We start from the raw sequence: 144179 nt of genomic DNA, 5'->3' as shown, positions 1-144179 counted from the left end.
CTGGGGCTGAGAAAGCATTCCCCTCCCTTTTTTAGAAATTAGAAGTTGCTTTTAATACCATTGAAGGTTTCCAGGTCCATCTCTGTTATAGCTATACACCCAACACATCAGGAGATACCTGCTATTTACAGAGAACTGCCTTAAGTGTCTCACAAATTAGAAAGTTTAAAAGTGCACAGAAGGCCCAGCTATACTGTACCCTCATCAGCTTACAGAAAACATGTCTGTACATCACTCTAACTTGTCCTGAGCCTAAGCCTTTCCTCCTAGGAATGGCCATTATTTGTATCTTAGAGTTTCTCACAAAGCAAGATTTGAGCATATTCACCTCACACCCAGATTTGATCAGCTGAACCAGAATTTCAGGTAACAGTCATCCTACTGGTTCATACACTTCTCCCTAATCACAGGTAACAAGCGCAGCAGGAAGATGCTTTCACCTAAAACAGGTTTTTGAACCTTGCAGACATCTCAGAGCAGTTCCTGCTCTTGTCAGGGGGTTTACACTCCAGACACGCTGCTGAGTCTTGTTAAAAAAAAAATTTTAAAGCATTTGCATGACTATACAGCCTTCTTGTCTCCCACTGCAGTGGAAACTATACAGCCCTTTTTTCCACTGTGCTGATAATTCCCTGGTCAGGTCATTTTTAAAAGGAAGCCTTTTTTTGCTAGGAAAAATTGTTTGCATCTTCCATAAGTGCATAACAGCCTAGTATGAAAGAGTTAGCAATAAAAGTAACATCAAAAAATCCCAGGATATTATTTATAAAACAGTTGTGCAATTCCAACTACAGCAATTTCAGTTGTTACAGTGCTCAGGCATGCCTGTACAATCATCAATTCAATATTTAGCCAACCCAAATCCAGACACATTGCTCCTCAAACACAGAAATAACTCACAGAAATAACTGTTTTCTTAACATGCCTTCACAGAGTTTTCTTAATTTATGTTTTTCAAGCACAGGCTGTCTTAAAAATATGGTGTATTAGATATTCTGGATCCCAGTATAACACATGCCTGTGATAAGGAGAGTAGAACAGAACAGCATTTCACTCTGAATCCCAGTGTAACACATGGTTCTGATAAGGAGAGTAGAACAGAGCAGCATTTTACCCTGATAAGGACAGCAGAACAGAACAGCACAGCCTTGCAGAAATAGATAAAGGATGTAGCTCAGGCAAACAGAAGTCATGCAAAACGCCAGCAGGATGCCAGCTCAGCTCTGCAAGGCTGACAAAGCAGAGGTATTGAGCAAAACAACAATACTGAGCTTACTCCAAAGCAGGAGTTGAGGAAAAGCCACCTGAAAAGGACATCAGACAGACCCCTGAGGGGTGACAAGGGGTGCAATCATGTAAAACAAAGCAATACATGTACACCAAGGGAGTGGGGATAGCCAATGAACAGGCAATCAGTGTGGGTGATAAAATCCCTATTTCCCTGGTACTCAATTAGAGGAGGGATCCCCTGAGTGACCAGCATGCTGTGATAAGGAATGACTTCTTTCTAATACTCAAAACTGTGACAAAGTTTCTATCTGGCCAATTTCAGTATCAATTTCTAGTACTTCACCAAGTAGTTTTTGCAGCTATAATTTCTCACTGAATTAAATCATAATATTACAATTAAATGCCATAGATCTTGATTTAAAAGTTAAGAGAACCGGAGAGCTGATGATTCTAGCAGTCTCCACAGAAGTTGTTGTTTCTATTTAAATCAGTCAGCATTCCTTGGATGATCTTCCAATATGAAAATGACTTGTGGTGTCAGTTTAGAGATCAGGAAATTTAGGGGCCCAAACAATAACACAGACATTAGCATCCATTTCAGTATTTTCATTTGATAAAAATTTCTGGGAAAGATTATTAAGAACTGAATTAATAGATATTATTTATGTGTACAGTTTATTTCACCATCTCATCCTGTCAGTTGTCTGCTATTCCTGTTCTATAGGAAAAGCCCTGTAATTGCAATTGAATGCACCAAAACTCCCAGCCAGCCAATAGAAGCTAATCCAAATAAAACAGGAACAGTGTCACATATCTGCAGGTGAGATTTGGTTAGGCACATGGACTCTTTCAGGTGTGATCCATATAAAGAAAAAGGAGAAGATGTTGGAAAACTGTGTGTTCTTTCTGAGCCAAGCCAGAGAGACAAATGTTCTGCAGTCTGTTTCAAAGTCTTTTATGACTCTCATATCTCTGGGTCAGGATCTGTTTTTGTAGAGCAAAGCAGATTTTGACAGAACTGTATCTCTTTGTGGCTGTAATCATGTATCAAGCTGGTGAACAAGACAAAATGGGATGCCATTTTTCCGAGCTCACTGGAAACCACAGGAGTGAGTTATTACACAAATGAAAAAAACTCAGAACTAAAGAACTCAAAGAGAGCAAAAAAACCCTCCCATGTAACCTTGAAGTGTCCTCCTCTGTAATCCACACTGTTTTGCAACAGACAAACACACAAAGGGAAGCTTTAAACCCCAGGAGTGGCTTGACTCGCTCTTAGGTGTAACTGAATTTCTCATTCCTTAGATAATAAACAATTTGGTGATTTCCGTTTCATTTACATGTAGAGGCCATTTGCAAACTCCAGAAGGTCAAAAAGATATTTCCAAGAAACACTGCAGCAAAATAAGATTTTTTTGTATTCTGTAAAAACACAGCACAAACACAAGGAAGCCTGGGGAGCCAGCAAGGGTATACTTTCACAGAATACTTTCAGGAATACTTTCACAGAAAACAGAAGTGTCTTGCTGGGATGTGCTGTCAATAGAGTCTAGCCTATGTTATTACTTGCTTTCAAAATCTCTTGACTTCCAAGGAAGTGCTGTGGCATTTAATTATACATGAATTTGCATGACTAAGTAGCCCTTAATTTTACTTTTTTAAAACACCTAAACAGCAAAATTTCGATTTCAAATCAGTTTCAAGAAAATACTGGTCAGTTCCTGTTACTCCAAAGAATAATTACAAATCCTTGATCACCTCTAAGTACAGAGAAACATGTGCTTAATGAAAATTTTGCATTGTTGATAATATGCATATTTTATAATACTTTTCAAAACACATCTGAAATGTTTTTCAGAGACTGCTTGCTCAGCTATCCTGGTTAGGTAAATTCACAAGACCCAAGTAGCATTCTCCTGTAGGAAAGGAAATGTGAATCACATCAACACAACTTCACTGGAATAGCTGAATATTTATATAACACACGTTTTTATACAAACATACATATAAGTGTTTCTTATAAAAATATGACTCCTAAGGCTTTAAAGCATTACTTTACATGATACTAATGGGATATCCCACCAAAGACAGCCCAGGAGCTGGTGACAAAAGGCAACATTCAAAATATAAGGATGTCGCTAAGTTAAAAGAACTTCTAGTGATATTTTTGCCACTGTTTCACAGTTATGCTCCAGAGCTCCAACATAATTTATTTTCTTGCCTTGGTTAAGGAAATTACAGCACTGCAAACACCAGGAATGAATGTCTCTGGTCTGATTCTCTGCTGAATAAAAGCTCTCTGCAAACCAGTTGGAAGAAGTGTGTTTAGCTGGTGACACAGATAAACACTCAGCTTTGTCAGGAGATACAAGCTGCCACATTTTACAAATTTTACTTGAATTTAAGCTATACAGACTGGTTGTGGCAGTATTGGGGACAAGGCTTCTCCTCTACTGTCCAGAATCCAATCTACAGTTATGTATTGCATGTTCTCTGCTGTCTGTCTTGTCCAGCTGCATCATTAAATATCACATTGCCCCAGGAAGAAAACTCTTAAAACCAGATAGTTAAGTATTAGGCAAAAGAATATTAAAAAACTAAAATAAAACAAAAGTCTAAATGAATTCACTTGTGTGTGATCTCTCATTTAAAGGGCAAGGAGAGTAAAACTACTCAAAACCTCTCCACTTGGCTTCTGTTGTCATACAGTGGCCTTGGAAAGGGTAGGGGGAGTGGAGTACATCATATTTTCTGTAGGGAAGGTTACAAACATGAACTGTTGTGGGATAAGGCAGGGAAAAATTTAGATAGCTGGCACTCTGAATTTCCAAACAGCCCTCTGTTATGGAGCCAGGTTAATTTCCCTTCTCTACACGTACCACATGTAATGTATTAATTCATACTAATTTCATAAGATACAAATAACTCATCATACCACAGCCAGTTTGATACTAAACCTAACTAGAAATGAAAAAGAGTTTCAGGGAATGAATTCCATTATTTAAAAAATATTTCCAAGCCTTTTCTTGTATACAAACAGCATCTGCCTATCTGCTTCACAGCTGTTATTGTAAAACAGATAGTCCAGCTCAGCACTCCTATCCCAAAAGGAAACATAAGAGCATTTAATGAAATTATCACAACAAGATCAGTCTTTAGTATGAATATTTGCCAACATTTCCTCTGCTTGATATTGCAAATGAGTATAAGTAGATGTGTTACATCCTCTAAATTTCCAGCTACAGAAGCAGAATTGGCTCTTTCCTCACAGGAGGAAACTAAACCTATTACTTCTCTGAGCTTTGATAGTGATGCTGTCACAAAACAAATACTGAATGATAGCATCCTGTGCTTTATTCACACCTAGAGGAATGAGTTTTGCCAAGGTAATGCATACTACACAATAGTGTGAGACACTAACACTGAGGAAGTGAAAGGAAATCTGAGAGGAATTCCTGCTGAGCAAAATTCCAATTTATCCTTTCTGGATCCTCCTGTTTGACCTGCCCTTCTGACTTTGTGAAGGTTTTGCTCAAGTTGTAAATGAAAAACAAGGATATTTCTTTATTGTTTTTGCCCACTGGACTCATCTGCGTGTTGCAATCAACCAGCCTTTCTGAAGCTACAGAGTCACAGATCCCTAAGGCTGTAAAACACCTCCAAGATCACCATAAATACCACCAGACCCACTCAACCATATCAGAGTGCCACATCCGCTTGTTTTTTGAACAATTCCAGGCCTGGTGACTCCACCACCTCCCTAGGGAGCCTGTTCCAGTGCTTAGCCATGCTTTAAGTGGAGACATTTTCCCCAAGTCCTTACTTATGCACAGCAGCTGCTCTCAGTCTCCCCTCCAAACTGACTCTATCCCATACAAACTTGGTACATCCTTCCCTGCTCAATTAACAACTAAGTTCAGGCTGACTTCTACCCTGAGTCTGAAGCTTCAATAAAATCTCTCCTCCCACAGCTAAGAAATGTACAAATAGATTAAAACCACACTGAACTATACTACTAAAGAATAGTTATTTTAGTACACACCACTCCCCCCAAACTACAGTCCAGTTTGTTATGCATCAGAGAAGCAAAGCCAGTTGCTTTGCAGACACTGCTGTTTCATTTTCCTCTTCCACCTAGAGCAGGAGGAGCTAAGAGCTCTGTTAGCAGAGAAATGAGGTTCAATCACCACAAACTGAATCCAAACAGATGTTGCCCCTCAGCTGCTACTCAACTGCAGAGTGAGTTAAAAATCCACAGGACCTAAACTGTCCATGTTAACACCTTCATGCAGGTAAAGCTCTGTGTTTCCAAGAGCTACACAGCTCCTGACAGTGTCCAGCAGCAAGTCTGGGTTTCCAAATCCAGCTCTGACCAAACTGGGCTCTCTGACACACACTTCCCTTTCAGGACCCATATTTGCAATATGCAAACTGGAGAAAAACCTGAGTGTATCTGGTGGAAGAGTGCCAGAGAAAGAGAAGATGGTGCTGTTCTGTCTTCTCTTCTTGTCCCTCCTGCTGCCAGCATTAAATCAGTGACAGAATATATGGCAGAGGAGCTCAGCCCCAGCCTTCCTCCTATTAAAGGTGCCACCTGCCACAGGAAATGTTTAAACCTCCAGACACAGGACAGTCTGCTACCACTGCCTTTCTGCCCTCAGTCTTTTCTACCAAAGCTAAACTGCTTTCATGGGGATGAATTAAATACTTACTGAGCCAAGAAAAGGAGGAAAAGGGTTCACAGACCACTGGTTTGGTATCTGATTCTCTGCCAGAGAAACACAGCTTTCTGTGCTGCTCTGCTGAGTCCTTAATGCACAGAAAGTGTTGAAGAGCACAGAGGAGGGGAGGGATGCTTCCTTATCTCCCAGCTAACCACAGAGCCACTGGGCTTAGAGTCTGCCCAGGTTTATTTGCTACACCAATCCATATTTAACCCCTCTGCACAAAGGGAAGCAGGTTAAGGACACTGAAGCTCTTTCTATCCATGAAGGTTTATTGATGCTTCAGTGGATATTATCCTTATCTTCAAATAAGCCAAACAATTTCAAAGGCAAAGGGAAGCAAGCAAAACACCCCCCAGACAAACTGAATTAAAACTTGACATATCTAGCCACAGTGCAAATTAGTAGAGAAGTCTTTAGTTATTTTTATTACCCCAAATTAAAAAAAAAAAATAGTTATCTGCTAGTCTGAAAAGCAACTGGTTATTAGCACTATATAATATTTATAAGCAATGGATGACACAGACTCTGACAATTTTTTGTGAAGCAGCATAGAGAAATAACAGCTTCCTACAAATAGCAAGTTAGCTGTGACACACACATGTGATTTATTAGAAAAACCCTCCTGCAGTAATGAACCACGAGCCATATAGTTACAGCAGGAACAGCCACATTTAAATTCACTAGGCTAATGAGGGGGAAAAAAAAAAAAAAAAGACAAATCTTTGTTTATGCTATAGCCAGAAGCCACTGTCATTATTTTCCTATCTGAATGCAAAAAACTCTGCTATAATCAACATATGCTGGCTTTGTCAGGTGATCACAGTTACTGCTGTTTAGGTGGTGGAATTTGGTAGGTTTGATCCCCAAGGACTTGTTCAGAAAATGGTGTTTTGGGGATGATCTCTAACGATGCATAAAATGAAAATTAAGTTCCATAAGATATGTTTTGCCACTGGGCAGATTGCTGAAGAAAAAGTGGAGTTCCATTAGCTCCTGCTATTTGTATTTGCAAGCTGTTTACAAATACTGAGCCAAATGATAGGAGATTTTAAATAAATAGTCACTTCTTGTTTACTAAAAACCCAGTAGTTTGCTATCCAAATTTATAGTAACTAAATTCTCTAGAAATATATATTTTGATAGCAAACACAAGCATAAGAAAAGCTTTTTTGGACAGAGAATCCCAGAACTCCTGCCAAACTATCAGCTTTGTATGCAGACCAGAAAACACTCCAGTGTGCTAGAACTCCAATTTCATCAAGTCAGTCCACAAATTTCCAATAAATGTCATTTTCATGCCCCCTTTTGCATACTTAAGCAAACTTCAAACAAACAACATAATACAAGGGATATAGATTCAAACCCCAAAAATTATATTTTTTTTTTCCTTGCACTATATCTGCAGGGTATCAGAAATTCAACCACAGTGACTAAAGACTCAAACCCATCAGAATGTTTTTGGCTCTTCTGTCACATGGCACAGATTGCAATGATGGTTCAGAGAGGAAAGCAGTTTGGAGGGATGCAGGGAAAGGAAAACTCCTCCCATATGTGCTCAGGAACAACTCTGATGGTCAACCAGACTATCTGGCCACTCGATTTTGGCATGTGGCACTTGGGAGGTTATTCACAACAGCACTTCAGAATACAATAAGCACGTCGATACAACTCAGTCCTTTTGGGATAAGAGAAAAGAGATATCAATTTTTTCAAGCTCTGGGGGATGTCAAGCTGTGGATGAGAAATTCTTTACTCAGAGGGGAGTGAGGCTCTGGCACAGGGTGCCCAGAGAAGCTGTGGGTGTTCCATCCCTGGCAGGGCTCAAGGCCAGGCTGGAGGGGCTTGGAGCAGCCTGGTCTGGTGAAAGGTGTCCCTGCCACAGAAGACAGCTTGATTTTTAAAATCCCTTCCAAAATTCTATGATTTAGAAAGAGGTTGGACCCTCAGCTCCTACAGAGCATTGTGGTTGAATTGATCTCAGTGATGAGGAAGGGTGAAAGTCTAGCCAAGTCTAGCCAGGTCATGGCCACTGAACAGCTCAACAAAGCTTTGAGTGAACACGAAAAGCATTGCCCAGTAATAAAAAAAAATTCACTGCTGTCCTTGAAACTTGTTGGTTCAATCTGATTTTTGCTTTGACATTAATACATAAACCCAAAATTGGGATGACAACAGTGAAAGGGATCACTGGTGCATAAAAACAACTGAAGTAGTGACTTTAATACTATTTCCCACATGGTTCACTCAAAGCTTGGTTTTAAGGATTAAATGGCCAGCATTTGGTGCTCAGAGGAACATGAGGCTTCCTGGAGCAGAGCACAGAACAGCAGGAATTCCAAAACTGTATCACTGAGAAAAGTTGCAGCCATAGCAATGATTTAAATCTGTATAAAGTAATGTTAGTTTGTAGTCAGGTTAAAAGTGAGGTTAGAGATTTAATATTTGCCCTTCCCCCTACAAAATATTTCTTTTGTTTGGGGTTTTTTGAAGCATTTTCCTTTTTCCAGGTATGTATTTTCCCATACATATTTTTAACACGTATACACACATGTGTCTGTGTGCACACAAACTGTGCAAAGACACAAGTAGGAACTACTACATGAAGTTATTATGTTCCACAGTGAGCGGGGTAGAACTGTTTAATCATGAGGATAATATGTTAGCCACTCAAATAGAGAAATAGGAAAAAAATACAGTCAGTTTTAAGTTTTATCATTCCAGTCACTACAAGCAAAGAGATAGCAAAAAAAAAGATAAATTAGATAGAGTTGATAGATTCCTTTAATCAGCTTCTACTCTCAAACCCACCTGAAGCACAAGTTGTATGGGGCTGGGTAAAAAACTGACTGTTCAGCAAAGGTCATACAGGCCCTGAACACCAGATAAATTGAGATATTAGTTCATTACCCTCAGATCCTGTAAGACCAAAGGCTTTAGTCTTTCACAGTTTATTCTGCACTGAATTCACTATTGTGCATTTGCAAAACTTCACCTTCCAGGAAGGCAGAGAGTTTTGATTTAAAGCAACAGTGAGATTATGGAGAGAATTACACCTTCCCAGGTAATTAGATCAGTGTTTGACCACCACATTACAGTGGAGATGGGCTGGGGGGAAAACAACACAAAGATCCAATTCCAAGACAAACTTGTCAGAGTTCAGCTTCTAGCTCTTGGGCACCACTAGTCTGGTGAAGGGCTGTTCCATTTTTATTCTTTTTCCTCCTGTTTGATTTCTATGTATTTTGTCACATTTCACTTCTCCTTTCCTTTCTTCATTGATTTTAAAGTATTAAACAGCCTGATCCTTCTCCTACTACAATGAATTTTCATCTGCCTTCAAAAGCATCAGACCCTTTTTCCCCCTTTTTTAGAGCATGAGTTGCATCACAACATTAAGAGAAGTTACTGAAAATTCAGCACCATGTACCAATATCATCATTCCCACGTGTGCTGTGACAAATCACTTCCTTGCTCATACTCAGTACTCCCTGACTCACCCTCCTGCAGAGCATCTCACCTTGTTCTGTCACAGCACATCATCTGTTCCTCACATCTCGTTACCCCCAGGTCCTTTTAGCTCCTGCCTTCCACTAATTTCTCATTTGAAGCAGGCTCACACTCCTTATTTCCATAAGGATCACTTGCCATTCGGTGCATTTAAAGTTTATTTCTGTTGCAGTGAACGTCTATTTGTCATTCTTTCAACTGCTGATTTATCTAAGTGTTTTCTCCATCCTGGTTTTACAGTTACTGTTGCAAAAGTGTTATAGCTGAGCTGTGATAAACTTAATAGGATGATTCCATATAATCAATCCTGCAGTCCTGGGACTGCTAACACCCATTACAGCACTGCTGGAAAAGGCCATTCCATCATGACCACAAATTGACTTGGGTGGAAGTTTGGAAGGGGAAAGCAAACTTTCACTTGATCTTTGCTGTGAGATAAAGTAATGGCAAGAGAGCTCTGTACTGTACAGTCAACAAAGGTGCATGAAAAATAAAGAGAGCTCATGAACTCTGAGAGGTTAGGCTACCAAAAGGGCAAAAAGCCCATGGAACCCTCAGCTGCCACACTGACACTGGCCTTACATAATTAATAACAAGAATAATTCGAATTAGCATTTTTCCCAAGCAACTGCCCAAGATCTCAGGCTGGATGGACACACCTTGTTACCAGATGAAGCCATGAAATGAGCCAAGGGGAAGGTGAGGAAGATCAATTCCATGCTAACCCACAGTGCACCTTGCAGGAGAGGGAATGAGTGACATCCCAGATCAAAATACAGTAAGGCACCAGCTGAGCCAAGCACCCCGTGGGGACAATCAGGCACATTGTGTCGCTGATGTGCACATTTTCTACCTGTTCTGACCACCGTGGTGTTGTGTAAATAGAAGCAAACTAAGTCTCAAAGAAAACTGTGCAGATGATTTTATCAATTTTGCAGCTGGGAAAAGCAGAAGCTGAGTGCCTGCATTTCATACAGTTAGAACTGCAAAAGGTCAGCTCAGTGCTTTGGTCTTACACACTGTTCCTGTCTTCCTTTCTTGCGGTAATTTTGAAAAAAAAGAAAGAAATAAAGGATTTAAGTGCTTTGCAGTGACAAGAGATAATACTCATGTTTGTTAATTAAGGAAACTAAATAGTGCAGGAAATTACCTGTACAGGGTATACTTTATTTGAATTGAAAATCTATTTTGCTTTATTAAACAGCTATCTATATAAGAATAATCAAAGGAACTAATGCAGTGCTTTAATACTCTGGGAATCTTGACCCACTCTGCCACCTTTGGGTTTGGTTTTTTGGATTTTTTTGTTTTTTTTACTGTGGACCTTCAAAGTAACTTCTAGAAATTCAAAAAATGTTCTCTAGCAGAATCAGTCTGCCTCTGCTTCAAGTTCTGCACTTCCATTTGGGACTTGCTTCCCATTATTGCTGCAAATAAAATGTCTCCTATGGTAAGAAATCCAGCATGAAAATATGCTTCATTACTCCATATGGTGATGAATACTGATTTTCCCTTGGGCTGTCAGGAAGTTTTTATCTGTGTATCAAAACACCAATTGGATTTCATGAAACCCACTTACAGAGGATTTTTCCCTACCTCCTTTGAGTTCTTTACAATGACTGATGCTTCGGGACAGAGAGCAGAAGCAACACTGTTTAAGATAGTTCCATTTGAAAGGTATCATGGTCACTGTAAGCAATTTCTGCTGCCCAAGACAACTCACAAAGGTTATTTTCAAATACTGTTGATCTTCAGTGAGACTTCAAAGTGGTTTTCTGTTGTAGTTAAATAATTATTTGCCTTAAAACACTTCATGATGACTTTTCAATAATGAATCAGCCTATTTATCGCTATTCACATTGCTCAGTCATATGCTGGCTGATATATGAAAATATTTTGTTTCTTAACACCCTCCCTTTAGCCCCCCTTAGATTCTACTGTGTGGGGGAGGTTGGATATGTTGACTGCATTCCACCCAGGGAGTAGCAACTGTATTTTTTCCCTGAAGCTTCCATACATTATCTTTTTACCCTCAGTCATCTTCCCACACAATCAAAATAAATTACACTTACACTTCCCTTCCTTCACACTTATATCTCACACAATGATGAGGGAAAAACAAAAGTAATTTTTTTGACCTTTGTATTTGTCAGGTTCTCCACACTTATATTTGTGTGGAGACACTGACAGATGTGCTTACTCCACACCTGATTATTTTCAAACAGGACCTGGAAGTTTTATCACCATAATGATCCCACATTGGAGCTAGAAGCTCACAAAGTGCATGATAAAAATAGAAAAAACAAGATAAATACAGAATTATGAGGAGCAGGAAAGCTTCCCCTAAAGCAAGCAAGATGCCAGCAGATAGTTTGTATGATATCTATTTGCCATGTCACTTTGATAGAGATGAAGTGTTGTTTCACAAGAATTATATTTCAGTTCACAATTTGTAGTCCCATAGACGCCTTAGATTTGCACTGGGCTACAGAAATCACTACATCAATATGCCATTTCCTCTGCTTAGCAGGGATTTTGGTCCAAAAATAAGGATCTACACTGTGCTTGAACAAAAGTTTGCTGAACTGGCTTTGCTCTTGTGTATTGAGCTCTTAGTGCAAATAGTAGATCCAGGAGGATCCTTTAACATGGTCATAAAAAGCCCTGAATTTCTCTGGGTGAACTGCATGTCCTGTATTGCTGCCACACATTATCTATCCTACCCCCTACTAGACAGCTAAGGCTTTCAAATGCACTAAGAATGCATTAAAAAAATAAAATTAATGTAGAAAGATATGGGCAGTGATCCTTTATAAACAGGCATTGAATAAAACAATTGTTACTTCCAAGGTGAGAACATTTTCCTCATTGCAAGAAGGGAAAGTGAAATGCCATTATGAATTCAGAGATTAGGCGTTTCTGTACACTGACCAGAAAAGCTTATTACCTTGACACATGTTGAAGATCAGTTTTTTCTTACATCTTACACTCAGAAGCTCAAATAAGCAAATTACCAAAACTGTAGTAAAACTGTGGGTTATTTAGAAAAGTTTAGTTTAGTTTAGGAAGGCTTTTAGCTTCCTGATGCAACACAAACTGTTCTCTGTGATTTAAGTAACTTGACACGTAAAGATAGAGTATTGGAGAATAATTTTATTTCAATAGCAAAGCTCATCTCCTGTATCAGAATAATGGAAGGAACAAGATCATCTCATCATCTGCTGAATATGAATCTGGAATGATTCTTGTCTCAGTGCACAAAACCCTATCAGGCTTTCTCCTGAAGGGAAAGATGAAAGCTGTAACACATGCCTACTCACCAGTGAGGTTCAGCTATTCTGAAAATGGGATCATGCACCACAGTGCCAAGTCTATCCTCTCTCAAAATTCATTAGAAAACCCTTTTGATTTTTTTTTCCTGATGGTAACAAAGAAATGTTTCCTTCACAACACACTCCCATTCCCTACTAAAATACATAACACCTCTAATGAAAATGCTGTTCTCTCACAATCTTTGTAAACATGTTTTACATAATGCATTTTCCTTAAAAAGCAGTTTTGATACTTTGCAATCACAGTAGTTAACACTGGCAAGACTTGCTAATGACACCCCTGCTGTTGTCCTCGATCTTGCTGCAGGCTTGTGCCACATTTACATTAGTCAAATATTTAGCAGGATTCTTTAGCTATCCACAAAGTTCCCTTTCTATGAAGCAAAGAACACACCATGACAGATGAGATGCAGCATCATTCTAGCCACAGATATACATGACTCATTTGATTTGCCCTCAGTGTGAGCAGATTTCTTTAGGGGACTATCAAATGATCTCAGCTGTATTACCTCCAGGACCCCAAATTCTTATATTACTTATTATCTATTTCCACATACTACATCATTATAAATGTATTTTTCCCGTAAAACACTCCCAAAGTACTACATGGTCCCTTCACAATTCCAATAGCCATGAATCCAAACACAGATGGTTCTCCAAAACCAGGTTCTGCCTTCAAAAACAAACCCAAAACACCAAAAAGAACACACCCTCAATCAGAGCAGTTTTTATTGAAAGCGAGCTCTGAAAATCTGTAGCATTTGGCTATTAGTCTCAGCAAAACAATCTGTTGAAAGATTTCCCCTTCCTGCTTCCAAGTAGTCCAGGAATACACACAATCTGCTTTGTGGTATTTTAGTGTTTCTACACTCTGCTGCATGAGAGTACATTAATATACTAAGGCATGGTACAACTCGTCCTCAAAAAGTATACTTGAATAAATTTACACATTTGTTTAACAGCAGCAAGAATGTAAAAAAAGAAAAGTCATCACCAAAGGATGAGTTAAAAACTAAACCCTCATCTTGCAAAGTTGCAAGCTGCACTCCTTTCAAATAATAGGAAATATGCCTTAGAGCTGGAGACCATTTGCAACCTCAACTATTATGATTGCCCCAGGCTCTTGAATACTTTGAAACAATTTCAAAGTTTAATGAACTGATCATTCACCAGCAGAGTTAAAATATATTTTCTGGCAGAAATCCCCCAGCTAATGGAAACACTGGACCTAGTCTTTTAAAGGCAGCAAGGACAGGGTGAGTGAACTAAGTAATATTGTGGCTGAGGTAGGGAATCTCCAAAATGATGCTGGTTTGACAGCTTTGAAAAAGCAATGGATGAGCCAGGGGCTGCATGGTTAATTTCTGTTGCTCCAGAACCAAGGCAGAGTTGGGTACAAGAGGGTCCTTCCCATCACAGTAATTCAGAGAATCACAGAATATCCTGAGTTGGAGGGGACTCACAAAGGAAATCAAAGTCCAACTCCTGGCCCTACACAGGACAACCTCAAGGATCACATCATGGATGACTACCAGGGATTCATAGCATTAAAAAAAAAAAAAAAAGACATGCAGCCTTCCAGGTCTGACACTTTCCCTCCTTTTCTGGCAGCCCAGATCAAGCCCAAGGTGCAGGCTCTGCAGTCTGCAGCATTAACACATCCATAGGCAGCCCTTGGGGACTCCTTGCAGCCCTTATTCCAGAAAGGCAGTTTTCCTGGAGCAGAGCTGGCTGGTCTCAGAGACTGCTACAGGAATACATCTGCCCTTTGACTGACTTTGTGAGACAGGCTAACACATTTCGTTTTGAAACCTGCCAATATTTCACAGCCTCTGGAACAGACAAGCTGTCAGATTCCCTTTGGGAGGAAGAAAGGAGGGGAAGTACATCCATTGAATGAAAATAACACAGAGCTGGATTCAGACTCAAATAAGTAAATCTTTCACTGAATGAAGGCTACAGGTTTCACTTTCCTGATTTCAGCTGAAAAACAATTCTAGGATTTGGCCTTTGCATTTAAGCATAAAACTGTTTAATAGGATTTGCTTGCCTAAAACCAGAAAAAGACTGAAAACCTGCATGAGCACAAGATGCATACAGAAAAGCTTTAACATCTACAAATTAACTCTGCAGGCACACAACTGTTACACAGACCAGCAGTGATTGCAAGCTTGTATTGCTCAACACAACAGCAGCATCATTCAAAAAACCAGCTTACAATGGAGCAAAACATCACAGAGCTTTGTGGTTTATACTTGCTTTGACTTTTGATTGCAAAACCTATTCCTGCTACCTTTAATTTTGTCTAGACGAAGTTTGTCAGCATGAGACAGCACGCTGACATAGCTATTTCAGTTGGGTTTTTTGAGGTTTTTTTGACAGAACCACCTGAACTATTATATTGGATTCACAGGAAGAGGTGAGATATACCTACACCATACATAGGCACAGAAAAGTAATTTCGGCAGGTGTTTTAGTGTAATGTTTTGAAAAGCAAGGCTCCACATTAGTTGTAATGGTCACCCTTCTTGTCCAGGCATTGGCTTGTGGGGATATCCTTGACGTATGAAAAGTAATTCTACAAATATAACCAAAAATGAGCTGCTGAGAGAAATAATCACATCAAGGCTTACCAGACTCTCTCAAAAACATATGTTAACTCACCACTCATCCACTCTTAAAAAAACCACATCACCACCAACTTTTGAAACTGGCTAACTATGCCTCAGCAAAGGAGGAAAGGAGCCCAGCATCTGTCAGGCACAGATTTACATCAGAAAGAGACTATTCCAAAGGTTTCTGCTAGACAGAGAAAGAGAAACCATTTTTTTTCTGCTCACATAAAAATAAAGGTTATGACAGTGGAGAGCCGAATAATAGCAAGAACAGTTACAGAAGAAACTGATGAATCAGGAGAGACAGGCTGCTGGGGCTGTGCATTTAGCAAATCTGCATGGGGCAAAAATTCTCTGCAGTGGAATATCACTTGCATATCTATATAGCTAATGCAATCAGCCATCCATGTGTGAGAAGCAAGGGCTAACACCCACCATCCAGAGAACTCCTACAGACACCCAGAATAAAGGAGTCTTTTTATCTATTCTTGCCTTTTGCTGGGGCAGAGCAATAGAAGAACACAGCAGAAGGCCAAATTATTCAATCTGAAATGCTAAATGCTAAGCAAAAGTCTCGCCTGTGGAGCCACAGGTGATCTCCATTACAATTAAGTGCAGTAATTTGGTTACCAAGCAGTGGAGCCCACTTGGTTGACTGCCCCCAATGCAGATTCGAGTATGAAATGGTAGATACTCCCAAAAGAATGAATCCCTGGCTCAAAGAAGCCTGGAGTACTTGGATTGTTCAAATTACTGTTTCAATGACACACATCTGTAGGGATTTTCATCCAGTGCTCCAGCTGTAACCTTTAGCACAGGGCTCTTGAACCTTCTTTCCAAACACTGGGGAGTGGCAGAAAGGACTGAGTCCTCCCTTCCTTACAGTGGTAAAATACTAAAATAATTACAGGACAAGGAAGAAAGGAGAAGTCCAGATTCAAGAGATCACCAGAGTTTGAAAGCTTGCAGGCACTAAAGACACTTCATGGAGGTGTTAAGCATTTCTATTGCAGGATACAGTGCTGAGAAAGAGAAAGGAGATAAATATCATTCAATTTGTTCCAAATCAGTGCATAATATCAAGAGGATTCCCATTTGTATCTGAGTACAATATTTAAATTATCAGTAAGCATATTTTTTCAACAGACATCTCATTGTCTGATTGATTCAACCTGCAGTCACTGGGGCTATTCATATGCTAAAATACTATGATGCATTGGAAAGAGTAGCTGAAATAGAAATAAAATGAGAAATTGCCATCACTTGCCATCATTAGCTCAGCCAGCAACAAACATGTGCACTGCAAGTCCTTTGCAATGAAAAACCAGTATAGCATCCAACCTGATCAATATTTCCAATTGCAAACAAGAGATTTATGAGAAATAAATCAGTATCGTTTACATTATAATTAGATTTAGATTATAAGATTAGCTGCAAGGCTAGTGCAAATCCCTGAAAAACATAAAAGAACCCCACTGAGCAGGTTACAGAAGCCAAGTGTACAAGGATTTCACATTAAGGGCATATTGTTCAAAATAAGAAATTGAAAATAGCTTTTTATTAAAGGTTAATATACATCTGGTTTGGAAAATGAACTCAAATATAGTTCACATATGGGTACAAAATATTTTGCTTTCATAATACTCAAGACAACCAACAGAAATTAGGCTGAGAGAAAAAATAGTAGTGAAATTAATCTGAACATTCCTAACTATTTTTTTACATTTGTAATCATTTGATGGGATTGTTATGTCTTTTCAATTTAAAATCAAAATGAAATAGCATACTGACCACTCCTCAGGTCTCCTGGACAAGAGTACTGCAATGTCCATGGACAAGAGGATGCCCTTTTTCCCTACCTTGATCTTCAAAAGCATTTGCTCAGTATTTTGTCTGCCATGTCAGGGGACCTCAGGTACAAAAGATGCTTACAAACATCCTAAAACAAGACCCAATTCAGCCAGAAACAAAAACCAAACCAACAACCAAACCAAGACTTTAAATTGAAAGAGTTTTCTCAGTCCCAGAGGTCACTCACAGTTGTGGCAAAGCAACTGGAGGAAGTTGCATTTATGAAATATTCTCATTCCCTCACCATATATCACACTATCTAGAGATAAGGCACAGGTCTGTCTGGCTGTAATATATTGATTTAAATACAAATGTAATATATGTATATTTTCTCTGCCAAACAGACACAGGTCAACTCTGCAACAAATTATTCTACAACAGCATTGATTGCTTGTGTCCGTGGACTAAACTGATATTGCACTCAGATCATTCTTCCAACAGAAAAATCCCCTGTATCAAAGAGATAATCCAAATTCAGCCTAAGACCTCATGCTCAGCTTGGCTCCTAGTCTTCCCATTTGCATGACTATTCAGTTCACCTTCTTAATAAGGCCCAGTGTGCTGCTGGAGTCCTGTAGCTTCATTATGCAACGAATAAATGGAATAAATGAAATAAATATCTAATATTATCATATTAGATATTGATCCAGGGCTGTGGGTGTCAGCAGGGCTCTGGCACAAGCTCCAGCTGGAGCTCTGCTCTCCCAAGGCTGCATGGCCAATGACAATCTCAGTGACAAAACCTTCCCTCCTCAGTCCAAACTGACACTTCCTAGGGCTCAAAATGATTTCCTTTACTCTGGAAGTTTTCCAGAGATATTCCAGAGAACAGTGAGCTATTACATGGAGACTATTCTTATCTGTTGGATCTCAGCTCTTTTAGAAGGAAAGAGCAGCTTGGCAGAATCCAGGACAGCTCTGCACATCCTGCTATTCTGACACAATTATGTTGCAGATGCTGCTGTTCCACAGAAGCTGAATATTCAACCCTTACTGCTTCTGACTTTTTAATAGGCAACTTTCAGAAAATCATTGTTATCTCCAGTTTAACAGCTCCAACTTCGTGACAAGAAAGAACTGAGAGGAATTTTTTTTTAGAGACTCGCTAGAAAAAAATTATCCCATGGAGGCTTGTGGCTGCAGGCTGTCATGCATGCTGAAGTCATTATATACTCATCATGATATATGACCACTGTACTCTACTGCAATCAGTCTCCATACAGTATAGAGACAATCATAAAATGATTTGGATACCAGAAATAGTGTTGGAGTACCTCACTCTAAAATAGCCACCCTGCAAATAGGATGCTAAGCCTTGTGTTTAGTAAGTTAGGCATCAAAGCAGACTTTAGCAAGGAGAAAGCCAGTCACTTCTCTGGCAAGAGGCTTAGCTAAAAAAATGAGGATTAAATGTATGCTGAATTCTGCTCTGGACAGCTTTCCTAGAAGTTTTAAACTATGCCTTTTGTCCTAAAGGGGAAAAAAGGGTAAAGGCAGAATGGATTGTTAAATAGCAAAGATCATGTACCCCAGGACTGAGGTGTAATTCAGCTGCTTCTTTCTAACATTTACAACACTTTCAACCTCTCCAGACTATTTTCTGCCCCCTAGTCTCTGATGGGAATGTAAGAGAGGCAGCTCTGCCATCCAGCATCTGCTCTCAGAAGCAATGTTCCTCCTGGGACCCAGAGCTGTCACATCAAATCTTTCCTTTCTGTCCCCAAATCAGCTGAGTTACTGCAAAAGCAGAACCAATGCTCTCCCCTTTCCTGTTATGCACTGCAGGCATCATTTATTTTTATTAGTCCCCACAAGTTACATATTTTCTCCTGAAAAGGCCAAAGGGGCAGCAAATCCTAAACCTGTAAGTGCATCTGTAACAATCAAAAATATTTTGAGGCTGCTCATCCAAGCACAAACAGCTGTGATACCAACAGGAAATCTATTTTCACAAATTGACTAGGCTTGATAAAGCAAAATATGGACAGAAACGGAGTAATAGTACCACTCCTAGGACTAAAAATATTAATTTCTTTTGATTTAAATATATGTATGCAGCTCATGCAATCTAACAAAAACTTCAAAAGACATTTGAGTTGTGTTTGGACACCTGTTGGAGTGGGGGAGAGTGCCAAGTTACATTTCACTCATCTTTTCTATTTAAGGGCTTAAATGACTCTGCCTGCAGCCACTAGTTTTTCACATAGATAAGTGTGGCACAAAGTGAAAATGTGGTTCCAGGTCATGGTTAGCCAAGGCCATGAATATTTTAAACATCCCAAAGGTAAGATGAATTTCTTCCCTTCCTATCTCTGTTATGGTTCTACTAAAATAAACCAAACATTTCTCACCTCATGTTTAAATTCAAAGCTGCACAACTGACTCACCTGAAAGATGTCACAACTTGTAATAGAGCATCTCATGATGCAAACACTTCTGAGAGGTTATATAAAATATCACCAAGAAACAGTCACCCTGAAGTATCTTCTTGTATTGAATTAAAAACCCTATACCTGCAATACCATTCTGGGGAAGGATTCAAAGACCTTCTCTAAAAAATTGATAATTCCTTTTCAATATGCACATTTCTAATGTAATTTATGTAGAAAACCTTATTGGTCTCTTTCCTGTTAAATGCCTCAGGATTCTTCATAATGGAATTAATTACAGTAGAAAAAAATACCATTTACATTATTTAAACCCATGAATTAATGAAACCATTTTCTGACCTAGATTAAAAAGGACAGGGTTAGCCTAAAATGAAAACACAAGTCCACTGAGACTTTTTCACTCCTTTGTAAATTACACAGCTTGTTTAATTAGACCTCCAACATCAGACATGAAATTCAACTCAGACCCACATCTCCTCATTCACATAAACAATATCTTAAAAGAGTGCTAAAGTGGAATAGTGAGCATAAAATTAAAGTATTCAAAAAACTATGTGCATTTACAAGTAAATGAAAATGCAGCACTGCTTCTGTTCCAGTTCATAAAGTCTCCAAAACAATGGTTTCTACACTGAAAAGAATTTAAATTATGCAATAATCCTAAAAACCACTATGTAATCAAGCACAGGGAAAGAGGTAAAACTTAATACCTTTCAAAACAAGTTCTCCAAATCAGTTAACAACTCCTGTTTAATTCAGAGATTAACAAATCTGATAAATGAGGTTTGTGTTGCATTTACATCTTCAGTGAAAAGAAGCATAAGAGGAGCTCTAAAAACAAAAGTAAAGCCTCAAATATATTAGATGAATTATCCTGTAAGTCTGCAGGTTTTGTCTTCTCATTACAGTTCTCTTCTAGTAGGGGATTAAAATATTAACATTCTCAGACACTGATGTGTTCTGAAAAACATGGTAACCATTTTTGGAAACACCAGTGAATAAAGATCATTTACTGCAACAAAATTTGTTGGCAACACAATACATCAGCAAAATTCTGGAACTTTACCACATCTTCACTTACTTCCTGATTTTCATTATGGTTTATGGGATGAAACCCATATGGCCTGTGTGATGATTTCTGTTCAATTATTCCTAGAGCCTGCACTAAATATAGTCAGTCACAAGGAAAGCAGAAGTTTCATATAAGTTTATTAAGTTTTTCTACAAATCACACCATTTCAAATGGAAAAATAATGACATTACATAGTTCACTTATTGTTAACTGACATACCAAAACTATATTTGTTCTAACACTGTCTCAAATGTTCTTGTTTTTCCACATGACTCTGACAATTTATTAGCATTTCCTAGAATTTCATTACCATGTTATATAATTGACTTTCACCTTAAGTTTTCCAATTTCTATTTATCTGACTATGATGTGGCATTTCATTGTAAATGAAATCCTAAAATCATTACCCATAAATTTACCATTAGACATAGTCCATGTATCTAGGTAAAGTTTAGGTATGTTCTTTTCTTGTCTCAAGGACACAATTAAGGGTTAGAAATATTGGTTTGTTCATGGAATACATACAGGTTACCAAACATTTCTTATATGTGCCAGAATGCACATCCACAGTGGCAGAATAATTTATATCTCACTAAAAGTTTTATCCTTAAGATCTAGTCTGATACCCTACACAAACAAAGGAAAGAGGAAAAAAGGTAGATTTTAGTCAATGTATGTTTTCAGACATTCCAGCACGTGTTGACTGCAAACATCAATTTGGGATGCTTTGTTTTGGTAGAGAAAGTGTACTGCTTTTGCCTTAAGGTAAAGGTTTAACTTTTAAATCACATTTCCAGGATGAAAGAAAATTAAATGCACATGAAAGTGTCTTTCACTTTTTGGGTTTCCCCCATATACCTGCAACACTGATTTAAAACATGGGAGTGAATCCAAGTGTTCCCCACGAAGCAAATGAATGATTTTGTAATAAAGAGTCAAACAACGCAAACCCACAAAAATAGCACTTATATATGAAAATACAAGAGCCTTGCAGAAGCCTCTGTAGGTTCTCTCTGCTCTCACAGCCCACTTTTCATATGCCAGTCTCTTTGGCAAGGACCAAAGCATTTCTCAAGTATAAAAAAACACCTCTGCAGATTGACCCATATTAGTGAGTGGCCAACCAGTAGAAAAAAGAACCAGAGAGGAAAGTGTCAGAGCAGCTGCATCAAGCCCATTTTGAGCAGGACAAAATTTCAGCCAGAATATATATTTTTAATAGGGGGCTTTATAGCTGTACCAGCCTCTTGGAATCCAGAGTTTATGGCAGGGAACAGACTGTGAATTCCTGTATCAGACAGTGAAGGTTATTTGACATGCAGAATCAAGATGTGCAATAGCTTAATTCCTTTCCATAGCCAGGATATAAAACTGGTGCCCCAGGCAGGGCTAGAGAATATCAAGTGCCTGCAGAAACCAAGCAGAATGTACGAAGGCCAAGAAACATTTTCTCCCATTCTCATCCAGTAGTGGGAAATTTTTTTACTTGTTTTAGAAGTCATTTTATACCAAAAAACCTCCAAATCTACCTCTGCTATCATGCTTAAGGGAGGAAGCATATGCTTGGCTGTATGGCTTGGAAAGGATCTGGTGATTTTTCAGACTGTGTGGTGATTTTTCAGCAGCACAAAGGCAAGCAGAGTGCAAACTGACCTTACAAAGCAGCGAAATCATCCTTCTTGGTTTTAACTGCCCTTGTACTCAAACAGAAGGTATTTCACAAAGCACATTTAAGCTTAGAAGTGATGACTGTGAGCAGATGTTCTTTTCACAGTCCCTAAGGACTGACTGAGGTGTTCTGGACTGATAAATGCATCATAGCAACACGCTCAGCACAGTACAGACATGCATTCTTTGGTTTAGTTAGAAATTGGGAGGAGCTTCACTGGGATTCAGAGTTCATCATTATAGACATTTACAGATTTTATTCAAGGATATGATGCTACTGAGTTTTACACTGAATTTTTTTCCAGAAATTCCAGTGCTTCATATGTGCTTCATATTTTTTGCACATAAGGAAAATGTATTAACAGAATTATGTATGTTTTTAGTTACCAACATCCTTGTTCTATAAAGCTGGCTTGTGTCTGTGGAGCAGATGTGACAATCTATGAAGAAAGAGATGAAAGTAATAAAAAGGGATTCATTGCTAATTAAGGAAAACCATGAATATTAGCTGAAAGGTTATGAAGGAAGTTCAGGTATAGCTTAAAAAAAAAAAGCTCAGTTTTAATGGATCTCAACAAAAACTGTACTCTCAGAGGCCTTGTAGAGTTTGGGTTGCAGGCTGACATTCACAGTAATACCTAAGCTAAAATATAAAAAGAAATTTGAGGAAAATCATGAAGTGAAAAATAAATACCTCTTCTGTGATCTAGAATTAAGCAATACATCATATTTGCTCATCTCTGGTTAGAAAGTTTGAATAATAAATTTAAAAAAAAAAAGCCTTGCTGTCCTCTTTTTAAAAATTCTCAAAAACTTTCAGTGATGTTGAGGATTAGTACATTTAATCTGCCCTGTATATATTCATCTAACTGCTCCTTACAGATTCCATGTCCTTCCGTACATTTTGCATTGAATCCCATCTAAGTAGAAGGAAAAATAAAAGTTCATTATTATTTCACTGCTAATATTCTACTGTGGACATATATAGTATCTTCTGGCTAAAGTTAGAGTTTTAAGAGCTAATTTTCCAAGTTGTCCAAAACCAGCCACTGCCTAGAAATCTTTGTCAAATGTTTCCAGATAGGTTCAAATCTAAGGTTCTTGTCAGAAGGAACTCTTGAGATTTCCTCTAGGACAATTCAAAATACTAAGTCACTAAACTGTGTTCATCTATGCAACCAACTGTTTTCTCTTGGCCCACAATCCATAATAAAGACCTTCACATGGAAGCAGCAAGATCCTTATCTTTTTTCTATCATGAATGCTGGTGGAAGCACTATAAACCATCACTACTGAGGTGACATAGAACTTATGTTTTAAGATTTCAGGATCTTTGTGGTGGGAATCAAGCTCCTCATATACAAATGAAACATTAGGAATAAAAATCATCAGTTGCATTGTTTGTTGATTCCTTACAGTCATACCCAGAGCCTGAGACTCCAGTAACTGTGCTTTGGACGGAAGACTTTATACAAATGGCTGCTCTTGAACCCCTCAAGGACAGAGGAGCCAAAACAAAGCAGCTGAGGCTCCATCTATTCAGCATGCCTGAAGTGTAGAACTTCTTGCAGCTAAGGACTTCTTGGCTGAATTTTCCATATTTTATGGAGTACCTAAATGGCCCTGAAGAGGCCAGGAGAGAGGTGGAAAGGCTCCCTTCCAGCCTGACCTGTCAGTCTATAACCAACAGCACTCCACAACTATACTCACCTGCACTGCAGGTGGCATTTACAGAGCTACAAGAACTCTCACAGACAGAAATTGATCTTCCCCTTTAATTTACTGCTCTTCAAGGAGGATGGGGAGCAACCATACAGGCAGAAAAGGAACAGCCTAAGTGGGACTGACTGAGTGGAACTGCTGTGGAGAGGCAGAGTGTCAGCCCTAGAGCCTTGCTAAACCAACCTGACAGGCACCAGCCACACATCACCATCCATCAGGGCTGTGCCTGCTCCAGGAAACCACTGACAGCACCCATTAGCTTCAGCTGCTTCCTATTGGCACTTAAACGAGTCACATCAGGGCCACAACAAAGTATATAAGCATCCACAGATGCTACAGTTTAATCACCAATGAGCTTTACTTTTTAAATAATTAAATAAGCACAGTAACTTTATAAACTATCAGCCACAAATGGTTTCTCTTTCCAGGCTTACATGCAATTGAAATAATACAACTGCCCAGAATATCAAACCAAAACAGTAAATTGAAGGTGTGGATGTGGGAAATTTTTGTGTCAATAGTACCACCTGCTGGATATCAAGAAGATAAGACGTGGAGACTAATCAAAATTTATAAAAGTCAATTTATGGCATAATTCAATACTGGTCTTGCACAAATGTCACCATAACTAAACTGTTACAAATGAAGTGATAGCAAATTGTCAGATCTTCTAATGCACTCCCAAAAGCATCCAGAAAGGTCTCTGACATTTTCAACATGTATTTTTGTTACATCAGATATTTAGAACTCATTACACACAATTCATCACATAAAAAATTCAAACTGATCAGCCTAGCAACCCCATTTAAAAGCAATGTGCTAGTACTATTCATGACAGTGCAAAATATAGATTTTGGTGGTTTTTTTAAAAGTTAATTACATAACTAATACATTATTTCACTACAATATTATTTGGCAGGGTGGGAGGACCAGACAAAAATGCCCCCAAAGCATTAAAACAAACAACCCCCCTCCATTATCTGTTACTACTGAGCTACTAGGCATTAACATTCTGTGAAATCTCAAAAATAAGCAGCTGTTAAAGGACCTCAATCCAAGTGACTTCACTGAAAAGTTAAAGCTTCAGCAACAAAATCAGCAGCATTGAAATCCCACTGTGATAACACATAGGCCTTCCAATACAGAACAGAAAATTGTTGCCATGTTTCCTGCTCCTTCTCAATAAACAACTTTCTGACCATGTTATACAAGCATATTAAAAGAACAACTCATCTTTTCAGTTATGTATCTTACACCAGGTCACACTTCCTTCAGAAAGCTGTGCTCTCTCTCTCCATGAAGAGTTCCATCCAAGCACACCTCAATCTTCCTCTGAATCTTAACAGATTAGCAGCAAAATCTATTTTAGTTACCTTCAGGGATTGTCCTCCAATGGATCCAATGGGGGACTGCAAACGACAGAGAACTCCTGAGTTCTAACCTAAAACTGAACACTTCATCCACAAAACAACAACACCTCGATACTCTAAAAATAAATGAAATTAAATTTAAAAATGCCTTCATTACAAAGCAGAAAATTAACTCCTGAGACATTACACCATGCAGCAGGAAAGCTGCAGTACCTCAACTGCAGCTCCCAGAAACACAGCAGCTGCTCTGCTGAGCTTTTATGCTCACCTGCATGCACTCTCAGCCTCTCTAATTAGGGCAGCAGGTGAGCCTCATTTTCTCCCTTTCCAATGCACCTCATGAGTCTTTCATGATGACAGCAAGGCTTTTGATGGCCAGTTCAGAAAGCCCAGGACCGCGTTGTGACTTGTGTCAAGTACTCAGTAACCTCTCTGAGAGCCTAAAAGGCTTGAGAAGTGGGCCTGGATGAACCCCGTGAAGTTCAAGGCCAGATGCAATGTCCTGCACTCAGGTCAGGGAATCCCAAGCACAAATAGATTCTCTCCTGGGGCAGAGAAGGGTCCCCAGGAGAAGGCCATGGGTGTGAGAAGCTCAGCACAACCCAGCAGTGTGTGCTGGCAGCCCAGAAAGCCACCCACCCCCTGGGCTGCATGAAAATCAGTGTGACCAGCAGGCTGAGGGAGGTGACTCTGTCCCTTTGCCCTAGCAGGACATCACCAGCAGCACTGTGCACAGCTCTGGGGCCCCAACATGAGGACATGGACCTGCTGGAGAGTCCAGAGGGGGCCTTGAAGACCTTCAGAGAGCTGGAGCATCTCTGCTTTGGAGCCAGGGTGAGAGAGTTGGAGCTGTTCAACCTGGAGAAGGGAGACCTGAGAGCTCCTTTCAGTGCATACATACAAGAGAGACGGGGAGATGTACAAGGACGTGCAGTTGTAAGACTGGCTTTGAAGAGGGAATGTCTTTAAACCAAAAGAGGGTACATTTAGATTGGTATTAAGAGGGATTTCTTCACTGTCAGGGTAGGGAGGTCGTGGCAGAGGTTGCCCAGAGAAGCTGTGGCTGCCCCTGGATCCCTGGAAATGTCCAAGGCCAGGCTGGATGGGGCTTGGAGCAACCTGGGATGGTGGAAGGAGTTCCTACCCATGCTGGGGGCTTTAGAACCAGGTGGTGTTTAAGATCCCTTCCAGCCCAACCCACACGGCTCTGTGCCTAATTACAGACGCGGGGAACAAACACAAAACCTTTAATTGGTACTTTACAATAACGTGTGGCATCACAAACTCGTGGAATAAACGGCGGGGCAAGAACACGGGTGCATAAAAGATACACCTCGCTCAAAAACACCAAGGAAGACAAGAAGCTGGGGAGATGTTGCACGATGGTTTATGAAGAACACATTTCATGCTCCTCACACAATCCCTGGGGATTGGTGTATGCACCAACACTCAAATTCAGGAAATGCTGAACAGGATAATGCTGGAGTCTGCTATAAATTATTGGAAGAGGTCTCTTCCTTTAGAGCCAGAAACAGACACATTCAGCCGGGCTGCGCTGGATCCGCCTGGAGCGCCGGGCGGAGCAGGGACCGGAGCGCTGCCTGCGGGCACAGCTCACCGCCGGCACAGCTCACCGCCGGCACAGCTCACCGCCGGCACAGCTCACCGCCGGCGCCCCGAGCGCACAGCTCTGCCGTCACGGCCCGCCCTCCCGGCATTAGTTAACCACCGGGGCACCGGCGCGACCCGCCGCAGCCTCCGCCCCGGCCCCGCCCGCTCCCGCAGGCCGCAGGCCGGGCGGGCCCTGGCGCAGCGCGGGGCCTGCGGGCGGTCGGCCCGCCATGGGGCAGTGCCTGCCCTGCATGGGGGGAGCCGTCAAGGACGTGGTGGAGACGCCCGACCCGGTGAGTGTGCGATCGCGGCCCCGGCCCGGGCGGCACCCGGCTCTCCGCCCCGCGGCGGCGGTGACGCCCAGCGGGGTGAGGCCGAGCGGGGGGCGGCGGCCTGCCCTCCTCGGTGGGGCTGCTGCGGTGCCCCGGGAAACAGCGGCTGTGCCGGGAAAGGCAGCCCGGCTTTCGGCCCCGGGCCCGGCTGGGGAGGGCTGTGCGGCCGAGGCCTGCCGGGCACCCCGCGGCTCCCGGAGCCCTGCTGCTCTGGGCCGCGGATCAGCCCTGCTGTGGCTGTGGGAGAGCGGGGCTTTGCTTGAGAGGTGTTAGTGCATCGCTGCGGCCAGTGTGAGCCCGTGTTTACCACAAACAGGAGCAGCCGGGCTTGTTTGTCCAGTGCGCAGTGACGCTCGCTTCTAGCTACCCTCTGCTGGGTGGTATTTTCCCTAGGTGAGCAGGAGCTCTGTGCTTTGTGTCCCTCAGCTGAGGATTTCACGGGGATAAGAAAGGAGCCCGCTTCGCCTGGAGGAGCGAGCATTGCCCTTTCCAAGCTCCAAAAGGACTCCTCTGTGTACCGTTTCGCCCCAGTGTGGATTGTTTTGAGTGAAGGCGTGCAGCAGCTGATTTCTGGTGGGGTTTGGCAGTGTAGATGTCAGCAGCTGCTCCGCTGGCATGTTAGTCACCAAAAACACTTCGTTCTTGCAAGGCTGGCGCTGGAGGGGAGGATGATGCTTATTGACTTAAAGTTGACGTTTTGTGGGAGTTTGCATTGCGGTTTTGAGTCGTACTTAAAAGTTAAGGCTTAAAAAGAGTGCACAGACTGTATTGAAATAGAATTTCACTGTCTTTAATGTTATATTTAGGAAGTAAAGAGGAGACAACTAGCAGAAGCTGCGGAAAAGAGGCAGATGGAGGTAATGTCTGATAAAATGCCATTTATTAAAATTATTTTATATAAGTGGTTTATGGGGAGGATGGCTGTGGTTTCTGTGGTAACACTGGACATCATGTTTGGATTGTGGGAATTGTCTTTAAGTACTTTCCTGGTATTGTTAATGTTTTACATTTATACCTTTTTATATAAAGAATTACACATCCTTTGTATTTGACCATTGCAAAGTAACTGAGCTTGTTTGGATGGGAGATATTTACAGTAATTTAAAAAACAACCTAAGAACTGGATGAGCAAGTTCACCATTATTTTTTCCCTTTCTTCTGAGACTTGAAAACAAGAGATTGAGAAGTATTTCAAACCAGAGTGGTCAAACAATTGTTGCAATGGCAATTTCAAGTGGTAGTGTACTTGTACTTTTCTTAAAAAATGCAGGTTATATGCACTTGCAAGTTCTCCTTATCAACAAGGCAACAGTTTGAGCGTGTTTATCAGCTCAGATTCCAGCAAAGATACAGTATTAACTTACCTTTCTGTCTCTTTAAGGTTGCTAACCTTCTACTTCAATATCTTTAAAGTTAGAAGAGGTAGAATACAAATGTTCTAGCAGAACACTCAGCCTGTTTGTTTTTTTTTCTCTTACCTACCTCTAAAAAGCTTACAGTCTTTATTTATTGAGGATTTTGAGTGGTGTATCTTAGAGAAAGGAATTTGTTATTTGTATGAATGTTAGTGACATTACATACTGAATTAGGAATTGGCCATTATTCATGGGGACCATATGGACCTGTTTTGAAGGGAGTTTGGTAAATAATTGGAGCAACAGCTGAGTGATGCTTTAGACTCCTTAAAACTCTTGATTTTGTGTCACTCTATGTACTAAAAGCCATCCATATGTTATTTTCAGTCCAAACGGGTTTCAATCACAAAGGGGTTTTTGAGCATAAATGTAGGAAGTATCTAGCTCATAACTGGCTAAAAAGCTTTCCTGAGAGAAAAGAGAAATTAGGCAACTAGGGTTCTGGATGGCCCTGAAGTTTTGGGGTACCTAATGTGCTGCCAAAGAAAAATGGAAGTATCACTCTCTGTTACCTTTTGTTTTCTTTGAAGACAGAGATAAAGCATCTACCAGGATTTTTCAGAAATATCTTTGAGGTCATTATAGCCTCTGAATGTTGGGTGATGGAGATGTCTTGCAAACAGCCATATTGCTGTTTTGCCTTGGTAGATTTTAGCATCTTTTGTATAACTTCTATGGTGTTACAACCCTTAGCAAAGAATAACTTTTTAAAACATTTTCTGTCTTTTTTTCTATTTCTTTTTCATAGTGTTAACTGTCCGTAATTCTGATATTTCTGTCATCTAGTCTAGATTATCATTAGACAGTTCCCATGAGGATGTGAAGCAGGCAGGTTTTTATTTGGTATTCCTGCTGACCACACACCCTGTGACATTTTGAAGGGTAGACTGTCACATAGGTTATTTCTCATAGATCTGTTGAAAAGTTGAACTTCTCTACAAGCTGGGCTAGCACTACTGACACAACCTTTCCCCCCTGTTTGTGAGGGTATGAGTAGGCCTTGGCACTGGAGGAACCACAGACTAAAAATTTGTGCACTTTTGGGAAGGGAGGTTCTGGTTCTGCATCTGAGGATTAAATGTCTTCACCTGGATGTGATAACAATGTGGAACAAAAACACCCTCACTGATGTATGGGACCAAGAGCTCACAGAATGAGGAAATATCCTGAAAGGGCTACCTTGATACAATTGTAGCATTACTAAGTGCTTCAGTCTTTTCATGAAAACCACAGTTCATTAAATGGTGTTGCCAAGACCTGCAGTTTGGTTTCTCTCCAGAAAAGTAGCTAACTTGGTCTTATGCGAATGTATTTCTCCCAGGCTTCCTCTCGAGGTATTAAGAATGTTCAGTCTGTAGAGCAGAAGAAAAAGAAACAGGAAGAAATAGAAAAAAGAATGGCAGCTTCACGTCCTGGAGGAGAAGGAGGACTGAGAGTAAGTTTAAAAAAAACCAAAAAAACATGGTTAAACTGTCCATGTAGTCACTGTGAAAATCCTGTTTTGTCATGTAGAAGATTGAATAACTTGAGGAAAAAACCAAGAGGAAGGGAAATGAAATAGAAATGGAAGCATGTCATGCAGTGTTCTTAAGGAGACTTCATCACTAGGACAGAAAGACAGCAAGGATAGCAGAGAGCTTTTTTTTTCCCCCTCTGTTCTTCTTCCCGTTTCTGCATCTGTTATGCATCAGTTTTACAGATCTCTCAGCACTGGGGATCTCATCACTGTGTTATCCTGTACTCAGTGTTCCTTTTCAGTGCCAGTTGAGATTGTCTCTCTTCCTTCTGGGCTTGTAGAAAACATTTGAACTAAGCAGGACAATGGTTTTGGGGTTTATGTGTGTCTCTCTTTACAAAAGAAACATACAGTGTTGGAATAAATACAGATGAAGTTTACTACTATTGTTATTCTCATATAAACTTTGCCTCAGAAGGCCAGGCAGAGATTTAATGAATGAAGAATTATAATCTCTCCAAAACAATAGATGCATCTGATCATTGAAACTCAGGCTTCATAAGCCTTCATCTTTTGCCCTCATTGCTATATGTCTCAGGAGGCAGGAGTTTGCATAAGTTATGTTATTTATATTATAAGTTATATATAAGGCATGCTGTGTCTTTGTCACTTGCTGGGATAAAAGGTGTTAGAATGGAGAATTTAATGTAGTTAGACAACCTTGTGGTGTTTGGTTGATTGGGGTTTTTTACCTGCTCTTTTCCTTATCTTCATACAAACCTGTGGTGTGTTTTGTCATTTTTTTTTCCTTTAGTGGCAGGTTGGATAACACAGAACTCCTGAAGAGAAGATGATTGATCTTTACTGCCAATAACTTGCCAGTTTCTGCAGCCAAGTGGCACTTACTCATCATGTGGCTTTTGCTGTTTACATCTCAACACTCAGCAGTACTTTGCCATTGTGGGACAACAGAGGTGGAAACATTCATAAGAAACTTAAGAATTAACTCTGAACACTAAGGTTTTGCCAATTTTGTTTGCTTGTTTTCCACACATGTTTTATTGCTTCCCTGCCAAGGCTTCCTGTCAGCTGGCAGTGGTCTCCTTACCTGTAGTCAGTCAGAATGTGTGTACTGTCTGGTCAGTTGATGTCTGTCTGTCTGTCTGTCTGTCTGTCTGTGTATGACTGGCCTAAGCAAGCTCAGGTGCCCACATGTTGGTTTTGATGCTTATTTCAAGCTCTACAATTAAATTTTTCTGTAAGTCCTCATGTAGATAGTTGTTCATATATATATATATATATATTTGAATATGTGGATGACAGCATTTCTCTTCTGTTTCCTAATGACTTTTGAACTGCTTAGGAATTTAGTGCCTTTTTCAAAAGAAGAAAAGTAGATTCATGGTAGGTCCTTATAAATAGAATCATTTTGTGACTAGCTAAAAGAAAAATAGAAACCTTTATAAATCCTGTATACTCAGATCAAGAATGCTGTTTTATTATGTCTAATTTTCTCATTTTCTCATGTGGATTAATTTGGAGTCTGTAAGTATTTATAATGAATCCTGAAAGTTAAATATGAAATTAAAAATCCTGTTATTAGTTGTTCTCCTTTGTTACCACAAGAGGGCAATGCTGCCCGTCTCAGGATTTTGAAAAACAAACAGGTAAACAGTTACTACGTTAAAACTATGCCATCTCTTTGACACTTTCATTTCCAAAAGTTTGTGTATTATCTATTTAGGTGGGCTTCTTACAGTGCAGAAACATTTTCTTTTCTCCAGACAGCATTATGCATGTTATGCATGGGCTCTGCACCACACACAGGCTCAGTTTCTGACCTAGTAAAACTGTAGAGGTTTTTTTTTTTCACCCCTTGAACTATGTATTTTGCCTTTCACCTCTCTCAGTACTGCCTAATGTTGTCTTGGGAGTGCAGTCCTGACAGTTTCCTGGCTTAGCCTTCAGAATTGAGTTGAGAAGGGATAATTCTCCATATTATCATCATGCTGTTTGGGCTAAAAAAAGCTGTGGTCTTGGCTGAAGAATGCCTTGAGTTTCCTTTGATTGCTGGCAGTCACTCTCTTCAGTGTATTAACTGGTCATAATACTTTGTTTTTTAGTCTGGTGAAAATACCTTGAGTTATAAAACAGTATCTCAAACATTGATCTGAAATGAGAATTTCAATCTAACATCACAGGAGGTGTCCTACAAAGACACTTGAGCAGCACTTATGCTTACTTGGGATATTTCAGACTTAAAACATTTTTCTCTTCATTCTCTGTCACACTGCTCCCCCAAAACTGCATGGGGAGCAAATAACCATGAGTCTCTTGTCATCCAAGCCTCAATTTGCATTAGTGCCATGAACACTTTCATTTAAAGCCATTGAAGGAACCTAGTGAAACTAGTGACAGTTCCTGCTTTTCTCTCTCTCCCTCCTTCATGTAAAAGCCAGAGATGTCTGTGCCTCTTAAGGGACATTGTTTTGAATGTCAAATTTATTCCTACAGCTGAGGAGCTGCATCAGAGGATTTGGGAGTGCATAGTTCTGGATTACAGATCACCTATAAAGCTGTTTTAAAAGAAGTTCTGATACCATACACATACAATTGCCCAAATTACCAAGCTCAACTGATTGGGAATTATTTGGGTAAATAAAAACTCTTCCTGTTGTTTTAATTTTCATTTCAGTTGAGAGTGAAAGCAGAACCTACTGCAGTTGAGTCGTGTAGAGCTGATAGCTACCTGATGTATCATTAAACAGTAAGGCTGAGAGATGCTCTCTCCTTATAGATGTCTTTCCTGTCTTTCTTATTGCTTAGTGCAGCCCTGAGTTAGTGTGAAACACCACATGAGTTTTGTCCTTATTTCCCCCAATCCTAGATGTTTACTTCACCTCAGAGGCTGTTAAAATGTACCTTTTAACGTAGATTATCTAGAGAGTTGACATTTTGTTTACATCAGTACAACTCTGTCTTCTTCTGAAAGCACAGTCTTACAGATCACTACAAAAACTGGCAGGCAAAGCCCAGTGCTGTTAAGCTGGACTGAAAAGCTGACTCTCCCTGACTCTGATAGCATCAACTTTGTTGCAGTAACAAAGTGAAACCATTTACTACTCCCTGTTGTTAAAACACACAGATTATGCTAGGGAGAGTGTGTTTGGAGCAGATGTCCAGAAATTTGGGAAGACATAGCTGCTGTGTCTCCATGAGGATAGGCAGCACCACAGTGGGCCCTGAGGATCACTGATGGCTTCAGCAGGTGGATTTGGCACAAGACTAAATTCTTGGGACACAGCTCATCAGGCACAAGCAGTGCCAGCAGATTTTCCAGAGTCTGGGAAAGCCTGTCCAGTCCCATAAACCTTTGTGTGATCCCATCTGTCTGTTCCACCTTACCTTAGAGAGCACACCGTGGGCTGAGAAAGTGGGAGACAGCAAAGAGGCAACACTCCTTCCTTGTGAGGTACTGCAGGGCAGCAACACAAAGCATCAGCCCAAGAAGAACCAAACCCTTGTCAGCATCTCTGGCAGATGCTTCTGTGACTCTGTGGTGTGACAAACAGCTCATCTTCCAGCTCTGAAGTGAATATGTGTGATGAATTCAGTGGTGAGTCTTCAGTCACAAACGTGCTATGCCTTCCCACACATACACTGCTTTCTCATTTCACTCATCCCCACCAACAGCCTTGAGCTAGCTGCCATAGGTTGTCAGTATCTTAATTGCTTTGGAATAAAAGGTACTGCAAAGGAAGGAGCAATTATCACTGTGATAAAGATGTGAAAAAACCCTCTTCTCAGTCACTGATGTAAATAATCCTGCTTGGAAAAAAATCTCCAGGTTAATGTATGAATAGCAAGGTGACAGAATGCACTTCCTATAACAAGCAGTAATGTTACAGTTACATTGCCAAACCACTTCTGCAGGGCTTCCAGCATGGTGAGTCATATTTGACATTATACAGTAATAATGGTTTTTATAAACAATTTTACATCATTTATCCGTTTTGAGATGAGGCACAGTTTATTCACAGCCAGCTCCCCTAGGGTTTGGTCTGTGAGGACATTGAGAAAAGGCTTTGTTGCAGCTCCTATCAGTTAAACCTTTTAGGCCTTCAGCCTCCTCAACATTCCCATTCAGCCAATTTACACAGCAGTAGAATTAGTTAAAATCACTACATCATGGAAAATGACCTAAGTCTGTTCTGCCCCCATCACTGCAACAAGGCCTTTGAGCAAGGTTCTGCTGCTCAGCTTTAACTTTATAAACTGAGCCACAGGTTCCTAACAAATTTTCTAATTGCTACAGTGCTACAGGACCTAATATGCTACAAAAATATTATTTATCAGATCAGCACATTACCTCCAGCCCCTTCTTCCAGCACTAACCAGCTTACTGCATTTTTTTGTTTGTTTCCTTTATTAATGCTTTCATTTCCTCTGTTATCCACACCCACAGCAATGCAGTTAAAAGCAGTAAGTCCCACCTGCAGGTTTTTGGCACAGGTGGTACTGGCAGTACTTCAAAATAAGATCCTTTATAGGTCTCCCATGCTGGAACTGCCAAAGTTGAAGTTTTAAGTCAGGAAGTGTTTTAATGTGATTTTTGGTAAGATATATTACTACCCTGAATCAAAAAAATGCTTATTTTGATAGGTACAGTCCAAGAACATAAAGGGGTTCTTGTTTGATTTAAAATTTTGATTTGGATTTATTGGGACTGTTGATGTTTAATGTTAAAATAAATACTTTTTTATAATTATCTGCTCTTGATTTATTAATATGTAAACACCTTCAAATATTGAAAAGAAACAATATAACATAAACTTAGCCTTGGATGATAGAAATAAAGGTTAAACTTGAAGATCTTGGAAGTCTTTTCAACCTCAATGATTCTATGAAATCCAACTAATTATGTTTTAAAAGCCAGCTATTATTTCAAAATAAACACCTCACATTCTCATGAGTGATTTTTTTTCTCCCTTCTCTGTTCATTCAAAACCAGATCTCTCTGTGCTTATATTAAGATCATGAATTCTTTTTCATAAAATAATGTTGCTTGTGATTTCTTTTCTGCTCCCTTATGGGGAACATACATTGCTTCAATGACAACTGAGCCTTCCCATGGCTTTTCAAAGGATTTATTGCTTAACTATATGTTTAATCTTCCTAGACAGTGTTTCAGAATCAGAACAAAAGGCTGCAATTTTGGAATGATGTCCTGCTAACTTGTCTGACGCACCAAGCAGCTGGGAACTGGTTGTGTTTCAGCAGGTATTTTTAATTTAAGCAGGTATTTTTAGAGGGTGAGGTAGGCCTTTTCCACAGGAGTGAGATACTGCATGCTGATTTTCATAAGGCGTGGAGCATGAAAGATGGCCTTGATCCTTTCTAGCCCACAGACATTTTGCTGTCATTTTAAAGACCACAGGAGCAGATCATAAGATCATTTTTTTTAAATGAAATATCAGAAAATAGAGAAAAATACTAGTCATTACTAAAAAAAAAATATTTTAAGGATGCTTTTCAATTCTTTTTTGCCCTGCAAAGAAAAATTAATTTTCAATAAAATTTGGTTATTTTTCTGCTATCTGCTTGCCCCTTTCTTTGTGCAGCTTATTATTAGGGCAGCAAGCAGTATTGAGTATTGTAGGCATCAAGGTGGAGATGAGAGATTACAAATAATAAGAGTTACAAAATGAGTATTTAAAAAAATTTATTTCATTTGTAAATTTATACAGTCAGCGAAACAATCCTATAAAATGATTTTTCCAGGACGTTACAAGGCACATAAATTACCAGAGAAAAGTAGCCAAAATAATGAACTAAGCCCACATACGCCTTCAGCTATATTAGAGGAGTGTGAATGATTAATGAGAAGGTGAATCACTCTGCTTACAGGGCAATGAATATTTCACAGTTGGCATGAGCAACAAAATTCAAAAGAAGGAAAAGCTCATGTGCAAGAAGAGTGCTGTGTTTGGTGACTCCAGAGGGCCTTGCATCTCCTGAAGCTGTGCCTCTGCTCCTGCTTCTCTTGGGGCTGCAGAACATCACCCACTGCAACAACCACCCTGCTCCACTGGCTGGCAGCAAGGGGAAATCTCTCCAGTTCCCCATGCTTCTGTATTGGGCAATTTTGTGAAAAACACGAAGGATCTACTCACAGATTGAACACTCAGCATTGTCTTCAAGGTAAATGGTGTGAAGGGAACTCTTGGGCTTCTCTTAAGTTGTTTGACATGCAAAAAGCCATTACATTCTAATTAAGAAGAGGTTGCAAAACATAACAAATAGTCAATTTTTATTTCATTTCAAGAGACATTACCAAATAAGTCCCACAAATATTCATTTTCCACCTGCATATATATATTTCAACTAGCCTAACAGTCAGGGATTCAAAGTAATAAGATTTTCATACAAATATATTTTGTTGTGTATTTTCTTCCATTAACAGGATCCGCTTCTTTATGCAGCTCTAAGTATACATTCACGTATTAAAGAGTAATAATTTGGCTAAAAATATATGTCTATTTATTATCTGATTGTAGTAATTAGCCTATCGAGGGTAATTTGCTATAAAAGACACAGTACTAGAAATAAATAGTTCTACAATTCAAAGATCTTCAAAATGGGGTGTCATTTCCAGTCTGTTTGAAATCTTCCAAAGTCCTTTGAAAGCATTAACTAAATCCACTACACTCGGGAAAAGAATTTGGACCTACATACAGAAAGTCCCACTCACGTGAGAAGCTTATTTCACTTAATCTCCTTCTTGGTTTTGTAATGAGCAGAAACAACCAGGTAGTTGTCTGGATTGATGTCCCTGAGGTTTGGAGACTTGCTCTGGATTGGAGAGGTTTTCCCATCTACCCGGGAGATCTGCAGCATTCGGCACGGGTCGTGCTTCAGCAGGTAACCTGCAAAAGTCTCCCAGCCTCCTCCAACACGAACCATCACGTGCTTGTTGTGCAGCATCTGCAGTTACACAGGCAAGGAGAAAAGAAAAACTCTTGAGAGGCAACATTCACTGAGAAATTGTGCTTTTTGTGCTGTAAAAAGCTGCCTGCTTTAAGTGAAAGTCAAAAATGTATGATGGTAGTCCACTTGACAATAAAAGGGAAGGAAAAGAAATAGAAGAGTGTTTCTCTCTAGGAAAAAAGGCAAAGAATAGTAGAGAAAAATGATTTGCATTTTAAAAGTAAATTAAAAAAATAAGAAAATGAGGTGGTACTTTAAACTAAAGATTTTCATATTTTATGTAAATAAATGCAACCTGTTTTTCTAGTCCTATAGCATGGAGTCATGCTGTTCTTCATGTGTTTAGTAGAAATATGTCACAGAACAAGAGCACTTTTAGATTATTTTTTTGAAAATATGTTAGTAAAGACTCCATTTTATATGTCTTGAAACTGGCTTTTCTTTATAGGACAGGGATCTATATAAAAAGAGATGTGAAAGACAAACAACCAAAACAATTTCCTTTGTCTCTGAAAATATGCAAAAAAATAATTTAGGAAAATGAAGTTCCATTTATTTTAACAATTTAGTCTTGCTGACAATGCATTCTAATAAAATAGTTTAATGTTGGAATTAAAATAATCCAATGAGGCACATCAGAAATAATTTATCTGGAACTGTTTGGAGACACCTGAATTTTCTGCCTGAATTCAAATAAAAGTTTTCTCCATGTGCCAGTGTAACTTCTCTCATGTCTACCTTTGAGTTCAGCTGGCAATTTTATCCATTTCTCCATGCAGAACAGTCAAATAAATACTGGTGAGGTATCATAAAGCAACACATTCTATATTTTATAGATGTATTTTATAACCAACATTGTAAATATCACATTGAAAAATGCTTTGACCAGGATATCTCATGAATTGCTAAACAAGTTTTAGCTGTGGTACCAGAAATTAAAAACTGGTGCTGTAAAAAAGCATTCTAGAAGATGTTTAACACAGTCTGGGTTTTTGAATTTGGATGTATGGCAGGGATGTCTATATGGACATGTTCCAAACTCCCTTGAGGGCTGGCAGTGTTTGCAGTTGAGATTTCCATGGCACACAAACCTTTTGTAACTCAGACAACAAAACAGGAAACATTCTCAATCAAACAAAATCACACCAAATAGAAGGCAGAAATTTAACTTTTAAAAAAACCCTCAATCAACACACTCCCCACCTCCGCCTAATAATATGCTGTTTGAATTCTGTGACATAAGGAGACAGAGTCAACTCGAGTGAAGAGAGCATGACCAGCTGTACAACTTACTAAAGACTGAAAATCAGGAAACATTTATAAGGAATGGAACTCTTCATTTGAACAAGCAGCTGCAGATGAAATCTCATTTGATGGTTTTCATTTATTACATTTTTCCACAAGGAAATTCTTGCTTCTGTGCTTTGGTTTTTATGTGAAACACAATGGGAAATCAATTCAGTTTTATGGATACTGAAAAATAAAGTTATTTCTGATCTACCACAAGGAGATGCTCAAGCAACCTCAGTTTAATGAGGATCTCCCAGCTACTGAGTTTGTGTTGCTCTGGGTTGTATAAGTGTTAGCTTCTACCATAGCTATACACAAATGAGGTTTTTCTCTAGATTTATGGGTGTGAAAACAGAATCAGATCTTTTCTCTCAAGGTTTGCATGTTAGTTTCAAGACTTTGATTTGAATCATGCCTTTAGTCTGGACAATATATCATGAAAGAAGCAAATAGTTTTTACATCAAGTTTGAAAACTGAAGTTCAAATGATGACAGAGCCTTGAGAGAACAGTCCAGAAAAATTTATTTAGCAACTTCTGAGTGCCTAAAAAAGCATTTGAGAATTGCTCAAAAAACTTTCTACATTAAAACAATTTAAGCCAAACTGGTGCACTACAACATGGGGAGAGGAGGGGTTGACTGTGCCTGAATTTCAGTTTCCATGTATTCACATTAGCAGTTAGTAGCTGGACTTTTGATTGAGATGGAAAGTTAGCAAAAAGTATATTTGGTTCAATTTCCCTCAGGACAACTTTGCACACAAACTATCCTATTTCCTGATGCTCAGGCTAAATGCACATCTTCTGTCTTTCCCCTATTTACTCTTTCTCTGTTGTATTATTATAAGATTAATTGAGTGCTTGCTTTCTACAGGCTGGGTTTTCCTACAGCCTCAAAATAGTATCTGATCATGCTGTGTTGTGCCACAAATGCACATTTTACTCCTACGGTCATATTTTGATGTCAGTAACATCAGCATGAGTCCTAAATAATTCTGCTAGTTTCAGAATTGCTCCAGCTTCACAGAAGAATGAAGGACTTCTGAGCATGGAAAAAAAAATATAGCTTGTTTTACTTTCTAATGAAAAAGCAGTTTTCTCCCCAAAATAGTTCAGATGAAGATGAAGCTTTTGAGATTTTATGATCCACCCAATTCACCTTTTCAATTGCACAAGATCTCTGAGAATGAAAAGTTTGGATTCTATAATAATAAAGATTAGTCAGTTTGAATGTAAATACATTCATGGCATACACGTATTTTCACACTGCCATCCAGCCAACTAAAACTGAGAAAATCCTTTCTGCAAATAAAATCCAACGTATGTTTATGATTGCCATAAATTCCATTATTTCAGCTGTGTCTGAAGCAGAGCTGTCACTGAAGCTCTTCTCTCTAGAATCTGTCTTTAAGTTGATTCTACACTGAAGCAAACATGTAAGAAAGCAGAGGAGCATCCAGTAGCATTGCAGGGGGAGAAATGTCAGATTGTTTGCTAGTCATCAAGGCTATATCCAGAGAGAACAAGGGAAATAGCTGGTAACAGTGAGGTGACACCAAGCTGTCATTGCATAAGACATTGGCAAAAATAAATATAGTCTAGCCAGTTATGGTTTTCACATACCATAAGTGAGTTTGATGCCTTATTAAAGAGGTATTAGGGCTGTATGTAAAGACAGCAAGCTCATCTAAATAAGCAGAGTTTTACTGACTTGAAAAACAAAAAAAAAAATCTGTTTTATAGGAACTAACACCTGGCCCAATGTTGTTACACTTCAGATTATAACTTTTTTATAGAATATTTCAGGAGGGGAGAGGAAGCAGGAGGAGGAATTACACACTATGGATCTGATCCAAGCACTACAAAAGCCAACACAAAAACCCTACTGACCCGAGAGGAGCTTAATCTGAGCTCTGGAAGCTAAATGCAGCAACCTAAGGCAAATAGAGTTACTTGGTGTGACTTTGGAGTAACTGCAGAAACAGTGTAGGCTACATACTGAGAGAATATTGACTTTAAAAGCCCAAAGTGTTTGGCAAAATAATGCAGAGCATCACACTGCAGCTGTGCAAAACAAATGTCACACTCAGAAAAGTTAAATATTAATGAGATTGCTAATGGGAAGAAATTAAATCTTACTGAATATAAGCCACTTAGACTTATTTTCATCAGTAGATATAACTCTAGTTTAGGAACCACAGAGGCTATGATGGCAGCTGTTCAACATCCCTGACAGTCACCAAAACATGCAAAAGTTTCATGTTAAAAAGTCCATTCTAACAGCCATTCAAACAAGGGATGGCCAAGAAGAGGACACCACCAGAAGCAGGTGGTAGAAGGTATTCACACCAAAGTAAAAGTTTTTTAAGTTCATTTAAAGAGGGATGTGAATTTTCAGAAATTTGTAGATAACTGTTGGTTGCTACATGAAGTTTCTCTCCTTCCCCTGAAAATTCAGTGACCTGAAAACACCAGGGTGTGTAACACTCTCCTGATTATTTGCTTGCAAGCCAGATTTACAGGCATTAAAAATACCTTGTTAGCAAAGATTCATCTCGAGAATTCATCACAAAAATCTGAAAAAGTGCAAATGATGTAGCCAATTCCAGGTATTAATTATTCATCCACACTGAAGTAATCTACTTACAGTCTAATAATGTGTATTTTGGCAGATAACAATTTATTAGTCACTTCCAACCTAAATTATCCTAAAAACAAATAAGTAAAAGTAAGTCTTTCCCCACCTGAAAACCAGGAAAAATGCATTCCTTGTTTTCCCTTGCCATCCCTCATTAAATCACATTTTTCCTAGCTCCCCTCTTGATACAGGATTATACAAAAATGTTTTGGATTACGTCTACTAGTTTTAAAAGTTCCAAACGATGCAACTTTGGCGATTACATATGGATTTGTTTAGGGAACAGCTCTGACCTTCTGTGTTGTCATTCTAAAACCCCAATAATGTAGTCTGCACTTCCTCTCCCTTCAGACACCATGCTAATGACATGAGAACAGACAGCTCTCTGGAATAACATGTCCCTCTCATTTTTGGGGAGTTATATGTGGTAAATGACACTAAATGAATCTCACTTGGTTGGAAAAAGCATTATAAAAAAAGCTCAGCCTGGAAAAGAGATGTCAAGAGCAAATGTTAATTGCTTGTCACAATATTTCTAGCTATGCTGCAGTTTGGTTTTAGAATTAACTTGCTTTCTGAATTATAAAGAATTTTATTTTAATGTTACCTCTTGGGCTGCATCAAGCACATCAGCAGGTATCCACTTAATTTATTGAAACAACCTCTTTGTTTCAGATGAAACAGACTTTGTGTATGCAAATACAAAAGGCATCTAAATGATCATTCAGATATGTAAATACCCTAAGGTTATTTAGTTGTTAAACTACCTTATCAGACAAAAATATTTGACTTAATATGTGGCAACATCCCTGATCTGCCTGCAGGCATCATGACACAACAAATAAGAATTTAGGGTGCAATTAAACATTTTGGTACCATTTTCCATATTCAACTCCCTACTGCTTCAGATGCTTGCAGCAAACTCACATTCGTAGTGAGGGCTTTTTTTTTTTTCTGCAGTAAGAATGGGACAGTATTATTGTCATCTATCACAGACACTGCTGTCCCTTCAGAGAAGAGTTACTCTTTAAAAAAAGACCATATCTATTCAAGTCAGGTAGGACATAATGAGAAACACATAAGATTTAGTGGGCAACAGACACCTTTACAGTCACTATTCTAGGAAAGAAATGTTTAATTATAACTGTGTTTTCATTACATTTTCTTCCCTCCCCACGTTTTTGTCATTTTGCTATTGCATAGTTGAGTGTTCAGGATTTGTAAAGTGATAGCAGTTTATGGTATCATTATAAAATATAATATTAGGTACTTAACTTGTTACTGTAATATAGCATTGTATTATAGTATTAAATAGATATCACCTACTGTTTTGCACTTTAACCTGGTAATACATTTTGAAATTAAGTGGCGATGAAAATGTTTAAATATATAAATAAAGTGAAGATCTACTCCTAGCTGGGAGCCTGCTCAGTAACAGGTACACTTTTGCACTGAATGAGTTACACAACATTTTCAAGATGTGAGTGATGTAGTTCCTACTGAAGTCCAATTCTTCAAAATTTATTTTAGGTCACATTTTTCTGAGATCTGAACCAGACCCTTTTGCTAAAACAGTAATTTTTTTTTTTCTTTTATGAAAAAGCCCCTAGGATAAAGGCTTTAAAACCCTAACCACTATATCCTTTGCTAATTAAATCCACTCCTTTCAAAGCAGCCTTCTTGTTTTCCTTTTCAACTCTCAGATATTTCTGTGGAAAGATGCATAACAACATCAGCTGTTTTACTGCACTAAAACACATAGCAGACAGCTCTTGTCATCTAGGATATGAAGTGAATTGCTTCCACCCAACTCATTTTTACTTCTCTGATTAGTCATTTTTCTAGTGTGTTGATTTCTCCTTTTTCTAAACTGACATTACTGTCTTTTCAGCAACTGCTTCCATTTTCAAAACCATGTCTTTCTGTGAAAAACTTGAGCAAATGAGGGTGAGTAAAGCTGAGTTGAAAAGGGACAGCCCTTGTCTCTTGGGATTCAGTTTATTTTCAAGCCTTTTATATTCCATTTGTAAGTGCCTTTGGACCTCCTTTGGGATTTCCACCTCACAACTTTCCTATTTGTTTTTGCAATAATTGCCCAAGTTGTTAAACTACCTTATCAGTCAAAAACCTTTTTTTCTTTTAATAGTGCTTATGGAAGGCTGTTACAAGATGTCATGGTTTTGGCATAGCACTGGTTATGCAACTGGGAACAGAAAACATCTGTGCTGAAGACAGAGAGGCACAGAAATGTCACTGAAATCAGAGTGCTGTAGCTCAGAAACAAACAACACTTCATGTATTAACACACTTTGTTGGTATGACCTATATTGTGGTAAAACACTGCTTAAGTAACATATAATTCATACAGGATTGCAAATTACTCCTAGCAGGAAGGCAAGTGGAACTTGTAAAACCCTTTAAAAATCTGAGGACAGTACTTGCAATTATCTCCACCCTGTGCCTTTCACCTCACATAGAGCTAAATCCTGCTCTGCTCTTACAGTCTGTGCAGAAAGCAAATCTCCAGCAAGCCTCACTGCAATATGAAATGAAAACAAAAATCGACTTCAATTTAGTCAGCTCAGGAAAGTAGCATGTAATCAAGTTAGAAACCCAATACCAAAGGGAAAAAGTTTGTAAATTGTTCCTAGAGCTTTCCCCTAGAAGAGGTACAGATGTTGAAAAGCTGAGATGGCTTTTTAGTTACATCTTGGTTTATAAAGGTCTGAAAGATGCTAGGAAACACATATTTGAAGACACAAGGTGTCTAGAAAGGAAGAGGATGCTAGATGACTAAAACCCTACAGGATGAACCCTTAGAGAGAGACAACTCATTCCAGAGTGTTCTCCTTTAAATTGCCTCAAACCAAGACACAAGGAAAAGGAAGCTTCTTTCTAGCAGGTAGCTAAAGGTAAGCAAGAATCCAGCAGCACACTGGAATCCTGAAGGGATGCAGCACAGGGAATAATGAAGGATGGAGAGGGAAATCTCAGGGCAACTCACAGTAGTTACAAGTTAAAGACTGAAAGGACAAACTGCAAGTGGGACTGTCAACACTGTCCTGTAAATTATGGGATCCAGCATAGTGATGGCTTTTAGCTGATACAGTCTGCTGAAGAGATAGTAGAGATTGTTCCAGAGTTTCAATGATAAAGAAAATTGCACATGATGATCTGACATCAGCACCTGAGATATGTGCAAAGACACACATGGGAAGTAGTGTTGGGGAAACTGAGAATTTTATAGGAATGGGATAGGAACACAGAGAGATCCACTTGCACAGGGAAGTGAATTGGAAGATCTCATTAAGCCTGAAGCATTTCCTGAGCAATCAGTTGATTAGTGTAGAATTCCCAGCTTGAGGGGAAGCATTTCTGCAGTCAATCTGTGTATCATTGAAGATACTTAGAAGCCATGAAATAACATCTTGCCTTGTGCAAAATAAATAATCAAGCGAGGAAATGGAATTTTTTCCCTTTTCAAATTGCAAAAATGCAACATCGTCTCTCTGTTTGTTCGTGGCAAGAGATGAAGTCAATATGCTTGGTATAATGGCATGAAACCACTAATGCACAGGATTTCAGCCATTTTTTGTATACCTGAAGGAGCCAGGAATTGGCTTAGAGGATGAAACTACAACCAGGTAAATCCTGTATGGCACAGATAGATACTGACCTCTGGAGTTAAGGAAAAAAAACAGTTGTGTTGAACATTTCTACAAAGGGAAGGCATTGGGATTGACTTTAACAGAAATATTGCACTTAGTGAAGCTGTTTATTTCTGTTTTCAGACAATAGCAGGCTCACTGAAACAATTATTCCAAGTATTCCTGCCTAACTAACTGAAATCAAGATGCATTTCTGTGCTGACAGAAATATCATGAGAGTTTGGATATTTTAAATTCTTATCCTTGATTAAATTTTCCCTAAAACCTTACATTAGTCTGATACCATCTAATAGAATTTGGAAATAGTATATGTTTCATGTCTAATTAACACTAGATCTTGGTTCCTGTTTGGAAACAGCATCCTGCACAGGTAAGCACTTTGTGTGCAAGAAATAACCCAGATGCAGAAGTGAACACAACTCTATTCACTAATAACAAGTGAATTTCTGACGAGTGAAGCCATTAGTGTCTTGGACAAAGATTACTAATGTCAAGGAAAATGAATCAGACATGGATTCATGTTCAGAATGGTATTTGTAGGTAAAGGGTCTGTGCATTTCCAAGCCCTTTGGGTGACATCTGCTGCACCTGGTTGAGGCTGAGGGCAAGGAAGGTGACATTTCTTGTTTGTCACCCTCCAGACACAACTGTCTGGGCAGCCACAAGGAACTCCTGGTCCCTATCAACTGAAAAGTGTGATATTGAGCAGAAATCTAATTGCTCTTAGCTGCAGCACTGACTCACAAGAAATATTTCATGCAACACTCAGCAGAAGGGATGATATGGCAAACAGATTAAATGCACAGAAAGAAATCAGACAGTTTATGAGGATAAGTGACAGAGAAAGCATGAAATGGCAAATGGTATCTCTGGCTGGAGTTATGGAGAGCCATATGTACTAAAATCAAATAACGGGGGTAGGGGAAGACAGTCTAAAAAAAATTCAAAAACATAAGCATGAGGCTGCTAAAATATATTTATGAGTGTTTATTTTAAAAAGAAGAAAACGACTTTACTCTCACTTTTGACTAAAAAAAACAAACAAAATTCTCTTAATTGTAATGATTAATCTTTCTATCAGCATTTGAGGCCATGAAAAATTTCTCTTCAAAAACCCCAAATAGCTAAAGAGACAATTCTGTCTCACTTTCTAATGTCAACTAAGTTTTTACCCCTCAAGAAATACCTCTAAAATCATATATTAGAGCAGTGAGGTACTATTCAGACTAAGTTAGAGGCAGAACCTAATAAGAAATAAAGATATTATTTCTATTTACAAACCGTGCACAAATTTAAAACATAAACCCTGGTAAATACAAAAAGGAATTCATTTCACCCAGACTATCAAGATTCTGCTAAGTTACATTCCTTTAAGGATACTGAGTCACTCAGAGAGTGTATTCATGCTATTTTATATATATATATATAAAATAGCATATATAATAATATATTATATTATAAATATATATATGTATATAAATATATATATACATATATACAGAGTGATCAGCTATTTAGATTTTGCCACTGAATTGAGTGACTCTAGGGTTTCATCACGCAAATGTGTGTGGGCTGCATGTGAACATGCTCGTGTCTGAGGACTGCAGAAGTACAGGGAAATGTTCTTGTGAATCCTGAAGTGCCATCTGTTTGCCAGCTATTTGCTCAAGACTCATTCTGTCTCTCCTGATTTCCTGCCTCAAAACAGCCAAATAAAAAAAAAAAAAAAAGTACTTCCTGCAACTAAATAAAAAACTGTACATCTTCATCTAGAGAATTCTTCTTGCTGCCTGCCCCTGGAAGTGATGTGCCTGTGGTCAGTGACAGATGTTTGAAGTCCAGCACAGAGTGATTTCAGTTATCACATACATCCAACTGCAGTCAACTGTGTTTCCCTGTCTGGATTTTTTTTTTTTACCTTCCAAATTGCTTCAAGCAGCTACTTTCAAGTGTATGGAAAATTAATGCAGAGTTCAAATGCTTAATTGTTTCTTTTATTATGCCTCCCCATCCTCTGGGATTTACCATACAGCAGACCCAACAATAACTTTCCTGTAGTTGTGATCTTTGTGATATTTGTCACAAAAATGACTGTTGGCCATTTTCCCCAAATCACCACCTTTTACCTCCTACTGAAATAAAGATGCTGCCAGCTCCCTCAGTGGTAAAAATCATGACCCATAAATTTTAAAATCATGTTTAAGTTATTTTGATTTACCCAACATTCAAAATTAACTTTAGTTGAGAAAGGTATGGTAACATCATCGAGTTGACCCTTAGCATTTCAGTTTAACATGTGAAATCATAAATAAATAAATACATAAATAACTGTCATGTCTATAGTCATAGCAATTCGACTCAATTGCTTAGCATGGCCTATTAAAAAAAAAACCCAAACAAACAACAACAAAAAAAACCCCAACCCCAAAATAAACCAACCAACCAACAAATAATAAAAAACCCAAAACACAAAGCCAAAACCATTAAACACATGAGGATTGCAATTATAAAGAAAATCACAAGGAGGCAGGCAAACACCACAATCAATTAAAGGCACGAGAAATAGGAATAAAAAGTGTAACGTAGAGAAGTGAAGATCTCAAAAAGGATAGGTAGAACTTTCTCATTTCCTCGCACAATAAAAACTAATAAACCCCAAAAATCTCCAGATACCTTAACAAGGAACTGAATGCCATGTATTTTATGTTTGCAGATTATCTTTGAGAAGAACTAAAAAATACATGACACTGTAGAGGTTTTGTGCACTGGTCAGTGTAAGCAGAACCTTGACTTTAGATGCTTTTCTGCCTTCTGTGAACTCATTCAGGATGAGCAGCTGCCTCATTTGCTTTGACACTATCAAGTAAGCAAAAGGAAACCCAATAGTTTTAAAGTAAGGGTCCCATCAAGAGAAGAACAGAAATATCTGCATTTTTCTGGACATTCTCAGAATAGTCTTTACACTTGCAGATGCAGAAACTGCCTAGGCATTTTTGGATGAAAAGTTCAATAATGCCTTTACTGCTCAGGCTTTTTACCTCTTCTTGGCATTACTTTCAGGAATGGCTAATGCTGAGCTGTCTGAACCAACCCGTGAGAGAAAATAATAGGTAATGACTGTAATACTATTTCACTTCCTCAAATTTGTGAGAGATGTAGGAATTATAAGCATGAAGACTTTTTTTTTTTTGCATGTCGTTCAGCAAGTAAATATACTGTAATTGCATACTTCAAGTCTCTTGAATTGGCATAACAAGACTTATTTCTTCCATTTGATCTGTGTGCAGGCTGGCTGGCTATTCAAAGGTAGGAGCTGTGAGTATACACTGATAAAACATCTACATCAAAAGGTAGTTTCCAAAAACTGAGATAAAACCAGTCAGAGGGTAGCTGTGGTTGAAATTAAGAGCAGTTTTTTAAGATTAAGACATGCATAATGTAAGTTTTCACTGAATGCTTGCAGATGAAATTGGTCAGTGCTAATAATTATGGAGCTGTACCTGCAGATGAAGAACCTACAGTGCCCAATTTCAATGGGCACCAGCCCCTGCTTCACTGGGACTGCAGCTTAGCAAAATAAATATAGAAAAATAAAGAAACAAGCACCAAAGAACACCACCAACATGCTGCTTGGCAATGATGGTAGTTAGGAAGTTTAATTAAAGGGAAACATGTAAAACTGGGGAAGTTCCAGCCATATGGCTACACTAACCTGTGGAGATCATGTACTAAACCCCAGAAATTACCCAAGAGAAGCTGGAATATGCCTACGATCAATTTGTCCCTGTGCCAATGTTCTAATGTTCTTTTAAAAAGCTTTTAAAAGCAATACAATATACTAGCCAGACATAAAGCCATTTGTCCTTGGTTGCTTAGCAATCCTAGAATGGAGATGTAAATAAATTCATCCGGCCTTTATTCTGACCAATTCCGAATTACATACAATTGTCTAGTCATTGTAAATATATATTTCACAATATGGTCCTTTAGAAGGAAACTATTTTTTATACTATCCTCTACAAAAAGACTCATTAAAATGTGGCTACATTGAGGATATTGCTGACAAGAATCTCTTTTAATAGCATCAGCAATTAGTCAATAAAATTGAGATGTACTCATTTTTTTTAAGGATGGGTTATACTTCAGTCATTTAATCCATCTACTTTTCCTCCATCTTTCCTCTACAGGATGTTTATTTGCTGTTCTTTCCCCAACCCACAAGTTTTATTGACATCTGCTGCCTGCATTACAGGTGACAGAAAATGAAAACCTGCCTTGTTTCCAATATAATTGTATTTACACAATTCCAGTTCTGCAGCTCAATTCAACTAGATGTCCTTTTCTTTTGAAAAATGCTCTTCTAGACTCACAACCCTGGATGTTCATAAGGCTCTAGGTGGAGCATGGGAAGGTAAAACACATGAGCTGACCAACTTTGAACATTAAAGGTGATAATGTACATATGTCTGTATCTGCTCTGTTATTTGCTATATATCTGGTGAACAGACAGTAATTAACAATTGATACTTAATAGTACAATAATTATACTGAATATCAGTAAATTACAGACCCATTCTAACAGGTATTTTTGGATTAATTCCAGGTTTTCCTTGTCCATGGTGGGAGGGTTGGAACTAGATTATCTCTAAGGTCTCTTCCAACCCAAGGCAATCTATGATTCTGTATGGGCTTTTTCACCTGTACAGCAGTTATCTTTGAAAAATGCATCACTTGAAAATATTTTATTTTACTGTTTTTCACACTATCTCCTCATCATAGTCCTGAGGGCCAACAAGTCTGTGCTATCACTGTCCTTTGGCCTCACTCCAATGATAATTCACAAAAAAAAAAAAAAAATTGACCCTTCTATATTTTAACAACACTGCATTGTCACTGTTGCCAAATTCCAGCTCAGTTTGCCTTTACATACAGGGTACAGTGGAAATAGAAGCAATCTTTATCATTTCATGCAAATTGAAGTAAAGAACACAATAAGGAAACAAAAATTATCTAAGAAACTGAAGGTCCCAAGCAGTGAGTGCACTGCCAGCTCTAACCTGCTGTATCACTGCACACATTGACCTACCACTGGAAGAGGAGCAGCCATAGGTTTCATGGAAAAAATATTTCTGAGAGGAATATTTTGGTTACTAGCACCTCCAACAGAGATAAAGGGCTTTTAATAAAAATATCAGTGAGCTGACAATATTCAGATAATATTCCCCCAATCAATACTGATTTATAATCACAAGAACTGTCAGGACTCTGTAAATCTGTAAGTCACAAGAACTGTCGGGACTTCAGAAAACCTATAAGCACAGACAATCCACAATACTGGTTGGCTGCCTACAGAGTGCCTCAGATTCCTTCTGTTTTATGATTCCTAGTTATGCTGGAAACATTACTCCATGTGCTTTTAGATAAAATCTAATAGACAAAGAACACAAAAGTCTCAAGACACATTCTCTAGTCTTACATACAAACAGTTCAGGGCAACACCAAAATGATGAAAACAGTCACAAAGTGAGAGACAGAAATCTGGAAACCCTCTCCTACCTCCATCCCCTGGTTTTCAAATCAACAGAGCTACATGCATAACCAAGAAAATTACATTTGGAAAATATCTAGAGACAGATTGTTTTATTAGATCTTGCTTGAATTAAGACTAGAGGTTATTCTTTTAAATGAACAGGACTGAAATAAATTTATGTAACTCCATGGGTTTCATTAAAATGCCTTATAATTTACACTGGGGTAATGAGGGGAGAACAAGGGTGGCATAATTTCAATAATGTTTATACTTGGGCTTAATTTCCTTTAAATAGTACAAAGCAACCCCTCAAAGTTTTCAAAATGACGTCAGGGTAAGTCTATGGGGCATGATGTTAGAAAGTTGGAATGAAATTATGTCACTGCAAATCTATGAAACCAGCACTGTCAGTAATGAGCCCAAGCTACACTAATGTGTTAAAAAATTGGGAAAATCACCTGAATGGAATGAAAGACTTTAGATGAAATGAAGGTATTACAGGTCACAAACTATTTATCCAAGACTGCAATCATCAGTCTTGACTACAGACCCAAATACACCTATAGATTTGGCTATGGAGTCAAATCTAGTCAAATGCCATCTGTCGTATTTTACATATTTCAAATCCACCAGAGCTCAAGGGACTTGATTTGCATGGAAGTCTTTGGGCCAAATTTGACCACAGTATAATAATACTGGGAAATACATACCAAGTACATCAACTAGAGAAGAGTGCAAATGGCTGGAAAATTTAAACAAGCATGTTAAGAGGACAAAATTTACTCTTGATGCAACGTGAAAGCAGGAAATCCACAACTGGTCACTCTCCCAGCTTCTAAAAATAGCCATCCAAATGCAACTCAGAGGTGAATTAATTTCATTAATGAGGGTAGCATGAGCATAAGTTAACATTTAACAATGTGGCTGTGTGATATTTCACTGATACCAACTTTTCTTGGTGAAATTTTTCCTTTCTTTCTGGGATCAGATTAGCACTCGCCATCCTCTCGAAGCAAATTTCCAATGTATTTCAACCTAAAATAGGTTTATTCTGTAATTATAGTGCCATAGAGAAACTAAGGATCAGCATTTCAACTTACAAAATCGATGGATTTTACATATTGAAGTTAACTATTTCATTCCATACACATCATTACTTCACCACAGCCATTACACCCATTTTTTTCAATCTCCATACCAGCATTCTGGATATAGCCTTACACTATAACTGCATCAGTACTGAGCATAAAAATTAGAAGTAATTAATTTATCAGCCACATTAATAAATATTTCTTATGTCCCAAACTGTACACATATCAATGACTTCAGAATGTTATTTTTTATTCAGGCTTTCTTTTCTTCTAAAGAGTTTAGCACAACATAAATGTCAGCTGAAATCAGAGTCATCTAGTTTGATGAGTTAAATGTTGAATTTTTAACTGCTTTGACACAAGACAGTATCTTTTACATGGACATGAAACTGCCAAGATTTACCAGTTTGGTAAATTTGGGCAATAAAAGACAAAATGCTGAGCTTCTTGTTCTCCACAGCCCTACTCTGACAGCACATCTGATACTAACTTTGTTCCTAATCCTCACTTTTCCATGGGACAGATCCAGGAAAAATCATGCTAATACTATCACTTTTGTTCTGCAGAATTCCAAGTTTATCTTTGGAATGCTTTCCAGGAGTTTACTGTACTTTCATGACACTTGTGAGTGGCTGACCAGGTGCCAAGGCCTGAAATCCATTTAAAGTGCAGTGAGTGCTACCAAAAAAAACCAAAAAAAACATTTCCTTGGTATGGAATTTTAAAGATAAAGAATGGATGGGGTTAAAAGGAAAAGCAATCAGACTTAAAGAGTGCACAGAGTCTTCATATTGTGCTGATTTTCTGTGGGGTATTTAATAATTTTAGGAGTCTGGTAACTCTCTTGACACAGGAATGAATTATTTAAAGTTAGTATTAGTAATTCAGTTCAGTTTTGATAGCTGCTAGCTGTAACCTGACAGCACTTCAATTCAGTCACATGGAAATTCCCTGCTGTATATATTCTAGCATGCTGGATCTCTTTGCACTCATCAGTTTTATATCTTTCTGCAAATACCAGAAGAAAGATCTTTCTAGGTTCTGGCAGAGACCTTGGAAAGGGAAAATGTACTAGTTGCCAAAAAGACACTGATTACTCTAACAGAGTAGCCCAGAGTTTCTATCCTTTCCCTTTTAATATGTAAACTTGTTTCTGATTTAGAACTGACTCCTGGCAAAGGTGTTTTCCTCAGTGCTCATTTGTGTACAGCCAGGCTCTCTGTTGACTCTCTTGTCTCACAGAACACAAACCACTTTTCACTGACTCAGAAGCATGAATAACTTTTATACCATTTAGTCCTATCTTTCAGGACAGGAAGGCAAAGCGAGCAGACACAATAGGAACAGAAACATACTTCTTTTGCATGTATGCTTTTTAATCGTGATTGCAATTGCAAGAATGATGTAAAACTCCTTGAAAAAAAGTGTAACAAAAGCAAGAGCTATGTTTAGACAAATCCAGTATGTAAGGATCAAGTATCCTTGTGTACTTTAATACTTCATCCTTAGATTTCATTTCCTTCAGAGAAGTATATTTTACTTACTGCCAGATTAATAGGTTTTCCTTTGATTATGTTCCAATGGAGTGATAGAGAAAACAGTGAATAGTTACAACATGAATTCACCCTATGGTGACATTGTATGGTGTGCCCTGGCCATATCTTAATCCATGAGACAGCAACACTTTTTCTTAACCTTACCCCTCCTTCAATTTTCAGGTTATCACAGAAGAGACACCACAACAACTCTAGCTGGTCACTCCATCTGGACATTCAAGAAACCCTGTTTGTCCAAAATTAGGTCTACTTCATGTTCTAAACACAGAGCTGACTAGGATCCACCATTACAGTTTCTAAAATCTTCACTAGACTGTCTGCAGGTCTGTTAAATCTTTAAAGCCTTACTCAATTTTCATTGAGGAATCAGTTTCTCAGCTGGCTCTGAGGAAAGCAATTGCTACAGAATCTTTCTGCACTGATTTTTGTCTTCACAGTGTCTCTCCCTATATGTGGTTTAATAGATACTTTTCATTATAGTGCCTATGTCCTGCAAAACAGTTTGACTGGTTCAAAATTAGCATACAGACATAAATCTTTCCAACTCAGGGCCAAAAGAGAGAAGGTTAAATCCACATTTCCTTCTTAGCTTTGTGATATTTAAAGGGCACGGTTCTCCCTTTTAATTCACCTGGGTGTCTAAAAACCACCCAGATAAGGTATCACCCCTCCTGGATGTGTTTGGAGTTGACATCACCTCAATTTTCAGTCAGAGGACTGTGGTTTCAGGGACAGCAATGTGGCCCATGTGTGTTTGCACACACCCATGTCCAGTGTACACACATGCACACACTCCCACAGAAAACACATGAAGCACACTGTGCCCAGGTAAGATGGAGGACAAAGCAGACAAGAGCTCCTAAATGCAAACATATGGATTAAGTTCGTAGATCATAATACATCTTCATAACATTTTTTCCACATCTGTGCTATGAATAAAGCCAAATGAATGTGTGTTGTAAAACAAAGCTTCTTCAGACTGGAGAATCTATTAAGTTGTCCTTAGCTTTTGTTCCAAAAAGACTGGTTTTTAACAGTTTTTGTTATTATGTTAATTTGGAAAGTGAAAACTAATTGTTAGGACAAGACTATTAGTTTAAATTGCATCATGGATAACCCCAAGCAGTAGCTCTAGACAGAGACAAAGCCACAAAGATCTTTCCCTCAGACAATCCTTGCTAAGGCTAAGCACCAGTGCTGAGGAATTCCTTCCATGTAACTTTCTTCTCAAAGTGTCTCCTAAGCAGACATGATGAATTTTGAACAGTCAAGAAACAGGAATGTGAAGATGATAGTGAAAATTAGAAATATTTCTATTTTCACATCAACATAATCTTTCATCATCAGGATACTCTTATTTTTTGCATTGGATTCTTTGCTTAAGCATTAGCAAAAAGGGGATATTACATAACAATTCCTGAAGTATCAAATGTCAATACATTCATATTCCCTAGAATCTGCAAAAAATTACTTGATGGCTCGAAGCCAAACACAGCCAGACTCTTGGCTTCACGAAATATTCATTGACCAACCTTTTATACATACATACATACACATTGCCAGACCTGAATCAAACCCTTGATCTCCATATTTCCTACAGCAAAGCCTTCGTGCCACAGACACCATGGGGTTGAGCATAAAGCTTTGGGTTTTAACCCTCAGGCCAGTTTTTGGACTAAATGGAAACAACAGTAGAGAACAGAGTTAGAGAAACCCCATCACAAGCCTAGTCAGTGTTTTACAGACATTTTGCAATGCTTTCCAGCAGACTGAAGGAAGGCATGTGGATGCTTCAGGCATTTAACAAGAAGTCTTTCCCTACTATTCCACAGGTACTGTGAGACTCCAAAACCACTGGTGGCTTATTTGGCCTCAGCAGCTTTCTTGTACTGATGGGATTTCCTGAAGCACTGAGAACCAGCTTCACTTCTCAGGCATTTAATATTTTTTTTGTACTGTTTGCAAGGGACTCAGGGCTGGGTGAAGAGTGAATACTAAAAGGATAATAGCTAATAAAAAAATCCTAAACAAACACACATCCCCTTTGCCATTGCTTTTCCTCAGCTGGAAGTGTGTTCTAAAATTAGGGCAGTAAGACTGTAACCCTGAGTAAAGCAGCTACATTATACCTGAATCTGTAATAGAATTACACACAATTATCAATACATACAGACCAGGTTTTCAAGGGCTCCTTCAAAATCTGAGTTTTTGTCTGGAGCTCTGTTATGTAGCATTTCTATAGCATTATTTGTAGTCACTATATTAAATTTAAACAAAAAATAGCCCAAAAAAATCTCACAGCTCTAGGAAAGACCAAAGAGGAGGGAGAGTTGAGAACAATATACACTTTCAGCATGAAACTGCCATGATATCATTATTTGGCTTGCCAATATATATACTTTGAGAAACTGGAGTGGGGAGGAGAGAAGGAAACAGAAACAGGGTTCTTTGTACCCTTAGGAAATGCCAAATTTTCCTTCTCCCTCTTGCCTCTCAGTAAATCATGAGGAAGTTGTTAAGTAAAATGAACCAAGAAATTTGCATGAGCACCACTGAAATTTCTGAAAAGCTGGGCTTTTTGCAGCCTACAGTTTTACTTGATTTATGTGAGTTGGGTTGAAAGATTCTGCACAGAATTCTGAATGCTGCTGTGGTTCTACACCTTAGACACAACAGAAATACATTTAAAAGGGAATTTAAAATAAAAATTGAAAAATATTTAAAATACACTTAAAATACACGCATTTTGACTGAGGAACTTTTTAGGTTAGGAATTTTTAAACCCCATCATATAGTTAAAAGAACTCAATTTATTGCTCAAAACGATATTCAAGTATTATCTTCAACTGCAGCATCTGAAATTAAGTGAGTTTATTAGTTTAACTGGGTATATCAGAGGCTAGATAATGGCTAGGGGTTGCTGATGTATGATAAGACCTTAATGCATATTTAAAAATTACTTGATGTCATTTCAGTATTACTTACAAAAGCAATCACAGCTTAATAAGTAATGTAAATGGCATGTTTTGGCAACAGTTCTGGCTCTCCTCTGATTTTTACAAGCTTCAGACAGAGTTGCACCTAGTTAGTTAGGAGTATTCTTAGGAGTGCAAAACCTAAAATTATGTAATAAATTCCACAGCATATTTTTATCCAAATAGAGTGTTTACAACAACTAAAGCATTTCAGCATCTGCTGCCATGATTGAAATACTATCTTGATAAAATAAGAGTTTTAATGACCTAATATGTGGAATTCTGGGGGAGGGTTTGAGTGTTTTTCTAAACCTGAAGGTAAATCCATTTCTTACTCCATGAGTTGAAAGCAAGGCATGACAGCAAACCACAGAGCTCTCTGAATCAATGCTGATTTATGACTTGACAAACAATCTATAGCTGGCCTTCAGTTTAGCAGTTGCTGTCTTTTGGAAAACACACTGCAGATAACAGAGTTGACTCTGGGATCTCCAGTTTACTAATCTTTGGCAAAGAAAATGTTTCCTGTATTTAAAATTTCCTTATAGCAACACAGTCTTCTTGTTTTGTTCTGAGTTCCCAAAATCAATGGCAACAGAAAAAGGGATGCTTCTAACCTTCCATTAAAACGTGAACAACGTTTAAAATTTAGATCAGTCTTACATCTGTTGGGTCTCAATGAGATTTGTAAAACAAACTGTTAAAAAAAAAAGAAGGATTAAAAGAAGTTTTAGAAATTTGTGCATTCACAATTTTAAAAATCAAACTGTATGGGAAAATTTGTTTTCATACACAGCTATCCCTCAATGAAATAATTCATTACTAGAAGACAATCACAGAAAAGCATTTCTGGAAGCATGTTGAACGATATTGTTTTCAGAAGAGCATAAATAATGCCAACTGCATATGCAGTTTGAGCTCCAAATTCCAGATTAGGATAAAATAGAAGTTTTCTTCTGTTGCTTGTTGGGCTACCACTGACTTCAGTGTTTGTCTAACAGCCTGAATCCATCTCTGAGTTGGTGCTTTGTAGTATTCATGTGATAATTAATAGTTCATCAAGGCAGAAATGCAGCAATTATAGTTTTCTTAATGTTCTCTTGCTAAAGGAGAGAAACTACACAGCAGACTTCAGTGAAACTTCATACTTTGATGCACAAAGCATGTAAGTGGTCTTGGACTTGATGTCAAGAAGAAAATAAACAAAACCAAAAAAAATAAAGTCAGGTCACCAGCAGAAACCCTTCAGGCACCCATGCAGAACTCCTAAAAACTGAGTTACAACCTGCTCATGAAATGAATTTTATATATGTTCAGCATTAATAGCTTGAAGGGCAAGTGATTGTTACATTAAAATAATATATACCATCAAATTTGAGTGCATTTAAACCATAAAACCTTTCCTTAATTCTACCTCACTGTAGGCAAGAATATTTGCCAGGCATTTTTCTTTACTTATTTACATTAACAAATGGAATTTAAAATATTAAGTAAAAATAGCTATTAATAGTGTCCTAAATTATGAAAAGTAAATAATATTTAAAAGGAAAATTTTATTATGTTGTAGTTACATAAAAATCTAAAAACCTGCACTGAAAAAGGATTGTTCAATATATCCTAAGTGTATTATTTCTATGTTATTGCATTATAAGAGATACACTGAATTTATCATGACTGTTTCATAGTCTTTGGCTCCTACACTAGTAAATAGTGTCTTAATAAATTAGACACTAATAAATATGTCTTTTTAAATGTAACTGTTATGGATAAAAGTCTCATTGTTCTGTTCCTTTGCTACCATGGAAGTTTTTTGTTAAATAATTCTTTTTACTTTTCGAAAGATAAATCAATTCCTACTGACTGATGCAGATGCAGCTGAAGTTTTGTTTGTTTTTTTTTTTCTTTTAAAGTTGGAGCATAACATCTCGAAATAGAAACTTAATAAATCAATGCAAAAAAATCCCCACAATTTATAACAAAGAATAGATCAAATTGACAGCTTAATTTTCAAATTTTTGATCTGAAAGATAAATAATACAAAATGCCATGTAATTCTATAGTTTGAGTAACGATCCCATTAATCAGCATAGAAAATAGTGAGGAATTTCTTGCTCTTCTCCAATGGAGGAGAACCCTGTAGGCAAGATGAATATAGCCTTCGGATTCTAAAAAACAAAAAATACTTTTTAAGAGAACAAAACCAAAAATAAAAATTCAACTTCCCCCACCTCTCTAGAAAGAGTGGGCATCTGACAACTTCTGCTAGCAAAAGCAAAATCCTAGTGGAACAGACTGGTTGATAAATTCTCTGCCATGCAAATCAAGACTATTCTCATTAAAGTACAAGGTTCTGTATTTCAACACAAGAAAGAGGATTAGGAAATTTAGCATTTACTCCTTTTCCTCTGGTCAGAACTAGAAGGCATCACAGAGGAGAAAGCCATCCATAAACACATGGGATAAGATTCTGCTGTGTTTATTTATTGCAAAAAGTACTTTATACCTTTGCTCACATCTTTCATGTTGCCACAGGTGGAGCAGTGGAGTTTAAAAAGAAAATCCTTTAAGAGCAACACTACAGATAGCTGCTTCTCCAATTCGGAAGCATCAGGTTTATTAAACTGTTTTCTAAACTGCAAGCACCAACCATAGAATATATTATTGTCTGGTAAATGCCAAATGGATTCTTACAAAATTATTTATCTTCTTAATGGAAACACAAGAAAATTAACTTTAAAAAAAAAAAAACTTTAAAAAAAAAACACCTTAATTGCGAAAAAGATAATACTTTCCCCTGTTAATATTTTCAGTATAAACTTATGGGAACCAGTCCTTGGATCTCAACAATACACTATAAATAAAGGCTTTTTTGCTTTGAAAATTCTTGTCAGTAGATTAATGGTGGAATGGATTAGGGGTCTAGATGTGCTTTTATTTGTGGAGATGCTGGTCCAGTGCTTTTCATATAAAAGGGATAAGAGAAGGAGAAAAAGGAGAGGAGGAGGGTTATATCATTTGGTCTATTTTTGTATTCTTGGTATAGAGAAAAAAACCCTGAAATAATGAGATCCATAATACATATTCATCTAGCTTTGCTACTCATCTTTATTTACCTTTGGAGTATTGACAATTTTTTGTATAATTAACTACCACACAGAAAATACTGCCAATGCTGGTGTGCAGGGTAGCTCTACCCCAGCTTATTCCTGCCAGAGAGGAAACTCAGGCACCTGGAGAATGTCTTGCCTTGCTAAGAAAGTCAGCTGAATTTTTGGGTGATGCTTTGAAAGCTTAAGAATACTCTATCCTAGCCTCCTCCTGAGGGAGAGTTCTCTTTCCACTAAATTTCAGGGAATGTAATATTATTTTAACTTCAGCTCTAGAAGCCTAAATTATAAATACCATGGCAGAAAATTTCCACAGGTGTATTAGTCATTTCAAGAACTAGAATGCTACACTTCCTGAAGATGCATTACACCCTAAAAAAGAACAATATAATTTGCCAAAAATTTTTCAAATCTCAAATTTTTCAAATTTCAAATCAAAGTGGAATTCTCATTGTGCAGTAATTCATAGAGGGAGACCCTGGGAATTTAAAAAGACACAATATTTGATTGTCCACAGAAGGAGGTCACTGAGGCAAACAAGTCTCAGCTAGTGAGAAAAACTGCAGAGTTATTGCACAGCCTGTTGGTTCCACTGAATCTGAAGATTGCATCAGAGATACATGCTGAAAAAAATAATCTTAACCATCAATTCATAGGTGTTAACTCCTACCTGTGGCATACTTGTAGCATCACTGAAATGACAGAAATTTTAAAGCTAATAGAATAATACAGTATTGGAACTATTAAGCCAGCTTAAAAGAATGAAACTGGTGATCTCAATTGGACCAGAATTGGGCTGTAAACACATGGCAGGGATTTGAGTGTGTAAAGAACCCACAGCACAGGAGGAACTACCTCAGTGGCATCAAACAGGATGCCAAATATCACCACAGTTAAAGCCCAGCTACACATCTCAAATGTGCTTTTGCACAGGTGTTCAGAGGATTCCAAAGAAAGGCTAATCAATCTGCTTATATGCACAACAAGAACATGGAGTGAAGAGTAAAAACTTACTGTGATCCAGTTCCAAAATGAGGTTCAAACCAACCAAAAGCAAAAGGCAAGTCACTTCTAAAACCTAGGAACATAACTTGTTCCCACTCAAATTCATGGCAAGTTTTTGACCTAAGTTTTATAGGAATGATCTCTAATACTGCTGTTTAATAGCTAATCTATATTACACTCATTTTTTTGCACAATTCAACTTGGAATGCAGCAGTGTGATATGAAAAGGGTGTTTTGTTTGCAAACTTGGAATGAAATCTGCCTTGGACTAGATGGCATAATAAAGAAGCCAGCAAAAGGGAATTTGACACTCACCATTCTGGCAGAACTCAAGTTGCTCAAAACTAATAGGTTAAAAATACTTTGATACTGTTTTTTGAAATTAAAATCAAAAGGAAGAAAATGTGAATGTTAAACTGGGCCAGGTTACTGAGGTCTTTGGTTAATGATCATTACCTTCTTCAAAATTGTTTGAAACTAGTTATAAAGCTAATACCCAAATATACTGCAGAATTAAAAAAACACCTCACTGGCTGCAAACCAGAAAAGCTATTAATCCTTTATACTAGCATGTTAAATCTCAAACTATCAGTGAGATTTAATAAATCCCTTCTTTCTTCTTCTTTGTGACCTGTTACTGCATTAATTAGGAGTTCTCAGTCCTTATTCAGCACAGTACTCACACATTTTCCTTACTTTGCACTCCTGAGAAAACCCAAGTCCTTATCTTACTTCATTGACTTCATTTTAAGTTATGTTAAGCAGAAGATTATGACTGAATAAGCACTCTGGTATTTTGTTGAACCAGAAACTTGACTTCTGCAGATGAGAAGGAGTCCCTCTGACTTATTTTGTTTACAAGAGCTCAGTTTTATCAGGTCACAGTTATGTTCCTTTAGCAAAACAAGGATAAAAGTTATTTGAGAGCAAGACCTATCATTCTGTCAAGCCATGAGTCAAGAATAGTGCATGTGGAGAGGAAGACAGAAAGAAGCCTAGTGTGAATCAGATTCTTAACATACAACTCCAGAATATCAAGGTTAGCATATTTCTAATTATTATTACCATAGGCGTATATAGAGAAGATTAAGTGGATCAGAAGAATTAAGCTTTGAAAGCATAGATGTGCTAAATTCAGCCATATAATAATGCTAGCAAATATTGATCCTGATTAGCTTTGTGCTGTGGGAAAAATATTTTCCCCTGTTAATCAGTGACATAATTTTTGAAGTGGAAGGCAGCAGATACTAGCAATTCACTACAAAATAAAAATAAAATCTTTACCCTAATAAAAAGGATCTTCTCTCCAACTCTGTATCTTCCCTGTGAAAGACGCTCCACACAGAACTTGGTAGGGCATTTACAAGGTGGATCTTCTGAAATGTGTTTGACCTGGAAAACAAGATATTATTAATAAAAACTGTTTAAAATGGCAGGGATAGCACAACATTCACTAACACACTTGTCATAATATATACCTTAATGTAAGTCTTAATTGATGATGTTTTTCTTGGGTTTTCTTGATATTTCTGTAATCCCAGAAAGCACCCTATGGTGCTTCCAATAGCAATGATCTAACAGCTGGGTTAAAAATGGAAACAAATGTCACACAGTTCAGCATCAAATCTGTGCTCTTTAACTGAACTCAAACAGCTTGTTACATGGAGTTCAGCACAGAACTTTGGTAGATGGGCTCTCAGTATTTTATGGTGAATCAGCTCCAAGTGCTAATATAGCTAAAAGGCAAAAAGAAGATGTCATAAGATGCATTCTACCTTCTAAATACATATAAATATAGAAGCATCTTCCTTACCAGCAAGAGGCTCTGCCTCTTTAAAACTGTGCACTAACACCTTAGAAAATAAGAAAATATTGTGATATGATCAAAAATTCATGCCAAGATGTTCCCCAGTGCTCTCAACTGCCCTTTGATGGTCTCCTTGTTAGAACTAGCTTAATCAAATTTAAAGGGACCTCAAGTACACCATCATTGCCAAACCTAACTACATATCCCCAAAAATAAGGGCTGAGAAAACACTGATGAAAACCACTTTCCTGCTTTTTATTAGCTGTGTCAGCTTGACTTCAGCCTCCTTGGTCTGGCATGTGCTGTGAAAGGCACTGATGTTCAGTAAAAGTGTATTTTGTACTCCTCAATGATGGGAAAGTAGAAAAGGCATCAATGTCAAAAGAGCAGATCTGGTTGTGAAACTCTTACTTGGCATTCAAATTGCATTTCTGCATAGGAACAGCAAGAACAAGTCCATATACTTTCATATACTGTGGTTTTCTTGAATGAAAAATGCCAGAGGAACCTGTAGATGTTTGTCCACTTCAAACAATATGCCAAAGACTTTTCCATGTCCAGTTTGTAAACCAAAGCCTGTAAAAATGGTCTGAGGCCCAGGAAATTATATTTTCAGAATAGCTAAAAAATTAAGTCTTAAATTGTTTCATAAAAAGAAAAATGCCTGGCCAAAGCTGTAGCACTCTAAGAAATGTTTTGGCTATCATAAACAGATAAAGCTTCTGAAGTACAAATGTTTTTCAGATCTGCTTTAAGAATTAAGTTAGAGTATGTTAATAAGCCAAGAAGAACTTATAAGGCAACCAATTATTGTTTCTGTACTTTTGAAACTAGCCCTGTTGAGGGATTTAAAGGCTTTCCAATTATTTCTGAAATTGTTCAATGCATTTATCTGAATAACGTTATTGCTTTGTGGAGGATTTTTATAAGCATTCTTAAGATTTTTTTTTTTAATCAGGGCATAATATTTTTATGAAAAAAATAATTAAAGTAACACTTAGCAGAGGAAATCCACATGTATTTTACACACAAAAAGTGTTTCTGTAGTATAGGATGACTTGTCTTCAGTTTGAATTGATCACATTTTGAATTTTAAGAACAGTTCCTCAAGTGATTTTTATCAACATGGGTGAGAGTTAGCCTCCATTTCTAGTGACTAAACTATTTAACTAGTCAATATACAACAGGAATAACTCATATGAAGTCAGTGGTCGATGACTTCAATCCAAGTGCAGTTTGCTGAGGATGAAAAAGGTGAATTGCTGTATTTCTTGGAATGTGGTATCAAGACTGGGACTGTGCTTAGGGAGCTATTTGGCAATGGCCCTCTGAATAGTGGTCGATAATCAGGGATTCCTGACTCAATATCCTATGGCATTTATCACCCCTGGAGACACTTGGAATTCGAAGCTGAAAATGAGTAGTAAGAACTTAATGCTTCATCTCCCAGAGTTCATCTAAGGAACCAAAAATCCAGAGTAGCTGGGCCTAAACAAGCTCAAGGCTGTTTTGAAGGGAGTAAGCAAAATAGAGCCATCTTTGGTCTGTGGAGAATGAAAGGCAACAGATTTATTCTGGTGTAAAACAGAGGAGAATAAGACCTTCACTGCTGATCCTGCTGTTGAGGCTTCCATTGCCTTACTATCCCAAAGGACACAGAAGTATTGAGTGGAATTTGGAAATCAAATAAGGAAGCAGAGGGAGGAATTACATTCTATTTTATTTTGTGTCTGGACTATATGAGCACTGCTGCTATTTTATGGTGTGAGTGTCTGGGGCAGTGCAGGTCAGGAATCTAGCTGGATGAATTCCATTCTGTTTCTATCCCTACTGCTTTCTAAATTAAAGGAGGTGGTTAGAGACAACCTGCACACTCTCTGTTCAATTTCTGCAAGATATGCAGTCACCATCCTCCTTCTACACACAACTGCTCATTCTCAATTCTGCTGAAACATGAGTGCTTTTGCAAAGTTAAGGGAGAAATACAAACCAGAAAATGTTAAATGTAATTATATACATCAAATAAAAAAAAAAAAAGGGTTTCAATAAAATGAAGGAACATTATATTCCATCTGCTCTTTGTAACAGGGAAGTGGCACATGGATTTTTCAAGAAGTGCTTTGTAACTCCCAGGTGGCACATCTACCTTGCAATGTAGTAGTTACTATGGTAACTGCTCCTTTTTACAGGCTAGATCTGTACTTTCCAAGTTTAACCTCTTCATGGGCTCCAAATGTGTCCTTTTCATCTGATTCCAGCTGTCTCCAGTGAACCCCTACAGCTTTGCACCAGAAACAAGAACACTCAATATGCTGCAACAAGCTTAATGAAACCCAAAGCAAGATGCTTTTGTTCTAACAATGAGGAAAACAATGCTTGTTTTTTTTTTTTTACTATGTGAGAATCATGCAGAACAGCATAAAAATTCGGCCGAAATATCTTAGAAGTGTTTGTTAACATTCAGTACAAGTCAGTAGGAGCCAAATCTTGTCCTGACTCAGTCCTTCCTCAGACAAAGCAGCAAGTGGGAGTTGGTGAAGAAGGAGTAAAAGAGTAATAAGAAGGGAATGTGGCCCTAAGCACAAAGCTAGGCTAAGCTGCACAGCTCCTACACACTGTGGCTTTTTTTTTTTTTCCAAAATAATTCTTCAGACCTAAATAATTACGGTCAAAAATAAATTAACTCTGTAAGTCTACAAATGTCTAAAATACAGTGAGGTGTTCAACTCGTGTGTGTGTTGCACAAGTGCATCTCAGAATGGAAAAGACAGGAAGAAGCTTCCTCCCAGAACTTACAGCATCATCCAACAGTTTCCCTGTGCTCTTCTTCCCAGGAGACTTTGTGGGTGATGGTGAAGGAGATGGAAGGGGAGCTGAAAGTGTTTCCTCTTGTTCAATCTCTTTTTCCAACTTTATTAATCCAGGAGGCTCTACCCCAAACCTTTTGGAAACATGCAAATATTAAATTCCTAGTCCATATACAGTATTACATATTTAAAAACAAAATGGTGGAAAGAATGTCTACTTTCTGTGCAATACAGAATGGTACACACATTAATAAACATGTATAAAGTATACCAACAATTACTGCCATCATTTCAAATTAATAGAAAAAATAATGTAGATGGAGTCTCTCAGTTAATCAAATTTACAGGAAATACAGGTATTTTTTCAACTTCTCTGTCTGATATATGTTGGTGCATAATTTATGAACAGCATTAGACCTCAGAAATTGATATACCATGCAGGACAGAGTCAAGTTCAGTACAGTTGCTTTTATTTTATTTTTTTTCTTTCCAAATAGAATCTTTTCAAATTACTTGACAACTTATACTTTGTGTTAGTGTTTTTCAAAGAAACACTAGGAGAAGAGATTAAGAGTTTTCCTGGTCTCAGCTATTACACTGACTTTATAGATAAATTAACTGAGACATAAACTTTTCAGAAGTGGTTACTGTTTTCACCAATTGATTTCTGACTGCCTCTCTTCAGATCTCTATTTACACTTGAAGCTCCAGCTAGAACAAAATACATGCACCTTCAGCATGGACAACCTCACAACAGAGCACCTGAAGAGCAAAGTTCTTTTTGAAAGATATTTTGAAAGCTTTACGGCAAGTGATTGAGTCAGTATCTCACAGCAAGCTGCAGAGCTTGGACAGATGTCAGAAGTCCAAAAGTGCATCCCATTTTCCTAATCGCTGATAATCCCCTTCTGGTTGGTTTTTTATTTGCCAACACTGAACAAAACCCAGATAAATAGATAGAATTCCTTTTCAGAGAATGACTTCAGCTTGGAAAAGTTATCATGTCAGGTAGGTAATAACTTCCCATAGCAAACTACTTCCACAAATGAAGCCATATTTGCTCCTGCAGCAGAAAAGTCCATAGTCCCAATGCAGAACTACACTGACTTGCCTAGATAAAGACCTGGACACTCAAATATTGAGCAGTAACAAATATACATCATGAAAATTTAAGCTAAATACCATAATAATGTTAGAAGTGCACAGAGAAAAGATATAAGCACAAATACCATTTTTTTGCATTTTTCTGATAACATTTAATTTAGCCACACTACTGCCTAGTAAATTAATAGAAAGTAAACCAAGAACCAAATCTGTGCTTGTGTTGGCTTCTGACTGGTGCAGCCTGAAAAGTCAGCCAACATTGAAGCAAGCACTTATATACAATCTATTTACTTCCTGTCTGTCTGCAGATGCTGACAGGCTGTAAATCATTAAATTCCCACTGGGCTCTAAGCCTACTCCTGCATACAGCCTTACTCATCAAATAAAACCCTTCCACTTTAAGAAATGTTGCTTCTTTGCTTCTACTGCTTTTCAGAATTTCTACATTTTGTCTTTGTGACAGATTTTAAAGTTTCCTGTACTTCCCAGTATTCTGAATTCCTCTGGTGAAAAGTCGAAAAATAAAATCAATGAACAAACACACACACTTTTTTTTTTCTCCACATGCTGTATCAACCTGAAGCAAAGTTGCTGGAGAGCTGAAATTGCAAAACCCACATCTTTTCTGAGAGGTGCAAATTCTGTTTGGGAAGGTATGCTGAGCATTTCCTTTTCTGCTCCTTTCTAGCCTGGCTTCTCACAATTACACATGAAGCAGCACTGGACTGTAACATGATCTCTGGTAGACTTTTCTGAGCACCACTTTCCATTTTTATCAAGGTAGAATTGAATACAATAGCAGAAAGACCTTGGAATAGCTCAAGAATGATTCCAAAAGACCTGTGAGGGTTGTTTAACCCCCCAGAGTTTAACAGTAACCCAAGAACTTCATTCTTTGTGCAGAAAAGGTATTTTAGCTGTTTTCCATTATATAACGTCTGACTTTCGAATACTTAGGGAGAACGTTGGACCTGTGCAACCCCCTGCAATAGTCCTGTGCACTGTCAGTGGTCAATTCCACCCTGTAGGACACTTCCCTCTCTCAGAAACCTTCTCACTGTATCCACATAACATCTACCAGTGACACCAAGGCTCATTTTAGCCATTGAAGTTTCGCAGATGATCTCAGGATTTTGTTTTCACAAACAACTGAAGTTCAGGGCAACTTATCAGGCAACTCTACTTTCATTAGTATCTTTGGACTGCCACTCTTTGAGCCAAGTGGCCACAACAGTTTCCCTCACTGTGCAGCCCATCCATCAAGTCCATCTGTCTCTAATTTGGCTCACAGGACCCTGCAAGAGAACATGCTAAAAGCAATACTCAAGCCAAGGTAAATTATCACCTGTCTCCCCTCCTCCACAGAGGATCTGCTGTATACAAGTTCAAGTTCACCAGAACAGAGCTCAGTTTAACTCCTCCCCAAGTAATCCTCATTGTGCCTCAATCTCAAGTCTATTTGCATGAAATAAAAAAGCTTAGGTTGATTTATGGGAGTTACAGACCCTGCAGACTAGCAGTAACCTAGCTGGGCAAAGTGTGCCAAAAGCTGAGTCCTCGTGGTGAGTAAGCCACTTTGTACACATCTTTCTGCTTCTAAAATTACCCAGTGTCTCTTACTCTTTTTGTTCTTTAAACCCAGACTGAGGCACTTTTTCAAAGATCCCTGCAGCTCCTGTTCTGGAAAGCAGATCCCCCAGACTGCCAACAGACTGGTTTGCTTTGCAAAGCACACATCTGACTCTCCTGTTCAAAAGCAGCACAACAATGTCATTTCAATGTGCTCTTTCCGACACTTCATGAAGGCAATTAGCAATTCTCCTTTCCCATATAGGTCTAGTTTACCACAGCTCAGCAAAAATGGCATCACATATTTGGTTTTCAATTGTATTAACCTGATGTGTCATTTCAGGTTTTGTGTACCTTGGAAGCATACAAGATTGAAAACAGGGGTTTGTTTTTGAAGATATACTAGTGCAGGAAAAACAGACAGACGTTATTTGACTCCCTAAGCTAGAAATAAAATTAAAATAAAGAAACATAAACACAGAAACATAAGCAGAACATATAAAAAACACATCTGACTCTCCTGTTCAAAAGCAGCACAACAATGTCATTTCAATGTGCTCTTTCCTACACTTCATGAAGGCAGTTAGCAATTCTCCTTTCCCATATAGTTCTAGTTTACCACAGCTCAGCAAAAATGGCATCACATATTTGGTTTTCAATTGTATTAACCTGATGTGTCATTTCAGGTTTTATGTACCTTGGAAGCATACAAGATTAAAAACAGGGGTTTGTTTTTGAAGAGATACTAGAGCAGGAAAAAGTAGACAGATATGTTATTTGACCCCATAAGCTAGAAATAAAATAAAGAAACATAAATACAAAAACATAAGCACAATATATAAAATAATCATATGGCAATATGGCAATATTGGCAATAATCATATGGCAATATTGGTGTATTATAAATTAAAAATAAAATACAAATATATTAAGGGTAAAGGGATAGACACATAATAAATGAAAACATGGCTTATCTACTTATTCAGTATTTCTTTTCATGTCTGGAACAGAAAACATCTGAGACATGGATGTTTAAGATAAATATAAAGGATAAGATGCTATTTTCATTCCACTTCAGATCTATTGAGACATCAAATCTCACTGCAAAATGAAATTAATCTAACTCAACCAACTCTAGCAGAACCCAACACTGCCTAACCACTAACATGCATTCCCTGAGGAAGCTGGATGCCATCAAATAGCCAACTGGGGCAGACATTCCTGACAGGTACACCCCAGGCAGAGGGTCTGTGGGTGCTGGTAGGTCTGTCTCCAAGCTGGTGATCTTGACAGCACAGTTTGTTCACTCAGGTAAATTAGGATCCATTAAAACCAATTTTATTATGCACCTGCAGATCAAAATACTTTCTTCTTTGTGGGAAGTTAATAAGCTGCCATTTGAACCCAAGTTTTAGAGAGAACAAAATGATTGAAAACCCAAAATAAACTATTTTTTTTGCCATTGCTATTCCTGTATAAGCTTCCACCGACAGCAAGGGCTTTTCTGAAACTTGACCACAAGACAAATTTCAAGTTTTCTATATGAGTTCATTCACAAAATATGAACACACATGATGCAATTCTAACATGGCCAATACTAGTTCTTAAACTAGGAATAAACAGGGGTCTTCTTCACACTAATTGTCACCCCAAGGAATTGCCCTGAAATTAATGAAACAATCTGAATAGCAAGGCACCCCAATCTGACACACATGGATGAATGCAACTGCAATTTCCATGCAAGACTGGGCAGCAGCACTGCTGCTCATGTATTTTTTAGCAAATCTTATGCAATGGGGCTGGTTAAATCTGCATCTGCAGAAAGGGGGAAAAAATCACATTCTAGTTACTTTAATTTTGATTGTTTAGCAAAAGTCTGTCGTGATTTCGAAGATAACATTTCAATGTACTGAAGGTCCAGCATGGCTAGAATGATCTTGGTCAGATTTAAGTCATGTGAAGATCAATTTATTACCAGTAAACTTAATTAAATCACAGTTGTTTATAGAGAGATCTGACTTTAGAAGGAGAAACTGCTCAAAGCTTTATAGAAAAATAAAATTCTCAAATCTTTCCTCTCCTAATACAAGGATAGCCAACAAATAATCTTCATTGAGGTGATGGTACAGAGATTTTGTAATATTTGTTAACAGCTGCCCTCAAGAGTGACATTAAGACAAACATTCCAATTGATCCTAATGAGCAAAAAAGTTAGCTTGAGCTGTGCTGATTTAGTGTGTCTGTCAATAGCCACTGCTGGCAAGAACACAAATATTTCATTACTCTTTAAACACTTCCACCTACCTTGCTGCAATTCTTCCAAGTTCCAGCAAACAAAGGCACACCTCTCTTGGCTGCTTGTGGAGTACTAGAAGAGCAAAATGAAGATGGAAAAGACTGATAAATAAAAGCTATTTTAAAGATCTCGGTGATGGAACCTAATGATCAACATCTGTAACTCGTGACTCTGATAAAACTTTGGGTTTTTTTGGCTTGCAGTGGAGTTTTACTGGAATAAAAAGGATGGGATTGATGAGTGGTTCTTGGAGTGCAGACGGTTCAGAAGTTCCATTTGGTTATCTAAATCACTGAGTAATTATTTGGGGTAATTGGGAATCTGCAAGCAGTTCATAACTATTTAAAAATAATCAAGAGATCTGGCAGAACACTTTAATTAGTAAAATATCAGAAATAAATTAATAACATTAGAGTGATACTTTTGTTTCAACAAACTAAGAGAACTCATATCCTTTAGATCACTATTTTTCTTAGCTGATTTAAATTAAAAAAAAAAAACAACAAAATTGCATTAGCAAAGATATACCACACTATAAATGTGGTCCTGAATTTTTTGTACATCTACACTTAAAGCAAATATGAAAGTAGAATGCTCCAGGAATCACTTCATTACAGTATAAAAATCTCAAGCAGATAAAAAAGAGATTCTTTTTCCTGCAAACCCAGGCAAGTTTGCATGCCTGGGTTCCACACAGAATAGTTTTTATGCTTCAGAAGGAGCTGTGACACAGTCTGGTCTTCTCATTATTGAGAGAGCCATAAATGTTAATGTCTCACTCATCCATTTCCAAAAGCAGCAGGTGCTTTGCTGAGACCAGGTTTGCTTTCCCTGAGCAAAGGAAAGGAGGAGATTTTTGGGGTGTGAGGTAGTGAAACACCTGAACTGCAGGAGAGCAGCCCAGGCACAGCAGAGAATGACCATGACAAACCAAGCTCTAGGTCTGGAGCCAAACAGGGGGAAAGGCTGGTGAGATGCAGATTCTGTGAGGAGGGATAGTGCTTTTTATCATGGCAATGTCCTCCCTCACACAGCTGTCTCAGGTGTAAAACTCCCCTCTGTGGGACACGTTGGGAAACTCACATTTCCACAGGGGAATTCGTATTTCCATTTCAGCCCTTCTTGTGGGGCAGAAGTGGCTCAGCTACACTGGTGTGAGAGGCACCTGTCATGCTTTAGGTGTCACAAACCCCCAAAGTGTCCCCTGGCTCATTTCTGTGACCTTCCACCAGAGGAAAGCAGTGAACCACAGTGCTGCCAGACAGCGCAAAACCCCTGCCCCAGGGGAGGCAACCCTGGGTGTTCCCACCTGGACCTGAGAGAATATTAACCCACTGAAACTGGGGTTTCATGGGCTTCCCTGCCCTCAACAGAACAAGACTGAGACCATCACCTCAAACAAGAGCCACTGGAATTGCAACAATTAAGGCTCACTCCACTCTCTACTCTTATCCTTTTTCTATTTTCCCTCTGTATTTTCTGAAGTGGTGTCCTCATACTTTTATATTGTTGCATTTCTATAGATGATAATAACCCAAATGGCTACATACCTCCTTTCCACTGCAACCAAACTGATCTAAAATAAACCTGCCATATGTGTGTATATATATACATATATATATATATACACTCACACACATGCACTGATCATTCAGTGTGGTTTCACTCTCATCTGCCCAAAGGAATCTATTAACAAGAACCTCAGTTACCCTTGCCTTCAGAGGTGACTTAATTATGAAATACCACCATAAACATTTCCCTCTCATGATTCAGAACAAGTAATATTCCACAACAGCTGCAAAGCATGTAAGCAAAATGCAAAATCGATAAATTTAAAAAATGTCTGTAGCTGTTTGCATAATCAACTCCCCAGAAGTCCAAGAAAAAGAAAGGAAAAATAGAAGAGAAAAAATAATTATGAGCACATTGTCATCTATTCTTCAGAAATACATATTAGAATAAAACCCTCATGTTGTTGGTAAAAATCAGGTTTTAGAAATTTCCACAACAATCAGAAGATTTGCACCTTACCCTTCAGACTGAATTGAGACCAAAAAGTAATTGTGTGTCTATTTGTATAAATCAGAAAAAAAATGAACAGCACCAAAATAAATTTGTTTTTAATGAGTTAAGGTCAAGACATCAGCTACATAAACTTTTGGTAATCTAAAGACTCACCTAACTCAAATGCATGAAGAAAAAATACCATACCTGAAAAAGATATTTCAATGTCTAGTTAAAGCTCTGGAAGTAATTACTTTGTTCTATGTATTTATGAGACCCAAAATGGGAATCCACAGATTTAAACATCCCTAGATAATGAATGCCCTGGGGCAGATCTTCAGCTTCTGTGACTTCAGCTAACAGCCCTACTGCCATGGATAAATATAGTGGTGGGAGTTGAGTGTTCACCCCAATATCTTTTCCTAGTGTAGCCCTTTGAGAGGTATGTATTTGTCCTCTAATCTCATCCAAATCTATTTCCAGAAGTGAAACTGCAGAGCGTGAAAACTAAAAGGGCACTGCACTAGGAAAAATATATGAATTCTTCAGCCATCTGTTACTAAGAATATAAACGATGAACATTTGGACATTCAGCTATTTTCATTATTCTTCCTTCCCACAACAGAGTAAGTTCATTGAACATTTATGTTTACTAGTAATCAGTATTTTTAAAGTGTCACATTCATGACCCTAGAAGTGTATTCTACTACTTTGGTTTCAAACCAGTTGGGAAAGCCCCAAAATCAAACTGGATTTTAAGCAGCAAGGCATCCCCCAAACTATAAATGGAATAAACTGGGTTTGGAACAGTCAAAGAGAGTCAGTTGCAATTCATACATATGCACATCTGAATGACCTTGGAATGGAGGAGAAAGAGAGGTTCAACTACTACTATTTGCAAAAAGATCCATAAATACAGCTAGAAGAAAATTTGGTTAAAGAAGTAAAACAACACTCCACCCAAACAAAATTCATCAACCTTCAGGAAGTCTTACTCAACATGATCTAGACACACTTCATGCATTTCACACTGAACAATGTGACACAGTGAAATCATTGTTAGAGGATGGAGACGTGTGCAGGCAATAACCAACCACAAAAACAAACATCAGGTCATCTCAGAGGACATCACAGTGCTTCTAACGGGAAAATATTAGCATTCCTGAGGACTATACAGCATGTGTATTTGGGGACTTCTGAGACAAACAAATATTATTTTATGCAGATCTGCTGCATAAAATTAATGGAAATATCCATCTTGCTAGAGAACCTCACTGATAGCATTTGCTTGACAAGAACACAGTGGGAAAATACAGAAATAGTGCATACAAGTCCAGCTTGTTTTAGGTGTCCTGACAGTTACAGACCCTTTTGCTTTTCAGCTCATCTCTTTAAATGCTTCTTATCTGCTGTCCTCACTGCCTGCATCTTTACATGCTCCCTCCATGCTACCTTCTAATCCATTCCTTAGCTCACTAGAAGCAGAGTTTTCTGAAGTGCCTTAGTATTTATTGTCACAGGTTTCCAATTGCCATCAGAACTCACACGAGTTTAGGGCAAGTTTTCCAAAATGTTGGTCCTTTGATCCTTCTTCCTATTGTCTCTCACTTTCTCCTTTAACACTTTTTATTCTGATCCTACAGAAGGCTTTTTTTCTTCACAAAAAAACCCCAAAATTGCTTTTTCAATGCTCTTAACTTATCCCAAACTTACCCTTGCCTATGCATCAGAGCAGTGCTATGACATACTTGTGCTTCCCCCACACTCCCTGCTCTGTTTCAGCTCAGTCACTCATGGAAGTCTCAAAACAGTTAAGGTGTCAAACATAGGAGACCTAAGGATAGCCAAGAATTCATCTAGAAGGAATACAGAGATCATCTAAACACTAATAATTTACTGAAATCCATTAATTTATGATACAAATCCAATGGTAATAACACAATGTCCAGGATGCTTCTATAGTCCTCAAAGTCAGACATATTCAATAATGAGTAGTTTAGTAAAGTGTTGTGAAAGATGGGACAAAATCTTATTCTGATGCAACTTCATGTATATTTTAACATGATGTTACAATATGTAGATGTGTAAGTATAAAAGAGAAGAAAAAACTTGCATCTTGAAATCAGATAAACTACAGCATTAATTTAAAAAATCATTTCCCCCTACGTATAAAATATTTTTAAGCAATCAACATTTGAGTATTTTCAAAAATAACCTTTAAACCAACAATGTTAGAAGAGAGGTCAGAGGTGTTTGTGTTTCTGTTCACTATTTCCATTAAAACACTAAATGGTTTTGTTTAGGAAACCTGTCAGTGAAATGCAAATCGATCAGTTGCATCAAAAGAAGTCCATGTCCCATCCTGTGTGTACATTGAATATCCAAGCACAAAACATCAACCATCACCAGCATCCAACAGCTCCCACAACAAATGACACAGCAGCATGCTGGCACACTCGGTGGCAAACCCTTCTCTTGCCGGGTGGACTTTATCAGGGAAGAGATGCAGAATATTCATTGGTTCCAAATCCTATAATCATCCAACAACACTCCATTACCACAGAGAGTTCAGAACTTACGCTCTAATTTCACTTAACTAAAGCAATCATAGAAAATCTTACCATTCTTCTTATTTGTCCAAGAGTTTTCCTTGAGCAAAATTACAAATATCTCAAATATTTCCACCTAGAATGCTTTCATAGATAAAATTGCAATAGCTGTGTGTATCTGCTGCCCTAAAACCTATATGGGAGAATTCACAAAGTATACTTATCATGGGAATAAGGGAGTTACAGGCAGTGTTAATATTTTTACACTGCAAAGAGTTAGCACATTATGTTCAGAGTCCTACATAGTCTGATATATCTAAGAACACCATTCAATGACACTGTACTTCAAGAGCTGCACGGATGATCAAAATTCAGATTTTGGATCACAGCTTTTGGCATGAACCAAGCTAACTCCTTCTCCTTTAAATACACTAACCATAAAAATAAAAGCTATGACAAGCATGCTAAATTTGGCAAGGAGTGCAGGGAGCATGCAGAGTGTCCCTCTGGTTTGCAGCATTCAAGATTATCCCTGCATTGTTGCTCTAATTTTTGCAGATGCTCATGTACCTCAGCCACCCTTCTTTGCAAAGGCATTCACTTGGAAACCTTCCTGCCATGCCTCTGAATTTAGATAAATTGCTACCAGTCAGCTCTGGCTGTGGCAAAAATCTTAAAAGAAAACTGTGTTTCCAAGTCGCTTGCATTTTAAGCTATGTTGAAGCATAACATTCAGCAAGACAAAATACATCATATTGTGGACTACTAACAAGTTAGCAGTAAAAGTCTTCACACTTTTGAGCTCTCTACTGTTCTCCTCCAGTGACCTTTAAACTGCTGATTAGATGGCAGAATTATATCTACTAGAATATCAAGCATGTCTCTGTTTTTCATTCTGTTTATTTTTCCTTCTATTTATTTTGAAGAAAGACTTCAGTCTTGTTTCCTTGTTTAGCTCAGCTGAATACCCCAAATCCAACAAAGCTTTTGAAACCATAATTAAGTTTAAATAATTTCATAAACTGCTAAAATAATCCACAAGCAATGAGAAATAATAGCAATTAACAAATTCTTAGCTAGTATAGATCTCATTTTGCTGATCTCTAATATACTTGGTACTTTTTCTTTAAAATCAGTAGTGTCATAAATCCATCATTCAAGTATTTCAGTGCACTAAATCTTCAAAATCACTCTTATAACTCTAGAATACATATTTGCCAGAAGACCACCTCAGGAATGTTTTATATGATACAGTAGCATGAAGAAAATATCACTATGTGCCTCTAATTAAATAACACAGTATTTACATACCATAAAGCAGACAGAGTAAGAGTAAAAAATGAGGACAGAAATCTACTCAACTGAGAACATTGACACAATGAGGTTGTCCAATACAGACAGAAAAAAGCTCCTTTCTCACCAACAATTTACACACCAATTTACTGAGTTTATTAGCCATGGGGAAAACCAGAAAAAATTACAGAAAACAGTATCTCTGTAACCATAATTTCATCCCAATTATTTATCATAAAAAATACAGAGTTCAATGAGGCAGTACAAACACTTAGATGTCATTCACACACATTTCTCACTACTTTGAAAAGAACCTTTGATATTACTTACCTTTGCTGAATTTTTGTTTCCCATGCAGTGGTGAAGTGATTTGTGGGAGAGAGAGGAACATAAAAGCTTTAGATTGGCAACTGTTATGATTTATCATTATTTTTAATGCATTAGGAAAATCTCAGATGAAAGCAAAACTTTGAGTTAATGCTTAAACTGAAGGAGAATAATAGCTGCTGGTTTTATCTATATTCTTTTTTTTTTTTTTAATGGCATGGTTACCATCTCCTTTTCAAGTTCATAAAAATGAGTCAAAATACTACCAAGTCCTAATCCTGTTTCCAGCACCTTAAATCTTTTCTACTGGTACATTATATAACAAGGGAAGAAAAACAGAATGTAGTTCTCCATCAGTGAAGAAAATCAGTCACTAATCAAACAAAACAGAGCACAGGTTTGAGGACTCAGTCATATTTAATTTCTGTTTGTGAGAGAGGAAGTCCTCCACTTTTTCAGGTGTATTTGCACTCTGTGTTTTACTGAGGCAGGCAAGGCACTGTGTATGTGTGAAAATTAAATTATCAGGAAATGCACTATTCCAGCTATGTCAATTCCATCTTTAAACAAGATCTAGTTTCTTAACAGTGCACAAAAAAGTTCCTTATAAGTGTGCTCTCATTACACAATTAACTTCTTACTGGAGCAATGGCAAACCACTGGGCTTACCACAGCAATACAAACTCCAAATATTCCTGAAGTATTCCAGTAACCAGAGATTCTTCTGCCTACTCCAGGCATTGGAGGTCTCCTGGTGTTTACAAGCTTCTTGGTCCTAGGTAAATGTCCAACTTCTTCACCATTTCAAATCATTGAAACTACAATTATTTTTCACTTCCCACGTGATTTACCATACCAAATAAGAATTTCAGTAACAAAACAGAGTCAATGCATATGTTCTCCTTACTATTTGTCACCTTTGTAATACTAACCTGTTCTCTGACACACATTTTGTCCCAGATATATTAAAAAATGTAATTTTAAAACCTCCCAGGACAAAAGAACAGACAAATGAAAAAAAAACTTGTCTCAGGAATATTTGTGCTGAACTACAGAAGTAGAGCAAGACTGTAAAAGAATGGGAATAGATCAGATACAACACATGTAAGAGCTTCAATAGGGTAAAGGCTTTTTGAGCAACAGAACAAAGAAGCTCCTTGATTCAGCACAGTGTGTTCATTTGTCTTCCACAGAAACTGATCTGTGTCACCACGGCTGCTTTGCACTTTTATCTGAGTTCAGAAAACAAATATTGGACTCTCTTCATTTCAGGAGATTTGGCTGAAAAGCTCTCAAGGCAAGATTCCTAAGTTTTCCTTTGAAGAGAGAAAAGTTAGAACAACGAAGAATATGTACTATTAGAACAGTGATCTCCTGAGCAGTACAATTCTTTGATGGAACACTCTGAAGCAGTAGTTTTGGATCATTTTTGTCCAGAGCTGCACAAGGGAACCAGCTGGAAAAAATGGTAAGCACAGGAAACAGAAAGATTTTGTATCTCCTCGCCTCCTGTGCAACTCATTAAATCTGCACAAATAACCAAATGGCTGCAGACAGAACTGAGCATGCACTTGTGTCCTACTCTCCCAAAACAGAAAAGCACCATCTTTTACACTGAACTAGGGAACAGCATTCCATGCTCAAAAATGTATGTGTTGGGTGAAACACCATTTGCGTGCAAAAAAACATAGCAAAGTTTTTCTCTCATTTAAGTTCCTCTTAAAATTGACTTAAATGAGTATTGTGTGATGTGTACTTTGTTTATTCTACAGACAAGTGGCAGAATTAACATAGTCAAACACAGGTCAGATTCAGAGTCAGGATGTAGTGAAAGCCCTGCTGTCTTTCAAGGCTAAACACAAAAGAAGAGTTATTTAAAATTACCAACTACTTCATAAAGAAATACATACCCAAACCTTCTGATTCAAACAGGCAGGTGTCATCCACACCCACATCTCTGCACCAGGATAAGAAATTTGCTGTGTTGTCCCGTGCAAAGAAAGACCCTGAAGGAGCATTGGCTTTGCATGGAATTTTCCGAACTGGTAAGGTCTGAAAAACAGGAGTTCTTTATTTAGCTAAATTACAGATGCAAGCATAATCCTCAAGTATTATGAAATCACTGTGCAAGTTTTGCATAGATGGGTGACTCCCACCAACATATTTTCTTTGAATTAAAGAATTCCAAGCAAAGAAGCATGAGAAGTGAATTTAACAGCATGAAGTTCTCAACTACAAAGTCTTTCCAAAATATTACAGCCCACACAGTGAAGACACAGGAGTTAGCTTCCTCTTACAACAGCTTCTAGTGGCATAATTATATCAGCATTAAACACAGTTTAGGAGGAGTTTAAACATTGTATTAGACATATGACAGCAGCAATGTAATGGCAGAATACATCCACATGCACATGTTATATACCTAACAAGCCAAATAAACTGAAAATAGAACAACTGCAGGGATAAACACCATTGTACTCACCAATATGTCAGTGGTAACTTACAGATTGTCATGGATATATAAATATGTCTCAGAGATTTATGCATTTAGATCTATTCCTCAAATCACCATCTAGCTTTCATTCCCCCATGATTCTTACTCCAATTACACAATTTACGTTTCCTTGTTTTGCAAAAATTATGCTTATGGTTCAAACTATTGCAGGGGAATATTAATACCTTTCTATAACTTATATAAAGCACCAACCAATTTTACAAGGTATTTTAAAGAGAAATCCAAGTAAACCTTGTGTCACAGACACCATATCACCTCCTGGACCATCCTGGAACATGGAGGGGAAAGCAAGAAGAAAGCAGGGAAGTAAAAACAGCTATTCCCTAATCCAGAAGAAATAAAAAAACTGTAAAACATAAATTCCTCCAAGAGGCTCTAGATATGGAACAGTCTTACAGATCAGAGCACAAGGAGGTTTTTAAACATTATTTCTGCCCCCTTTACATTATTCTGGAGGGAAAAAAACATAATAAAAAGCTGTTAGCACTAGACACATTTCAAGACTAGCACTCTTTTCACATCACACTAATTTCTTCTAAGAAGCAATGACTAACTATCCTGAGGCAAATTCTTATACTCTACAGACTTTCTTACACTGAATTACCTCTCATTGACTTAGTCTTTAGGAAGAACTAATGCAGCATTTGTCCATCCCTGTCTCTCCCTATAATCCTTTCCCAGGAGATTTTAACTAGATAAATCTAATAGTTTTAAAAGTGCACCAACTTCTTTTGAAAGGAGCCACACAAGCCCCTGGCAGCCTGTTGATGAGGGTAGGATATCTGGCACAACTAGACTCTTTGTAATTCTTGATTCATCATGTCCAATTAAAAGCCAAATTCTGGATGATCTCTAATGGATGAACAGCACTGTGCTAGGAACAAGATGCCAAAAGCCAGCTCCAGTACTCCTGGCACTTGCAGAGCTGTGCACTGGGAGCTCCAGAGAGCACGGAAAGGAGGTGAGGCTGCAATGACTTTACCTGTGAGAGCAGAGCTGCAGTGTCAAATCATGTCACCTCCCAGTTCCCTCCTCAGTTCTCACCTCTGGATTTTTCCACAGTGTCCATGTGATACTTTGTTCTCAGGCTTGCCTTTGCAGAAAACTAGTGAGTCTTCTCTAAGGAAAAAAAAACCTGTTTCTAATGCCAGGAGCAGCTCAGAAGGGCTGGTGACATCATACTGGGTTTGTTTGCTTCCACACAGCTCTCCAGCTCCAGATAATTCTGTACCTTCAAACTGCTTTGTGCTGACACAACCCATAATAAACAGCCTCTATTCTTTCACGTCCTGCTAAATGATATTAAACATTGGTCTGGATGTCTGTAATAAACCACTTAGATTACCTTAGAACTGCTGAACGACAAAAAACTACCAAAACGATAAAAAAAGAAACAAACCACCAAACTTAAAAAAAAAAAAAAAAGAAAACCAAACAAAACAAAGGACACAAAAAAGCAATAATTGTGTGCATGACTGGTGGCTGCCATCTGGCAATCAGCAGAGACTTGGGCTCAGTGTGGCACAACCCATCTGCTCTCCTTGGCCCTGAGCCTCCAGCACTGGTCCTGGAGACCTGGAGCTCTCCTGTGCCACAGAGCCTCCAGCAGGACAGGAGCTGCTGGAAGTGAGGAGCCTTTGGGAAGGCTTTGCAATGCCTGGCAGGAATGCAGAAAACCCCCAGTGATATTTTGTATCTTTTGATTTAGGTATATTGCCGTGAATGAATGTAGAATTTCTTTCAAGAAGAGCAATTCAGAACAGATTATGTGTCAGTCATCGTCTGAAATTTCACACACATAAATTACAATTATCCATAAATTACAATTCTGTGCCTAGATAACTGAGGCAGGCTTTTAAACACATCAGTTAACCCAGTTTTACTATGAAGCTCACACATCCATGGAACTTGCAACATTCCTTTACAGTTGTAAGGATTTCAGTGCCTTTTAGAAGCCCTTTTTTGGTAGTAAGAGCTACTTACAGCAAATAGTAGGAGTGTAGGTGCAGAACAGCACACTTAGCTAAGCAAATTTGTTATATTCTCTAGTTTCATAGTGATGGGAAAAGATATTTTATTAACAGATGTCCTAACAGCTCAGAAGTGACAAACAGCCACATGTAAAAAATAAGACATTGTTGGGAACAACTATATTACTGAAGGACCAAAAAACAAAAAAAAAAATTCAAGTAATTTTCTGGAGCAAATAGTACACAGATAAATATCCCTGATGTTGCATGGTCTCTCTAAAATGTATCATTCTAAATTTCATCTCATTTCCCACAATATTAGAGTCTAGCTGAAGAGAACAGCAAAAAAAAACCCACCCTCTTTTCTATTCAGTAATAACCCTACCAGGTTTATCTCACAAATCATAGGGAAATACTCATATTTTCTTATCACCTACTAAATTTTCCTACCACCTCTTAAACAGAAGTCTACTTTTTTTAATATTTCCATAACTGTCACTGTACTGCTCCAACTGTAACACATGAAAGCTCTTATTTAAGAAAGGTCTCATGCACAAATATTTTTTACTGATTTGTATAAATGGCCTGACTATTTCAAAAGTGCTTTCTAGCAGATCATTCTGAAGTAATTAGGTTTCCACATGGCAAAACTGACTTTTGTTGACATAGTATAGTGTAACCACAGTTGCTTTGAAACAGCAGTGGCTGCAATTGCTGCTATCAAATATCATGAAAACAATTCCCCAGTCACACTCCTTTTACAATCTTGTCTTGTTGATGTGCATGCATGTGGTTTCATACAGGATGTGAAAGTGCGAGTGAAACACATGATGCAATCCTGGAAAAATGCTGTCAGGTTCACTGCTCAATCCAAGAGGGACTCTCTTACATCCATGCTCTGAAATCACATGGAAAAATGTATTTTTTTTTGTACTGCTTTTTTCAAAACAAGAGTTCACGAGCACATGCTAAAATCCCCATTTATTTAGGGCACATTTTGAGTTGACTTGAGCTGTATTTTGAAGATTGTTCATAATATTTCCATCTTTGAAAAGGTGATTTCAGAACGTTTTGAACTGTCACTTATGCTTGAATAAAAAGAAGAAGATGAGCAATTTTGTCTGCTAGGAAAGAGGTTTAAAGCTAGCTAGATACTCATAGGGAAAATTTGCTTTTTATCTCCTGATGACCTACATTAACCAAAATGGATGGAAATGATGCCATGCAGTTACTGACTGCAGTGGTGTCTTGCTTGGCCATTTAGTGTTCCATGAGCATAAATTCATACCAAAATTTGATTATATCAGCTAGGCAGAACATGTGTCTGTTTCAGAACTTTTTACAATTTGCCTTTTAACTTAGCTCTGTGGCCTGTGGCAATCCTTTTCCTTCCTCAATTCTTCCCTCATTTTGCTCAGGTATCCCTAAACAACTGGACCAAAGGTCAAAAGAATATTCTAAATGAACATGAAAAACAGATTGAAGGAATTTTGAATATGGAAATATATACTCAGAATTTAAAATTAAGCATTTCCTACTGAAAAAAAAAACCTAAGAAAAGAAATATAAACCCCTTAGCCCTCCTAAAGCCTTGAATTAGAAGTTAAATCCCAGGGGAAATTTAAAATACAAAAACAGGGAAGTTTTGAAGGTTTAGGAAACACCAAAAAAATTGCCGAACTTTTCCACAGACATGGAACTAGGAACAACTAATTAATTCTAAAATAACATTGCACTTCATACAAAGAAAGCATCCTTAGGCAATTCACTAAACAAATGGCAAAACATTATCTTCCAGTGAAATATAGTCTTTCCATTGGCATATCAAGTCCTGCAGAGATATGTTATTTTAATGGAATAGCAAATTGGATTTCAAGTTTACAGATCATGTGTTGACCAGATTTTCACCCTACATAATCACTGCAGAGATCATCAAAGGCCAAAAACCACTCATTACCAACTTCCTAGGTTCTGAGAAAGCATTTGTGAATATTTCAGAATCCCTAACACATTTACACTATGTCAATAAAAGTAATAACCATCATCAAGGTCTTTTATAAACATACAGAGTACAATGTTCAAATAAATGCAGCACTAAATGAATGCTTTAAGCATGGTATTCAGTGTCAGAGCAGAAAACTGTCCACTTTCCACTCCATTTGTGTAACTGAGGGTGGGATTAGGTCATTATAATCCAAAGACTCAGGGAGGTCTATAAATTGTCTTTTAAAACTTTTAGACATCTAGCTCTGTAACATATCTATGCCTAGTGGCAAGTTCACTTTTATCAACAGTCTTTCAAAATCTTGAAGAAGTAACTTGTAAACTCCATCCAAATATGCACCAAAAATTAAAAGCCATTACCCCTATTATCTGAAAAATGTAGCAGGCCAAATGCAAAAATCAAAGGTGGTCTGGGTTTTTTTCTAATGCCATTATAACATTAAAGAGAGTGACTACAATTAAATAGCATTCAAGAGACAGACTTCAATTAAAAATTTTACTTGAAGTTTAAACAAAGAAAAGAAAAATAGGTATGTTAAGGTAAGTCATAGCAAAGACCTCCTTAAAATATCCACAAAAACAGGGATTCAGTAGTTCACTCACATTCAATAGATGCTCTGTGTCTTCTCCTTAGATCTCTGGGTTTCAGAATTAATGCTTAGATGGGGATTTTTAAAACTGGCATTTCATAATAGGCTTCTTCAATAATATTTGATTAGAACAGAATGGGGCAAGTCTCAGTTTTTCTTTCAAAGGGCAATTACACCTTACCCTTGATAGATGATCCTGAGCTTTTCCCCATCACAACCTCAAAACTCAGAGCTGAATTAGCAAAGAGTTAGTTGAAGATGAAAGAATCCTAGTTTCTGAGTTTCCCTCATTTAAATTACAATTAATTGAGAAAAAAATAGGAGGATTGCAATTAATAGGAGAATTGCAATAATAATAATTGCAATTAATAGGAGAATTTGTTTGTGGTATTGTCACACAGTACAACTCGTGAATGAACATGCCAATCACATGCATAAAGCAGCAATTTTCCCATGAGATATTAAAGGATTTCCAGGAGATATAAATGGTCAAATCTGGGTGGATTTTCATGGGACATATTTCGAAAAGCATCTTATTAACCCACATTTATGTTTTATCAAACGTATTCTTAACAGGGACACGATTCGCTCAAAATAAAGTATGAAAAATACTAAATTTTGGCAAAACCAATTAATTTCAGTAACAGAAATTTCAAAATCACTTTCCCCCCTAATTATTCCAGAAGCACCCGAGCTAAAGACAGTGCTTAAAAAAAATCCTATCTAAATAGTTGAAGCCACGTTTGAGGTTCTAAAATTTCATATTGAAAGAGGTAAGATTAGTTCCAAATGGTGCTTTACTTCCCATGAGACAAGTGTCAAGGAAGACTCTGAAAGATCTAGGCAGCCTAAAGAAGTACAGCATTTTTGAGATGCTTTTTCTCTTTGCTTTTTGGATTTCCAGATGTTTAAGAGATAAATTTTTTAAGCTGATGCTGAAGACATTCAGGAAGCATTTATCATGTACCTCACAGCAGGTAAATCTGATGCTCCAAAGCCCTGTATGTTCATTTTTAAGAAAAACTGCATCTTTGTCTTTATGATAAAGAATCTGAATTTCTGTAAGTTTTCCCATTAAAAACCACAAGGAAACTGCTAGAGCCCTGGGAATTCTAAGCAGGTGTAGAACTTAGAAACTTTTGCCATTTGGAAAACATGGTGGAATGTTTATCTATACACCCAAATTTCTGAATCAGCCTCAAGCAGTGAGCAAAGTTGTACTGCATGCTTGAAGCATTTGGGGCCTATTTACATATAGAAGCACAAATTGGAATATATGTTTAAATAAACAAATTAGACATAATTATGTTATCTATAAATTGATGTCTATGCTGCAAAGTGACTTCAGTTTTCTTCATCTGCATTGCAGTCATCGCTTATGTTAACCATTCCCATTGTTTCAGAAATTTTGGCTTATTATTTAGGTTCAAGACTCACTACTGCTAAATGCACCAAATTCTTTAGTTCTTCCTTATTCATTATCCCAAAATAACAACTACCACTAACTTTGACCTAAGAACTGCACATTTAACTGAAGACAGTTGGTCAAAATTATGTTGTTCTCTCCAGCTTTGAAATAAATATAAGGTAATTTCCATGCAAGTCTCTAATGTTACGTTTCTGTTCCAGATTATTCCTAAGAGTCTAAATTGAAAGGTGAATAAAAAGATCTGTTACAAAGATTTCTGCAGTTTGCTTTAAATACTTAATCAAATAAACAGTAGGAATGTTACACAATGCATTTCACGAAAGAGGCAAAGTCTAGAAAATCTAAAATTGGCTGTTTATAAATTTCTCTCAGAAAATACGTCATCCCTATCTGCAATACATGGATTGAAGTAATGGCAAAATGTTATGAAAATGGCCAGTGTTTAATTATTAGCAATCCATACAAAGCCAATGTCAATTAAAATTCTCTAGAAAAACACCTTTGAGGTGTTTTCTAGTTAAATGACATTATTAGAAATCAAAGTTTGGTCCTCACAACCTGATTTGCAGCCTGAATCATTACAATACTTTCAGAAGTCTCCTTTCATAGTCTGGTGGGCAACAGCACTCTATCCAACCATGCAATTCCCCTGCTGTATTTTTTAATCCTCCCAAGTAATTGAGAGCCATATCTATAATGTATATGATTAGAAATTGGCTCCACCAAGCTTTCCTTGCAAAATAAAAGTCCAGAAAGTACAAGTGTGCAGAAAAGCAAATTGCTGCTCCAGACCACAAGGAATCTGCTCATAGCCTAACAATTCATGCAGTGCTGTTAACGCAATTCTCGTCTGGAGAGTCAGATTTGTGACTTACAGAGAGCACCTGAACATGGCTCTGCTGCAGGTGACACCTCTTCACACTGCAGACAGCTTCAGGGCACCAAGTTTAGAGAACACAAGGTATTTATCCCATTTACAGGACACAGAGAATCTTGAGAAACTGAAGCCTACAGTATATATAAAATCACCATGGTGATTAGATCAGACTGTCAGCTTGGCTACCTGGGATCTAAGAGCAAGATTCATATTCCAGATTCTGAATAATTCTAATTCTAATTCTGAATAACTGGTATAGATCCTTTCAATTGTAGCTCTCCAAATGCACAACATGACCCTCCAAGTGCTTTTATGAGGCCAAAAATCTCATCTTATGCAAACCTGCATGCCTCTGAGAAGCCAATGCTGTCTCAGTGGTTCTACACTCACCAAACAGCAGATTCACCAAGTACTTTTCCCAGGAGAAGTCAAAGCTTTGGATACAAAATAATTGCAAAATACCCACAGTCATAGCACCTGAAGTGCAAGCTATGGACAGAAGCTCTTAATGTTAGGTCATATATGAGTGTTGTGTGTGCAGAAATTGCTCTTTCATAGAGTTTCAATGGAAGTGAAATGCACATCCAAGGACAAAAAGTTACTGTTTTCTGCGCAACAGCTCAGTGAACATTCTAGTTTAATCTTATTAAATCAGTCCCCATTGGGAGAATAAAATTTAATGCATATTTGAATTAAACATTGTAGGAATTCAGAAATATTTGCAATTCTATTCCATTTTTTCTATTTACTTCCATTTATTTTATTGGCCAAATCAATAAATCCTGGCTTCCTGAAAATGAGGTTAAATTTTACATTCCAATTCATTATTCAGAAGTATTTATAAGAGAAATTTGAGTTGAAATTTATCTGATTACTCTGAGAAATTGGAGAAAAAGGATAATTCACCTTCAACCTGTTTCATGAAGACATTGTTTTAAGTGGAATGTACATCAATACATAGGCAGCTTCAAGGATGGTGGACAGTCTAATATGCCCTGCCTGCAAAAATAGTAACAACTATTAGCAAAGTTTATTTATGGTTATTTTAAAATCTTAATTAATGATCTTGCTAAACTAAGCCAAACCAAGTCAAATGTTGGCTCTGTGCATACCGCACATGTCTTGATGCACTGGGATTTGTTTGTACAGCTGTGGAATTCTCAAATTAACTATCTTTCAGGAAAAGCAAAATACTGGCAGGAGAGCATGGAGATGAAATCCAAGTCGATGGGAGAAAATTACAAAATGGCATCCTGTGACATTATTACTTTCAAGGAACGGCTGCTGCTATAATAATAAGTTTGTAGTTTCCAGGCAGTAGTTCATTAGCAGCAGCACAGGTAGTGTCAACAACTTACTACCACACAAACCTTGAGCATTTTTTAAGATTGACATCAGTCATGTCCTTGTCATTTTATAAATGTACATGGTTAGATTCATTTATGACTGAAAAAACCTCCAAAAAGAGGGAAATCTTACATCTTAAAAAATACATCATATAGTCATACCAGTCTATACTGTTCTCCATGTCTAAAAATTCCATTTTCACCTAAAACTCAGGAGTTTTGTCTGTAACATCATTGGGAGGACTGCTGCTCATGAGATTGGAACCTGGCTGGAGAAGTTCATGGAGAATTGAGAGTGTTTTCTCCCGGTCCTTAACTCATTAACCATTCATTAATTTTTTTCTCTCCTCTGCCCAGCTGTGGCAGGGAAGAGTGAGTGAGAGGCTGCTGGCATTTGGCCAGGGTCAAACCATGACACAAAGGAATCCTAGGACCCAACATCTTCTGAAACGAACAATTTTTAAATACTTCCTCTTTAGAAATGGAAATGCTTTTAATATCTTATTAATGAATGATTAACTAATCAAACAGCACAAAGCAGTCAGAGTCATGGAAGACACAGAGTACCCATTATGATATCCAAAGGTGCTTATTATGGCATTAAGCTCAGAACAGCAACATGCAGAGACTGCATAAATAGTACCAGAAGCTGCCAAACTCCTGTGCTCCAGATCACACATTACTCCCCTGAATAACAAATACCAAAGCACAGTGTGGCCCCAGTGGTATTTTTAGATGCAGGGATTCAGTCCTAAAAAGGCTTTATACAGAAACAAAAAGCACAGATTTAATTTAAAATAATTTCTTTGAACTCTGACCCTTGTGCTAGATTTCCCTTTGTCCACCTGAACAAGCAGCAGGGTGTTCATCCCAAAGAAACAATAACACACAGAAAATGTGAGTGAGTCTTCTGCTTTCTCAAGTTCTAATCACTTTCAGCTATAGGGACTTCCTCATCTGGGTGAGGTTTCTGTGTATTCAAGGGATCTCTCTTCCATTACCTTATTCAGTATTTACTTGAACTCAGCTAAATTTTAACACTCCCTGACAAGAATTTTCCAACTTGTTTGTAAACAAGGCCCCCCTTTCACTTGTTTGGCTTCTATCAGCTTCATTCAATGTCCCATAGTTTTTGTACAGAAAGTGACCTTCTACCACACCATTCCTGATTTTGCAAGTTCCATCATATGCCACTCTTTCCACACTCAAGGACCCTAACCCACCCAGTCACTCATAAAAAGCAACTCCATTATCTCCTTCAGGCATAAAAAGTTCTGCCTTTGTTGCCTGTCTCTGACTCTTAAGGAATGAAGACTATTTTAGCATCACACACCATTTAATCTCATTTTCAGTCTCTTAAAACTGACATTAACAGTAGTTTCCTATGTATGTTGAAAATGTCCCCAGTATCCACAAGTGTTTCCACATGATACAAAAAGGCACTGTTGATATCAACATGACAATCTTCCTTCCAGATTTGGAAAACATAATATTCTGGCAACTTTTTTTGATCTCTGTTTTCCCAATTTATTCCACACTCAAAAAGGCTGATGCTGACCCAGGGGATTCCTGAAATCTGAAGAAAGTTCAGTGCTCACTAATAAGAAAGGGAATGATACAGTTCAGTTAACAAAGTGCAAAACTAACAACTACTAGAAATGTACTACACAAACTCTTCAACCAGAAGCAATAGCATTTAACCTCTGCTATTTTGCAGAGTACTGCAATAAGAATTTAAGGAATTATGGCAAACAACTGTTGAGTCAGTGAAAGCAACATTAGCTTTTACTTGTCTTCCTCACTCAGCTGCAACCTGGTGCAGCAAGCAAGCTGATCCTTCTGGCAGCCACTCATTTTATAGTCTGCTTCTGCCTAAAAAGATTAGAATGTGGATAGAAAAGTGTGTTATCTATTTTGAGAGAGGCTGAACTCAATAGAAATCAGTGGCTTCTCCCAGCTGCCAGTGAAGTCATCAGGGCACCTCAGTGAAAGATCATGTTTCTGTTTTCCTGGGCAGAGCAAGGGTCAAACAGCTTCAAAATTCCACATGTATTATTAATAAAGTGCATAATAATGAATCAGGGGAGGATTGTGGAATTCTTTCTATGCTAAATTTCATACAGTAGAATCTCCTCATAAACATTCTTGGCATGACAAAGTCATAATTTTCACCATGAAGGTCCTATTGCCCAAGAGTTCTACACAGGGAATTAAAATCTGAAAAGATTAATAGCTCCCTAATAGTATGCAATGATAAAAATCTATTATTCTGCCATTGCTTTGAATTCTTACTATACTAAGTATGAAATTATATCCATTGAGAAGTAGCAGTGGGCAGATGTTTTCCCTTGAACTGCATTTTCAGTTGTACCAGCCTGACAATTAAAGACCAACAAATCTAAGCAATGACCACATATGGGACTGCAAGTGCCTAATTGGCTTCTAATGTAACTTAGGTTGAAAAAACAGTATGAGTAACCCTTCCTTCTGCCTAGCTAGGTCCTAGGCTCAATTGAAAAGACTGCCCTGTGTGTTTTCTCACTTGGAAACTACCATGACACTTAGGTTAAGACCAGCCACACCATACTATAAAGAAGAACTCCAAGGTCACCCAGTAGTTCTACTAATGAAGTCCTGATTGTCATTTGAACCAGGAAATATGGCAGAGAATTTCTTCTGCAATAAGTATGAACTTGGAACCAAGAAAAACAACTTACACAGGTGCAACAGACACAAGACTAGCAGTTCTCAGAACAGCTGATAAAATGTATGCTGTACCCTAATTTCTGCTACAGAAAAGTTATGAAAACATCAAGAATAGAAGATGCATGATGTGATTTCTGTTCTTGGCTTCTTGTTTAGCTGCTCTCTATTTGCCTGTTTAATGTTCAAGGAAGATGTACCTGGATGCAACCAGAAAACTTAAAACAATTCACATTGAATGTGTTAATGTGTCAACCACTTAATTCAGCTTCTCTAAGAAATAAACTTGCTGCACTCCTGAATTTCTCCCAGTAAGACTGTCCCATGAGAATAGTTTAAATTAAAGCAAGGTTGCTTTCAAACAAGTTCTTAAACTGATCTTTCCAAAACTCCTCAGCATCTTCTAAGTTTCACTTTTTCCATGTCATTTCTTCAACTCTTTACTGAAACCCTTTCCAGTACACCAACAGGATCTTTAAACTCAAGGCACCAAAACTAACTATAGAGTTTTATTATTGGTCTCCCTAGAGCTCTTTTTGGTGGAAAAGATACCTCCCACACCTACCTAATATTCCCCTTGAAAATAAATACAAGGATCACATTTTCACTATTAGCTACCACATCCCACTGCTAGATCTTCTTTGTCTTATTCTCCACATATTACAAGTACTTCTTTGAGTAACTGCTTTGCATAGATACTTTAATAAATACCAAATAAGCCTTATTTCCCCCAATTTTATATTGTCATTTTTCTGCACAGAGCAATTACCTCCCTGCCCATCTGTAGAATCTTCCACATATGAAATCTCTTAACTTTGCAAAAAAAAAAAAAAACCACCAGTATCAAAATGTTCAGATACATCAGATATGTTCAGATACAATCAGATATTAAATGCTAGAGTGTTAACCAACACTTACTTTGCCAGGCTTGTTTGCATCAAAGCTGTTTTCTTTAAATTTCTCCTGCAGGGTCTCAGCTAGCCGGCAAAGCAAGGCACCATTATCCAATTTCTCCATAAAGGTTTCTGCTGTTATTTCTCTACCTGAACAGCAAACAGAAAGTTAACATGGCAGAAAGCATGCAACAGTATAGACTGCATTTGTGTAAAAAGAGAAATCAAAAGAAATCCAGACAATATTTTGAAATAACCAACCTTAAAATAAAATGTAATTACATCTTCCTGGAAGAGGGGATCACATGTTCCATGATGAGACTGCATGCTGACCAGACCAGGTGAGAAGAGAATCATTTACCATCCTAAACTTCCAGGATCTTAACATAATTTCCAGTAAAAATACTCCTACTTTTTATTGAAGGTTTTTCATGTTCACATTTCTACTGAAAAGTTTGCCTTCACTTTGGATACTACATTGACAAGCAGCTGTATTTTTCAGCCCTTTTAACTTCCACTCCCATCAGAAGTGCATCAAAGACTCATTCTTGTTCTTCCAATTAGGACAGGATTTTTTCCCCCCCAATATTTATATATGCCATTTTGGAACAGAAATAACACTGATAACTCATTTTTCATAGGTTGTTGCACAGCAACAATAGACTAACATGCTAAAAAAGAAAAACTAAAGGCTGAAGTGAGAGTGGTTCCTCATCACATCCAGGTCCACTCCTGCTCCCATGAGATGGCTGTTTAGAACACGTTCATTGAATTTTTTGTTAAAAAAAATATAGGAAAAGTAGAAATGTGAAGTAAAGCTTTCCTGTATCTTTTTGCTAAGATGGGGGAAAACTAATATTCAAATGTAACAAAAATGAAGTATATAAATTAGTACTGAACTTCTTGCTGATACCCAACTGATACTCAATTTAACAATATTGAAGACAGCAGCATTATAAAGCAGTATGATTTTAAAAATGCTGTAGGAAAGGTGATTTCTCTAGGCCCCTATCTGGAAACTTTGAGATACTTCAGCATCTTTTGGGCAAAACCCAAAATGTGAGTCTTTTCAGTTTGCTAAGTTATAACACCAAGATAAAGATTGCTGCTGCTGCAAACCATCTTCAGATCCAGCAGACTTCTGCTTTCCATTGAAGCTAAACTTGTTTTTTCCTAACACACTTTTACTTCAGAAATATTTGTTCAACGTGAAGATTTCCCCTTTTTATTCCCCCTTAATTCTATTCACCCTGCAGCCAACTTTACAGCTCCTGTACACAGAAATGACTTCTCCAGGCAAAAGAGCAGTAGCAGCACTGCAGACATGCAGTTAGCTTATTCCTAACTGATAATATTTTTGCCATGCCTCCAGCTCAGAGGAAGCCAGGACTGAAACTGTAATAGCCCACAGATAAAAAAAGTGAACAGCTCAGCATCTCAAAAGTCTTTGCCACCTTACTAGCCTACATATTTTCCCACCTGCCTCATCAGCATTTTTATAAAACACTATAAAGCCACTAGAAATCTAATAACTGAAATAACTGTTACAGGAACTGCTTAAGTATTACATTTAATAATACTCTCCTTTTCTTCTAAAAAATTATTTAACAGACAAAATTTTTGTTTTCATTTGCTACACATAATTTTTCACACAGGTAAAACAAACAAAAAAATCACATTCTACATATATGTTCTGTCCTATGATTTATAGAAGCAATCTTTCATACTAATAAAATGTTATAAAACCCTTGAAACTTATTTAAATATATTTTCTCTTTACAAAGATATGGAAAAATTCTTTTATCTTCTGCTATTTAACAATATACTTACATTATTTTAAGTGCTGAATTGCATTAGCAGTTTGGTCACTGCATATTGTACACTAAACTGGATTATTTGAGTTCTATTCACCATTATGAAATCTGAAAGAATGAGTTTTGCATTGAACATCTGTCTCCAATGAAAAGTATATTAGGTGTCAGCTTTCAATTCACTGTATTTTATGGCTCCAAAAGGTGGCATTTCTTTGCTAAAACAGACACTCTGACATATTTAACAGTAGAAGTGTATTGATTCAAATAAGAGTAATGTTCATAACTTGAGGAAAAAAAATTGCTTCATGTATTCGTATGGAAAAAACATTAAACTCCATTAAAAATGTACAATTCCCCCTATAATTACAAGAAAGCAGTTGCAGTGTTTTTATAGAATGGTAATAACATTAAGTATAATAAAAAAACAACACTGAAAGTACGAGAAGAAAAGCCAGGAATACGAAAACTTTCAGAAACCTCTCAAGTATTGCCTACCCTCTCTTTTGCTACAACTTGTTGGACTATTTTAATTGTACATTTCACTAGTAACACAAAGCTAGTAGTCTAAAAATAAAAATATTTCACTTGGGTGAATCTCTGAAACATCTACAATACTGAAACAACTCCTTCCGACCCTCTCAACTCACATGGCATTTAAACCCAAGAAAACACAATGTGATAAAAATAAAGAAAACCAAAGCCAATGACTTTATGCACATACAAAACTGGTTCTTTTCTGACAAGACTACTCTGCTCCCTGCAGTAGCTGACAGGAGGAGAAATAATTTTGCAAGCATTGAGACATTATTACTTATTTGAAATGGGACATACAAACAAATCCAAAGGCATGTTGACAATAAAATTATAAAGCCACTCAACTAAGTAAGAAACTGGACCAGTGCCAGCAGAATCACTGAAGGTATCAGTACTGTGAATATCTTGATACCCAGACATTTGAAACCTGCATTTCCCACTGGCGTGAGCTGAACAAACTGATGTTAGAAATACATGCTCTGTTACAGAATCCTCTTAGGCAGGAAGGTGAGCAGGGTGAAACAGATTGAAATCAGAATCAGAGAATGACCATTTTCTTGCAGAAGACTTCCCATTCTCCAACCTCAACAAACACCTCCCTCAACAAACTTTTCAATATCTAGCCTGGTCTTCAACTCAATGCTTCTCCTAATATGCTCACCTCTCTGCTCCTTTTCTGCAAGCCTCCTTCAGTTTTGCATCCAAGCAGCTTTCACATGGATCAAAAAATATTCAATGTTTACATGTCCAGTTCCTCAGCATCTTGTATTTCCAAGCCCTTTAGCTATGAGCTTTTTAAACCATCTTCCTGTTAAGAAGAGGCCTCAGCACTGAAACCTTGGAGACCAGTGTGTGCCCAAGACGTAGTTGGTCCCACGTGCTAAATGAAACTGGATGGAATAAAAGACAGTATAAGCCTCTGCAGCTTGGAAATTAACTCTGGGAATGGGGAAAAAGATCAGAGGTCCACTGAATTGCCAAAGAGAAACAGAGAAAACACTCTATACCTGTCCCAAACTACAGGCTGGTGAGGAGGCCCACTCCTCGTCATGTCAGCTATTTGGCTTCTGCAGACACCCCAGAGAAACCAAGACAATACTGGAGAGTAAAGCAGACAAGCCAACCTTTCAGATTGCCATTCTGCCTCTGCTAGCAGAGTTCTGTGGCCCAGCTGTCCCAATTCCCACCTGCAGCTCGCTCAAGGTGGAACAGAACGTTTCACTATCCACAAGAACATTCCACTAAGGTATATACACAGTCTGCCAAATTTGGAGTTTGTCAGCAGGCAAAGCACTTCCACTTGCTTTACTGGCTCTCTACCTAACAGAAACAAGGCTAAGAGATGATCATGGCTTGCAAGACAGCCAGGTTGACATTTCTCCTTAGCTTTGTCACTGCCACTCTTGACTGAGCCACCAAAGCTCAGCAGACAGAAGCAAGTGTAGGAAATAAAACATCCATGGCTACAATCTTCCTCTCCAGCAGCCAAACCACAACCCCGGCATGTCCCACTTTGCTAATTCTACAATAATGTATGAGTTAATCCTATCTGACACATGGATTTCATCTGCAATGTCCTTTTTCCATCCCCCAGAGTACAGACAGCTAAAATCTATTCAGCAATGGAGATGTAATGACAAACTGTCCTGTCAGAAGCTCTGAGTTTCTCTGACATGGTTCCAAAAATAATTAGCAAAATGCATACAGAAGTACTAGCAATTACTAAAAAGTACCCCCATAACAATGTCCATCCTAAATTAAATATCCAAAGTCTGAGGATTAAAAATTCTTCCAATGTTTTTTTCCAGCTGCACTATGTATCTCAGTTTTCTAATTTACCAATAAGGTCAAATTCTAGCAATGCCTAGTTTCTATCTGATATCAAAATCCTTCATTCATATTATAAGGTGTAATATCCTAATAATGTTTTCAAGATTGTAATTTTGAACCCACATCAAGCTATGCTGCTGCAAAACTGTTACCCTTTCAACTTCCAGTGACACTGCATAGGACATAATTGTCTCTCCACAAAAATGTCCCAAAACACCATCACTTGATCAAACTACCTCAAAGAGGTTCAGCCATATTCTTGCTAAAATACTATTTTTTTTTTTAATCTATATTTCTTTGAAAAGATTATGTGTCCTTGCTGAATCCTAGTACAAATGAATGACTAAAACATAGATGAAACAAAATATGAACCAAAATGACAAAAGTTAACTGAAATTAATATTAATTTTCTTTATCAATTGAGAAATCTGACTGCATGGAAACTACCACTGAACACTTACAATGAAGCAACACAAGATACAGAATAGAGCAAGTTAGGATGTAGACACACACAATATTTTCTGCTCTGTGTTACCTGCACATCCATGCATGTAAAAATCTACAAACCATTAATGCATTAATTTCTTCCATGTAGAGGGAAAAAAATCCCAAACAAAAAAAAGTCTTCCACATTCTTCTATCCTTTTGGATGCTGAAAAATGCATGTTGTGTATTCATTTCTATCTTACTGTACAGCAGCATGCTCACACATCCCTTCTCTATTTAAAGTTTGTCCAAATTATGCAGTAATTAAACAAAATTTGAATTCTGAGTTAATATACTCTTATGAATAATAATTATTTTAATTCACACTTAATTTATTTTGAATGTGAATTTTAACTTAATTGAATATCAATTTGAATAACAATGTCTACATAGGAATTCAAAGCAGTCTAACAAATCACTGTAATTTCAATTCATCAGCACAAACTCTGAGAAAAGGAGAGCTTGCTGCAAGAAGGTGTGGGGGGGACACATTAGGCCAATGAACTGTATATGCTGCTTAATTAAAAGAAGGTTGTGTCCATTTAGTTCTGCAGTGCAGAATTTGGTGTCCATATGAAAAATCAGATATTTAATTACAGTTGGCATTTCGGAACCTCCTGCTGGTTGCTATTTTCTTGCTCAAAAAGTGACCTCATTCCTAAACTTATCACTGGAAGAACTCTGTTACCAACTGCAAACAAGCTTCTATTTGTTTTAGAGCGGATCACTAAAACTTCATTGTTTAAAACATTTAAACAATATATTGAATCCTTAATGGAATGTGCTGCTTCCAATTCAAAAACCAGTCACTTGGATTACTGTCTTATGGTAATTGGAATGAAAAGTTTCTGAATTTTGTTCTGGTTTTTACGGAGACAATTTTATATCCAAAACTCATTAATTTCAATAGAAGTACCACCCAAATACATCATTTAAAACACCTGCCACTTTTGCAGTTGTGGATTCACAACTGTTCCAACTCAAAAATGCCTACCTTCAAAACACCATGTTCTTGTGCTGTGTTGACATTGACCTTATTGACCACATCTCTCATAACATAAGTGATATTTCCCTTTCTTTGTCATAAAAAAGAGGAAATAGAGCAGTACAGAATGTGCAGATGAAAGGATACTCTCTACACTAGATACACTCTATTACTTTATGATATCACTGAGATGGTTTAACCACAGCATTTGCCATGACAGGACACTGCCCATGTCTCATCAGAATAGACTTTCAGATTTTTTTTTAAATTAAGTAAATCCTCCAAAACCGTACACACCAAATTTAAAAGTGTTCATGCAAATTTTCCTCCAAAATAACATCAACTAAATTTTCATGTAAACATAACTACTGAAATACTTTTGTTCTCTTTATTTAATGAGAAGAATTACTGGCATGTCTCCCTTAGGATGAGGTATTGTGTAAGTCAGATAATTCTTTAGTTGTATCCTTTGGACTTCCAGAGATCACCCAAAAGCCATTTTTCCCTGAGTATTGTCAGCAAACAACATGCTATTTCTTGGCTCATGGCTTCTAAATTCCACCTTCTTGAATAATTTGTATATTGGTTTTAACGGTGATGGTATTAATAGAGAAAATGCATGCAAAAAAAACAAAAAGGAAATTGGAAAGAAAACCAAACACGGAATGTATAATGTTCAGTTATGCTACTCACAGAAATACAATGAAGGCAAATTACTCAACAGCTTTTCTAACCTTGCTGACATTTGCCCTATATGGAGGTAGCTGTTGAACCGCTAGCAGAGTGCAAGAACCGAGTCGAGTCGAGTGTGGTGAATTTCTGATTTTATTAATTAATTCTAAAACTTATATAGACTTTCAAAGATCATCTGGATTGGGCCAATTCAAAACCTCCCCCTAGGCCAATTGGCCAGGCTTGAACTGCCTATCTTTCCAGAGACCATTTCAATAACATCCAAACTTTATCTTTGTTTATAGAACACAGCAAGAAGAAGAGAAAAATTCCCATGGGAAAGAGTCTGTGCTTGCCACAGCTACCTAACCATAGCCACCTTTATTTTTGAAACCCAAAGAAATCTGAATTCCCAGCTCTGAGTGCAAAGAGTTCTCAAACCACCCAGCATCTGCATTCCACGTTATTGCACCTTACCCAGCAGGTTGGTGAGCCACAGGGCCAAATCCTCTTTCATGGGCAGCAGGTTGGCCTCATGTCTGCTGGCGAGCCACTGGCTGTACTGGTGCATGTCTGAGAGGCCAGGACCTCGTGCCTTTGGGCTCAGGGCAGTGCACATTGCTTAGCCACTCCTTGCACCTGCTCCAGTTGAGAAAAAGAAAAAAAAAAAAAAAGAAAAAGAGTTCTTTGTTATACCAAATAAAGTCTCACGTGCTCTGTTGTTAGAATTGTAGAGGATAATCCCATGTGGAAGGTAATTCCCGTCTCTGGAAGTGTTCAAGGCCAGGTTGGACAGGGCTTTGAGCAACCTGCCCAGTGGAAGGTGCCTCTGCCATTTCAGGGGTGGGAATGAGGTGTCTTTAGGGTCCAGTCCAACCCAAACCATTCTATGGTTCAATAATATCACAGTAATTACAAGAAATCAGATGTCAGACAAACAGACGTGGATCTAACACATGGTTAAACATCAGTGACTGAAGCTTTGTTTTGTTAATGGTTTTATTTTTCAAGAGATTAAGTCATAGGGATAAATGTTAATTTCATTTGTACTCATCAAATGTAGTGTACTATATGTTGCCAACACAACCAAATATTCTGCAAGGAATTATTAAAATCAAATCAAAACAAACATTTTACACAAAGCTTCCAGCTCACTGTGGTGCCAGACCCAGTACCCATTTAGATTAATTGGAGAGCTTCAGAGATTTTTGGATCAGGCCCAGGAAAAACATGGGAAAAACCAAACTATGGTCCTACAGCAAACTTATTAACAACTAATAAACGCTGCAACCAAATGGAAGCAGTCTATTCTACAGCTTCAAAATTATTAAAGAAAAGAACACCAAATATATTGACTGAATAGCATTATTTCTTCAGAAAGCAGCAGAACAGCTAGTGCTGGTCACTCACAGTTGTCACTTCCCAAATACATGTCAGCTGGCTTTGACTCACGATAATCTGCAAACTCTTTCTGTCCTTGGCATACCTTTCCTACCAGGTAAGAGGTATTTGAGACTTTAAAAACAACAGAAGAAAAAAAAAGAACCATTTTTTATACTATCCATTATGGCCTGAATAACAAAAAAATTGAAAACAATTTAGTTAATATATTACTTTTTTTGGACAAAGAAATGTTAAAAAAAATGCTTTTCCATAAAATTGTGCTGTGACTGACTTTTCCAATTGCATGTAATGCTATTTGGGATATTTTAATACTTGTATTAAAGTATTCCAGCATTTTTTGACCATATTCTGTGTAACCAAACTCCATGTTTGCAAGAAGATCAGGTTAAGCTCTTGTTGACAGTAGCTCACCCCAGCTCCTGAAGCTTAGCTTGCCCTTGAGATAGGCACAGCTTTCACTACAAATATACTTCTTATGGACACTAGACAAGGTTTTTTTCAGTTGGGAACAAGGAAAAATAGACATAAAAAAGATTTATTCTCTTGTATAAACACATATTTCTGAATTATTGGTAGATTTTACATTTTTCTAACAAAAAAAAATCCTTATGTATCAAAGTTCCTTTGAAAGAAAGGAGTTTAAGGGAGACTAAACTGAGTAACTTCTGCACTGCTCTGTTCTGAGGCTGACTTTGTAAAAATGTCCGCTTGGATTTATGGCTTCCTGGCTAATTAAATTCAAATCATACCTGCTCATTTAGGGCAGGCTGCAAGGGTGGGCAGGGAGAAGCCTTGGACTGGTGGCTCTGCAAAAATCAATCTGCAATGTCACTCTCCAAATAGATTGATTCAGACTAGAAGCTAGCAACAGCTAAGGAATTTCAATGACAGAATATTTAAACATTCTCCAAGTCACTCAGAACCACACAAATTAGTCCTTCAAATCACTGCTTCATTTTGGATAGAAACAGAGGCAAGACAGATAACTGACTGTGGTGGTTTTGATTGGCCCAAAACATCAGCAAGGTATCTTTAACATCTAGGAGAAGTTTGGACCCCTCAGAAGCTGTTGTGGTAGACCTGAAGAAGTGTCTGAGGAGTAGGGAGTGGCACAAAGATGGCTCCTGTGTGATGGTGCCTGGCATTTAGTCAGGGTCAAATCCCAACACTGACACCACTTGCCCTCAAAGATCATATGGGGGAAATCAAGTATCTGTCATATGTTTGCTTTCCAGAAAGAGCCTTCAAATAATTTTGATTGATTTCTGGAGCCTGTAACCTCCACTGATACAGTGAGAGCCAGAATTGAAATTAGTTTGTTCTCTTGAATTACCTGTGAAATTATAGTGGTAAAAATACAATTAAAATAAAAAAAGACAAAAAAAAAAAAAAAAAGAGAGAGAGTTCTCTTTACATACAGACTGGAAAAACACAACAGAAAGAGCAGAACTACTTTACTAAAGGAACCAGTTAGACACTGGTTGACCCTTGGAGGTCACTTCCAACATAAATTTATTCTATTATTTTGCATTTCAAGAGGCACAGAGCAATATTAATCCTGAAACCCTATGCAGGTTCTGCCCGGTTAGAAGGGTAACAATTGGCAAATCCACTGAGCTGGGTTGTGTCAAGCAGAAAACACCAGAGGCAATCCCCTCTTCTGTCACCCTACTTCATCACTTCCAGGACCATGAATATGAAGTGCCACATGGGAACCAGGGCCTAATTAATCACCAACATTATGATAGGCTTGACAGTCAGCCAGATACAATCCAGGCTGCTGACACTGGGGGGGATGAAGTAATTCTGTGGTCTCAAAGCTACATTTCTTTAAGGAAAGGGAAAACTGAGGGAAGGCTTTTTGAGCACCTCCATGGAAGGAGCCTGGGTTTCCCCATCAGTCTGTGAAACAAACACTGCAGTCTGTTTACACTTCAGGCCTTTACCTCTGGAAATGCAGAGCAGAGAATTTGGGGAGTACAGGTGTTACTTAAGTTTGTCTCTGAAATACAGGGCTGTCTTTAAATATATTTCATACTGACCTAGCTCAGCAATCAGGCTGTGTAAAGACCTCAATAAACTTTTGAGACTCATTAAGGGAAGAAAAGTGGGAGAACAAAGATTTTGGAGGATGCAAGGGTGCTCCAGTTTCTTAGTAACTGTGGTAGTAAGAAGAAAAAAACAAAGACAAGAAGAGTATTCTAGTTTAAGGTAGTTTTCATAAGATACATTCTCAGAATGCAAAACTGGAAAGGTGACAAAAACCAGACAAGTGACAAAAATCTCTAGGAGGTGAAAATGATTCAGGCCTCTCCATACTGGGCCTGCTTGAAATAGTAGCCCTGAATTAAATGAATGTATGCACTAATTTGTGAAGTGAGCATGCAAAGTGAGGACTGGGGAATAAGAAAGTTAATACTGATGAAGAGCCTGAAGAATTACAGATAAATCACATACAATCCAACCTTACCTCTGTGTGAGTTTCCTTTGATTTCATTTCCAAAAAAACCCCACATTTTTCACTTCCCCACCACTTTTCCGGTAACCTGCCCTACACTTCAGTAAAATACTTCCTTGTTAGGATCAAAGCCACAGAATTCCTACCTTGGATTTTTAAAATTAATTTTTAGAAAATCAAAACTCAGCTTTCAAGGAGCAGAGTATCTCCTGTCACAAACTCTACAAGTGATGCCGACTGGAGGTCAGTTAACAAACTGCTAGCAGCAGAATTACTGATCTTTCAAGCTCTGAATTATTCTTCATGCAAAAAGTGATCTCTACTGAGCTGAGGTTTAACTTAAACCTTCACAATACTTCAGGACTGAAGTACCCAATTTTCATTAATATGTTCATTTGCTCCATCAGTTATACTAGCACATACATATTAGAACTTCATCACATACCAGTTGGGATCTATGAAGAAGCCAAAGTGAGATAGTTTTGTGAAAGTGAGTCCTGAGATCCTTCAAGATGCCTTGGAAGATTCTACCTGTGGTGAAGACTAGGTCCTTGGGTTCATCACCCAGATACCTTCAAATCTCTTCCTTTGAATGTCTTCATATATTTATGTTTCAGTGAACTGGAGTAAAGTTTGTTGACAACTTATCAGTGAGGAATTTGGTCAGAGGAATTGACTAACTTGCATCTGAGGTAGACAGCAGCTTTCAAGGATACATCACCACCAGCTGAGGCAAGCCTCTGGCTCCAACAACTATTTCATCCTTTCCTCTTGGCAGGCAAAGTATGAATGAAGTAGCCAAAAAATATTGGGTTTCCTAATCTCACTACTTTCTAACAGCAACATCAAATCATCATATATACAGCTGTTCAAAACTAGCCAACACAAACATGTCAAATATTTTATAGAACGTTACACTTCTCTATAAACTGTTAAGGCTGACGTGATATGCAGAAGCATTTTCAAAACTTACCTCTAACTGCTCTAAAGAAACTGCTTCCCCCTACTATTCGGAATGCAGACGAGGAATGGTCTTGGACTACTTTTCATCCTGTTTTGTTACAGGTCATATTTATGCAGCACAATCTTTTTTTTTCGACCTCTCTCAATGAGAGGATGACATCTCAAATTCTTAGACTTATTGTCTAGATGAAGAATTCAGTGTGGGATGGTTTACAGTACACCCAGCGATGTGTATCAGATTCAACAGACTAAAAGGTCCTATTTCTCTCTGCTTGCTCCTACTGAACAGTGAAGTTCTTCTTTTGCTTTACAGTAGTGCATTTAGTTATCTGTCTATTGCAGTTCACTGCTTGTGTTTTGCCAGCAGTGTAACCTTACACTATCTGATGATTGTTATCAGTGATCATCAGGTGAAAGCAATGAGAATCAAACAAGTGATCTTCTGTATTTCCACTGGCTTTTGTTGGGGTTAACTGGTAGAAAAAAGAATCAAGAATGATACACTGTACTCAAAACACACAGGAGGCAAAGACTGTTTAATCTAGAAAGTAGAACTGGATGCACAATGAAGCACTCAGTTGCAGATCCCTGGATTCAATTCCCTTTCCTAGTCCAACCACCCTTCTTACCTGTAAAACCAAGTATAAAAAGGGAGAAAAAATATTCTGTGTGGGAAAAATGTATATATAAAAGCTTGCCTGTATGCATAGATATACAAACAAAGAAAATATTAAGTTCCACCCTGCTAGTTATTCATATAAACCAGTAAATTTTTACTCCAAATTACTCATCCAGTTCCAGCATATGCACATAAAAGCTTACACTGAGTAGCTGCTGGCTATGCAGTGTTCTCTGTATCACGAGTTTCATTGTCGCTTCAACCTGGCTCCCAATTACAATATTTGAATTAATTCTCAAACAAAAGGAGGCTTGAACCATTTCTTTCAACCCGCTCCTACATACAATCCTTCCAAGTGAGGAATGAAGAAGTCTTGCTGAGTCACTTGCTCTTTATGACTTGGCTTAAGAATTAGCATGGAAGTTAAGTACCCTGTGAAACAAGCTTTTTTCTTTGTATTCAGATAGAAAAGAATAAAAATAAGTTAAAAGCGTCTATGGAGGGAAAAAAACACCATAAAGCAAATGCAGAACTCTCTACAGTGATCAACCTTATCACCTCTGATGCAAAGGTCCTACACAAGGTCCCCTTTGCACCATAGCAGCTTGACTGGGACACTGTGCCCAAACACTGGGCTTAGCCCACCCAAGCACTACTGCCTAGCAGGCAAGTTCCTGGAGTGGCTCTGTGAGCAGCAGCTGGCAGCCAAACAGTGTTATCCAGGACTGGGATCTGCACATATGCCAGCTCAGTGGCCTGGCTGTTCTACAGAGCTGCAACAACTGGAAGACAAAATGGCATAACTGCCTCAAAGCCCTGGGTCCAAAGATTCTTTCCATAAAATCTTCATAGGATTAAGTAGGCAGGCTTAAAGCTTGTGCAATGAGATCTGTTATAATATGACTGAGGAAGCACATTAGCCAGCAGTTGTAGAAGAAAGCAAACATCACACACAGGACTGTGCAACAGCTTGACTGTCAGTGATAGCAGGAACAGACAGCAACTTAGACAAGAGCAGCAAGTTTTTCTCTGAAGGAACTGGAGCACTAGACTGTACATTGGCTTTGACAGAGGGGTATCAGCTATAAATGCAGACAATCTCCTGCTGTCTTAGAGAGAAGGTAATGCTATTGGAAAGCAGCCATTCTGGAAGGAGAGGAGACAGAGGATCAAAAGCCAGAACAGAGCTCATGAGTATCTGGCAAGGGTCTCTGCTGGATCTCCCTGCTAGTTCTAATCACCTCAAGCAGATGGAAAAGAGCAGAACTTTTGAAACTTTACTAGAGCTTAAGTGGACTGCGTGAAGCATTCACTTACTGTAACAGCACACTGGGTGCAAAAAGGGCTTAAGATTCAGTGTTCATTAACAGATGAAGTGGCAGAACAAAATGCATAGCTATGCACACAGAAATGAACTGCCCACAATTTGGGACCAATATTGCAATCACCACTTTCACATCATCAAGTGCCACTTTTATAGACATAGCACAACCAAGGAGAAGTACATCCACATTTTAAAACTTACTTCAGTTTTCCTGTCTCAGTGTTGACATATTTTTCAGATTTGGAGAGTATAACATCAGATCACAGACTAGAAGCTGCTCTTGTTTTTCCACCCCCTCACCCATTTATGTACATGTGTGTATACACACAGATATATGCAGAAAGAAGGAAAAAAGATATATGAATGCCTTCCCTTGAGAGCCACAAAAATAACTAAAAACGTTTGATTTTTTAATGTCAGGAAATTGTTCCCTATGGTGAGATCTGCTAGACAGTGGAATGACTTTCCCAAATGAAACTGTGAAAGCTCCCTTTCTTGAAATCCTAAAAATTGACGAAAAAAGGAGTTGGAAAAAAAAAAAAAACAGAGACTTGCCATTCACTGTCAGATGTTACTCAGCCAATCTTTATCAACTGCAATTTCCAGTTTACTACAGAACACTAATCACTCTCACTCATTTTGTCCTTTTACATACATAAAAACAAACACTATCACTTTTAAAGTTATTCTGCTACTATGTTGCATAGCTCCTCTTCAAGAGCTATTTTCAGAGCTCTCCCTTCTGTAAGAAACAACAGGTCATTTTTGTCTGCATCATCCTAAATACATGCACCTTACATGTAATCTTAACTTTGCTCACTGCAATAAACAAGCAGATAAAACATAAGCTGACAAACGCAGCAAGTGTACCTTTATAAGGAAATTAAATTTTTCTAGTTATTTTATTATCCTTATAAACTATACCACAACCAATTTAGCCCAAGGTTTCTGGAGCTCTCCCAGATTAAGTTGGAGCATACTGTACATTAGGAGCAGGGGGAGGGGCACTGAAGGGGAACCACCATCTGAAACTCATTAATCAATTAGAATTTTTCATGGCTTACATCAAAATGTGATCTACACTGATAGAGTAAGTTTTAATCACAAGAAGCCTTTGTGCTTTACATTATGAATATACGTTACAAACGTGTGCAGTGCTTTGAGGGGAGGCTAGAGAACCTGGCACAACAGCTTACCAATACTTCAGACCTGTAAGGCCCTTGGGCTGGGGCCAGACCAAAACAAAGTTAACTGCACTTAAAAATCTGATCTAATCATTGGAAACCTAGACATTTTCAGGACTAAGCCTAGTAGAAACAATGTTATTGCCTTGATAATGCCTCCCTTACCAAAAGTAAAGCAGGAAGTCTTTCTCACACAGACAAAACCAAAACTCTCAAAACATTCAATATATACTTGCTGAAAAACTTATAACTTCTGGAAACTGAGCCTGATTCCTAACACTATCCAAAACCTTGAAGTTGATTTCTCTTTTCCAGTCTTTTACTGTATGTTCTTCTACTTGTCTAAGCAAAAGAGCCATTAAAAATTAGTACAAAAGAAGTTTCAACCTCCACCAGTTAGAAAAAGAAATACATATTTAGACTGACATATTGCATCTCACAAGGAGTAGATGTGTGTTCCCTCCTGCAAGCACACTAAACTGACTTCCAATCATCAGCTTTGTTTTTAATTATGATGTTCCACTTCTAAATCCTGTCCTGAAATTAGCCTTAAGTTTAACTAAGAGGTGTGAAGTGGAGCTGAAGAAGTAGTTTGGATAGTAAGTGTGCCAATTTAAATAAGACTGTGGGTAAAATAAATAAAGTGACCAAATAGTTAGTTAGTAGGCTAAAGTCAGTGACAGCTAGAACTTGAGGATAGTACTGACTCTTCAGCACTTCACCACCCTCACACAGGTGTGACCATGGTTCCAACAAGGGTGGTATAATCCTGATCAGATGGCCTATGGCACCATACAATATGAATTGAGGAACGTCCTATTTGTAAATTTCCTATTCAATCACAATTCACGTCACAAAACCCATCACAAAGCTGTCAGACTTGGCACAGCATCGGCTTCACAACGAAACAAAACATACATAATTCAATGGACATGGAAAAGCAATAACACTTCGTTCATTTTTCATTTCAAAGGAACATCAGAAGTATGCTGGAACTGCACTGGGGAGCCTGCAGTGCATCCGTCCTGCTGTCCCAAGGGCTGTGCTCCCCTAGGAGCGCGCAGACAGCCGGCTCGTCTGACACCATTGCAGCAGGATGCTCATAGCAATCCTACAGAGGGAACACGGCAACCTTCATTCCTCACAAGCAGAGCGCTAGTAAAGAAACAGAGCCTTCCTCAAAGTAAAGCTCCGTCCTCAGAGATTTGAATGCAGAGCCTGAAGAGGAAAGCAAGAGGCTTTGGGCTCGGGAGGGCTCTGGTCCTGCTGCCCCTGGGGCGGCGGGGGCGAGCCGGGAGCGCCTGGCTCTGCAGCGGGGCTCTGCCGCTTCCCCGCCCGCCGTGCCGCAGCCCCGCATGCGGAGCTCGCATTTCCCGGGCGCTGCAGGCAGCCAAACCCGCCCTCCTCCGCCTCTCGCACCGCCAGCACCCCCGGGCTGCGCGGAGCAGCCACAGAGATAAGGCAGGGGTCGGGGCCGGGGGCGAGCGCAGTGAGTAAGAGCCACCCCCCGCGCCCCGGCCCTTCCCGCCCGCCCCGCTCTCACCGCCGCGGACTCCGAGGCGTTTGTCCTGCTCGGGGCCCCTCCGCAGGCAGGCTGAGCTAATGGCTTTGCCATGAGTGCTGCGAGCGCTGCTCCCAGCTCTGCCCCTCGGGGGCAGGACCAAGCCAACCCGCCGCGGCCCCCGGCCCTCCGCGGGATGCCCAGGGCAGCCCGCCAGCCACCCGCAGCCTCGCCGCGCTGAGCCACGCGTGGATCTCCGCCGCACACCCGCGCACGCTCTCGTTCCGCCTCCGCGATGCTTTCGAACTCCCACGGTCGGAGAGCGGGAGGGAAAAAAGCACGCACTAAGAACCCGCAGCCCCCCCAGGCAGACAGCAGCAGCCACCCCCGCGGTGCCCAGCGAGCCCCGCCGCTCCCCGAGAGACCCCTGCGGGACACGGCGGGAAGCAAACAAAAGCACCTACTCCGCAGCGAAGAGCCGCCGGGCAAAGATCACCTTCCCGCTTCGCTCCGGCCCCTTTCTCTTTAAAGTCGAGAGCAGCCGGCGAGACACACGAAACGCCCTCAATTTAAAGGAGCCCGCGTGGCGAGCTCCGCCGTAAGGCCAGCAGCCAGCCCCGCTGGGGCAGGCAGGGATCCTACCTTGGCCGGAGGGGGACAGGCAGGCAGGGCTCCCACCTTGGCCGGAGGGGGACAGGCAGGCAGGGATCCCGCCTTGGCCGGAGGGGGACAGGCAGGGATCCCACCTTGGCCGGAGGGGGACAGGCAGGGGTCCCACCTTGGCCGGAGGGGGACAGGCAGGGGTCCCACCTTGGCCGGAGGGGGACAGGCAGGCAGGGCTCCCACCTTGGCCGGAGGGGGACAGGCAGGCAGGGCTCCCACCTTGGCCGGAGGGGACAGGCAGGCAGGGATCCCACCTTGGCCGGAGGAAGGCAGGAAGGCAGACAAGGCTTCCACCTTGGCTGGGACGGGGACAGGCAGGGATCCCACCTCGGTTGGAGGGGGACAGGCAGGGCTCCCACCTTGGCCGCAGCAGACAGGTAGGGCTCCCACCTTGGCTGGAGGAAGGCAGACACGGCTCCCACCTTGGCCGGGGCGGGGAGGCAGGCAGGGCTCCCACCTTGGCCGGGGCGGGGAGGCAGGCAGGCAGGGCTCCCACCTTGGCAGAGCAGGCAGGCAGGCAGGGCTCCCACCTTGGCTGGAGGCAGGCAGGCAGGCAGGCAGGGATCCCACCCTGGCTGCAGGGGCACAGGCAGGCAGGCAGGGCTCCCACCTTGGCTGGAGGCAGGCAGGCAGGCAGGGCTCCCACCTTGGCACGGCAGGCAGGCAGGCAGGGCTCCCACCTTGGCTGGAGGCAGGCAGCAGGCAGCAGGCAGGGCTCCCGGCGCCGCCTCCGGGGCCGCAGTCCCTGCCCTCTCGCCGGCAGCCCGCCGTCCCCCCGAGCGGAGCGGAGCTGAGCAGGCCGGTAGCAGCCGCGCTGCCTCTCTTCATACTTCTGGCCGCTCCGCTCGGTGCTCTCTTTGGGAAACCCGCTTGTTTTTTGGTTGTTTTTCCTCCCCCTTCCCCTCCCCCCCCCCTTTTTTTTTTCTTTTCTTTTTTTTTTCCTCTCTGACACCGGTTTCCTATCCTTCAGCAGTCTGCACTGGCTGAACGGAAGTTTAAAACTTACTTTTTTCAGAGGGACGGCAAACGAAGTTCACACTGATTTACCCTTGAAATGCTGAGATATTGTATTACAGCCCTTGGCAGCAAGCTGGTTCTTGGTTTCATTTCTCTTTTATTATTATTGCTCCCTTTCCAAGACTCTTGATTGTGGAAGAGGAAAAGAAAAAAAGAAAGGACAATGTCACGTCCAAGATAAAACTCTGCTTTTTCTTTAATTTGACTATTATCTCAGGGATTTTTTAACACTTACTTAGAGACACATCTTTTAATTGTCACTTTTTTTTTTCCGGCTAAAGATCTATCTTGGGGAACTTTCTTTATTGCATATTTCTCCAAAACCATTTCATGCCGCCTTTGTAGTCCCACCTTGAATTAAAAAGTGTGCAGTTCATAAACTGATCATTCATATTACACATTTTAAATACTGATGGGTAGAGGTTTGGCTTGTTCTTGCTATCTGTGCTTCATTTTCCGAGCTAACTTTTAACACCCTGTGATTTCAGACATTTCATTCTCACATCATTTTTGTGATACCTCAACATTTTGTTAAATGTCAGAGATAACCTTCTCCAACTGTTGTTTGTTCACTTATTCCCTGCACAGCGAAGCCCCTTTTGTGAATTCAATAGCGGGAAACAGATGTTCAGACTTCTGCTGCTCTTAATGGATGAATGTAGATTGTCTTGTTGAGTTTCCTAATGGTATCATGCTATCACTTTCAATAAGAGTGTTCTAGACAAACAGGGCACTTATTTTTCTCTCTCAGTGTATAGTCACTTAATTAAGTTGTTCCAGCCAAAACACATTATGTATAATTACACTGAAAAAAAATTGTTTTCACTTGATTACTGAAACACACATCAAACTGACCCCTGTTTTTTATTTACATTATTTTCTTTGTACACTGACCCACTGGGAAAACTTGATTTGCCTAATTAATGCTGGGCTACTTCTCAAAAATTGCGCTATAAGCAAATTCCTATTCTCTGAGTAGCAGATATTCATTCCTGGCCAACCAAATATACATATCTCTTGTTATTTATTGTATTCCTATATTATTATTATTATGCTTTTCTGATGAACTATTAACTGCTGTGACGAGTGCTACTTAAATGAGAGCAATTTATCAGCATGCTGATATATTTACCTATGATGAGCTCTAGCCATGTACTATGTGAGTAACAGCACAGAATTAAATTACCTCCTAGTTTTGATCCCATTAGCAAAATTTGAATGCCCCTGGGCATGACTATGTTTTCATTGGCTTATCCAATTTTTTATTAAAAAAAAGAAAAAGAGAGAGAAAAATGCCCTAAAATATATCCTAAAAATGCACTGGATTGGAATCAATGGTGAGCTGATGAGCTGATTCCTGCATGCACTTGATTATCTTACAGTTTTTACCTGACCTTGAGAAAATTTTTATTTGTTATTTAATAAGGAGCAGCAATTTTAATCTAATTTATGCCAATAAAACCCAGCTTGAGATGAGAAGGTGAATTTTGTTAAAATGCCCCCAGTACTTCAGTGTCCTGCCAATTTCTAGAGAAGTTGAAAAACATTCCCCTAAGCAACAGTTACATCTTGACTAGAAGCTTGTCATGCTTCCCATTCTCTTGAAGTTACAAGATTCCTACTAAGTTTAGGAGCAATTCTGCACAGGGAGTTAAGCTGAGGTTTTCCCAGATGTCATGCAATAAGTCTTGTGTGAGCATTTGCATGGGTACCAGCAGGAAGGACTGGAAAAATGTTGTAAGATTCTGAAGCTGAATATTCTTGTGTGCTCCTTGACATGGTCAGTTTGTACCAAAGAACAATCTAATAACATGATAGTAAAACACTATGCATCCATAAAAACTTTATCCATGAATTGATAGTTGACAAGCAATATGTAACAGCCAGTGCAACAGTTAAAAAAAACAAAAAACTGAAGGTTTGATCAAACCTTGCATAAGCAAGAGGCATGGAAACAGAGTGCCAAGTATGCATCAAAGGTCCATTATATGAATGCTATGGAAGTTTCAGTAGTAACATCACAATTATGAGCAAACTGAAATTCACACTTTTTTCACACTTTAGCATTAGAAATTGGCTTTCAATTTTGACACAGTAACTTTGGAGCCCCAAGAGAAACACATTTTCTATATAAGGTTATTTTGGTAACATCCTTGCTTACCTTTGCAGAGGCAATACACAAAACATTCCTTGAAATGCTATCATTTTCACTAGTCCTCCACATAATCAGTCCTAGGTCCTCACACTTCTGTGCCTCTATGTCCTGATAATAATTTGACAGTCTACTTCCAAACAAATAAAAGGATGAATGGGCACAGGAATGAACAATGATTTGAAGACAGACATAGGAAAGGAGAGGGAGGACTTACAGTGATTGAGGAAGGATGTTTGGAAGTCATATGTGCATGTAGGAAAGCTGAACAATATTATTACCACAACAAAATGGTTCTACACATTGTCATTTATATAATATTCCCCTCCTACTGTTAAAATTAAATCTCATAACAGATACAAGATCTGTGTATGTGGCTGAGACACAACGAATTCCATCTAAAGATGTCATAGACTTTCTATGATTTAGAACAAAAATTCAGGAATAAAGATTCTGAAAGATTTATTTGGTTGCACATCGTAAACCTTCATGCATAGATAATTAGAGATTAAATCTACAGCCTGAAGCCAGCAAGCTTGACTGCAATGGCCCATTTGATCAATGTAATTCCTTTTCTAAAAACTGTTTTATAATCACCACCTCTAATGATCTGTGAGTGCTATATCGTTCTGTGATATTATCAAGATTTTCTTATGAAGGTATCCTGCTGGTCATTTACAAATGGGAGAGAAAATTGCCTAGATCAAAGGGTAATTTGATGCCCAGGGAGCTGAAGCAGCAGTCACTGAATGGGAAGAAGAAAAGAGACCAAGAGAAAGCCACTGTAGAGTGGAGGATGAAGTTCTCAGCAGGCAGAGACACAGGCATCTGGCTTGTCATATCTGTGGATGACACCTTCCTGATAATTTCCCAAATTTCCCAAACACTCCTTCTTCCCTATGTAGTTAATGTCACAACTGACCAGTAAAAAATCAGTTAGATATAGTGGATACAATTACATTATTGACTGGCAACCCAATTCTGTATCAACTCCCGAAGCACAAATATTAAACAGGACATACTTTGGTCACCTGAGAAAAGAGTTGGGAGAGAGCAACTGAGTTGAGTAGCAGAAATGCTGTGTAAAGTGTATATTGAGTAGAGAATACCATACCTGCTGATTTTATTGCTTTTTGCCATTAGAAGGACTATATCATTAAAATTTTTAACTGAAAATTAAATATGTTTGGAATGCAAAAATAGATTTACTTGTTCTTTCTTTCAGCACATGCCACAGAAGCTGAAATTCAAAAGACAGAGTCAGAGGTGACTAAAAATTGTTGGTACTTGAGTCAGTTTGTTAGAATATGAGCAGCCACAATGAGTGCAGAATGTGTTTCATAAATCACTCAGTATTGTCCCAGTACTGTAGTCGTTACTTTGCCAAAAATTTCCATGTCTTCCTTGACTTTTAATAAAGGCAGAGTAGTCAATAGCCTTGTGGGCCTGAGGTCAATAAATATAACCTTATGGAACTCACTGAAATATATTGCACCAACTGGTGTCAGATACACCTTATTTTACTTTTTTTTTTCTGAAACTGTTGGAATATATTGTATAAATCCCAGTTAAAATGTATCCTTTGTATGAAAATTTTGAAAATAGTGGAAAAAATGAAATGGGTAAAATTTAAAATTATTTCAGTTATGCATCATTTTCTATTTCATTACCATGAAAATAAGACAAGCTGTAAGTTAATTCCATCCTCTTCTAGTGCAGTTCAACACACACCATGACTTCATGGTCAACTTTTATCAAACCTGCAGTGAAACACTCATGTTGAAGCTCTATGAATAAACTTCAAAGAATTCTTTAACTATAAAAGTAATATGTTTTGTCCTTCCATCTTGTAAACTTACTATGTAAGAACTGTACTTTCTATCCATATAATTACACATAACTAAAACTAATCAGAATTTTCATGAAATTTTGGTTTTAATCTTAAACATGAAACTGAGTGCTGTAATCTATGAGAAGCCAACTTTCATCATTGCAAGTCCAAATATAAGTACATTGTTTCCGCTGCATCTTATTTACTAAAACATATGTAATCTTTTGGAGTAATCTTCATTAATGTTGAGGAAAACACCTGGATGAAATTGGACCAAATAATATAAATTTTTATCATCCTGGAGATGCTTGGGTTGATGTCCTGTTGCTCAGAATTGATGTACTGATGCTCAGAAGGTCCAGGTCTGTAGTATGTGCATCACTGGAAAAATAATACAGAATAAGTGCTCACAATTCTGATTTATATAGAATGCTATTTTTTGGCTGAAGAGTCGTAATTTTTTATACTCATGGATACAGAACATGCAGTTGACATGCCTAGAAAATTTCTGCTACACAATGGTTACCAGGCCCAAGTATCTATTCTATATGACAAAGCCCAATAATCTGTCTCTAAACAAACAGTGCCTGAAACATAAATGAAGCAGTTATTATCAATTTCTTCTTAAATATGAGGACCTCAGTTACTACATTGATAAAGATGATTTAAATCCTTACATTTATTGGATAGGCCTCACAACACCTTCCTTCCTTCCTTCTTGGAGAGAAATCAGTGATACCCTCACATCCAGAACTCAAAAGTTTTCTAACTATAGCTCATACTACACTGTCTTCTTCACAACTGAATGTAGCAATCAAAAGTGATTGAGACATATAGCAAGTTAATCTAACTCACATATCTGTCAAACTAGCCCAAATGTAAATGATGACCTCTGTTCCTGTTCCCTATACTTTACAGGAGACCTAGATTTTGTTGCTGGTCTCTACTTGGGATGGAAAAATCATTAGAATGGGATGCTATCTGAGGTCACATAGAAGCACCAGATTTGAACTGCTGGCAGCACAAGAGGAGCAATGACAAAAAGAGGAACTAAATAGCTGCCACAGTCACATTCTCTTCTTGTAAGTGTTTTGGAATAATTTTATCAGCTTCTTCTTTCGTAATAGCTGAATCAAAATTCATACACTAATTTTCATAGGAATTAACAGATAAATGCTGTGCTTTGGGAGGCAATTTACAAAGAGTTCTGATGCACACATTGCAATTTCTTGAAACTAGAAAAATTTCCAGACCAAGAATATCAGAAGACCAATTCGTTTTTCAAGAACTCAAAAACTATTTTCAACAGAAAATGTTCTAACAGAATAGTAACACCTGCCCTCCTGCTTCCCCCTTGGCTGGTCAAATTCCTGCCTTCCCTCTTTTTGATTTCAATGTCTTCCTTCTCTTGACACATACCTAGGTTTCTCTTAAATCATTATGATTCATTGCTTCAATTTTCCTTCCCTTTAACTTATTCCCTTTGTTATTGGGCTTTGTGTGAAAACAGTTTGTTGAGTTTTATTTATTGTAAATCAGGGCCCAATTCTATCCCTTACAGTGAAACTCCCATTAATAAAATCAGGTGAGGCTTTATTTTTTTTTTTTTGAGCCTAGTTCATGAGAACAAAATTACCAGCAGTTATTCCAAATCTGAGAGAACTGCAGATAACTACAGACAGGTTTAAATCTCTTCTTACAGAGAAGTATATGGACTCAAATCAAAGTCTTCCTAACTTTGTCATACCCACACTGATATTTTCCCATACCACTTCAGTCTATACTTGTCAGAGACATAATCATAATATTTTACTGAGTGGGGAAAACTGTATTTCAATAGGAGAGGTAGTGATCTGATACCTCTAGATGAAAATGCTAAGCTCAATCCCACAGCAAATATGTGGCATAAAGAAGTATTTTATGTGAGACAAATGTGTCTTTCTTCCCTACTGACTAGGTAATGAAAACACAACAATGTCATCAAACTACACTAGCCTAGTCACAACTTCTGCAGTCCAATTTAGGATCCTGCTTCCGTATTAAAGCCCCATAAATCAGAAGATACTTTGGCTACAAGTTCAGTTCTATTTTTCTCACATTGCACTGTCTGTGAAGCAAAAAATTCTACCCTATTCAAAGTGATGCACACTCACAAAATGTGTAATTTGTAATGAACCTGCCTTTGTAACAAGGGGATTAAAGATTTATTGCCTGGTTAGCAATGTAGAGAGACAGGATGGTCCTTAGAGGTGAAAATTAGGTGCACACTTAGGTTTCTGCAAGTTTGATTTTCTTCCCACCCTGCCTTCACAGTTCTCCTAACCTTTTTCCTGGTGCTTCAGACACAACTGTTCATCATTTATCCCTTAACCCTATACCTTCTCCATCAGCATTCCAAATTCCTCAGAAGCTATTGTTGAGATACTACTTCTATTTCTATTTTTTTCCAGGACTTTTTTTTTCCAACTCTCAGTTCAAACAGTCCATCTTATACCTTAAGGAGTGCTTCAAGTCCAGCATTCCTTTTGATTCTTCTATTACAGTGTCATCATCAAAGCATTCCTAATGGAAAGAACACCATTCCCTCTGCACTGGACTACATTGCCAAATGAAACAAGGTGAATGCCAGCTCATTTAATAAGTTATTCCTGTCTTGTGGGGTTGGGAGATTTGGTTACTTTTCCCAGCTCTGCAAATGTGTCTGTTCTACGAATCTTGCTAAATCACTTTTTATTTCAGTTTTCCCGTCTGTAAAATAGACATTCGTAAAAATGCAATCTCATAAAGTAGTCTGGTGCAAGTGGACACCAAGAATTGTATAAAGATGGGCTTGATTTATTAAGTCAATTTATAGAAGCATCCTACACATACTTCCCTCCTCTGTCTTTACTTCTTCCTTATCCACATATCTGGTAAAATGCTAATAGAGAAGGGAAATAAGGTGGTTTGGGAATAATCTTGGCTCTGGTTATCACTTGCTGTCACACCAAAACAAGAAATCTCTGTGTGATCTTGGGAAAGTTATTTAATCTTCCAGATGCTTCAGAGTTACAATCTATAGCATGACTATTGAGTATATCTCATGAGGGCTGTGAGGCAAGGGACACCTGTTTTGATGTCATAGACTGAAGATTCAACAAATTGCAAATACAATCTTTTTTTAGTGTATTACCTATTTTACAAGCATTATTCTTGTGAAGAGGTTGATCAGTTGCAGAATCATCTCTGTGACGTTATACTTCATGTAAGGACACATTTCCTTCAGGACAAAATTCCCAGTTCACAGCGTTACAATCTGAAACATGAAAAAAGGAATATCTAATTGCTGACAAAAGACTAGTGTTCACATTTTCAGCATGTTACTTCAGCACCTGCAATCCACAGATCATCCTTTTCCAGTTTTCTTTTCCTTCATTGGGAACGATTCTTTATACTGTTAACCATATCAATGTCAAAATAAGGAGTTGGTTTTGTTCAACAGTGTACACATTTAGCTAGTCCACATAACTCCCCACACTAGTGACACACGTTGCTGAGAGGCATTGAGAAAATTGGAGTGAGATCAAATTGCAGGACAACTTCAAAACCAGATGCCCAAACCCAATAATAAGGAAAGTTGGAGATAGAAAGCTAGGTTTTTAACCCTGTGAACATTATAGCCATGCACACAAATGAGACCAGAGTCAGAAGTCCAGTATTAAAACTTATTCTATGTGATCTTTAAATTTAGAATATTTCTAATCTCTTCATCTGCCACAAGTGCAGGCAAAGAGCCCACGGAATGATTAAATCCAGAAATAATTCAACAAATGGGAAAAAACCACTTGTGCAAAATATTGTAGGTAGTGAGAAGAATTAGGAACAAAGTAGACCAAGCAACTAAGACTAAATATTCAGAATGGTTATCTGAATTATATGACAGCATCAGATGCTGGTAACTTCATATGGAATTTGCTGCCAAATACTGTACTTTGTATCTGTTACCCTCAGGCTTTGTTCAACAAAACAAACAAACAAACAAACAAACAAACAAAACCCCATCAAAACCAAATAAACAACCAAAAAACCCCCAAAACAACAAAAAATGAACAAAAAAAAAAAAAAAGGAAATAGAGTAATCTGAAATACTTCAGTCCTCCTGGACACAGATAAAAATTATAATGTTCTTAGGCTAAACTTAATTTTCATTACAACAATAATAAAGGCTAGATTGTTAACCTAATAATAAATAGGTAGCCTAAGTAGAATATATAATGATACTTTATGTTTATTTTAAATCCTGTGAAGAGGTTGAGTTCATTGTCTGCCTCTCCATGAGATGCTGCAAAAGGCAAAGCAGAAGAAATGCTGTGAGAGACTGGAATGTTAATAGTTAAATGACTCAAAAAATCAGCCATTTACAAAAACAACAGGTGCTTTTGCAGATGATGCACCAAGTAATTGCCCAGGTACAGAAGGGTTGCTCAAGCTGAGGCTACAAGCTGTGTTTTGTGCTAAATAAGAGAAGAGGCTGAGAAGAAGCTGATTTTTCATGGTGGGATAGTGCTTTTCATCAGGCACATGTCCTCCTTTATACTTGATATAAAAGAAACCCTGTATAGACATATATATATATATGTATTTTATTTTTTTTTAATTTTTTTTTTATAAACACTGATCATTCAGTGTCATTTCACTCTAATCCATTCCAAGGGATTTATTAACAAGAACCTGAGCTACTCTCATCTTCTGGTCATAACAAATGTGAACGAAGCCAAGAGATTACACTGCTGTGAAAGAACAAAGAATTGCACTGCTGAGCAAGTACGAAGGATGCCAGGCCCACAGCATGTAAATTTTAGAAAAAAAGAGAGTCTGGAATAGCTTTCTGTAAAAAGATATTTAAGAAATGAAATAAAAGGCAATAGGGTCTCCCAGTTTTCCAAAGTGCAACATAACTCTCCCCTGGGATATGGTACAATTCCATTGCTTTTGCTGAACATGGCAGAGCAGTTACAGCTGTCTGGGTATGTTCAGTGAGCTGCTAAGAATTGGGATGCTGAATCACTTTGGAGACAAATTTAGTAGGGAATCCATGACCAAACCTTATGGATTAAACTTGTGTTTATGTCCATTAATATAACAAATGGAGAGATGCTTGGAACAGGGCTGAAGTCACTGTTTGCAATTTATTAATGTAAACCACACGTAAAATAAAACTTTTAAAATGAAGCAAGATCCATATTGGTTTTTTTGACCAATATCTCTGTCAGTACCTCCCAACTAGTTAAATCAAGTTACCTGAGACAGTGATACATTGGCTATAGTAGCAAGTCAGGTAGAAGGCATCCATTCACTGAACAAATTACCTAGAACCAATAATTTTTGTATAACTTGAACCTTACATGTTTGGTGTGAAGCCTAAATACACACATTGCAAAGCTTTTTCGTGGGAGTGATTTCAAAAACTGTAAAAGAAAAGACTTGGGAACCAGGAAGAACAAAATGCTATCAGAAATCCAGAAAAATAAACAAAACGCTCTGAATATATTGTAAGCAAAAGGAGAAATAAATATTTTCTCTTCTGGATATCAGCCCATTCTAAGCCTACTCTCTGAGGAAGCACTGCATCCTAGCAGGCAGTCTCTGCATTTCCAGTTCCATGTCTTCTGTTGTTCTTTACACACCAGCAAGAGAAATGGTCATTTTAAAGCAGGACATGTATCTCAATTTGGTCAAGAGGATAGGGATTGACAAGACCCTTTCTTCTTTCCCAAGTCCTTTGAATAGATCAAGTCAGGGAAGAGCAGTTCAAGCCAGTGATCACCAATTCAAACTACTATGAGAAGGTTCAAAATATTTCAGTGGAAAGCTGGGAAGTACCTTACATGAAATCAAAGTTCCCAAATAAATTCTCTGCTTAGAGTAGAAATGTGTTGAGGTAAAAGAAACATTCATTTCCCAGTATTATTAAAGAATTAGAATGCTTTTGGAATTCTATATAAACAAATGTTTCCTTTTCAAATGTTTGAAATAATTTAATTTTAAAACGTTCATTTAAAAGCCAAGTAAAAACCATTAAATAAATCATACTGATTTTATCTGAACTAACATTTTGATCTAGCTCAAGTAATTTTATTTCATAACTTCATTCAGTAGAAAATTCTAACCTCCCATTTGTAGTGAAATCACTGTTTGATAGCAAAGACCACCAAAGAAAATAGAACCAAATTTCATTCTGAGACTAAAAAAATTATTGAAAAATCACTCCCATGGAAAGGCTCTGGACTATTTCCTTGGATAAATCATTTCTATACTACAGTTCACAGTGTCTATGCACTGCAGTATTTAGGTGAGTTACACCCAGATTACAAACTGTTGAGTTTCCCATATAAATCCTGACTGCTGCCAGATGCACAGGATGCTTTCACTACATCAAGGAGGATCCCTAACTTGGACACAATCATCTCTGCTAAAATAGGAATTTTCAAGAGCTCTCAACCCCCCCTTAGGCATCTGGTTCCCATTCAGTTGCTCTTGTGGCAAGGTGCCTAACTCCCTTAGGAGGTTTAGACAGTCAATCATCAGCCAGTTTTGTCTGAAGGCTTGATCCATATTGTCTCTTTTCTGAGAGCTATTAGATCCAAGTCTTTCTACAAAAAGCAAGTTCAGTCCCCAAGCCTGTTGCAGAACTCCACACTCTCTCAACTGCTGATGAGCATCAGCATTTTGCAGAGAGAAAAAGACACAAACAATACTGCACTGTTTCATGAGTGTCATTTTCTCCATGCAGAATATAAGATTCAAATACATTTCTGAGAGAGTAATTATTCCTTGATAAAGTTTCAAGTATATTTTTCTCAAAATATGAAAAATTATTGTAATAGCAAGAAATATGAGGATACTTTCAACAGTGGTTTCCACTTAGAGGAGTAGTTTTGCTTTTTTCGTTAGAAGAAATGGAATTAATATGAATTTTATAATTTCCAGGTTAAATACTGGCCTACTGCTACTTAGGAAAAAAAAAAAGATAAGAATAAAAAGAAAAAAAGACCTTTAAAAAATCAGAGCTTTCTTTTAGACTCTGCCTTTAGTTCTAGGCAATAATCCTCACCCATCACCATTGTCCCATCCTAGGGCACAAAATGCACAATTGTCTTCTGCTGGCTTTTAGGTTTTTGCAAATATCCTATGTGCTAGAATCTCATCTCTGCTGCCCTTTTTTTTAGCCCCTTGTTATTTTTTTCTGCAAGTACAAGTCAACACTGCTAGCTGGGAAAGCTAATAGCAACATCTCAGGACCTGCTAGGAACTAGCAGATTGTACTACATATGTTACCTATATTGTCATGCTTTTTGGATATACACAAAAGCTCCAGTCTTTGCCATTACACAAACACTTAAGTGCAATGGATTAGGAATCAAGTCAGACTACCAAAATAATATCCAACTGACATGAAATACACACACCTAACTGCTATAGAAACTGCAACCCCAAAGAATTATGGTTTCTGGGCCTTTTTACTAATTAAATGCCTCTATTTTCTGTAAATAGTGGGAAAAAAAGACTTCTTAAAAGACACCATTACGTCAAAAACTCCAGAGTTAGGAGAAAAACTTTAACTGCTGGAGGCATTTTTGAGACAGGTACACAACTCACTATTAGCAAACTCTCAATAGAAACAAAAATTGTTTTACTGTACTACTGATCCTGTAAGTAGCTGTATGAGTTGTAATGATCTGCTTTTACAGGATGTTATGAGTGTAGATAACAGTATTCCTTTGTATGTGTTTAGGTAAAGAAATCAACAAACAAAAAAAACCTTCCAATTTTCTTAAATAGGAAGAAAAAATCCCTCCAAAGCTTCGCATTAACATTTGTTCGAATCAGGTATTTGTATGTTTGTTTTTTTTAATAGGATGTTCTTCTTGATATACTGGGAGGGAGAAAAGTAAAATCTTTTAACCTTAATGAGATTCGCATATAAGCTCCCCTTCCCTTCAAGAATGATTCTTACCATCCCACTCTCCCACATTTGCTTCACAGTGAAAAGGATGTTAAAATGGAAAATCAGATTCCTTTGTAACTACTAACCAATGAGCTTCTCAGCAAAGACTGAAAAAAAATTATGTATACATTCTGTGGTTTCCATTTCCTTGGTTTTATTGTTTTTATGTAAATTCTCCCAGGACATTTCAGGTTATATGTCTGGAAGCCCCAGCCACTCAGCAGAGTAAAGGTTGAGAGAATAATGAGAAATGTGCTGGAAAAATTCACATAAAAGCTTTGGAGACATGAAAATGGAAACAACAGATACATAAAAAGCCTTATCGCTCGAGAAAAGAAATGTCTACCCAGCATGTGCATATGTGTGTTTTAATGTGGCTCTCTCTGAATACACAGACATGTATTATTCATAAAGACACTGTACAGAGCTGCAAAGGAGTGATATCTGACAATTTTGAGGCGTTTTCAGGATATTAAGACAATGAAGGTGAATAATCCAAATTACTTCTCTTATTAGAACCCAGGCATACATAGAAATAGCTCTAACATAGTTGTCTTGTGTAGAGTTTTATATATCTTTTTGTGTAAAATGAAAAATATAAGCAAATCCAACACGAAAACGTGTTTATGAGATCTCCCTGAACTCTTGTGAATGATAGCAATTTAAGTGTCATGGAAATATGCAGAATCTACAAGTAGGAAAGAATCTTTAGTTGTCATTCTTAAACATTCTTTTTTTTTTTTCATCCAATACTCTTACAGACACTTCATCATTCAATACAAAACCTGTGATGCTAGACTAGGGTTAGTCCCAGTATGCTTCACTTCATACAAGAACTAAAGTATTACAGATCAAAATTCCAAACCTTTCACCATTGCCAGCCTTTATGACCCAAGTTTTATGGAATATTCTTTTCAGAGGATTCTGATAAGATGATCTCTAAAACAGATAGCTCTTTAAGATAGTTCTCAACAGGTACCCAAAAATGGGTTCAAGCTGGAAGAATGGTTCAGAAGGATGAATTTGTGCACCTCCTCCTATAAGAAAAGTACTTAACATAAGTAGATAAGAGCATTCTTGGCTTAAAGGAAAAGAAGACCAGAAAAAAGCATGTAGGCAAGCACTATAATCAGTCCATGCTGTGATCTATCAAGCCCACCCACAACAGGCAGCAAATTAAATCTCTCTAGAGGGCATCACAAACAAATACAAGTGACCAAATCACACGGCTTAATACTTCACCATTCATCAGCTGAGCAACATTAATGCATGTTCTTATCCCACAGCAAATAAAAATGCATTAACTCAAACAACCTCAGCCAAAACTAGTTGTAGCTAATACACACATAACAATCACAACTGTCTTTTGGAGTGCACACATGATCATTTAACAAGGCTTATCTTGTCCAAGGGAACTTTGACATCTGTGCTACCTTCACTTCTAACTGATTATTCACAGAGAAGAATAATCAGTTTGCCACCCAATTACTCTTATGTTTATGTTGATGATGCTGAAGAGCTATACCCTAGCTGAGTAGTTTTGCAAGTATAGTTCTGACTCATAGGATCAAAATTAGAAATAGGACTGGGCTGCAAAGTCTGTCTTTTTACATACTTTTTCTAAAAATTCAGTTTTTGTATAGCCAGACACAGGTGAAATTCCTAATTAAGAGTGGGTGTTAGGTTATCTCAGTGACATGTGATATATAGCATTCTTTCAACACACTGATTTTCAATCCATTTTCACTCTGTGCATTGCAAAACTGACGCCTGACCATTGACACCAGTCACTAAAATCAGTCTAAATTCATCCCAAATGGGCATTGCTGCTAATACACTGATGCACTGCAAGCAGGACTTACAAAGAGGTTTCAGAGGAAATCCCCCTGATGACAGATGTGCCTTTTGTACAGTCTGAGGCTCATGCTGATGTGCAAATCTGTAGGTTCAACACCTTTTTACACAATTTGATCTGTTCTCACACCAAAAGCCCACCACAGCCTTGCTCTTTTTTTGAGATGACACACCAAAAAATCAATCTAAGAACCTCACCAGAGGATATGGAAGAGGTGACTTAGTCTGCCAGGTAGTGACTTGACTAATAACCTCAGTTTTCCACTGAGTTGCAGAAATAGAAAGAAATTCTACAAGCTCAGAGTCTTCACTGCATGTAAGATATTAAGGGTGGCAAACTTGTGCCTAACACACAATTTGAGGCAGCTAAACAAACCTCCTTACAGTTAAAAAGTGAATATTAGTGCCAGAAATATAGAAGCTGATCATACATCTCTCTCAATGCATTAACTTTTGTAATTTACAATAACACCCCCTATCTAAGAAAAGACCATTTTGGAGTTTTATGATGCCAGTTAGAATGAGTAAACAATGTCCTAAATTTCTATTCAGGAGAAATAATGTAACCACTTTATAGCCAACACGAGTTCTGAGAGGAAGGAAAATATAACAATGAAATCCAGACTTCTGGCTACTTTGACCAATTTTGCTTCAAAACTGATATTTCCTGCCAGGGTGAATTTTACTGGCTCCGTAACCAGAGTGAAGAAACTCACTAGTTCCATAAAACTTCATATGAATCTTTTACTTGACTTCTCAGCTTAGATAAAACAGCACAGTAATTCACATAAAATGCAAGGCTTGTGAAACTGTTTTGCAGTGCTTCACTGAAAAATGGGCTTGCTTTCAGGGAGCTGTGAAAATGACTTCCCAGACTTTTGTATCTAACAGACACTTCTCTTACTTCCTCAGCCACTTTCTTTGCCATGTACCTTATCAATCAAAAGTTGTGATGGAGGAACATTTACTCAGCTTAATACAACCATAGATGAATACCCTCAAAACTCTTCTTTTAATGCTCATTTTAGAGATTAAATAAGAAAAAATAAAAAGTGGACTTCATTGAGGAAAAAAAAAATCAAACAAACCAACAAAACAGAAGCAAAATTTACAATACAAGAAACACTGGACACCCCTGTTCATATTATCACAGCTACTTAGAAGAAGCATACAGCAGACATTTAAACAATCCAATGTGTTGTGATTGTAACTCTGTGCTCTATCCTATCATTTAAAATACACCCTGCTCTCTCTTCTATTTTCTACTTTGCTTTTAAATGAGACAAAACAAAGAGGGGTTTTTTCAGACTTTGTAATGAAGTGATAATTCTTCTGTAAGATTTCTTTAAGGTGTCATTGTGGGTTTCACTTCTTGTTAGGTAAAAATAGAGAGACTGCATAGTTTACATAACGTGAACTACACATCCAAACACACCCTGAGACAGTATGAGAGATTACTACAAGCTTCATTAATAGAGAAAGCAGGCTGATATTAAACAAAGACCTATGTGTCAGAGGTAAACTTTTGGTTTCTTTTTTGAAAAGTAATCAAATAAAGCAGGAAAGCACCCTCTGCACACAGTGCTATCTGAAAATCCTCTCACCATTCTATAGCTAAGACTAGTCATAGAAAAGAGAGTACGAGCTCTTAAAAGTCATATGCAAATAATTCACCTGTAAGGAAGAAACCACATTTTTCAATTTCATTGGACTATTACATGGTACCAGCACCAGCAGATCAATCAACTGAAAAATACATTCCACTCTTGCAGTGGAAGATCCTAAAATGCATATCCTGAGAATGACCAGGTTCTCAAATAAGAACAACACAAGCTTCAGAGAAGAAAAGGAGTTCCTTTTACAGTAAGTGTAGAAAAAGAATTATGGTTTTTATGGGCTATTGGAGTGTAGAAGGATCACAGCAGTCACAACAACACCTTGTTTGTTCCTTGAAAAAATTTTCTAATGCAAAAGTCTGCTGCTTCTTCATATTAGGCTCTATTTTTCATTACAGGCATCCCCATCATGACAGCAGACTCTAAATGCAGTTGCTGAAATACCTAGAAATACAAAAATGTCTTTTTGCAAAAACCATTTTATTACAGAGATGTCAATCTGTGTCCTTTTTATGAAAAATGCTGATATTTAGAATTTTCACCCTAAGTTGAAATAAAACCAATGCTGAAATATTGAGTTTTTCATAAAATGGAAATTTAATTTTTCAGTCAGCTCTACAGAGACCCACAGGAAGACACTGGCCATCTCCTTTCACATGCAAGACTATTCCAATAATAGTGTTTTTTCCATGCTACTTAGATTTTCACAAACTGCTTTTGTCAGTTTCCTGGTGCTGCAAATGTGATCATTTGATTTCTTTCAACTGAAACATACACAGATATTCACGGGATATAAACCCATGTGCTTTATCCAACAAAGAAAAAGAACTCCAACGTGAAAGATTTCTTGTGAAAAGTTGTCGGATGTAAAGGGAAGTATCTCTTTTCTTCTTTATGACATGGAGCATACACACCTCCAAAAACATCCCTACCAAACTGGAATTCACTGAAATTGTTTTCCTTCTTCTGTGCCACAACCCTTCATTCAAGATGTGCTGTATTAAACCTGAGAGTTTAATATCAATCAATAGATATTGAGGGGTTGTGACAAGCTTCTTCAATCACAAGTAAGGACCATAGAATTGCACTCTAATGCCTGTATTTGGCCCTTAACCTACAGGTGACCAAAAGCATCAAGCCTACAGCTACCAAGAGTCCTTGCACACTCCATCACCCAAAAATGCAATTTGTTTAATAACAAACTCAGAGGAAACTACTTGCAGCACTAAGATGTATAGAATAGAACATGCATTCTGCATGAGGATGCATAACGCTCTTTCAAGAGAAGGAGCATTATGGTTTGCCCTACAGTATTGTAGCTCACAGTGTTGTAGTTTGGTTTCTGTAGCTGGTTCCTGCAGTAAATTCCATTCAAACCTCATTTACTCTGCCAGGTGTTGCTGGTGCCTTCCAGAAAGCTAAAGGAGTTGCTTGGGCAGGTTGGCAGTGTTGTCCCCATGACTGGACACAGGGCCATGTCCTCGCAGGCTGGGCGAGAAAGGTGTCTGCCCTCCTCCCTGGGCTCAGCCAAAGCACCATAGCTCACCAGGCACTCACCAGGCCCTCTCCAGGCCTCTCTGCTGTCTCCAGACCCGCTCTGGTGCCTAGGATTGTGCTGCAGGGCTGGTGAACTTCCAGAGGAACGTCCAGCAGCTCCCAAACCTACCAGCTCCAGCACCTGGATGCCACTGCTGCAACCCTGAGGTGTGGAAACTGCCAGAAGCCAGGCCAGCCTGCTCAGTCCCACACTGTGAGGGAACACAGAGCATAGCTGTGTCCAGCAGATGAGGATGGAGGGAATGAACATGTAACCCAGCTAAATAGTGGGAATTTGAGTCCCTTGAGTTAGTGGACATTAGGCAACCAGCTGGGAACAGTCACTCCGACACAGAGGCTGTGCAAAGCCATGCCTAACACCCCTTGCTCACTGTGAAAATTCGTCCTTCAGCTGGCAGAGCTGGCAGGAGAGCAGGAATCACCTCTCCTTGCTGCAGAGAGCAGCGGTGAGGGTGTTTCCAGCACATTGTCTGGGGGCATCTGTGTGGAGAACCCCAGCAGCATCTGTAGCTGGGTAGCCAGGGCAGGTGTCTGCCATCCCCCTGTAGGCAGCAGAGGCTTGGGAGGTACTTGGAGATGGCCTGGTGCCCTGGGCAATCACTAAAGAGCGATGAAACCATTAGTTGGTGCGGCAGTAGGGTGAGCCCAGCCCCTGGCAGAGCACTGAGCCTTGGGTGGCGATGGGCAGCCAGCCCTGCTCCCTGGGACTGAGCTATCACTGACGTTTGGAATTGTCCCCAAAGGTGGGGCAGGGGAGCTTTGCTCCTGAAGAGGTTTATGGGCTTTTTTAGGAATGGTTAGGAATACTTAGGAATACTATGCTCCATCTTGTTCTATGTCTGAGCACAGACTGGCCGGTCGAGATAGGTGATTACCTCACCTCGAGTCCTGGGGGTAGTTTGGGGGATGAAATACAATGGAAATACAACGCTACTAGAGAGCATCCAAAGGAGGGCAACGGAGATGCTGAAGGGCCTAGAGGGGAACGATTTCATTTTTTTTTAAAAAGCTTTTAATCGTGCTCGGTTTTTCTCTTTCCAACTCAGCTCAGTTTCCCGCTCTCGGCTGAGCGATCGGGCGGAAGGCGAGTGACGCTGCTGTGAGCAGAGCTCACTCCGCTCCGATTGACGTCCCCCCGAGCCAATGGAGGCAGCAAGGCCGGCCCCGCACGGCTCGGGTTGGCCCCGGCTGCCGGCGGGACTGCTCGAAACGCAGGGACCAAGGCCGGCCATGGAGGCCGTGCTGGGGCAGGTGGAGCAGCTGCCCGCGCTGCTGGCCGTGTCCCGCTCCGCGCTGGTGCGGGACTGGGACTACCTCACCCTGGACAGGGCTCTGCAGTGGGCCCGCTATTTCCAGCACCTCCATGAGCGGTGCCGTGCCCGGCCCCAGCTGCGGGAGGCCATCGGGCGGCGGCTGAACCGGGCTCGGCCGTACCCTCCGCTGGGCTTCCCCGCGCTGGGCCGCTGCCCGCGGCTGCTGGGGCTGGCGCTGCTGGAGAACCGCGCTCTGCCGCCCGCCGCCTGCCAGCGCCTGCTCCGCGGCCTCCTGCAGCCTACCGGCCCCCTGCAGCCTGCCGGCCCCGAGCCCCGCGGGCTGCCGCTGCTGGCCCGCCGCAAGGCCGCCGCCCGCCTGCTGGCGCTGCCCCGCCGCCCGCCGCGGCCAGCCCCCGGGCCGGAGCCGGAGCCGAAGCTGCAGGCGGAGGCGCAGCTGCTGCTGCGGCGGCTGCGGGAGGAGGAGCAGCAGGCCGGGGAGGCGGCGGCTGCGGTGCTGTGCGGGGTTCTGGAGCAGCTGCCCCAGCCCCGTGCCTTCCAGCTGGTGGCCGCGGCGCTGGAGCTGCTCGAGCGGGGCACAGCCGCCGGGGATGGCGATGGGAGCAGCCCAGACGGGAGCCAGGCGAGTGCTGCTGCAGAAGGGTGCCCCGCCGAGCTCCTGCTTGCCTGGCTGCTGGGCAGCCGGGAGCGGTTTTCAGCCTTCTGCCTGTGCCTCCCAGGTTCCCTTCTTGCCTTCCTAGCTGGCCGCTATTCCCAGTTCAGCAGATCTTATCTGGACCTCTTAACCGGCTGGGGAAGGCACTTGCTCTATGACCCCTTGCAGGGACGGTGGATTAAAGGTTGTGTTGACAAAGCTGAATTGTCCTGGGAAGAATTAAGGGAGCGCTTCTGCTGCCTCTGCCAGGGGTCTGTGCTGCTTAAGGAACAGACACAAGCTGCTCTGAAACTCCTGAAGACACAGGATGGAGACTTTAATGTCTGTGGCCTAAGTGTGTGGACTGACTTACTGATGGAAGTGGAGAAATTGAGTGCTAATGGGCGAACACAAAGGCAACATGAACACTTATAAAATCAAGCAGATCTGGTTAACTTTGTTTGATGTGAAAGGCAAGACAACTACAGCTCACTTTGTTGAAAACCAAGCGTTATTTTGACTGCTGATCACAGTGGTTCTGAAGTCTTTCAGGGGGGCCCGGTTATTTCTTGTAATTGCTCAGTCATTTCTGATCATCACAGAAAATGTCTTCCTTTTCAGTACTTGATGATGATTTAGCTAATAAAATAAAATCAAATCCTTTCTGTTTAAAATACGGAGTAGTTTTCTGCTTAGACAATCTCACACATGGTCATGGTGGTCATTTCTCTAAGTGCTGGAGGCTGACCCAAAGCTCGAAGGGAGGGTGGAATCTCAAATGTGAAACTCCCAGATTCAGGTTCGTTTAGCAGTAGTTGTCCTCATTGAGCTGCCTGCTCTGGTGGCTATTTCCATGCTTCTGTAGCTCTTGCACATGACACAGGCCTGTGCTCAGTGAAGAAAGTGAGAGGAAACCAACTGGAAAGCTTCTGGAAAAGTTCTAAAATTAAAAATCTTTTATTAGTTGTTATGTTATTTGATAATATGCAAGTATTTCCTAAGAAAGTGGCAGTACAATGTAGGATGATCTGTATGGTTTTCTTCCCACTTCCATAGTTTATCACACAATTTATTGCTTTGTGGGGTGGAAAAGTGAATGAACACCAGACTTGTTAATTATATGTATATACCATATATATATTATATATAATTTTTATATATATTTATACAACATTTTATATCATGATGTATATAAAATATGTACTATGTAGTATATATAATATTTTCCTTTGTTATTTTATGTTTTACCTGTGTCTGTGAGGAAAACTTGAACTGGGTAGTTTCTACCTTTTCACAGTCATTAAAATGAGTATTGTAGTGCACAAGTAATGAGTATATTTAGCTTTGTAAACTAGTACTAACCAAAAGTGAGCACTGTAAAAAGACCATAGTCAAGGAAGATGAGGGAAACATATGGAACTACTGTAAAATAAGTTATTCATTAATCTTTTGTGTGGAGGACCTGTCAGAGTTCCTGTAGACCATATTCCTAGTTTCAAGATCAACTGAGATATCTCTTTCTTTTGTTGCAAAAGCCCTTTAGAATGGGTTAGAAGGTTCTCCACTTTGGCTTATAAGCTTAAAGAAAGAAAACAAGGTATTAAATACATAAACTGTATTGAAGCTAATTAGAGCAGTAGTCTTTATTATGACAAGAAATAGTGTATATAACTATGGCAGATATTTCTGTATGGCAGAACTAGAGTGGGAGGAATCTTGTGGTTTTGAAATGGAAGCAATTAGTACAAAGGTTGAATATTGTTTATCTGGGAAAAGAAATTATGCTTATTTGAAACTGTACAGAAGTAATTAGAGACAGAGATAAGTTCTTATTCTTCCCCTATTCTAAAACAGAAGAGATACTTAGGGGTAGCACCCTTTACATACTTAGAAGGACAGCTACTAACCTATCAAAAATATGACTTTTTTCTTTGTATTCCTTGCTATGTTGTGTCAGTGAGACAATGCAGTTATGGAGATCTGTGGAGAGCATATTCTAAAAGCTACAACAGTATCAGTTGTTTTGTTCTGTCTTACATGGAGTTGCCCCTTCTGGAACTTGTGGTCAGTCTTCAAAGACCCCAGTGTGTCAGTGGACCTCCTGCCTGAGTCAGTATTTCTGTGGTATCAAAAAGAATATGAAATCTGTCTAAAAGTCCGTCTGAAATCTGTCAGTGTTTAAAACTGCTTCGAAGTGTAAAGCATGAAGTTTGAATTTATGTTGTCTAGCCACAGTTCCCTGTGTTATGTAGTTTTGGCATTTGGGATGGAAACTCTGCACTTGAGCTTGCTCTTAACGCTTTTAACAGGCATGAGATTTTTTTGTCTGTTAGAGTACTTTTTGCTATCAGAGGTTCCTCATGAATAATATACCCAAAGATGTCAAAGTCATTTGCTTCTCCCCAGCTATGCATTAAGGATGATTATCAAATATTGCACTAACCTTACAAATGTTATAGTATCAAACCAAAACTCAACTATTAAAACCTACTGTTCCCAGTACCTGAGTGTCTGGGACAAATTTCAATGAGAGTTAAGTCTTAGTTTTGCTTGTCAGGGTAAATATATTTCATAATTATACTCAGAATATTCACTATGAATCAAGTCTCTTAGCAGCTTTTAACTATTTCTAGAATAAATCAGGTCCTTGTAGGGAGTTTCTTCTTGCAGTATTTCACATCTTGCATTTTGATAAGCTTTGTGTTAAAAAATCCAGTTCATGAAGACAGATGTCTTCAAGTAATGTGTCATTACACCTTTTATTAGCTAAGTGCCACTACAGAATCTTTCACTGGCATAGCTAGGAAGTAATAGGCCCATCAGGGTGACTTTATTAAGAAATTAAAGCAATAATCATGGGCATAGTTGGGCAAGAGACAGTACAGACCATGTATACTTGAGTTCCAATTCTGTCTCCCTTATAGAAACACGGATAGCGAAAGGTAGTTTAACCTGAGTGAGACAAAAGCATCTGGTTATAGCAATTTCACAAAAATGTTCCAATCTGTCCCAAATACATTGTAAAGAGGTGCCAGATCCCTGATTACCAAATTCCAAAATCCATATGGCATTCATTGAACAAATACACTGGTCCACATTCCCTAGTATTTCAGTGTGCTTGTCAATTTCTCCAGGTAGCTGTGCAAATGATGATTAGTTTTTTATGGAACTCCATTTTTAATAAAAGTCCAAACAGGAAAAAGTGTGATGTCTGTACCCTCCTCCCTCTATGTATTTGCAGCTCATACTTGCAAACTCTTGACAATCTCAACTATTGTGAAAAGCAAGATATTGTAAATGACTGGCTAAGGCCTCTTCCCCAGTCACCTCCCTCTTTTTTTTTATTAATAAAGAGAAACATCTCTGCTGTTTATTAACTGATGATTGAAGAAACTGCTATGCTTGTGTTTCAAAAGATTGGTAAGGGTTGTGGAATGCATCAGGAGCATCTTACTTGCCCAATTAATAGCTGAGACACATATATTTTCCTGCTATTGATGTTTCTTTTTCTTTTTTTTAAATTTACTCGTTGTCAAATAGAGCGGTAACTACCCTAAGAGATGTCTGGATAGAAAGTTGCTGGTTTTCATGTGAAATGTCTGTTCCTTGCACTAAGCAAAATCTAGAAGAAAGCAAATTATATGTTCTAGTAGTTTGCAATATGTATGCAGATACTAAAATAAAGACAAATAGTGTAAAATAAGCTGTTAATTTAGGAAAACAGTATTAGCAAATTGGTACCATTCAGATAAAAGCCTGATTGTGAACAATGCATTAGCATGAATTTTTTTTGAACACAAGGTTTCTTTCCCCCAGCCCTCTCCTGAAGAGGTGAATAAGGGCCTAATGTTCTTTCTTTTTTTTTTTTCAGTGACAGCAAAGGGTAATTTTTTTTTCTTCTCATGTGTAAGTGAATATTTTTTAGGTCCTGAAGGCAGACTAACATTTTGATTACATGGTAGTAACATTTTCAGATACTGTTTAACTAGAAAGTTAAGGTAAAGTTGTATGGCTAATTTTAGTTCTGCTTTTTCTGAAAAATGGAAGATTTCAAGCTAAATTCCATTCCTTGTGACAGTTTGGATGAATGACCCATTGCAGAGTGCCAGCAAAGGTCCTACACCATCACCTTTCAGAATACAACATGGACACCATGAACTTGAGAAGTTTATTTAGTTTGATGAGCAGAATTAAAAAAACCAAATAAATACAATGCAAGTGGAAAGGGAGAGGAGAAGAGGTGGAAGGCTGCTCACCTCTGAAGACCCATTGAGAAAGGGTAGATTTCCCCCTCAGCAAAAGTGAATGGCTCTGCTACTGCTGGGGACAGCGCTGGGCTGGTAATGTTGTGATAAAAAAAAGGTGAGAAGAGTTTTGATTTGATGTTGGCTGCTCTTCTTAAGCACTCATCCTCTGTGTGCCCAAATGACCACTTTGATCAGTGGTTTTACTGGCAAGGATATGAAGGCAGTGCATGAGAAATGTAGTTGTGTGTGCAGGGATGGGGAGCTGTTTATTTAAATAGGGACTGGTCTCATAGAGGTGAGACCAAAGGAACAGCATCATCTCTGCCCTGGTACATAATAGATTTGAATAATCACAAGCATGGTCTGGAAAACTAGCTTTTTATCCACTAATAATATAAATCCTTGTCACAAGCAGTTTGCTCTCAGTATTGTATCGATCTCATGAGGAATAAAATATTTTTTTTGCTAAACACATAATTCGTTATGAATCAGTTATGTGCCAGTACTGAATTTCAAATTAAGAGATGATGGACAACCTGGAAAAAAATGACATGCTTGTTCTCCTCAATGTGCTTCTTTTAAAAAAGTCTCAGAATGAAAAAAAATGTCTGTAGCAATGAACTAGACCAGAGATAAACACCTAGATAAGGTGCATGCTCTTTGATCATTTTTCAAAGGCAGCTTACAATGATGTTAAGCTGGTAAAAGTAGCTACTACTTCAATATTGACGATTCATGTGTCAACACCCCTTTAATTCCTTGGGAGCCAGTACCTTAGAGTTACTGATATTATTTTATATATTTGATTATATGCCAAGAGTGTTCCATTGTGTCAGTTCTTTCACAACTAGAGATCTTTGTCCCTAAATCTTTAGAGTCATTGGCATTTTATTTACAGCTAGTATTTTGATTCACCTCAGACACCACAGAGGGTGGCAGCAGAGCCTCTCTGCACAGATAAGCTTGGACTTCTGATCCAAGGGGAGGATCCAAACTCACAGGTCATTTCTAGGAGCAGAAGAGATGCAGAGAGTAAACACCAATATTTGTGTTACCCAGTCAGAATTTCCAATGGAAAAATCCTATTGAAAGACTATTTTGTCCTTGCAATTCTAATTTTACCATCTCTTTAATGTAATCTAGGATCAGGTAATAATATAAACCGTATCCTCTAACTGTCTCTATCCACAGGCCCTTTTTATTAATAATATTAGGTATGCAGCTCTTAAATTCCTTTTCTATTACATGATAAATTCCACAGTATTATGTGATCAATTTACTGTAACACTTAACTAGTACATTTTACCAGAAATCGTAGCAATATGCACTGAACAGAAAAATGTAGCAATCACATTCTGAATTTTGTCTTGAACTGCACCTTCCTATTATATTTCTTCCTCTGGGAAGAAAATTCAGGATGAATGCTCAGACCTGGATTATTCATAGCGTGTAACTCACAAACACACTAATCCCAGCATTTGATAAAGCACTACTTCGATTTTTGGCAATTGTCATGAGTTTTAAATCCCACCACAAAGATTGTTTGAATGTTTTCCTGAGGATAATTTCCAGGAATGAAATATGTTCTGCTTTTACCTGCACATTTTGTATCATTATTCCTCTTATGGTGTGTTGGACTCAGAACAGGAAATCATAATTGTGGTCTTGAGTTCTTGTGCATAGTTCTTCTCTCAAAATAAAGTTAGCAATGAAAGAAAATTCTCCTGTGCTTTCTATGGTGCATAATAAATATTACATCCATGAAAATAAGCCAACAAGACTAATTGCAATGCAAGACTAATTGCTATGATTCAATTATCAGTTAAATACATGGATAAATACTTGATTTTAATGCTGAATAACTGGGAAAAAATGTATTTGTTTTGGTCTCATAGGAGGAGATAATGAATCCTCCTTAAAGACCAGTAGGCTGAAATGTGGCTGCAGCTTCTCTTTCCAATACTTATAGGCAGTAGAGTCATTAATATTTCCTTATTAATGTAAATGAGCTAGGTAAGAACAATTGATTTCTTTTAGGAATTAATTGGACATGATCAATCCCTAAAACAAGTGTGACCACAAGGTCATTCATCAGCTGCTTAACATTGCAATAGCCTAAGCTTGCCCTTTCAGCTGGGAAAAGATGCCATGCCCTGGAGAAAAGGCTTTTAAATCACTATGCTATTGACAAAAAATTGGGTACTGTTGTCTCTCACAGACTCATCATTCTTAATGTTGAGGTGAAAGTTGCTGAGTTCAGGTATTTGATAATTTGCCTTGCTCAAGCTTTAGTTTTGGGATAAAAATATAAAGTATATATAGGAAGCGAAGGGTCTTGCCAGCAATGCAGGGATCTTCAGGCATTGGAAGGGATATGCAAGCAAATGTCATCATTTAATTATTGTCTAGTTTTTTTACATATTTTGAGTATGATGATGGCGTTTTTTTAATTACACCAATGAAATAATCTGACCCATCACTTGTTTATTTGCTTCAAATTAGTTTGAGCACTGAATTCACCTCCAATTTGCCAGTGTTTTGCTTTTTTTGCTAAGAGGTTGGCTCTCTCCCTAATGCAACAAAAACACTTTCCCTTTTATTCTTCATAAATGTGTACCAAATCCTGTTCATCTTAAAAGACAATATGCATCAAGGGAACACTAAGATGACCATAATGCAGAAAATAATTTCTAGAATGTAAAACTAGAGTTTCTTAGTGTACTGCTGAAGGAGTCAAATACTTTCCCCTATTTTTGAATGAGTCAAAATTCAATGAGGAGACATCCCCCCACCTGCAAACAGCACATCAAACTGTCATTTATCCCAAAAAGCACAAATGAGATCCAGTAGCAGAAGTGAAAGCTTAAAACAGTTAAAAGAAGGATTCAGGATTTGTGGCACTGGCTGTAACTGAGCTAGGCAGAGCATGAATTTTGGTGTGAAATGCAGCTGACAATATCACCTCCAAAGTAGGAAGAAACACTGGACTTAATTTTTGAAGACCATACAAATGTGTAGGACCATCCATTCCTATAAAAAAATTTATTATGTGAAAAAAAATATTTCAGTGACTGAGGAATGATTCCTATGGTGTCAACTCGAGTAACATAAAATTCTCATCCTCACACCTTGCATCTATGTTGGTCTTGTAAGACTTTCTCCTTGTCCTATGGTTTTCTACATATGACAATTTTATACCTTTTCAATCTGAGAGGGGGAAAAATGGCATAAATAATTCTTGTCTGTGTTCAGTGATGTCAACAACGTGTTGCTGACACTGCCAGTTCACTGTTGGAAACGTGAAATAAATTGCAGAGGACTAAGAGGAGCAATTTCAGAAGGTGCATTATCCAAACACATGTACATGCACACTCCACCAGTCACTGGACATCTGGCTGAATCTGGAATTACTGCAGCAGCTCTCAGGTAATGGTGAGCATGCACTTGCCACTAATTACAATAGGAAAATGCTGCACCCTGAGCACGGCACTGACAAATTGCTCCCCGTGGTATCTGAGCTATTTCTCTGTTGTCGTTATAGCCTCTAGCAAAGTCAGGATATTTGAAAAGAGTATGGTGTCTGCAACCTATTAAAGATATTATATCCCTGTTTATAGTCCAGTCCCACGAATAGAAAATTCCAGCAGAGAATGTTTACTATAGAAATTTTGGAATATGGAGCTTTTAAAGGCAGGTATGTTTATTTTATGGGCCAGGTATTTAGAAAAAAGCAATTAAAGCCACCTTGCTCATTAACCTTTCAGTTCCTCGTAGAGCACTTTAAGCAGAAGAAAGTGATTGCGTTTGGATTTGTAATGCTTCAGTGAGCTGGCCCTCTTCTCTGGGTATGTGTGCATTGTATTAGTGTGTGATCTCCAAACACTTGCATGTGTTTTTGTTTCACCATGATTTCACTGATCTGCTGATCTAAACTCTTGGAGCTCATGGATTCCAAATGCCTTTTACCATGTACTTTGTTCAGTCCTTTTTACATTTATTTGCAAAGCTATAACACATGCCTTTACTGCATTATCATCTTTACTGCTATTTGAGAAGATACAACAAATTATAAGCAATATCAAATCAAGACAATGATTTATAGAAATATAGTTTGACTTTTGCACTATAAGTTGGAAGAAATGACAGCGTGAGTATTATTTCTCCATCACTGAGTATGATGAGCACAAGTAAACAAATTCTTACTTCTTTTAGAAGATATCTGAGGTGAGAAAAAATACCAACCTACATCCCATGAAGCTGGCCTGAGAAATGGATTAGCTGAATCAAGAATCTTTATTTTAAAACAGTGTATGTGTTAGCAAAAGAGACATCTTGAAAAGGTTTTGGATTCTCAGAAGTTAGTGAGAATTAATGTTTGTTGGCAGAGATGATGCTCTTATGTTAATGTTTCCCTTTTCTTCCAACAGCAATTACATATAATAGATAAAAATAAACATAAAAGATAAAATAATTTTTTCCTTTTTTTTTTTCTTTTGTCTTCTAGTTACAGAAAAATAAGCCATGTGTGGGATGAAGTTTTTTCCTTCAGCCTTCCTAAAGACATATCCAAATAAACCTAAAATACAGAGCTTTTAAAATGCAAAGGTTTCCCATCATCATGGCAGCTGTGCCACACAACTGTAACACACCTGATGTGCTCTTGTCACTCCAAAAGCTTCAGACACAGTGGCCTTTTGCTCTTTATGCTGAACATCATGACTTTAGTGTTCAGAGAACATTGCACGTATATAGGAGCTAAAAAGTTCAGCTACTGATTAAGGTCTGGAAGGGACTTTTTTCCAACAATGTGTGAAGAGACCTTAGGTTTCATTTCTTTTTGTATTTAGTTTCATATTTTGTAGTGTGAATTGTCACTGCAAAGGTTGGAAATGTTGATTATTTTAGTCTCCCTTTTTGAGCCTGTTGCATTCATACAGCATGACCAAAAGGTTTGGTCCAACTAATGCAACTGGTTGAGAGAAGAGAGTTTATTATCTGTGATGGTAAAAACAGAAATTTCGTGTTATATGAATTGCCATGCTATTTGTATTATTGCTAATACTTTTTCACAAAATCTCTGTCTATAGGCCTGCCTGTACTTCTGGACATACTATTTATTTTTTTTAAAGGAAAAGTAACTTTAGCAGCATTTTTACCATCAAAACCTGGTTTTGGATTGCGAAATTCTTGATTCAAATGCAAAATACACTCACTTTAGAGTTATTATCCAAAAGTTGTATCTTTTGACTAAGTTCTAAAGAAAGTATATAATGTTGGTGTCAGTCTGCTGAGTGAAGCACAGAGAAATCAAATAGTGCACAGTGATACAGGGAGCTTGTGGCAGTTGTCTACTTGATGCAGATATCCTGGCTCTGATTGCAAACCTGTCCTTGTTTAATTAGGAGACTGAGATATTTTGAATGTTTCACAGTGGTTCAAAAGCAATTTTTAAGAAAAAGCTGATAGCCATATTATCTTACCAACAAAACTGTTCATCCCATGCACTGTTGTAGGTGACTTTCTTATTCCTTTGGCACTCCTGTGGTAAAAGGTAATTAACTTCACATGAAGCAAATGGAAAATGGTAGCTTTTCCACCACAACCAAATGCTGAAATCTGAATGAATGATGAAGCCTTTAGAATTAGTAACAACATTACTGTAGTGAACTGAGAGAGTGACCTGCCCTGAAGGAACAGGGGAAAGCAATAATATTCCTGTCCCATCTGTCAGGAAGGTGTAGGAGACATTTCTTGTTACATAATGACTGTCCCATTCATTGAAATATTATGGGGATTAGAAAATACCTTGCATAATTTATATCCACCATCTCTGTTCTGGAGCCATACATTACCCTTCCCACAGACAGATTATGCTGACATTCTGAGCCATATGCGTGGTTTATGTGGGTAACATAATACTTTCAAATTATATCTGCTGTGAGCCAATAAAATTAGTGTGGGGTAGTTAGGCAATAGCCTCATAACAGCTAAACTAACAAAGGTCTATAAAATACTTCTCTCCTAATTTTTCATGGCGCAGTCATTGGTTTTTATTTTTTTCCTCCTTAGCTTTACTGGTGAAAGGCAGCATTAAAAGCCAGCTCTGTTACTAGCAAACATGCTGATGTTCTCAGGCATATATAGAATTTAATTCTATCTCTTCTACTCAAGTATGAATTTCTATGATTCAGTAACTGAATTTTCAGCTAATATGGAATTCCCACAGAGCTATGATCAGTTACACCCACTTAGAATCAAGCTTCTAGAAACAGAAAACATAACAATTTTAGACATACTTTCCGAGATGGCATTTTACTGTTCCATCAGTTTTTATTTCTGCATGGATATTTTAAAAAATACCTTCCCTGATTCACTTCCAAAACAGTTACTGAATGATTTCATTCTCTAAGGGCTTTATTTCTTTGGGTTTTTGGGCAGAAGGGGGTGCTTCCTCCTTTGAGAATATCCCACTGGTACAAAACTGCTGGCACTGTTTTTTCTCCACCTTTGGAAGAGTGAAACTGCCTGGGACACAAAGCATTGATCTAATTAATAACTGTTTAAGACTTCCAGGATTGACACGTGTTAAAATCTCTTTTACAGTTTAAAATTTGCTTTCTGACCATTAGTGTCAAGAGGTGTAACCTCCTGAAAGTGAGCTCTTCCTGCCTTTACTATTGTTTTGAACTTGTAGCAGTATTTAATAGCATTAGGTGTGTTTGCTGATAAACTGTTTTAATTCAGCTTTCTCTCACACCTAAGCAAACACACCTCACGCAGAGTTCTTAGGTAACCAGAATCTGAAACATTTCCATGCTGTAAAATCAGTAGGTGGTTTGTAGCAGGAGCAGCAAATTTTGGTGGTATTTTCCTGCAATAGCTATCAGTTTAGGAAAAAAAAATACCTTCAATTCTACACAAATAAAATGGGAGCAAAGTTCACATTGTATGCAGCCATACCAACAGAGGTTTTGCACAGAGCCAAGGCATTCTCTGATTTTCATACAGCCATGCTGGAGAGGAGGTTGGGGGTTTGGGGGAGAGTGGGAGGAGACACAGCTGGACAGGTGACCCCAAGTGACCAAAGGGATATTCCAGCCATGTGCCATCAGGCTCAGGATATAAAGTGGGGGAAGAAGAGGAAGGGCAATGTTTGGGGTGATGGTGTTTGTCTTCCCAAGGAACTATTGCACATAATGGGTTCCTGCTCTGCTGGAGATGACTGAACACCTGCCTGCCCATGGGAAGCAGTGAACTGATTCTTGTTTTTCTTTCCTTGTGTGCACAGCTTTTGCTTTCCCTATTCAACTGTCTGTATCTCAACCTATGAGTTTTGAAATTTTTACCTTTCTGATTCTCTCTCTGATCCCCTTGGTGAGGGAGTGAGCCAGAGGCTGTCTGCTGCTTGCCTGTGGTTAAACCATAACACCTATTGTAAGTAGAATAAAGAATTGTTGGTGATAGAGATATGAGAACAAAGCTCTAGAAATGTCATGCCTTTTCACTAATGTACTTGAAAATCCTCATGGAAACATAGTGGTCTTTTCACTATGGCTTGATTTCTTGAGTGTTTTTTCAAGAAAATAACCTCAGGTCTTTCATTCTGTTTGCCTGGTTGTGTGTTGCCCTGAATGCTTTGTAAGTCAGCAAGCAGGCTTATCAGCTCCTCTTGCACTGCAGATCTTTATTAATAGGAAATATGCGATATTATCTGGTCTGAAATTGCCATTTGTAAAATAACTGATGCTTCAGAGAAAAGAAATATTAAGTATGAGCCCTGTTTCTCCTGCTGTTCGAGGTATAGGCAGTATGGAAAGGAATTAATAGTTCTGCCCAATAACAGCAAGTGTTTTCATTGCTTTCCCTGTATTTTGTTATTGTGTGTCAGCAAATAATGATATGTAGACCTAAGTGGAGTCCTGACACTGTTGAGTCACAGCAATCTGTCTATTGACTGCCCTGACCTGCAGAATGGAGTAAAACCAAGCAGTTGTAGGTAATGCCCAAGGATACTGAGGTAGCAGAGCTGCAGCAGGTCCTTGAGCCAAAATTCCTGATCCAGCAGCCAGAGCCCATGGTGTGGTGGGTGTATGAACAGGAAAATGAGACTTGTGCCATAGTTGTTTCAGGCCATTAGGGCAATTCATAATATGGATTTTACCAGTTACCATAGAAATCTTTATGGCATTTAATTATTATTTTAGTATTCATTATTTCAGTGATAAATGAAAATGGAGCTCTGTTAAATGCTGTTTGTCTTATTTCCTTGGGGTCTTAACCAAGAACAGTAATTTTGCTGGGGTTTTCCCTCTTTTCTGCAAGACCCACGATGAATTCAACCATTCAAGTTCTTTAATTAAAATGTTTCCTTTTCTGCTTGTTTTAACATGACACACAGAGTTGATTACCTCTGCCTGAGTACATTTTGGAAGATTGATAGTTCACTGCTCTTTCTGTTTGAAAACCTGCTGCTTTCCTGGGGTGCCCACATGAGTACAGGAGCTTTTTCCAATCTCTCCCTGGATGGATATGTGAAAAGGTTATTTACCTTGAAAATGTGCATCTGAAAAATCCGCGTGGTTCTTTTTAAAACAGTAACATAAACATTCTTGCAGCTCTTTGTAATCACGAGGACCCATCCCCTAATTTAGAGAGCTCAGTTACTTTAAAAAGAAACTCCTTTCCCTGGCTATGGGAAACAAAGAGGTATTCAGCAGTGGTTAAGAGGCAGAAGGGCCAAGGCATTTGGAGTGCTGCATGTAACATGAGAATCCCTGGAGCAGAATGGAGGGACCATGCAGGCAGTGCCTCATATTCCTACTTGCCTACAGGGATATAGCTATGCAATTTTAAATGCTCCTTTTATTAAACTCATAATATTTTCCTTATTAATTCTATAACGTTTCAAAGGATATTTTTGCACGTATTTACATTGAGATAGTGACATATATATAATTTTAATATAAAATTTTTTATTAAGCATTCAATACTTGAAAAACATTCTTCAAATCCAAAACTGAAGAATATTTAACCATTAGATGTGCAAATATAATGAAATTGCATTTTGAAAAAAAGCTAACAAAAACTCAGGAGCAGTTTCTTCGTGTAGAAGTTGGAAGTCATCAGCTTGTAGTCTGGGAGATGTTTTGTGGAAGCTGTTTGGCTGTGCTGGAAGAGTATCTCTGCTGTGTTTGTGATGAAGCCAGCCTGCCTGTTGGTGATCTTCAGAACTGGTCTCTGCACTTCTTCATAGTTTTATGGCATTCTTTGAGCCAATTCCTGAGCAAAGTGAGAACCAGTTCAGAGTGGCTAATTCCTCTTACTCACACCAGAGGAATCCTATGCATTTTTACACCATCTGTGTTTGCTTTTCATGTTCTAAGAGATCTCTGAATGTACATTTTGTTGAGGATTCTTCCCCTGTAGTTCAGCATCGGTTTGGTTAGTGCTGGATCATAATGATTCACTTCTTGTGGGTTGTGCCCATTGAGTTGTGGGACTTGTGGATAGTATTCACAGTTATTTGGTTCCAGTCTGCAGTAAAAAGTTTCCTCAATTCTTATTGCAACTTTTGGCAGGTTGGAAGGGTTTGGTTATTTTAATTTCCAAATTCTGTCCTTTGTATCCACAATGCCACAATGCAAAGAGCCTTTAGGGTTCTCCAGTGTTTTCCCTGTTTGCTGTATGGGCAGCCTGGGTGAGAAGGCTCTGGCAGTTTGCAGCTGTTTTAAACAGGGTTGAGAGCAGGATTCTGCAGGGCTTCAGCAGGGTCTGTCCTGCTGGGACACAAACCAGGGTGAGATGATGACTGGAGGGCTTCCAGGCTAATGTGGAGCAGAGAAGTGTCCGTGAAAATGTTATAAACAAAGACCTAACAAGCATTGAACTTTATATGCTTTCAATATTGATAATAAAATGCACATTGTCACAAAAAAGCTGTGCTGTGCAGATGTAGCTTATTTCGGTGCAGATTAATTAGGCTGAAGAGGAACTGAAGTTTGCTGTAAAAATGCAGTTTGGACAAATCATCTGTCACAAATGCAGGAAGAGGTTTTCACCTGTTAGAAAAAACAACCCCTGCTGCAACAGACACAGCAAGGCTACAGCTGTATTAGCTAATGATCTGCTCCAGTGAAGGCTTCAGGTAGTATTCTTTTTTCTACTGAACGGTAAAAAATAATGGCTTTAATGTTGTCTGAATTGGTTTTAGTGAGTGGTGAACTAATACTGTAACATTCACTACATGAGTAAGAATTAAGAAAGATAACTGAAGTTCATTGCCCAATGACCACATACTCTGCTGGAGAAGAAATCATGGGCCCTAAATATAATATATTTACCTCAAGATCTTCAGCTGACCCCATTGGCTGGGACAGATTGAAAGATTTTTTGCAGAGTGTTTCTTACCATCTGAACTCTCCTACTGAGAACAAAGACCAGCAGTCTAAGACAACATGTAAATTTTCAGTTTAGTTATTTCAATATAATTAAAGGTTACAATCTCTTTTCAGATACCTTTTTTCTCCCTTAACTTTTTTTCCCTATTCTTTTCTGATTAATGTCAATTATTTTAAAAATATTTAAAATAATAGCAAGCTACTTTTATTCTGTAATCAAAATATTATCCTGGGGTAGTTACACTGGTGTGATCTTTAAAGTTTAGCTGTGCTTCTATAAGAATACCACTCTAAACACCTCCTCTATGGACAAGCATTTAGACACATTACTCCTGGCAGTAATATTTCTCTTTCAATTGTTCTGTTCCAATAAAATTTAACAGGATTGAAACATGTGGTTAAAAGCAGACTGGCAATTTCAAACTGTTTAGACTGCCACATTTAGGCACGGTTCAGTGGTGCTAACCTGCCTTTTAATAGGATGTTTGAATTGTGTTTTGGTAACCTGATAGAGCTAACATAATCCCAAATGATTCATTTTTACATAGCAAGACATGCCAGTAGGTTGCTGTGACATAATATTTCAAGGTGCTTTAGTATATTTTTTCCTTAATGCTAGTTTGCTGAGGTACATCTCCTCCTTGTAGGACACTTTCAAATATAGCCCAGCCTGTAGGGTTTTACCTTGTGCAGACATTGCTCCAAAGTCTGTCTTCTCTCTTCCTTTCCAAAGCATCATTTTGGGGAGAGCAGCTCTGGGCTAGGGCCAGTCAGATCTGGTGTAGAGCCAGCATGGGAGTCCTTCAGCTGGCAGGCAATGAGGTTTTTATGAACATCAGAAAAGGGGCTACTCTGTCCTGTGTGGAGAGATTTTAGTGAATGGAAGGGAGCTCAATATCTATTGGAAATAAAGTAAAATTGAAGGCTAAGCCCTAGATATTTATAGGAAGAATAATGCTGGACAAGCCACCTCTGCTACTTGTGACATATTAAGATGAAGGAAGACAAAAAGAAAATGTGGGCCACAAGCATCTGTATATTTATCCTTCCAGAGATTCTACTCAACAGAAAGTCCACAGCAGCTCTCATCAAAAAACCAAGCTGGGTTTGGCTAAAACAATTTACCAGACCAGCCAGACACTCTTAGCCCCTCTGGAAAGTCATTTTATACACTGATAGTTGATAATTGCAGCACACCTGTCTCTGTGCCTTGGTAACCACTGTGCACATCTTGGTTACCACTGTGCAGGTAAATTCATAGTCCCAAACTGTTCAAGAGCAGAAAATGCATTTTTAACACTGGGATATGTTCCTGTCTTTATGCGTTTCAGGATTTTTTTTACTTACAGATTCTGTTGATAGGTTATGATTGGTGACACAATTGATTAACAAGCGTGGGGAAAGTTTTTGAGAGTAACTGATGTGCTTTGGGTGCCTCAGGTTTTGAAAGGGGCTGATTTGATACCAGCAATGAGCAGAGATTGCATTTTGAGGTTCTGGCTGCACAGTAGACCTTTCTCTCTTTCACAAAAAATTGCCAAAATGAAAATGTGTATGGCCTTTATTTTATAGTAGTTTGGCACTTGGAAGTGAAAAATGGAAGGACTTGCTGAGCTAAATCCCTGGGGATGTGTGTGGGAGGATTGTTGCTGGAGCACATCCTATTGTGGAGCAGTCCCTGTCAAACCTGATATTCTTGCATTTTTACCTGTTGTGGATTTCTCCATTTCCAGGAAATCATTGTTTATCTTTCTAGCTCAGGCTTTGGGCCATTTTTTAAAGAGTGGAAGAAAAGGCTTATGGTAATTTATGTCAGAAATTACATATCACACAAGTAGGCTATCAGAAATAAGTATTAAGATGTACTGTGGGTAGTATTCAATGTGATTCAGCGAATTACATTTAGTAGCTTTTTTAGTAACTTCTAATATGAAATTATTTGCTGAAGTACCAGACATTCAGCATGTATCTGTCTGGCATAAATGTGTCCCATTTACAGTTCAATTCCAAGGAATGTTTTTATCTTAGAAACCAGCAAGGCAGTGCATGGCAGGAAGTTCTTTGGGTGGACTATTGTAATATTTTTTTTACTACTCTGCTAAAGATTGATGGCCTAATATGAGTCAATGAAGTTTAAGGAAAAAAAAGGAAATTTCATCCTACTTTTTGAGGTTTGTTTGAATAAAATCATGAAGAAAAATCAACTTAAAAAACAAAATTGCTTCAAGTGTTTTTAAGATTCTAGTTATCTCTGTACAGCAATTATTAATTTAGAGGTTTTTTGAGAGAGTTGAATAATTTCTTTTCTCTTCCAGACAGCAAACATTGCAATTGTTCCTTTTGCCACTGGGCTGGGACAGAGTCACTGAGGGATATCTGCCTGGCATCTCTTTACAAATAACTGTTCATAACTTTTCCTCTCTCAGCTGCATTATAAATACTTTAAGGTTCCCAGCTGCACTGTGCTTTTACAAACATCTTAAAATTATGAGCTTACTGGCATGCAGCTGGGTGAATGCACTTACCAATGGTTTATACTCAAGGAAAATATCTGAACAGCATCAGAATTCTTTACTTGTTGAAGTAATCTAATGCTAGGAGAGCAGGGCCTGTGGATATTTTTTTTTATTCCCCACCATTGCCACCGTATTTTTCCTTTCATAGCTGGTGATCTGAGATCTGTGAAACTGTCTTGTGTCATCATCTGCTCTGAGTTGTAAAGAGCAAACATATAAAATGTGTTTATCTGCTGCAGGTTTGCAGAGGGAGGTGATGAAGGAACAAGAAAAGGATAGCTCTGGGCTTATTTATAGCACAGAGTACTTCCCAGGTTTTGTTCACTGACACTTTTAGGGTAGTGACACTTTGCACTGTTAGGGAGTGTGCCATAATAAATCCCATTTCTCTCCTTACTGGATGGCCTAGGGAAATTTTCAGTGGGAACATCCTAAA

The 144179-nt window shown here is 38.5% G+C and overlaps 3 protein-coding genes across 10 annotated transcripts; 2 read left to right on the top strand and 1 right to left on the bottom strand.

Moving 5' to 3' along the window:
* Nucleotides 1-27222: 27222 nt before the first annotated feature.
* Nucleotides 27223-35059, top strand: SVIP (small VCP interacting protein). Its single transcript, XM_085063261.1, has 4 exons — nt 27223-27388; nt 28234-28284; nt 30164-30277; nt 31113-35059. The coding sequence occupies exons 1-4, from the start codon at nt 27326-27328 to the stop codon at nt 31125-31127; spliced, it is 243 nt and encodes an 80-aa protein (XP_084919387.1). The 5' UTR covers nt 27223-27325; the 3' UTR covers nt 31128-35059.
* A 944-nt stretch (nt 35060-36003) lies between these two features.
* GAS2 (growth arrest specific 2) lies at nt 36004-107783 on the bottom strand. Of its 8 annotated transcripts, none has more exons than XM_085063256.1 (8): nt 107671-107783; nt 97026-97187; nt 90253-90377; nt 77811-77952; nt 69736-69799; nt 64748-64892; nt 61429-61536; nt 36004-37282 (listed from the first exon to the last, which is right to left on the bottom strand). In XM_085063256.1, exons 2-8 carry the CDS (start codon nt 97165-97167, stop codon nt 37064-37066), a joined length of 945 nt encoding a protein of 314 aa, XP_084919382.1. In that variant the 5' UTR covers nt 97168-97187; nt 107671-107783; the 3' UTR covers nt 36004-37063. The 8 variants fall into 8 exon arrangements, with proteins under 8 accessions (XP_084919382.1, XP_084919381.1, XP_084919380.1 ...); XM_085063255.1 differs by lacking the exon at nt 107671-107783 and adding an exon at nt 107195-107216; XM_085063254.1 differs by lacking the exon at nt 107671-107783 and adding an exon at nt 107055-107115.
* A 17949-nt stretch (nt 107784-125732) lies between these two features.
* On the top strand, nt 125733-127667 carry FANCF (FA complementation group F). The gene has a single exon (XM_085063251.1). The coding sequence runs from the start codon at nt 125822-125824 to the stop codon at nt 127016-127018; it is 1197 nt and encodes a 398-aa protein (XP_084919377.1). The 5' UTR covers nt 125733-125821; the 3' UTR covers nt 127019-127667.
* Nucleotides 127668-144179: the final 16512 nt, after the last annotated feature.

This window comes from Lichenostomus cassidix, chromosome 5, assembly GCF_008360975.1.
Source record: "Lichenostomus cassidix isolate B80296 chromosome 5, HeHo_3.0, whole genome shotgun sequence".
NCBI lineage: Eukaryota > Metazoa > Chordata > Aves > Passeriformes > Meliphagidae > Lichenostomus > Lichenostomus cassidix.
This window is presented reverse-complemented; position numbering and strand designations above follow the sequence as displayed.

Bases quoted from the DNA above. Each gene is read 5' to 3' on its own strand.
- SVIP (XM_085063261.1), top strand. From the start codon at position 27,326: ATGGGGCAGTGCCTGCCCTGCATGGGGGGAGCCGTCAAGGACGTGGTG. The intron at 27,389-28,233 runs GTGAGTGTGCGA...TGTTATATTTAG, and splicing joins TGGTGGAGACGCCCGACCCG to GAAGTAAAGAGGAGACAACT. The intron at 28,285-30,163 runs GTAATGTCTGAT...TATTTCTCCCAG, and splicing joins CGGAAAAGAGGCAGATGGAG to GCTTCCTCTCGAGGTATTAA.
- GAS2 (XM_085063256.1), bottom strand. From the start codon at position 97,167: ATGTGCACTGCCCTGAGCCCAAAGGCACGAGGTCCTGGCCTCTCAGAC. The intron at 90,378-97,025 runs GTAAGGTGCAAT...TTTGCTGTTCAG, and splicing joins GTGGCTCACCAACCTGCTGG to GTAGAGAAATAACAGCAGAA. The intron at 77,953-90,252 runs GTAAGTGTTGGT...CCTGTTTTTCAG, and splicing joins ATGCAAACAAGCCTGGCAAA to ACCTTACCAGTTCGGAAAAT.
- FANCF (XM_085063251.1), top strand. From the start codon at position 125,822: ATGGAGGCAGCAAGGCCGGCCCCGCACGGCTCGGGTTGGCCCCGGCTG.